This window comes from Acipenser ruthenus, chromosome 7, assembly GCF_902713425.1.
Source record: "Acipenser ruthenus chromosome 7, fAciRut3.2 maternal haplotype, whole genome shotgun sequence".
NCBI classification, from domain to species: domain Eukaryota; kingdom Metazoa; phylum Chordata; class Actinopteri; order Acipenseriformes; family Acipenseridae; genus Acipenser; species Acipenser ruthenus.
This window is the reverse complement of record NC_081195.1, coordinates 18,749,491-18,893,669: the sequence shown is the minus strand read 5'-3', so window position 1 is coordinate 18,893,669 and position 144,179 is coordinate 18,749,491. Positions and strand designations below refer to the sequence as shown.

Here is a 144,179-nt window from a genome sequence, read left to right as displayed (position 1 = left end):
GAATTATGGGGTGTGTTTTTAAATATAGGCTCTAAATTACACTTACAACTAGTATGAAAACAATCTTAGTTATAATAGGGCAGCAGTGTGGAGTAGTGGTTAGAGCTCTGGACTCTTGACTGGAGGGTCGTGGGTTCAATCCCAGGTGGGGGATACTGCTGCTGTACCTTTGAGCAATGTACTTTACCTAGATTGCTCCAGTAAAAACCCAACTTGGGTAATTATATGTAAAAATAATGTGATATCTTGTAACAATTGTAAGTCACCCTGGATAAGGGTGTCTGCTAAGAAATAAATAATAATGATATTTACAATGTATACATAACCCAGCTAAATCTACTGGTCCCATAGTAATTACAAAAGGAGATGTTATAATTCGGTTTCTACAAGTCTTAATGGTTTACTCTTCTCTCAATAGCTTTGTTTCAGATGTTGTGAACATCTATTATGACAGTGACGAGACAGTTAAGACAGATGTCGAACTCCAGGCTTTTGTTAAAGATGTGTGCGTCTTTGGACTCAACGGCAATGAAGATTTAGGTACGTTTTTTCAGATTTTTATTATTTCTTACCACTCGGGGGAATGCATATCCTCAGCAACAGGGATTAAGTGGAGGAGCTTGCATGTGTCCCAGAATCTAGGTCAGGATTAATGACATGGGATTGGATGGGCTAATGAAGTAACTGGTCAGTCTGTTTGTTGCAAGTCATTCAACATCCACTGGTTTATATTACATGCATCAAAAATGACTGGAGGACCAAGATTAAGATTAAGATCTTACTGTTACTTGTCTTAACTACTAATACTGCTGTTGCGTTTGTGAAAACATACAACTGTGTTAAATGCACTTTATTAACCCAAGTTTCTGTATTCTAGTCTGTGGTTTTAAAGTAATAAAATGTTAACTTATAAATGGGTCACCTGACAGAACTGTAGCCTTTCAGTTTGAGTTGGGTTTGAGAAGGGGTAGTTCAGAATATTTTCTGTCAGTTTCCTTGCCAAATATAAATTCATTTACCAAATATGATTCCTGTGTTTAGTGATTTTATAAATCTCTTTTAGGATTTCCCAAGGCTATCATGACCCGGGACAAACTGATAGAGTACTTGACAGTGATTATCTTCGTTGCCTCATCACAGCACGCTGCAGTCAATTTTGGACAGGTACCTTATCCATAGAAGCTGTCATAATAGAAAGGAAAGTGAAACTGAAGTCAAAACGCTAACTGGCTGGTTAATTTCTTATGGTATCCCTGACAGGCAACCTGAAACATACTGTACAGCTATAGCCAAAGGTTTTGCATCACCCTATAGAATTAACTCATTTTGCTTCATAAAGTGGAATGAAACCTGCTGAATAATGTTATGTTAACATATTGAATTACATACCGCTTTGTAGTTTTCCACATACTTAACAAAAAACTGATAAAAACTGAAAAATGCGAGATTTCGAAATCTAACATGAATCACTGTACTAATATGCTTCTGGTAGACTTTTGCGATTATCATTTTGTAGTTTCTTTGATTACATAAAAGATTGAATTATGTTCATATATATATCTTTTTTAATTTGTCTCAATCCTAAAATTCTAGGTGATGCAAATAAACTTTTGTTAATACCTGTAAATAATGCATTTCTAGACAGCATATACAATAATAAACACCACTGTAATTATAAAATTGCTTTCGGAATATTATAGAATCTTCTTGTATAAATATTGTAAAAGCCAAATAACAGGTAAGTGTTGCAGTTTTATTTGGGGGTTGTGGAACCAAACATGTACAACACATATTGTTGAACCAGGGATTTTTTTTTTCTGAGTCAGCTAAAGAGCTGGTGAAAATCTGTGTTACTTAGATTTCCATTACATGAGAGTAGATGTTAAAACGTCATGCTGATTTGAACTCGACTCTTGCCAAGATAAGCACCAATTAAGACATAGCTTTACAGTAAACTAATGTGATCCATCTGTGTCTCCATCCATTTGCGCTTCCTTCCATATGATGATGTAGATATCCTTCTGCCTGTTGTTGATGGCTGAAGTGTAATGCTGGCTCCAGGGATCAGCTTATTTTGCCTACCCAGCGCATCAGCGCACACAACGGCTGTGATGCTGGCTCTGGGTATCAACCACAGTGCGGTCTGAGCAAAATCAAAACACGGTATAGGATCAGAAAGTGTTCCATCGTTAGTATGTGGTATGCGTGCCTGTTAACACCAGAAAATGGTACGCTGTCAATGCTGTGATTGACTACTGCAAGACAAACTAGTTCACCCACAACATCGGATATGTTTACAATTTTAGATAACCCAATTTGTTGCTCATCAGTCGAAATCTCAGTTGAATTGAATGCTGAATTGTGAAACAAATTATATTAAAAAATAACTTTAAGGGCCAAACTCAGTACATCGTACCCCATTCAGATGGGCGTTTCCTTGTTTTCTGAGGTAAAATCATATGCCAAGCGCAGTACACGGTGTTCCACGTTTTAACACGTACTGCAAAATAACACCACACCAGCACTGCAAAGACTACCGACTTTTACACAGCCAAAATAACTGGGTTGCATGAGGTGTATTTGTTTCCTCAAACTAGTTTGAGCAACAGCTTAACTGCAAGGTCTACAAGAAGCAAAGTGCACAGTTTACCGTGATCCAGATCATTTTTTCCGGTCAGCAGTAATAACTCCCAGAATTCTGTCAGCAGGAGTAATTTTAAATTTCCCACGAACTGCAGCAGTAAAGTTTTGTGATAATAAAATAATTAATAATAAACAATTACTTTTTATTTCAAAAGGTGAAATTTTGCACAGGATTAATTTAGTGAACAAAGGCTTGATTTACATGCTGGTGAAAATGTCATGACTTATTGGTCTACTGTCATGACATTTAAGGTGGTACGGCTGGATTACAATTTTAGATAGTTTTGGTTTATGTTTAGTTTATGTTTGAATAGAAATGTAATAAATTCAACAGAAATCAGCACAACATGAAACTCTAAAATTGTAATCCAGCCGTACCTCCTTAAATAAGTCATGACAGTAGACAATTAAGTCATGACATTTTCACCAGCATGTAAACCAAGCCAAAGTCGCCAGATGTAGTCATAATAAACAAAAATAATGACATTTACAACTTTCTTATTTATTTTTTAACTATTTATTGGCCTATTAAAGTATAAAGGTGCATCATATTGTGCATGTTTTTTCTTTTACAGTCTAAGTACCCCAAGTACTCTTAGAAAATCAGAAGTTAAGACTAAATATAATAAACACTCAATTTGGTCAAATAAAGAATTAACAAAAAATAATAAAACTAAATTATCGAACTAAATGTTTAGACTGCCACCAGCCTTTGTTTTATTTATAACAGTGAAGTTTGCATATACAATCTGACAGAAATTAAAACACCACAGTATGCAGACATTTTATTTGTTTGATTTTATATGTCTTGCTTCCCTCCTATGTTTTCTTTGTTTCCAGTGTGCAACAGTTTTTTTGAAGTTGTATTTTTCAAGTGTTGGACCAAGCAAAACAGTGCCCATTAATCTGTTCAATGTGTCTGTTGACAAAGAACACCTGGATTTTGTTTTGTTTTTATTTTGGGTACTGTAGTGGAAGTTTTCAATCTCCCCTTGAACCTAAGTACGGTAAGGGGTTGATCCTTCCAGGTCCTTTATCCCAGCCCGCGTGTTGACTCAATGAGGAGACGTAATTTCAATCAAAAGCTCTTAATAAGTTTGCAAACTGGAGCGCTCAACAAAGTAATACAGACTCTGTTAGCAACAGGCAGAGACGCACCCCGAGCTAATTTTAAATGAGCTTATATAGTTTTCTGGAACATCATACAAGAAGGAAATTAAACAGTGTAACCATATAAGGATTGGTTATAAGACTTAAAGGAAATGGAGACCATATAGGGTCACAGTCAGTCTATAGAACAAGAAATTATCTCCATTTCAGAGAATCATAAAAACAGTCATAAGACAAGTGCACGCTAGACATGACAGCTAAAATTAGATCAAACTGGTTGTTCCTTGTTACCCACAAGGTTTGTTTACTTTAGATTCTCATTGGTTCGTCTGAATAGAGAGGTTAATAATAAGTCTCTGATTGGTTGTTGCTACCCCTGTCGGTGGGGGGTAGTCCCCCCCCCCCGTGAGTTCCAAGGAACAGCCAGCTTAATTTTAAAACAAATTATACTTTTATATTTGTTACACACAAAATCATTATTTTCCTTATTACATGTCCTGCTAGTCCTATTGACTTGGGACAGGCTTCAACTTCAACCTAACGTTACAGCCTACATGGTAATCTTAAAACCTATTTGCGAGCTATTGAGCAAGCTTTGTTATCTTAACCTATTTGTTTGCTATTGAGCAAACTAAGCAAATGCGAAGTTACAAAAATTCCATTACAGTTACTAAACCCTTTTTCACTCTCCACACTTGTGAGACACATACACAGAGCAATTTCACGGAGTGCAAAATTTGGAACAATGTTTGAGTGCAAGCTTATTATTCTTTTACAAAAATGGAGACTTGTCATGTTCTTGTAGCTTCCACTCAACATACCATGTATCATTGTCCACTCTACCTTCAGGGTTTTACCATTTAGAAGAGGATCACACTGTTCGGTGTCCACAACATGTTTTAAAGCATCTTTCACTTCATGCTCTTCTGAACAAGAGAAGGTTTCTGGATCAAGCAGAGTGCCAAAACTCTGAAGCAGAGTTACTACAGAAGGGTCAGCATTTACTTGCTGAAGGATCAATGTACTGCACTTTCAGAGACTGAAATTCTCTCTTTGCTTTGTCACTGTAGTTCAGTAGCTCAATTTCAGTATTTTAAAAATGTGCTCTAATGGAGTTAATTGCTGCATAAATTATAACAACAAACATTTAATTGCTTAAACAATCATACATTTTGGGTAGCGTTGCTATTGTAATATAACATTTTAATTGTATGCCTCTCTGTTTTCAGTAAACATACAGCTGTCAATACTGACGAAACACAATGCCAGTAAAGAACACGTTGCAGCCGAAAAAGAAACACCTTTGCAGAAAAGCTCATTATTATTATTATTATTATTATTATTATTATTAAGGAATATGTGTAAATTGTACTCTAAATGTCTGTTTGAACATTAGAATTCTTCTCAGCCACAAACACTGTTTCCTTAGTATTCTACTGCACTCTCAAATACAATGCTGTTGTTCTATAAAACTTATCAGGTTTACGCTCAAAAAATATAGGTGTAAAAAAAAATATAACTAACAGAATGTATGCCCCTTTAAATTAAATCAGCGAAGCAGTATCACTTCTTTATGGCTTGCCTGTGCAAGTTTAAATTTAAAATAATAATAATAACAAATAAAGGTCTCTTGAAATTTAAACCATTTCTACGGAATAATAACATTTTCATTTCACTGTCAACCCTATTCGCTGTAACGTCATACTTACACACACTGTTATCTTTAGCAAGTTGAACATCATACAGTATGCACATTTTCTAGCTGCGGTGCTCAATGTTATTTTCTAGTTTTTCAGCTGGAATAAGTACTGTACTTAAATGTTTCCTTCTTAATTTGCCGGGGGACACGCATGCAGTTCGCTTAATAATTAATAATAAAATAAAGTGATTCGAATTAGGGGTTCGAAGTAACGGGCTTCTACTATATAGCATCTAATGAAAATTACAATTAAAATGATACATTTTCTTTGCTTAATATTTCAACAACAAACGTTAGCAGTCTCCCTAAAAAAAGAAACAAACATACCTGAACCTCCTTTAGCAAATGAATTGTCAAATTTAGCTTCTGTACAGATAGTGCAGCAAAATCATATCTGTCTTTCTTCGTTCCACAACGCTGAAATCCCTTCGCTATCTTCTGTAGGCCTATCAATTATAAGCCAACTGAATTTGGCTTTCCAGTCATCAGTTGTTCTTTTTGAGAGCGAGACCCCAGTATGTTTTCAATTTTTGGCTGTTAGGATTTAGAACTGAGTGAATTATATCTTTGCAATTTTTTTCAGCAGAATTTATGTTGGTTTCAATTGTCTTAAAATAATTTAAAATGCTGCGTGTTTTATCAGCCATCATACAGTCCACACCACTCCATGTGATATTGTAGTTTTACTATTATCTCAAAGTTTAAAAAAAAAAAAAAATGTTGGGCCTAATATTATTTTTTTACGCAAACTGGACAGTAATTGGTTGTGAAATAAATTGATAATTTCCGAGTGCACCAATAGAAACTTCTGGCGGTTGAAAAGTGCAGATTGGTACAAAAACACACCCAATGCATTCCTGTACTACCGTTAAAGCGCATGGAGGATAATTTGTGCCAAAATAAACAAATAAATAAATAACACAATAAATAAATAAATAAATAAAAATTGAAATGCATTACATTTATTTATTTATTTATTTATTTTGTTATTTCATTTTGGCACAATCTTTTCACACTAGTATTTCTCATTGAACGTCAATTAGACTGGAAGGGCGGGACAATCCGGTAAGTGAAATCCAGCTACCGAAAAACATATACAAGGGATATGTAATCGAAGAGCCGACCCTTGGAGAGAAAACCGGTCCTGGTCACCAGGACATGAAATGGAAGCACGAGGGAGTTGCCCCTTGGGAGAGTAGGGTACCCAGCATCTGAGGCTTCTGTAAAGGGGCGCTTGCTAAACCCTGTGATTGACCGGCCGAGACTCTGCGCTGCCTGGGACCTGAAGTAAAGAGAAAGCATGCAGGTTAGTATGGGACTCGAGCACTGGAAGTGTAAAGCGGCCACGTCCCGAAGAGAGGAATGGATAGAACAGAGCCTCACTGGGTGAGATAAGATAAGCGCATGAGCTGTGACAGGATAGAGTGTGGCCGGGGGTCTGCTCTGACTCATGGCGGTGAGAACCCCCCTATTAGAAGGAAGGTAGGCGGATGCCTGGATTGGAGGTCGGGGAAGTGAGATCAGCTCTCCACGAAACACCTGCACCGTGAGACAATAACAAAAAACACATGCCGACGCATAACATATACAAAAGGCTAGAAGGTCAAACAGGACAAACAGAGGGTTTAGGAATTATTAGTAGGTGTGACTGTGTATACCTGCTGCTCAGTTGAGAGGAAAAAAAACCCTTGAGGCTGATTAAGGGAAAACCTCTGGTGACCCCGGCGGACAGGAAGCCCCCACTACAGGCATACTAGCAATTTTAGAATGGGCTGCAACTATTATTATTATTATTATTATTATTATTATTCATTTCTTAGTAGACACCCTTATCCAGGGCGACTTACAGTCGTAAACAAAATACATTTCAGGAATCACAGTACAACTATATCAGAGGAGGATGAATGACTGTAAGAATCCACCGCAGAAGAGGACCAGCTCCCCATTTTCTTGATCAGGCTGTGATTGATTCTGGACCTTGCGGTGGAGGTGTATGCACCTATACGGAATGAATGGGAGTGGAGGGAGGCCTGCTCTGGAGAAGAGGGTGGAGAGGTGGGTTGAGAACCAATGACGAGTGATGATAGAGCGAGAGGAATCAATGAACAGAGCGGCGGGGGGGGGGGGGGGGGGGTTCCTCCTGGGATGATACCTTGCCGTTGAAAAGAAAGGGGATAGGTGACTTGATACTTGATGACTGAATGAACTGACCATGCCGAAATTAATCTGTCTTGGAGGTACGTAGCCAAATGATGAAGGCATCTGTAATAGAAGAAAGGTCACAGAAACGAATACCTGCCACAGGAAAACTAGAAGCAGAAGAAAGTGATTTTTTAAAAAAATTTATGCTAGTACAAAAAAGTGGTGGAGGGGAGGAGGACAACTAAAACACTAGACAGCGGGAGTGCAGGTGAACAGGGCTTCAATAGGAAATTGGAGACTAATTAGAGATCCCCAACTACATGCCCCCCAAAATGTGCTATGTCATATTTATTTTTTGTTGCCAAACCATATGCCCTGTATCCCACAGTGACCCACTAAAATATAAACTGATTTGTTTTTATATACAGTGGTTGTAATTTGTTCACCTGAAAGTCCTGGGGCTCGTTTGTATACCATACAATGTCGTACTATATAGCGTTTCTATATACGTTGCTCACACAGATTGCAGGTGATAACTAATCGAAAGACCTATCATATTTGAACTTACGATATCGCAATATAGAAACAAGCCCCTCGGTTTGTGCAAAAACATTCTCAATGAACTCAAATGAGCTGTGTGATGGACTAAAACAGGGGCAGGACTATACAAACCTGGTTCCAGTTCCAGGAAGTCTGTTGCTTCGCGATGCAGTTTATAGTCCTTTTAACAGTTTTTTTGTATTTATTTTATTTAAAATTAGTTAAATGTTCACCTATTTAGCAACCTCTTTTTGAGGTTAATTTGAATGGTTTCTTCAGCCGTCAGTTCTCGATTCTATGCTGACTCTAACCAGCAGACCAGCTGGTAGATAATCAAACTCAGCAGCGGCAGTGTCCCAGCCTTCCAGTATGATTAGTGCTTAATGAGAAATACTAGAGTGAAAAGATTGTGCCAAAGTAAAATAATGAAATAAATAAATAAATGCATTTTGATTTGTTTTTATTTATTTAGTTATTTATTTATTTATTTTAATTTTGGCATGAATTATGCTCCATAAAAGCAGCAGGGGGTCGTATTTGTTTTTCCACAATGTAAAACAAATCCTCAATATTTTTGGGAGGTCGTAAATGGCTGTTTTTAGTTGGGAATTACAATGTTACACCCCTTATCAGGAGCACTGCTTTATCTAAAATAAAGCAACATGTATGGATGTGGTTTCTAGAGTCTAATAATGCAGGAGAGCTTCATATGGACAAAGTGCAGCTGAATTGATGTGACTGACATGCTGGAAAAAAATTGCTGACTGGGGCAACCTTAATAAAATATGCTGTATTTACACTATTGGGAAAAGTATGGTGAAATTGAAATGGCATTCTTCTATAGCAGTCTGTTCACAGTAAAGCCACTGATACTGGACAATGAAAATGAAAAAAAGCCTCTCCAAATCCCATTTGTGACATTCTAATTCATTGTGTTAAGATATTCAGTTGAGCAAAAAAAAGTTAACCGGCTGCAAATTCATAGGAATCTATAACACATGTTTTGTTGTTGTTTTGTAACAATTTTTCTAGTCCAGAAGATAATGTAAACAACAATGGCCACAAATTCATTATGAATTTAAACAGAAGATCACAGGAATAACAGCTAATGCATCGGAATTCATAGGAATGTGCAGCCACTCTTTTAAAGTGTAACCAAAAAAAAATTGTATGTCTGTATCTTCATGACTACCAGCAGACCTCTGACTTGATTATGTGTACCAGGACGGAGGGTGGGTGTGAACAGTCAACCACCCATTCCAAACGAGCTCTTTAACCAAAGCACAAATGAGGCAGGCTCATGTGAGCTTTCAACCTCACAAAAAACTGTTTTTTTTTTTATTATGGGACTGTAGTTTGATTGGTGTTCCTGGATTCCCAACTCTCCCCCGACCATGCGGCGCCCCCCACCCACAGAGAAAGGTGTGGTCACCATCAACTACATCATCGAGAGCCTTCCGGACCGAGGGCGTTCCTGCTGGCACCTGGGTGCTGTGTGGGCGCTCAGTCAGTTCCAGGAAAACGAAGTAAGTCTGATCTGTAACACTGCAATAAGAGCTGGGTCACATCACACACCCACTCAGACAGCCACAGATCTTCACAGCACTTTGATTTAAACATGGTTTGGTACTAATGAAACCTCTCTCGGCTCGGCTGTCACTGGGTACTGGTCACCTGGTCATGTTGTTGAAGGCAGAATCACTTGGATCCTTTAAGACCCGACTTAACAAAAGTTTTGATATCAATCAGCCGCTAGGAAGATGGGTCGAAAAGCCTCCTCCCGTTCATAAATGCAATTTTTTCACCCAGTGATTTCAACGATTCAATAAAGGCTCCTGTGGCCATATCTCTGCCCAATGTGGCATGTCTGGGTGCCTTATACAACTGGGAAGCTCTTGGGGGGTGGGGGGTGAGCATACTAACCAATTCTTCTTTGCTCCTAGCTTTTCCTAGGCATGTACACGGATGAACATTTCATTGAGAAACCTGTGAAGAATGCCATGCAACAATTCAAGAAGAAATTGGATGACATCTGCAGCATCATAAAAGAAAGAAACAAGAATAAGAAGCTCCCCTATTACTATTTTTCACCGGACAGAATCCCAAATAGCGTTGCTGTGTAACTGAAGAACGAAGGACAACAACCACCTGGAAATGATCTGGCCTGTATAAAGTGTGTGCACTTCTTTAAAAGTGGAGTTTAATGAAGATTTTAAAAGAAAATGACCAGTTGTAGGTTATACACTTGGGGGAAACCCTTTGCTAACATTGTGACTATTATGAAAACTATTGTCACATTGCTATGGGTCTTACCTGGCCATCCATATAATTCTAAGGCTTTTTATCTTAAAGAATGGTTAACCTAAATTGCTCATTTTGTTGTAATCCCACTGTCAAATCACAAAAATAAGCAAATAAAATAGATAAAAACAATTCTATTTGTAAGTCAGGTTAAAAAGCTTAACCTATAAAAAGAAGTCTTTAATCTTGACTTGCATCCCACCCCCCCTACAGGTTTGACCGTTGTTTGCTCCACATTTTATTTAAATTTATCTTCCTCGTGCACATTGCTGTTCTCTCAGGTGAATGCTGCATCGTTTACAAAGGGTTATTGTAGTTACAGTGTTGAGTTACCAGTCTTTACCATGCTGCAGAACAGGGAAACAAGAACAGATATTGCTACATTAGTGGCCATCGTGGTATATACATCAAAGACATAGCTCTAGTGAACTCCAACACACTTTGTGAATTTGTGATGTTTTTTTTTTTCAACATGTTGGAAGTATGTGGTGCTTAAATGTGGAGAATAAGTTTCAAAATGTTACTTTGTGTAACATTTATTTATTTGGATTTCTTAAACAAATAAAATTGAGTGATATTAAGTATGTTTTTTGCAAGTAATGATTAATTTTGTAAAATTAATTGCTTGTAAGGGATTCTAGTGTATTATGAAGACAGCAAAAGTTGCCAGTACCCAGCGTGCCTGAGGATACTGAATAATACTGGTACTGTGATGATAAGTTTGTTAAATCTGTCTATTCCGGCATCGATAGGGACTGGAAAATTGTGCTGGATTATACAGTGTGCAGGATTACAGTGGTACTATAAAATCTAATACAGTCCGTCCCGTCCACCCCCCCCCCCCAAAAAAAAAAATAGGTATCAATAACAACTATTTTAACACTTTGAAAAAGGTGTGGTGCAAAGACTAAAGAAGAGCTGTCAAACTCATGCCCCAGATGGTAAGAATTGACTTCATTTTACTCCATGAAAGAGGTGACCTCCTAGACAAATAGCACTGATCTTCTTGAGGCTTGCCGTAATTCTACAGACTGGACTCGGCCCCCTTCACTGAACTAACCAATAAGGATGCCACTTTTACATGGATTTGTGTGTCAGTATGTTATTGCAGTACAAGAATATATCACGGATAAATGATACAGACTTGTCAGCTACTTAATGTTATTTTATTGTTCATGGGTTTTCCAAAGGTTTATTACTAGTAAACTAAACTGAGGCATTTACATGTTTAAAGGTAGCAGCCAATTACTAACCAATCTTATAGACCGAGCCCACCTTTCCCTAAATGTTCAGTAACTTGTTCTCTTTTAAGGAGGGTAGATGGTCATCCATCACCAGCCCTTGGTTGACCTCAATTGAGGATAAGAGTCTGGGACCAAACAATCTCTTCATTTTGTATTAACTTAATCTATCACACTCTAGTTTACATACAGTAATTACTGTTAACTCTGCTTCACCAAAAAAAGGAAGTTCCCTCACGTTCTGTTTAGACTTTCTTGCTATAACAGCGGTTCTTTTGGCAGGTCTTTCACAATTCCATTTATGTTTCCATGTATGAACAGATGGAAATATATATATATATTTTTTACTACATTCCATACATAAAAATGGTACTGAATATGGGACCTATTTACAGCACTTTATCTCATGGTTTATTTAAATAATGTCATAGGTAGAGTGTTTTGTTTTTTTTGTTTTGTTTTTTTTTAAACAATTTTGGTGAACATTACATTTTTACAGACTTTAAAAAAAAACCCAAAAAACATTATTGAGTCAAAAGCTTTGTGAATATGGCCTTGTATCACTAGGCTGCACCACAGTTTTTGCAAGTTCACTTGTAAATAGTGTTTATTTTTGTGATTCATTTCGTGTTAATAAATTATTTTGTACCGGTACCTGCTTACACTTGCATATTCTACAGCATAAATGCACATAATTCTACCGTCCTGCAATGATGAATTTTAAGAGACAAAAAAAGAGCTGCAGGCAAAAATGTCCTGTCACCAAAAGGGTTATCTTCAAGACACTCCTGTCATTAAAGAACTACAGCAGACAACACTTATAAATTACCATAGCAACATGTAATAAAGCACAGTGGAAGCATGCTATAAAGCCCAGAGAGGTATGGTAAGGCATCGTAAACAAACATGGCAAAACATGGTACACAATTAGTAAATGCATTGCAAAGTATAACCATGGAAAGCGCATGGAAAAACTGCAAAATTACAGTGCAAATTTACTGTGGTACACTTTTATAAGGGAAGGGACTACAATTCTGATAAATCAAAATGAGCTTGTCTATAGGTAGTTTAAAACTAAAAGTAACATTTTAAAATCAAGGTGTTTATGGGCCTCACCTGTGCAGGAAGCAAAATTATTAATTCTATAGGGTGATCCAAAACCTTTGGCCATAGCCGCACTTGTTTTCAAGTTGCAGTCTAGTTGTTTGTCTCATTCACTTCATTTATTAAACTTATGCTTACTGTATTCTAACTGGTCGAATCTGACCTCCATTCCTTGACTACTATTTTTGCATGTCAGTGGTGACTCCAGGATTCTGAAAGTGGGGAGGCGAAGGGTTGGAAGACAGAAGGGCTTGGGGAGAGGAGTATAAGTAAAAGGAAATGGGAGATTAATTAAGAAGCTCTAAGTATGATTATTTTTTCATTCTTTTTTTGTTTTCTGTAAACTCAAAATTATTTGACCAATGTTATATTGTTTTCAGTGCAAATAAATTATACATATGGTCCAAGTAGTTCTCTCTGCAACTCTGCAAGTTTCAGCTCTTTCCATAGATGTTCGATAGGATTCAGATCAGGACTCATAGAAGGCCACTTCAGAATAGCCCAATGTTTTGTTCTTATCCATTCTTGGGTGCTTTTAGCTGTGTGTTTTGGGTCATTATCCTGTTGAGGACCCATGACCTGCGACTGAGACAGAGCTTTCTGACACTGGGCAGTACGTTTCGCTCCAGAATGCCTTGATAGTCTTGAGATTTCATTGTGCCCTGCACAGATTCAAGGCACCCTGTGCCAGGCGTAGCAAAGCAGCCCCAAAACATAACCGAGCCTCCTCCATGTTTCACTGTAGGTATGGTGTTCTTTTCTTTGAAAGCTTCATTTTTTCGTCTGTGAACATAGAGCTGATGTGACTTGCCAAAAAGCTCCAGTTTTGACTCATCTGTCCAAAGGACATTCTCCCAGAAGGATTGTGGCTTGTCAATATGCATTTTAGCAAATTCCAGTCTGGCTTTTTTATGTTTTTCTGTCAAAAGTGGAGCCCACTTTCGCTCAAAAAGCGACGGATGATGCGATCAGAAACTGACGTACCTTCACCTTGGAGTTCAGCTTGTATCTCTTTGGCAGTTATCCTTGGTTCTTTTTCTACCATTCGCACTATCCTTCTGTTCAATCTGGGGTCGATTTTCCTCTTGCGGCCGCGCTCAGGGAGGTTGGCTACAGTTCCATGGACCTTAAACTTCTTAATAATATTTGCAACTGTTGTCACAGGAACATCAAGCTGCTTGGAGATGGTCTTGTAGCCTTTACCTTTACCTTGCTTGTCTATTATTTTCTTTCTGATCGCCTCAGACAACTCTCTCCTTTGCTTTCTCTGGTCCATGTTCAGTGTGGTGCACACAATGAAACCAAACAGCACAGTGACTACTTTTCTCCATTTAAATAGGCTGAATGACTGATTACAAGATTGGAGACATGTGTGATACTAATTAAAGAAACTAATTAGTTTGAAATATCACTATAATCCAATTATTTATTATCTTTTCTAAGGGGTACCAACAAATGTGTCCAGGCCATTTTAGAATATCTTTGTAGAATAAGCAATAATTCATCTCTTTTCACAGCTTCTTTGCTTTATTCTATGACATACCAAAGGCATGCAAGTATACATGATAAAATAGCTTTTAATTTCATCACTTTTCAGGAGGAATGAAGTATTATTTCAATGAGCTGTATTGGTACCAACAAATTTGAGCACGTCTGTATATAGGTATTAAACAGTTTGTTTAATATTATAGACACTTTTTGTTAACATTTGCCTTCAATGAGGTTTCCAGGTGGACTTTGTAGCTGGGCGGGTTGTTTACGCTTCATGTGTGTTTGCATCCACACATTTGCTTTTGCAAACTACACTGGGTCCTTTGATTCCTTGGGTGTGTGAATAATGTGTAACTGAACATTGGTGCTGATCAAGAGAGGGCAACATGAAGTGAATAATGCCAATTCTCCCCCATCGTCACGTCTTTTATTTGTATTTCTTTCTTGCAACCACTTCTTTATTCTAACACCTTCGTGTTATGTTAATAATTTTAACTTTTTGTTTATTTTCTCCATTCGTGCTTACATGACGAACTAGCCACTCACACCTCTGCAAGCTCCCATTCATGGATAATTAGGACACATCCACTCACACCTCTGCAAGCTCCCATTCATGGATAATTAGGACACATCCACTCACACCTCTGCAAGCTCCCATTCATGGATAATTAGGACACATCCACTCACACCTGTGCAAGCTCCCATTCGTGGATAATTAGGGCACACTTAGTCACACCTCTGCGAGCTCCCATTCATGGATAATTAGGACACACTCAGTCACACCTGTGCAAGCTCCCATTCGTGGATAATTAGGGCACACTTAGTCACACCTCTGCAAGCTCCCATTCGTGGATAATTAGGGCACACTTAGTCACACCTCTGCGAGCTCCCATTCGTGGATAATTAGGACACATCCACTCACACCTCTGCAAGCTCCCATTCATGTATAATTAGGACACACTCAGTCACACCTCTGCAAGCTCCCATTCATGGATAATTAGGATACACCCACTCACACTTCCTAATTTGACCACTCATGCTTGATCAATCTAGAAGTCCACACTCTAAAATGGTATTAGTAGTAAATCTTAAACCATGTCAACATTTGAAGACATTGAAAAAAGACTTGTAATCAAATGTCTGTCATTAAATTTTGTAAGTTTCTTTTAGTAATTCAGCACTATTGAGTGTTCAATAGTTACTGGTGATAATGCAAGTTCACTCTTCTGCCTACCTCACTGTGGGCAGTAATCCAGCTAAAACACTTCAGACAGTTTGTGAAGTCTATTCCACAGACTCCAGGCTATCACAAAGCAGGACAATGTGTGGGGAGTGAATGTTACAGCGCAGAAAGAAAACAAAACCCTTATAAAAGTTTCCCATAGTAAAAGCATAGCAAAGTTTAACAGGGCATAGTGAAAGCATGGTAAAGCCAAGGAAAGAATTGTAAAGTCCAGAGAGGTATGGTAAAGCATATTTGGTAAATGCTTATTGTAGCCACAGAAAAAGTATAAAAAAATGACTGCAAATTTATTGTGGTAACATTTTATAAGGGGAAAGAAAGTAAGAAATAACTTTGAGAACACATTCTGTAAAATAAGCCACACGCCCCACTCCATTTTCAACTTTGCATGACCTTCTGCAAACCTGAACTGAGCTAACAAGAAAACAGACTTTTTGCATCTTTGATAAAATGTGGTTATATTCATATCAAAGTATCTAAGCAAGCTTTGAAAGAGGACGCAAGGGTTTGCCTAGTGAGCAATCAAAACGATCTGATACAATCTTATCTTTTAGTTTCCTAAGTAAGCCTTATCTGACTGATACAAAGAGCCTAGTGATACCACATATTAAACTTTACCACAGAAACATAAGTACATAAGAAAAGTTACAATATATCATTTGAATAAAATGTAGCTTGGCAGCCATGCACCCACCACTCTCTGTATAAAACCATGCCTAACCTTTTTAGGTTTTTATGTTCTTTACTATGTTACATTAAAATGGTCTATGCCTACCATGGTATAAAGTTTTTTCTGACTCTGACTCGGCTTTTATAAGGGTTGCTCCGGGTGCTGTGTTTCGGCCTGACCGCTATTATAAATGCCTCATAGTTTCATGTTATTTTTTTATTTTTTGACTACAGTGCTCCCCCTTTATAAAGCTGTAGTTGGAAGTATAATTATGAGGCCGTGCAATTTGTGTTCTGCCTTATGACGAGAAAGAAAGTGCTGGTGTAATGGCATTATTGTAGCAAACAGGACGTTTTGCCATCAAGCCTTATCCTGTTCCACGCTTTAAAGGGACTCCTACTTATAAAAATGGTATAGTGTACATAATTCTTTGATAGTTTTATGGTGTAACAGGGCGAAGGTTGGGTGCAACCATACTGCAAGAAAATGTCTTAATGTGACGGGGCGGGGAGCCTGGCGCATGTAAAGAAGTCAGGGAAAAGCCCTGCTGTTTAATATTGTTTGTTTATTTTATAACGGGGTACCCCTCCGCCCCTTTGCAGTTATTATTATATATTTATGACGGCGAAAGCCGTGTGTGTGTGTTCTGGCAGAGGCGAGGTTGGCAGCTCGCCCTCTGCCTGCATAATTTAGTAAACCTGTGCAGAATGTGACCGAGGGATTATTGAATAATTGATAGTTAGTTCATTCCTGTCACTAATATAAAAGCTTGCCCCACTCTGCACACCAATGAAGTGTTCGAGAGGAGGAACGAGAGTGGAGAGGAGAATTAAAATTAAAAGTAAGAAGTAATAAGTAAAAGAAAGCGAACCAGTGAAGGTGTTCACGATTTGTTTTTGTTTAAATCTTTTGTTTCGCTCAGTGAGCAAGTGTTTGTTTTGTTTAAACCTTTTATTTTGTTATTTTTGAAAAATAAGGACGGCACAAACGCCATTGCACCCTACCTGCAGTATCTGTTTCAGTTCCTGCTTCTGGCCTGACATCCCCACCCCTGCCATCCTGTCACACTTAACCACTTAATATAACAGCCAGGCTTCTCTGCAGTAGAGATCTGCTCGGGCCTAAATTTAAAACACGATCCAAACCGACCAAACAAATCCGATCCTGACCCCTTTGAAATATTTGCATACCCGACCCGACCCGACCATCTACATAATTATATTCCTAACATACGCTTCTTCAAAACTTTGTTACCATAAATAGCCACACATAAAGATGCTCATTTTGGTCAAGGCTGTATCATATCAAACTGCTAAATGAACAAATATTACACGACAACCAGGGGCATCACTTCACAAAAGGCTTGGGGGGGGTGGGGTGGGGCACCTGGTATTGCAGATATCGTCTAGGCTTCTTTTTGCAAAGATATCAACCAGGCCATCAAAATCAAGTTTTGTTTAACAATGATTTTTCAGTTGCCATTAAAAGCAGATCACTCAGATGAGGATTGGTCATGGAAGTTCGTAAATAGGTTTTAACCAAACTTAGTTAAAACAGAAAACAGACGCTCATTGCTTGCAGTGGTTACTGGAAGAGTGATGGTGTACCCAAACTATTTCTTTGTTTTATTTATTTTATTTCTTCTCCACAAAAGGAGCAAAAGCAGACAGTATTTTCTTTTCATGACTAGCTACAGTGTTTTTTTTTTTTATTATGTACTCATGCTGTATTGGTGTCGTTTGCTTCGCTCCCAGTGTACATAGCCCTTAAGTCTAGGTCAGTAGCCTAGCTTTCAGCCATGTGCAAAAATCTTGATCTGTCATCAATCCCAAGGTTTTTCAGCAGGGGTCTCACTGGTATGAACACTTAGGGGTTGACATGTATGCAAAAGGTCCTCCCTAGATGACAGAATTAAAGTTATTAAACTTGTAAAGACAGTAAGCGCCAGAAAAACTGCTGAAAAATTCGGCACTAGAAAGACGCAGATAAGTCGAGAGAAGCACCATAACAGGGATCGAAATTAACACCCGCCCACTCGCCAAACGCGGGTTAATTTGGTCTGTGGCGGGTAAATTTCACATACTTATACACCACAGTGGCGGGTATGTTTTTGTACACTTAACACTTGCCAGCAGCTCTGTGCCAGTGGTGTGAATTTGCGACAGACTGCTGTACCTTTAAAAAAAAACTGTTGGCTAAAACAACAAGAAACTTGAAAAATTGTCACCACAATAAGCACCACAACTTCTGCTTTTGATTGGTCTATTATTTAATATATGCTGTCATTCAAGTTGAAGTAACGTTTACATTTTTTTTCTGATTGAGTCAAAATATTACTTAAATATGTGTGGAAAATATTTTGCTGGATAACCGATCAAGAAAATAACAATGTTGGCCAGTAAAATGTCTAGATGGTGGCTAGTGCATGGAAAAGTTCATTTCAAGCCCTGCCATAAACCTACCTTTATGAAGCTAAGTTAGTTTTATACCTGTAAAGTAGCTATACTTTGATTTAGTCTACTATCAAAACCCTTCAAGATCTGTTGTTTTCATTTCAAAATGTAATCTGACAAACTAATAGGCTTCAAACTGCTAGTTAACACTGAATAATATATATTGAGGGTGTCTGGTTTTCTGTGTTTTCGTCGTGTTTAACTACTTTCCTTTTAAAATGACTGAGCATTGTTTAATGAGTTTTGGTTTCTGAATTAAAACTGAGAAATGTGTTAATTGTTAAATTAATTTGTAAAAGAGAGGTAAAAAGTCGGACGAAAACACAGAAAACCAGAAGCCCTAATGTAAGGTGTAACTCGACATGGAGGAGAGGGAGAAGCTCTGTTGGAGAAAATTGGATGTATTTTGTTTGTATTTATTTATTTTTTTAAGTAAAAAACCTTCCAAATAAATGTACATTTTAAAAAATGCAAAAGCAGCACAGAACTAAAGATCAGTCTATCAATTTTCTCAGGAAACACTACAATACTGCTTCCCCTCTGCACGTCTTCAAAGTTCTGCGATTGAGCAGTTAGCAAAAAGACACTATTAACAGGGAGGCACTACTGGTTACGACATAGGCACCAGGTTTTTGTGGGCCCCCAAATCAAAAATATTTTTCTATCAAAAAGGTTTTCATAATCAGTAGTCCCTCGCTAAAATGGACATGTCTGAAGACATGAGTTGTCTGATTAAAAAAAAAAAAAAAAAAATGTAATAAATCTATACAATAGGCCTATACACAAATCAAACGAATACCTGTAGCGCACTTTCTTTTTACTTCAGCCTACCGGTAACACACAATAAACTGTGCTGATGCATTTTATACATTACTGTACAAAGTGAAAATAGTAAAAAAATATATATGTTTAAGTAAAACTACTGGTATATGATTTTAACGCATTTTCTTTTTTACTGTATCTTACTTAGTACACAATTAACAGAAAACAGAACACACATTTTACAGAAATAATATTCTTTAAATTTACATCGAAAATTTGGCAGTGTACTTACTGCAGTTGTTTTTTTTTTTTTTTTTTTTTAGTCTTTTCCTTCCGTTTTTGTCATCCAGATTTGAGTTTCTTTTTATTTAGAGGTTCCAGAGGTTCAGCAGGTTTCATTTTTGATGGTTTAAAATCGTAAAATTATAATAGGCATTCAGACGTTATGATAATAATAGACGTTATGATAACGAGGCTCGACAAAATGCTTTAATTGGTACATTTGCATAATGTATGTCGAGATCAGCCAATAGCTTTCGGCTTTACAAAGTCCTGAGGTCAGAAGCCAATAGGGAGTGAGAAGACGCGGGACTAAGGGAACAGGAGGCAAGCAGGAAAAGAAGAAAAGAAGAAAAGAAGAAAAAAAGGGTGTGCGGGGGGGGGATCTAAAAAGTTTCACTGCGCTACTCGCATACAGTTTAGTTTAGTTGAGTGAAAACGAAACGTTTCTAGTCCTAAAGGCTGCTTGAGTAGGTTAGCTGGCACAGAAATTGTACATTTACTCATATTTCCAACTTTATTTATGTATGTATGTGGGCCTCCCTCTGGCGTCGGGGCCCAGTGTGCTTGCCAGGGTTGCCTGGGTGCTGACGCTGGCCCTGGCTATTATTTTGCTGTTTGCTTAGTTGCTGTGATGTGACAAGTTCCCAAAACACATCATAAACACTTGAACAGAATTATTAGTAAAACATACCTTTCTCTTTTGCTTTTTGTAACAACGTACCCAACAGCTGCTATCTTTAATTTTGAATTTCAACAAATGCAAATTATCGCAACTTGGGAGATGCTGTTGAAATTTTGTTTGGCAGAACAATTTTAAAACATTAGTAGTATTGCACCTTTTGGCAAGAAAAAAGAGAATGTTTCATTCAGCAATGTTACATTGTTAGGCTAGTCCCTACACTTTCAATGTCACAAAGTATGAACACTTTCCTTTAGCCTTTTAACTTCTCACAGAAACTTTTCGTAGTCCATGATTAACTTGTTTGAGGTGTGACATGCTTTGAGGTGAGTGTTTGATGTGTGTCAGGGGTGTTACTTGCTTCTGATCGATCAGTTTCGTTCCAGTCGCGAGACGAAAAAAGAAAAATACAAACCAGTTCTATTTTAGCAACGCAACATTTTCTCAAAGCGACGTCCCATTTGACTGCAGTGACTTATAAATTATTCTCTCACATCCAGTGGTGCATGGCGAGTGTTTTTTCAAAAATCGTGAAGCAGGAAGTGAGTTTTAGGAACCACTTCCACACAAGAGGAAGAAAAAAAAATACTCACTTAAAATTAAAAATGACATAAGCCACTCACTTACCTTTCCCACTGTACAGCCGAGCCACGCCCAGGCGGTACTGAGCCCTCACGGTGCGGTTAAGGGGAGCCTGGGTTATTTTTCCACTGCAGAGCCGAGCCATGCTACTGACGTCACACGCAACAAAAGACAGTTGTTATAAATTATTGTTATTAATTGACTTAGTTTGCCAAAAGATGCGCAAACAAATGGTGTTCAAAATGAATAGACCAATGGTACAGCTAAATCTTGTATCGCTATGTTTTGTAAATAAATTCCTTTATAATCCACAAATTTTACGGATTAGGCATATCTCGACTTGATAAAGTTCAATTAGTTCTGTTGAAGGGGAAAAAAGGTTTTAAAAACATGATTTGCCAAAGATATCCTGTTTAAGGATAGTTGTCTTTTTTTCTAGAGTTGTTTTTTGTTTGGGTGCTTAAAACAACAAAAAAAATCTCTTTATATTAATATAATAAAGGTCAAGGATGAGAAACTTGGTAGAACTTTTTGTTTTTGACTGTGTGAGTTAAGTGTACCGTACCCGCAGTTTATACCCATTTGCTTCAAATCATGAAAAATTCGGGCATAAACCTTCTCATTTCTGACCCACAACTGCAGATCTTCGTGAACACTTCTATCTGCTAACAGAGAAACTAGCGCCAAAAAATTAAAAAATTTGCTAAAGTGAAGCGTTATTCAAAAAAGGTTGAGAACCCCTTTGCTTTACAGTGGGCTAGATTATCAAAGCTATTTACTCCATTTTGTCATTTGTACAGTTTTGTATCTTTATTGGGTTTATTAAAAAATTGTGCTAATCTAGCCCAGTGTATTTTATACCAGTATTTTTAAAAGTCTGAAATACACAGGGGATGCCATACCTAAAACCAAGTCTAATCCTATTAATAGTCATTAAATAAGTTTAATAATTTGATTAAAAAACAAAACTAGGAGAGATCTCAAGAAACCAATAAAAGGAAGCTTTAGCATCCTGTTCTCTCCCTGGGGGGCCCAGTCCATGCCCCCAATAAGTGAGATGTCGATTCTAATGTGACATGCTCATGGAAACAGCAGGGAAAAAAATGTAGGTCACTACTGATCATGCTTTTTTTTTTTTTGATCGCCATGATTGGTGATTTTTAAGCAAATATTTTGCTGAAATACAAATGTGTAAAGAATTACAGAAGAATGTACAAATCTGAATGTTAGACTTTGTTCTTGGTTACCAACAACAGCAGTCCACATCACTTATTCTGAAAATTAAAAAAGGTTAAGGGCAGTCATTTTTTTGCCTACCCCCCCCCTTTTTTTTTTTACCAAACAATATATGCTTTTCACATTTTCTCCAAACAATTATTAAGATATACAGTATGTTTAACACAAAGCAACAACATGCTGTACCATTGTACTCAAGATTACTTATGCCTCTAAGTGGATTCAGCAGGTCAAAAACAGACAACCTCATTAGCACAGTCTCATAACCATGGCTCTCGACTGCAGCATCACACATGAGCAGCACTGTATATCCAGGTTTCATTTAAATTAGTTTCTGGTGGCGGAGAGGTAAATTGCAGATCCTTTATTATGGAAGATCTAGGATTTGGGAATTGAGGCACACTCTATGAACATAAGATAAGAAAATGTACAAATAAGAGGAGACCATTTGGCCCATCTGTGTTCATCCAGTTCATAGTATTGTAGCTGATAAACTTTGTAAAGTTTGTCTTAAAAGGATCCAAGTGATTCATCATCAACATATGTAAACCAACATTTTGAGTAAACAAACAAAAACAATAAAATCAGTTTTCATGCAAGTTGGACTGTATTGTTTGGCTGTCAGCTGCTCCTTCCTCTACACAACTCACAGTATTTTGGAAAATGACATGAATAATATTTATCCACACTGTGTAAACATTCTGTATACCAATACAATAAACTATAAATGATAAAGTCTGCATGCCTTTGATCATTTTTTATATAAACATGTTTATTGCCTGCAATCAATACCCCTGTGTAACCACAGCACAAATGTAATCACTTACATTTCATTAGGAAACTAAGAGCCAACCTGCTAGAAGTGATATAATACTGAGAAAAATATACAAACATACATAAAAGTATACAAAACTATACATTTAAATTACAACATTTCTTTTTTACCAACAATCATACATAAACAACTAAGAAACCAATAAAGCGGTGTATTTTTCTTCTTTTTTTTAAGTCTTAAGTGGTTTTGTTAAAAGTTTTCTGTATACTCACAATAAATGTCTCTGTCTTAAAGGTTATATACCTTGTTAACTTTCTGTTCTTGTATAAGAATTATAGTGCTGTTCAGTTTCAATTCGGTTCATTGGCCCTGCATGATTTCAAGAATACTGTATTACAAAGATGCAGTTACAATTTTTTTTTGTGGTGCCACACTTTACAGAGAATTACTCAGCGTGATGTGGATTTAAATAACGCTAACAAATCACTGTGAAATGTGTCACTTACATAAAGGGAACATTAATAAATATAAGAAATTAAACAACCACTACTATTCCTGGGAGATACACAAAATATGTTCCAACAAATCATTATATATATATATATATATATATGTTTATAATATGTATGAAGAAATTCACAATCAAAATGTTTACAAAGAAGAAAGTGGTATTTTAAAGATTAAATTTCAAGTTAGGTAAATTCAAATGAATAAGAAACCTGCCCTAACCCCTCCCAAGTGCCCTTTTCAACCTTTTTAATAAACACTACTGTAAAAACCATGGCTCTATTCTACTGTATACACAAAACACAATGAATACAAACAGATCAGGTATATGATCAACACAGGGTAATTGCACTTTAATATGCAGCTGAAGCAATTGTCTGGAACCTTTGGATGTTCTGAAGCACCTCATAGAAAAAGATGCAAGTTGAGGTTCCAATTGTTTTCACAGAAATCCTATGAATCTCTTTCATTTCATTATATTGGGTTGGGTGAGGCTCTTGGGCTGCACCTCTACTCTCTTTAAATAAGAATCGCTGTGATCACATTCGGCTGCAGTTTGTAGTTTAAATAATGTATTAAAAAAAGACCCTGCTGCTAACATACATGTTACTGCAGCTCTTAAATTCCCAGTACAGTCTGAACCCCTCTGCTTAATATTAAAACAAATGGATGGTAAAGACATACAGCTTTGTTTTTGTGAAGCAGTGAATTTGAATGTGTAATAGTGGCTGGAATGTTCTGTTATGAAAGTATTCTTTCAGGAGTATGGGACCTGTTTGTACAGGTATTTTGTTCTTTATTTATAATATCACTAAGTGTCTGTCTCAGATTGGCTGATAACTCCCATTTAGAATGTCTCTAGCCCTTCTCTAATAAGCTAAACAGTGCAATAGATAATGAAAGGAATCAAAAGTAGTGTGCTGAAAATAAGTTTTAACTTGAACTCTAAGACACTAGGAATGGAGATATTCTAAGCATCAATATTTGTAAAAAAAAGGAGGGTATCTAGTTTACATTTCAAGCAATTTTTGGCCTCCTGACTAATTAATAACAGCGTTTGCTTGGATTGCACCTGAGTCAACATTCTGCTTCAGGCAAGTCTAAAAAAAATGGAATGATATTTTCTATGTGGAATTGCTCCTCATTCTGCTCTTCACATCTTCCTCGATCTGTATATTGGGATTACAAAAGTCATGGTATAAAATTGATATTTTGAAACTGAACTTTTTCTTCAAGCTTTTGAAGCAGTTACAAAACAAGGACATTGAAAAAGTGCTTGTATGCTTCGTGACTCATTTCACTAGTGAGGAAACTCAGTTCAGAGATCAGTAGTTAGTGGCAGTAGTAGCAGTAGTAGCAGTAGTCAAGGGCCGATGTTTTCTATAGATAGAACCCCTTCGTAGTTTACTAGATGACTGTGAGGGACAGAATGCACATGGAGAAAGACGTGGTGGTTCTTTGGGGGAAGGAGGATACCCCTGAACAAATCAAACATGTAAAATCTCCATGCTGTAGTCCTCTGTCTCTGTATAAGAAGAGTTTGTATCCGAATGAGGTGGTGCCAGGGCTTCTTTGTTTTCAAAGTTTGGCTCCATTAGTGCATGTTTCTCAAGAACAATCTTTTTGCTAGTCTCTGGGCGGTTCTGCACATATATTACTCTATTATAAGCCTTTAGTCTCTTCCATAACTGGACGTACACTTTACACTGGACGTACATAAACACCAGTCCTCCTGTGAAACCAATTGCCACAACGACCAGTTTAGTCCAAAAGGGCCATTCCAAAATACCTGCAACGAAAGAGAAGGATTTTTAAAATAATGGTGTTTAAAAAAATAAATAAATAATCCAAATCGGGTAAAAACAAGCACACAAACAGTGTCCCACAAGACAGACATCATAATTGTTAATATTGAGTGTCTCTGTTTATTTCTTTAAGCAAAGAACAAATTCAGATCATTGTGATGTGTGGTGCAGATAGCTAACAAGGTCTGACCCTGATTTAATATAATATTGCCTATGATGCCTGGTTTTTGGGAGACCCAGTACATTCATATATATTTAGAATGACCGGGGGGGTTCTTTATTTCACTCCCCCAAAATGTGTTTCTGCAAAGACAAGGCACAACATGGAAATATTACAAAATACCCAAATGATGAACAATTCATCACCCCCAGTTATTTGTTCATACATCTGTCCCAAGAGGATTTGAGATTTACTTACCATCAAAAACATTTAACAAGCATAAATGTAATATTCTTTAGCATCATTTTTATGAATGAAACATTCTACAGCAATAAGAGTTGCTTGATAGGTTCACAATTAAGTGATGAATAATTTATAATAACTCGCTCACATTGACATATCCACCTTGACAGGCATTTGATAACATTAAATATTAACCACCCCAGTGCATTCACATTTGGTTGTCACAGGGCAAAACTGGACAGCCACAGCTTACTCAAATGTTGTTTTTCATAGTGGCTGTGCTTACCATATTCATCAGAAAAACTAGTAGCAAGGAAGGAACCCTAAACCAATCAGTTGACAGTGCTTCATTCTGTTACATGAAATGCTACTTTGATTTCAGTTTGCATGGTTGTAGAGTTGAGAATTGTAAATCTTTTAAGAGACACATTATGCTTTAAGCAAGGCTCCTGCGACTGACAGGTGAAGCACAGTATGGTATTGTCTGATTAAGGGCTCCTGTTCCTTACTGTTTATAAATCTTGTGCTGAGGAAAAAAAACATTTGGATTTATTGTGTACAAGAAAGAAGACTAATTTGCATTTCACAATTCAACTGTGTGCTTTTTAATATGATTAGCACCCTGCTTTATGTGTAAAAGTATATCGCAATTAGAAAAAAAGCAAGGGGTATATCTACCTATACATACAAATCTGATTTGGATAATAGAATTATTTGGATAATCCTAGATTTTTCAAATGGTCATTTAGCTACTAACAACTTTTCACGTGAAAATTACCCTGAAAAGGAACTGAAAAACAGTAGTCAAGAAGCCATTTCTAAAACGTGCTTTATTGAGGTAATCTGTTTTAACTTGTTTTCTACCATGCAGTGTTCACGATACCTAGTTGAACATTATAATACGTCTTGGTGAAAAACCCTCCTTCTTTGCTAAATACCATATCCCAGGGCACCCACATAATGCTGTTAATGGCTTCAAAAAGGACTGAAAGGACAACTGGCTGTTGCAACCGGCCCAAACAATTGTTTCCTTTCTCTGTCCTGTTTAAGTTGTATTTATTTGTAGTATAAGTACCTCCACTATTTGTTTTCAAACACACACACAAGTTGGCTCTTTTGAGCAAAAAACATATTTGTAGTATGTTATAACAGCCACCACCTCAAATATTAATAATTAAAGCCACTGTGATAAGCCCAACATTTTTATTTTTTAAAAAGACGATAATTACAATATAAAAGTCAACATGCTCCGATTAAGAATTAGCAATATTGTTGGGAGGAATTTGATTTGGTGATACACATAACGTAAGTTCAAAGGACAAATCTTGCCACTCGAAATTACATTTTTCACCTCAATTAAAACAAGAACGTGCGGTGCAATAAGAATATATTGAAATATTTACAGAAAAATAAATTCAAAAAGTATTACCTGGTATTCTCCTGGCTGCATGGTTAAAAAAAGTGTAAGTTTTTAAAATGTATGAACAATCATACACACTTTATTACCCATAGAATAAAATTCTTTACACCCATGCATTTCTTAAATTTCTTATTTCTTTTTACCTTTTTATGACACTTGCAATTGTTCAGAGTGTTGTTGTTTAACTATCGAATTTTCTTCCCTATGACCTGTTTGAAAAGCCCAGCTGCTTCTCCAAGTTTCCATGGAAACCATTAGCATCCCTTTTGTTTGGAGTATAGAACTAGAACAGAAACACCAAGACCTTGGTGTTGTAACAGAACCATTACTGTCTGCAACCAAAAAAGCAAATGGAAAGCTTGGGGAAATTAAGTGGAGTGGGACAGAGGGAAGGAGACTCTTCTACACAGAGAGAGTGGTGAGGGTATGGAATGGGCTACCTAGTCATGTTGCTGAAGGAGACTTCTTCAAAGAGAGAGTGTTGAGGGTATGGAATGGGCTACCTAATGTTGCTGAAGGAGACTTCTTCACAGAGGGAATGGTGAGGGTATGGAATGGGCTACCTAGTCATGTCGTTGAAGGAGACTCTTCTTCACAGAGGGAGTGGTGAGGGTATGGAATGGGCTACCTAGTCATGTCACTGAAGAAGACTCTTCTTTACAGAGGGAGTGGTGAGGGTATGGAATGGGCTATCTAGTCATGTTGTGGCACAATCAGTTGGATCATTTTGAGATCAGCTACTGAAAAGCGGACATGTTTAGATGGGCCAAATGGTCTCCACTTATTCGTACATTTTCTTACATTCTTATATCTTTCTTTGCAAATGGAGAATCTGGAATTTTGACTGCAATTTTATTTAGTAATACTATGAATCAGTTACTCGTGTTATCAAACTAATGTATTGTTCAGTGTGCGTTGTACTCATTGGATTATAATCAAAGAATATGACTTAAAGTCATGGAAATGGAGAAATGATTTGAGTTCCAGCCACGTGGAAAAGGATCAATCAGTTCAAATCAATTTCTCAGGTCATCCAAAAAAAAAAAAAAAAAATCAATAAAACTCAATATGCGATCATCGGCACTCAGAAAGACTCAAAACGGTTGCAGATTTAATAAACAAAAGAGGAGAAAGTAAATAAGGAACTGTATAAATGTCATTTTAAGCCATTGTCCTTGAATTTTGTAATTCTGTAAGGCTTGTGACGTTCTGATTTTCGAATGTTAATAATAAATAAACTCTTTACTAGGCTCATGAAAACACATATACAGTACAACGTTGCAAATCCAACCCCCTGTGGACTGGCGTATATAGGCAGATATGTGAAAGTCAGATTTGCGAACAGCTATTAGAAAAAGCACTTATCTATAAATAGGTGAGTTAACAAAAACAACACACAAACTGTTTTAAATATGGGGACAATTTTTGCTTTAAAAGTAAGCAAATGTAAACTAGATTAATTATGCTACAAATACACAGTGTTGCTATGCGATCTGCTATAAGCCATCTCCACGCAAAGCTTTTAAAAAGAAAAAAATACAAAACAAAACCGTAAACGTACAATAACCTGCAACTGATGAAGTCCCTGTCTCCCTGGTTCTGCTTTCTTAATATCTCTGTCTCGGTACTTTGCGCTCTTTCTTGATATTGCCAACAGCCGATAAGCAGCTCGATTTGCATATTGCTTTGGCTATTTTAAACAAACGGCCAGGAAGCACTGCGTTTATGAAGCTTGCTTAGTTTAATTCAAATGCATTCAAAAGCTACAACAACACGCTGCCAATATCTGCAAGCGTGCGCTCCATCATATAAACGCATTGCACAAAAAAAAAAGCTTTCTCGACTGGTGTATTGAAACGTCACTGCTACACGCAGCTGACTGACACATGCACACAGCCCGCCTCTCTTAAAGGGGAACGCACCAAAAGGCTGATTGCTATAACGCTTCTTTCTGTTTCCATCGCGGAAGCTGCATTTGCTGCTAATGCCATTACTCTCGCAGCATACTTTTAATATTTATTTATTTATTTGGCGAGGCGGTTATGTGATGGTCGGATATGCAACGTTCCACTGTATATGTTTTTTTTCTTTTTTTATTTCAGTTCCAACAACAGTCTTCAAGCCTCTTCAATCTAACTATTAGTTGTCTTCTTCAAATGTTCTAACTATTACTGAGGGAACAAGTTTTCTTTTGAATCTGTATATGTATTTTGCATAGCATTACATTTGTTTTTAATTCACAATATGCCACTTGGTGAAAGCACGTTAAAGCACAGGTAAGCATTGAAAATAGAGGTATGGTAAAGCATATTAAAAAAAAAAAAACATGGCAAATCATGGTAAGTTATGGTAAATGCATGGTATAACCATGTGAAAACTGCAGAATTACTGTGGTAAACTTTAAAAGGAACATCAACCATTTGAAAAACAACCACCTGAAACCTACATACTTCTGAATTACACTGGAGGACAACTATGCCCAAATGAAACACAGGTTTTGTGCTGAGCAGTCAGTTTTCAGGTTCAGCATTGTTTTATTTTGACATGGTAATCTGCCTTGGTAATACAGAGCCAGCACATTTACAGGTTTGTCTGATAATAAGCGGCAATCTCATGGCCTGCTAAGTTGAGTTCTACTGCAGTTCTACTGTATATGGAAATCACTAAACTGCAAAACAACTGCACTCTGTAATTGATCTGTCCTAACAAAAATAAACTATTTTTAACCGGGCACCCAAGGTGCTGTTCATTCAAGGTGCCAGAGATCCGTTCTGGGGTTTACTGGAGGGAAAAAGCTGGCATGCTCACCACCAGCCCTATACAAAAATGCAGACTGTATACCCTAAAAAAAGACTGGTCTTGCATGACTGAAGCTGTACTTTACTTTGAATGCAAGCTGCAGCTACAGCTAATAATAATTCTAAACAGACTAAAACAGCCAAATGCATCCAACCCTGAGCCAACCTTGAGTAAGCAGTGTATCAGTTGGGCCAAAGTGTCTCAACATTGCAGTAGGTACCCTCAACCTAAACATCATATCAATTTAAGAGACATGTTTCAGCCACCACAGGGATGGCAGCCACCTGTTCATTTGGAAAGACATACAGCATGTTCGTGATGAGTTCTCCGTATGGATCTGTTCCCAACATTGCATGTCAATGCCAGTACTGACATATTGTGCTTTTTGTTTTGTGTTTAACAAAATGAGTTTAAGATAACGTTATGGGCAATACATTTTACAGTCCATTACATCGTATTTGTAAAAGCTGAAGAAGTGATGGATAAAGCTCTGTATGAAACTAATTACTGCAAGTTTTACGGCCATCTGCAGAATATGGCCGTAATGCAACAGTAGCATAAGTATTTCTGGAAATGCTGCGTTGTGCATTCAAGCATACAACAAAGAAACCCACGAGCACAACACATACATAACCCATAATCTGGATTTAGCGTTGTGTCACAGAAGCAGTTTCCCTGTCAATCAGAACATGTACATAGTTATGAAAGAAGTGTTGTGTTTTATTATGGTCTGCATAGCGATTGAATGGCTACTAGCAGAAAAAATAAAAATAAAATAGATAACTGCCTGCTACTGTACACTACTGCTAATACAGTCACTGCAAGTGTAAGCTTGTTGCAGCATCTGAACAGACTGGAGATGTTTTGACTGCTAACATAACGATGAATCATTTGACCAGATCTGGAACAGTGCCTTTTGATACCTCTCTGAATTTGACATTCATGTTTAGGGATCGACAACAATGTACGTCATTGACACTGACACTCTGAATCTGATGTATCACCTAAAAGACTTGTGGAGAATTAATGCCTAACTTCCACTTACCAATTCCCTAATACCTTAGCAAGAAGAGTGCCTATGCTTGTGTCTGCCCTGACTTATAGCTCAGTATCTGTTCCTTCAGTGTGTAAGAAACTAAACATGGGACACTATTGGAAATGGAGTAAGTTAGTTAACAGAGCCCAGTTAGTGAGCTTTAACTGTAGTAGGTAGCAGTCCAGAAGTCCAGGACCTCATCTCTGCTCTTAAAGCTATGCAAACATGCACAGCATTCTGAAAGTTCTGCTTCCAATTAATACAATTAAGATAAACCCGTCACCACTGATACATATGTTGGAGGTGTAAGCTGCATATCCGATGTATTGTGCACAATTTCGATGCCACCAGGTACAGTCCTTGTATTTGATAAGTGACATAGGGCCCTGTTCATAAAAGTAGTTGCCGACTGCCGTAATGACCTGAGAATATGGGTGACTGTCGGAAAGCACTTTATGAATGGGTATACAGTCGTTCAAGAACGAAAATCCGCATTTTTTTTGATGACATCATCAGCATTATTAATGTTCCCTGGGTGGTGTCGGTAGCTGTTGCAAAAAGAAAAACGGAATCCACCGACAGTACTACCGAAACCCGAGTCTGCAGCTGCCAGTCACGGGCAGTTTGCAAAACCTGATTCCAATGCCCCTATCACGTCTGCCAAAAATTCAGAAAAAAAGTACTTTTTTAAATACTTTGTATTTGTGTTTTGTTTGGCAACGCTGGTAAACACATTTCCATACGCACACATAAGATTTCCATTCTTAACTGCAGAACCAAACAAACAAACAAAAAAACTAAACAAAAAGCACTGTAGGAAGACGTTTGAATAATACTGTAATTCTAATAATAATAATAATAATAATAATAATCATTTTGAAAACTTTCTCAACTATTATTATTATTATTATTATTATTATTATTATTATTATTATTAATAAACCTGGGAATCAATCAGGGGTGAGTTTATGTTTATGAATCATTTAAAGTTTCACACCATATTGCACACTGTACACAAAATGGATCGTTTTGTTGTGCGCGAAAAAAAAAAAAAAAAAAATAATAATAATCTGATCTCCCAGTGTTTTTTGCAGTACCAAGCATGCCCAAATTTCCCACAGACTAATTCAGCAGCACTCGTATGTATACTGTATATTGTAACGCTCCATGAAAATAAACTGGTTCACAGAGACAGTATTCGTCCAAATTGTTTATTGTGAACACAGTTAAAAGAAATAAAAAGAAAATGACCGCTGTCAGCCGCAGATCACGGCAAAGAAATAATAACTGTCTGCTCTCAGTCTCTCACTTGCTCTCCGCTTCCCAGCGCTGTTTCAAAATTATTATGCCAGAGAATACGTTCTTGTGTGAGTATATATTTATATTAAACATGTTCTTTCATATCAAGCTACAGATTTTTCTGTTTTTTCTTAATCACGGGTATGTCAAACTGTATAACAGAGCAAGTGTAGTAATAAAATATGTCTTTAAAAAAAGTCTGCTGAGGCTGTCGTTAGTTTAGACTTGACTGTAGAAAGCGTTCAGTAACTCCTAGTTATCGACAGCATTTTGCTGTCGTTCACTCTTATGAATATCAGATTGACGCTCATGACTGATGAAAACTTTATGCTAATGAGGTAATCGTTAACCTTTCTCTCAATTCGTTAAAAACATGCCTTCATAGACGAAAATTGTTGGGGCTTAACAACACTTCTGAATTATCTCTTAGGAATAGAAACTTCCGTTAAATAGGCGGCTATTTAATCTGATCATGTCCTCCTGTTTTCTCATTTCGACAGGCGTTAACCCTTTATGAATAGACCCCATAGAGACTGGAGTCTATTATTTATCCCTCCATATCTATGGTGTTCTTTTATAGGATTTATAAGATATTCTTTTCAATACTGTATATGGAAATTTCTGTTAGCTGCTTTGATGTGATTCGCTCCTGTGAGCATGCCAGTATGCTTTTAAATGAACACTGAAATATCACTTGAGAGTTTCGATGGCCTGTTTACTCTTTCATCACTTTCAGTTACTTTACAGAAAGATAACTCTAAAACAACTAATTTTAAAAGGGTAGGTGTACCAAGATGGGCCAGTCAAAGTGCAAACATACCACAATTTGCATTTTCATTGCAACACTTAGCAAAGTAAACATTTTGTCATATGTACTAAGAGAAAATATGTTAATGAAAAGAGCCACAACATATTAATTTAAATATTTGTCTTCTTAGCGAGATCTCTATTGCGAGAGTCGTGCGACATTGTTCAACTAAATAGCGGGAGCTGAGTTGTGGTTTGCTGCAGCAGAGAGTGCCCGAAGGGTAACGTCTATACATGCAAGGGTGCAAGAATCAAAATAACATTGTTTTTGTTAAATGTAAACGTCATCTGTACAATGCATTCTGTTCCGTCTTTATTTTACCTATTTTAATACTGTTATATATATATATATATATATACATATACACACACACATACATACATACATACATACACACACACACACACACACACACACATACATATAAATAAAAGGCAGTTAAATCCCATCAGATTCTAAAGTGGGTACCCCACCTTCATCCCCAAATAAAAAATGTGTTTTATCAAAAAGCTTTTCATACTCATACAGTAGCCTCTCGCTAAACTGGATATGTTTGTCCAACATTAGGAGGCGTTGGGTTTAAAAAAAAAAAAAAATTACAATACAATTGCACACACATACATTTACAGTGTTCAATGTATTTTAAATGTAGAAATCATTGCGCTGAAATAACAGCTTGTGTTTTGGGTAGGCTACACATTACATTATATAAAAATATAATTTGGCAACTGGTTTGCGACATGTGCACACTATGAAACCTACCTTAAAGTGTCTTGAACTGAACAACATATACACAATGAAGAAGAAAAGTAACGCAGTAAATAAAAACTCACTATTTACTGATCACCTGTTTTGTGTGAAGCCATCTATCCGAGCCGTGGTTGCAGTGTTGAAAGAGATTGTAAGTGCTGCTTGAATTAAAATGTTACTGTACTTTTCATAGTCAGATTAACAGGCTGTAATAAACCAGACTATTGAATGAACATGTTGTTTAGTGGGGTGCTGGAGGTGTGCCTGTTGAGGTGTCTGTTAATACAGGTTTTAATATACTACAAAAGCCAGGGCAAAGACTATTAGGTTGTGTGGTACTTACACGTAATACTGCACTCACTATTTGAGGTTGTTTGACACGTAAGGGCCCAATTTTGAAGCAAAGGAAAATGCTAATGAGAGGACTACAATATGTTTTAAAAAACAATTTAGTTAAGCAATTTTAAGTCATTACAATTATTGTGTCGTTCCCTGGAAACTTGCCTTTGCCCTTGCATAAAATAGGGCACTAGGTCAGTAACCAATAATCAAATGATGTATTAGTATTTGAAAGAACAAAAGAATATCCAAATAGTTTTATGTATCGGTCGTACAATACTTAAATACGCAGACACTGCGTAAGTTTAGTACTAAGTAATTCTGTAATTTTAATTATTCATCTACATAGGCAACAGTACTAAGGGAAGTATGCTAAGCTTTAGTTGTCTTCTTGTTGAAGCAATACAGTACAGTATGTTGAACAGACATTTAATAGTCTCAAAAGAGACTCCTAGCTAGTCCCTTCCATCTCTCACTTTCATATTTTATAAAAGAAAATCAGTTGAATGCGAATTATTTACTGCACAAAAATATGCTGTAAACTAAAACAAAAAATGTACAAACACCTAAAAATCAAGACATAGTTAGTTAATATTATTCTCACTAGTTACTGTATCCGCTATATTGTGCAAAATCATTGCACATGCTAAAGAAAAAATAAAACATACCACGTTAAGTTAAATTAAGTTTCAAATATTATAGTTTAATTGTGTAAATTCAAGTTCCCAGTAAAGCTAAGTACCTAACTTTAAATCCACAAGATGCCACCTGAAAATCAATAAAATAAAATAAATGAAATGCAATTTAGACACTGCTTGAATTCAAAGTATTTTGAAAGCACTAGTATGAATTAATGCCAACTGAAGAATTTACCTGGCCAAAAAAAAAAAATTTGTACTGATGCAAAAGAGGCAGCATTTAGTGCAGAATGTATGAGAGAAGTTATTTTCTAGACAATTAAACCAGTTAAAGATATTGAAACTTTCCTTAACTGTATGCATCTCATCGGTCTCATTTGAAATATTTAACAGCAAGACGTCTGAAATAAGTTCAGAACAATATTGAGAAAATAGTTTTTAACCATGTGTGTATTTATTAGAAGGTAAGCTTTATAAATGAATAAGGGTAAGGTTTGGTAAAAGAGCACAAGACTCTACATACCACTTGTCTGACCTTGTTTAATCTCCTCTGCTGTTCTGTCAATGAGAACATATAGGGACCACACCACACAGGTAATAGCGATGACATGGAATGTCACGGAGCACATTATCTTCCGTCTCTCACTGGATGTCATCTGGAGCTTCTCCCACTGCAAGACAAAGGCGGGACAAAACTCATTAACAAATTAAAAAAATGAAGGCGGCAATGGTACAAATCATTGTAACTGTATGAAACTATCCTCAAAACAACTGTTCTGTAGGGCAACAAAGTTGTTTCTTTCAAGTTCTGTAGCTTTCCCAATGTTTTATATGCCTTTGCCATTACACCTGCTTGAAAATACAGTGCAATATTAACAAAACCGGTTTTAAAAAAACAAAACAAACAAAACAAAAAAAAACACTTTTGAATATATTTTTCAACCCAGCAGATCTGCTTTGCAGGCACTGGCCCAACTATTCAAGATAGGAGACTGTTTAGTTAAGTGAAAGAAAGCTCTATGCTTGTATCTGTCCTGTTGTGATTACTATGGAATCTGCAGGCACAGAATTGTTGCACATGGATGGAAATACACCCAGCCCTCGTTATACTGCGGATTCAGATAGATAGCGGTCCTGGAGTTAGCTCCCCATTTTTACTGTCTAACTGCGTATGCCTTAGCTGCAATATACATAGGCACGAATTACTGTTCGTTTTATTTCATACTGCACATCACAAACAACAATATACAAAACAATTAACAACAAAGCATTCATATTGTACTGTTATCATATACACGCGTATTGCACAATAACACAAAGCAAATTAAATATCTACTTGCTGAAGCGTTTTTTATTTTAGCCAACGAGGTGTTCACGTGTGGCAGCAATGCACTAGCAAAAGTCACAAGGCAGTGACGTCAGCTCCCTAGCAACAAGACTCCAATGTTGGGAATGGATTCTTTAAATGCAGCGGGTTTGTGTATTTGAGAAAGGAGAGGAAGACTCATGAAATTAATTGGAGACTGAAGTTGATGAGAAGCAATTACCCTCCGCTGTACAAATTAAAACGGTGTGCTGCTTTTTATACAAAAAATGAGAAAAAGCAGGTTGCATAGAGGATTTATACTGGGCCCTGACGCCCATGATAAAACAAGGGAGTGGTTGTCCAGTATTTGTTATTAGCCTGTTTGTTTTTCTATGGGTCTCTTGCTATGTCGCGGACCTTGATATATAGCGGATTTATACTGGACCCCGACACCCACGATATCAAGTGGGTGGTGTACCACCGATACGTGATCAGCCCTGAAGCATCCACTCAAATTTCCCAGCTCAGACTGAAAACTTGGCGTAGCCAGGATGATACCCTGCATCGTCTGACTATGACTTATCCAGCCTTTTTACTATTGCTGCAAAGCACGCATTTGGGTGTACATTTTAAGCTGGACCAAAAAAAAGTTACGTTTTTGATTTGGCAATAATGTTAAACACATTTATTGATAGGTGAAATGGTAGCCATATTAGTCCAGTGATGATCGACAAAGAGAAGGAGAGGTAATACCTTTTATTGGACTAACTAAACAATAATCAATCACAAGCTTTCAAGACCTTAGCGGCCTCTTCTTTAGGTGAAAGTAGAATTAAGCGCTCTTTTCTACTTTCACCTGAAGAAGAAGAGACCTCTGAGGTCTGAAGGCTTGTGAATAATTGTTGTTTAGATAAGTCCACTAAAAGGTATCACCTCTCCTTCTCTTTGTCTAAACACATTTATTGCAATGCAACTTTAAACTCAAAATTAGCAAATACATTTTTTTTTGTAAAACAGATATTTAAAAAAGACTAACAGATGCTGGATGCAATTACATAAAAAAGTAATAATAATCAGGCAGTTCTATCTCCCAGTTCAGCAGGCTGGAGTTTTAAGTCAAGGTTGTGAAGTTGGCTACCTTTTGCATGACCGTGATTCTACTTTTCATTAAAATGAAATATTCTACTGGGACAAGCATGTTATTAACAGACTACCTTATCAGAGTTTTTTTTTTTTTTTTTTAAATTTGCATTGAATGAGTTGAAAATTCATTTAAATGTAAAACTCCACAGTGATAAAGCAGGTTATTAACAGAGTGCTCCCTTAAGATTTTTTTGTAGTTATTTTTTTATTTCACTTACTTTCCGTAGTGGCTTTAATTTGGTCTCCATAATGAACTGGTACTTGCACAGCTCACAGCAGCGTGTGTCTGAGCTCTTGATCCACTGTTGCAGGCAGGCCTGGTGTACGAATCGAAGGCTCCCCGTACAGTGGCAGGGTGTAATCAGCTGGCTTTCCTCGTCTCCTTCACAGTGACAAATCCTGCATTAAAAGGAAAATCATCCGTTATAATGCATTGCCACTGAGGAAAGCTACTTAAAGCTTGGGGCTCAGAGCACAAACTCTTCAACACTGGGTTACAACACAAGGAAACCTGCTTTGAAAACATTTCATTTTTTTTGGTGTTAAAAAACCCTTAATCTTAAAATCACAGAAAGACATTTATCATGAACTGGGGTCTATCACTGCAAACTGAAACAAATGCTAACAGTGATTAAAAGGACAAACCCATTTATGCACATAGCAATATTTATTCTGCATCCAGTGATGTTAGTGTTTAGCTTGATAAACAATGAACACATACAATGACCGGTTATTATATAGTTACAATATTGATAAATTGCTGATGTTAGTACTGTAATACTGTTTCATGACTCAGAATCTCAAAGAAATGTCGACTATAATCTCAGCTGACTATTTATTTTAGGTTATTAATGCTTAGCATCTCTGACTAAATACATTTTCCTCACATAGCCACCAGAGAAATATAAAATCTGTATCGATTAATCTAAAAACACTAACAATATTCCACTACTAAAATCTATCAGATACTCCTAAGTTTTCCCTTAGTATTGCTTCTGTCCTGATCTTTACTATAAAACCCTTTTTTAATAATGTAACGTCAGACCTGACTCCTTTTATATTCCACACTACAGAGGGTTAAAACTCGGCCTGTTAGTTTATTTTACAGTGCCTATAGTAAGTATTCACCCCCCTTGGACATTTTTAGTTTGTTGTGTTACAACCTGAAATCTTGATGCATTTAAATGGGATTTTTTTTTCTTTTGATTATTTTACACAACCTACTCAACACTTTCAATGTGTGAAAAAAAGGTGTGGGGGGGGGGGGGGGGGTGAAAAAACAAATCAATCAAAAATAAAAACCTGAAAAGTCTTCATTAGATAAGTATTCACCCCTTTGCTATGACACTCCTAAATAAGCTCAGGTTCAACCAATTGCCTTCAGAATTCACACAATAGGTTAAATGGAGAACATCTGTGTGCAATAAAAGTGGTTCACATGATTTCAGATTAAATACACCTGTCTCTGTAAGGCCCCACAGTTGGGTAGTGCATTCAAAGCAAAGATACTACCATGAAGACCAAGGAGCTTTCAAAACAACTCAGGGATAAAGTTGTGGAAAGGCACAGATCAGGGGAGGGGTATAAAAAGATTTCAAAGGCATTGAATATCCCTTGGAGCACAGTCAAGTCGATCATTAACCCTTAGCGGTCCATTTATTCAGCACGTCTCAGGCGCGTCAGGTCCAATTTATTTTCACACGTGCAGTTTATTTTAGACACGCTGTTTAAAAGTTTTTTTTTTTTTTTTTTTTTTTTTTACAGTAAAACAGGTTTAAAACGCACTGCATATCAACAGGACACTCAGTACTGCATCTCCAGCCCCACCCCACCCCTTGTTCACTATATTTTTCAAATACCTCTTAATAATAGTACATACCGATAAATCATCTCTTGATCACTCGTTTTATCACCAAACTCCTCAATAATGCGATCCAAGTCATTATTTTATTACTATAACATCTGAAAAAGCTCTGCAAATGTCTGTGATGTTCTTTGAGCGCTGGATGCGGAAGCAGCTATCTTGTTTGTTTATGTCCGTGTTATCTATGTGGTGTCGGGGCTATCGGTATTCATGAGATACGCCCTTTTTTTTCGGCTTCTCTCGGCTCCTATCGGTCTCACTCGGCCCATTGAATGGTTTTCTCGGCTTTTTCCAGAGAAAAAACGATTAGAGACCTGTTTTTTGCATCTTTTTGATTTCCGACATAGGACCGCAAAGTGTTAAGAAGTGGAAGGTATACGGCACCACCCAGAATCTGCTTAGAGCAGGCCATCCTCCCAAACTGAGCAGCCGGCTTAGAAGGGCATTGGTCACAGAAGCCAGCAAGAGGCCAATGACAACTCTGAAAGACCTACAGCGTTCCATGGCTGAGATGGAAGAAACTGTCCATGTGTCAACAATAGCTCAGGTACTCCACAAATCTGGCCTGTATGGAAGAGTGGCAAGAAGGAAGCCATTTCTGAAAAAAGCCCAAGTAAAATCCCGCTTGGAATTTGCAAAAAGTCATGTGGGAGACTCTGAAAAGCTGTGGGAAAAGAGTCTGTGGTCCGATGAAACAACAATTGAACTATTTGGCCTAAATGCAAAGCGTTATGTCTGGCGCAAACCCACCCAGGTAACACCATCCCTACTGTGAAGCATGGTGGTGGCAGCATCATGCTATGAGGATGCTTTTCATCGGCAAGGACAGGGAAGCTTGTCAGGGTAGAGGGCAAAATGGATGGAGCTAAATACAGGCAAATCCTTGAGGAAAACTTGCTTCAGTCTGCAAAAGACCTAAGACTGGGACAGAGATTCATCTTTCAGAAGGACAATGACCCCAAGCACACAGCCAAAGCGACACTGGAGTGGCTTAAAAACAAGAAAGTGAATGTCCTAGAGTGGCCCAGTCAAAGCCCGGACTTGAATCCGATTGAGAATCTGTGGCAAGACTTGAAGATTGCTGTCCACCAACGATCCCCATCCAACTTGACAGAGCTTGAACAATTTTGCCAAGAAGAATGGGTGAATATTGCACGATCCAGATGTACAAACCTGGTAGAGACTTACCCCAAAAGACTCACAGCTGTAATTCCTGCCAAAGGTGGTTCTACCAAGTATTCACAATTTTTCACCCCCCCTTTTTTTCACACATTGAAAGTGTTGAGTAGGTTGTGTAAATCAAAGGAAAAAAAAATCCCATTTAAATGCATAAAAATTTCAGGTTGTAACACAACAAACTGTTAAAACGTCCAAGGGGGGGTGAATACTTACTATAGGCACTGTACATTGACAGCATTGCTTTCTAATAAAATTGTTAACACTCATAGGGCTCTATTCTGATTAAATGGGTGCAATCACAAACACAGTGGTTAAAGTCAATCGCGTCTGCCCTGCAGGGAGTGGCTTCTCCAAAAGTCCGAAAACCCAGCGCACGCGTGTTCAGTGGCGCACTGACAGTGTCCACCCAATCAGTGCTGAGTAAGTTGGGGAATCTGCTATCCAATCAGGGTCAGGCAACAATCCCTTTGAGAGACAGAATGTGCTTGCGTCACCGCAAGGCTCCGATTTTGAATGCAAAGTGGCGATCATGTCGAGCGGCAGTAGCACAGAGCAAGTCAGAACAGCAAGTGGTAGGTCAGTCGCCGAGAGAATACGTAAACCACACTTCACGACACAGGAGATCGCTATATTAATATAAGATGTAGAGGCACGTAGGGCTATCATTTATTTATAATAATTATACAAGGTACATGATTTAATGGCATTGACATTACTACATGTAAAGTGTAAAATCCTTACTACCCTCTCTGACCTGTCTACCAGTAGCAGTAGCTGATTCATTTGCTAGTGGGACATGCTGTGTAGCTAACTTCTTATTTTTTTATTTGGATTTGAGTGCATGTTCGTGTACGTTTCAGTATTTAAGATACAGTTAGGTCCTAACATTTATTAGCAAAATAAATAAAATAAAACGTTTTAGTCATTAAATAATCTAGTTATCTGCAGTATGTGATCTTGCTGTTTGTTCAGTAACTTGATCACAGTGTGTGTTTGTAAAGTCAAAGCCTCCTTCTCCTGGCTTTAGAAGATATGCAACGTGCCTGTGTTGTTACTGTGATATGTTTAAAGTTGCTGAAACTAATCAGACTGCGTGCAGTTGTTTGATTTCAACTCGTCATTCAAACCGGTTGCTATAGTATTGTGCAAACACTTTCTCGATTACTTCTTTTTTTTTATCTTTATTTGCTATACTAAATTTGAATAGATAGGACAGCGAAGAAGCAGAATATTTTACATTGGCAGACAACATTCAGAGGGCGTGTGCACTACAAGAACGGAGACTTTCTTTCAACAAACAGGCAAAAGGTAAAATACACAAATACTGTATTTACGTATTTTCTGCTGGATTAATTTGGAACAGTGATTACACAAAGTTTGAAAGATAACATTCAAAGTCCTTTATCAGAGATTTAAGCCAGGTTAAAGGAACTCTCCGATCCATTTTCTAATTCGTTATGTTTTAAACTGTTTAAACTTGTACATTACCAGGCAACCAAACCGATATCTTGTTTCAGGTCTGCTGATAGTAGTGACTTATTTCAATCACGGAAACAAAGCAAATACAGTGTCATGTTTACACAGCAGTTAACTTGTTTACAGTTGCACATGATACACGCACATACACAGCACTAGCAACACCAGGGAAATAAAGGACAAACATACACATACAGAATTGGCGCTCCTGTTATGTTGCTCTCCATATACTGTACGTAAATATTTTCACTTGTAAAAATTGCCATGAATAAAATTGCTAGAGTCCATGAAAATAAATGTAAATGTAGTAATCCATTGTATTTGATTTATTAATATATTTCTTTATTATTAATCTATGAATAATATTGTTAGTTTCTTATGTTTTGTCGTTTTTTCATCTAAGGTTTTTTTTTTCCTTTGATTTCCTCTTTCTATGTCAGTCCAAACGCACGCAGTTGCTACTTAGGACTACTGTGCTTTCTATGGTGTGTTCAGTTGTTAAAGTTCCTGATTGCGCCACTAAATAAACCTGGTTTCAACAGGTCTTAACGCAGTGCTCAATTGTGTATTTGGGGCCCCACTGCGCAGTCATCAGAATCGCTTCGGTGAATATGTTAAGGATACCACGCCCCGAAATGTAATGCCAACCCATGGCGATGGGGCAGGCGTCTATAACGGCACAAGATGGTCTTCAGAATACCATTTCAGCACAGTGTTTTTTTTTTGTTTTTTTTACCCCCACAGAATAGGGGGCAAGCGCAGTTCGCGTTTGCGCTCACATTTGCACTGTGATCAGAATACAGCCCCTATACTCTGAGACTATTATGGTATCAAAGAACAACTACACTAAAAATGGATTCCTTCATGGCAATGGTTTCCCCTACCACTGAGCAAGAGGATTTTTGTTTAATAGTTAAAAAAAAACAAAAAAACATCTTATTAAAATATTACAGTTTTACTGCAGGAACAAAATAGTACATTTTACAAATATGTTGTCTCATTCTACTTAGATATGAGTATCACTGAAATACAACACTATAGTACCTGTGTGGTATTGTGTGAAATGTGTATTTTACAAAACAATGATGCATACCAAGGGGCCAGATCTGTTAACTGTTCCACTGTAAGTTGGTGTCTTAATAGAGCTTATATATTCTTGTGTTGGTTATGCTAGTAAATAGCAGAGGGAACTATATCCAGATACATTTTCTGAAGGTTATACAATCATCCATTAGCATTAAACACTCAATAGTGCTGAACATAGCCCTGCAAGCTTGTACTGATCAGTCGTGACGTGATCTGGTACGGTGTGAAATGTTTTTTTTATAAAACAATGTTGCATACCAAGGAGCCAGCTTTCTGTTAAGTGTCTTAATACAGCTTGCCTACTCTTATACGTGCCCTTGCTCAGTTTAATCAAAACCAGACCATTGGTTCCCAATACACAGTATGGCCTTCAATAGCTCAGGCCATCAGGTGTCACTAAAGGGAAACAAAAGTGTGAAGTACTGCACGCAGGCAATAAAAATGTGCATTATAAATATCATATGGGAGATACTGAAATTGAAGAAGGGAACTATGAAAAAGACCTAGGAGTTTATGTTAACTCAGAAATGTCTCCATCTAGACAATGTGGGGAAGCTATAAAAAAGGTCAACAAGATGCTCGGATATATTGTGAGAAGTGTTGAATTTAAATCAAGGGAAGTAATGTTAAAACTTTACAATGCATTAGTAAGACCTCACCTAGAATATTGTGTTCAGTTCTGGTCACCTCGTTACAAAAAGGATATTGCTGCTCTAGAAAGAGTGCAAAGAGCAACCAGAATTATCCCGGGTTAAAAGGCATGTCGTATGCAGACAGGCTAAAAGAATTGAATCTATTCAGTCTTGAACAAAGAAGAATACGTAGCGACCTGATTCAAACATTCAAAATCCTAAAAGGTATAGACAATGTAAACCCAGGGGACTTTTTTGACCTGAAAAAAAGAAACAAGGACCAGGGGTCACAAATGGAGATTTGATAAAGGGGCATTCAGAACAGAAAATAGGAGGCACTTTTTTACACAGAGAATTGTGAGGGTATGGAACCAACTCCCCAGTAATGTTGTTGAAGCTGACACCCTGTGATCCTTCAAGAAGCTGCTTGATGAGATTCTGGGATCAATAAGCTACTAACAACCAAACGAGCAAGATGGGCTGAATGGCCTCCTCTCGTTTGTAAACTTTCTTATGTTCTTATGTTCTTAAACACACATGTATACAGGATCCTCTACTATATCCACAAAGCCATGCACTCTCCTCTGTGGTAGACAATACCTTCCTGGATAATACCATATTCCTTCGAATTTAAGCCTCACTTTTTAACCCAATTTTTTCTTCTCAAAAATGACCTTAAATTTGAGTGTGGAAGGGTGGTGGGCAATTCACTGACACAGAGGAGACAACTTTATTTGTAATGTCGCTCAGGCGCACTGATTTATTTTTACCCACAGAGGGTGCTATTGTCCGTGGCCGGAATACTGGCAACAGTAAACAGGACCACGGGGTTACCAATACTGGTATACAGTCCAGTGCACATACAAGTGCTCAAAAATAATAATGAAAACAAAAGGCTGGATGTGAGAATGTAAGTGATGTTTAATTGTGTGAGAAGTTTATCTGTGCCATAGCTAATAAATATACAGTATTGTGCCTCATAAGGATATGCTACAAACATAGAAAATTAACATTTATATTGCCTTCAGTACCCCACCCATCCATCAATGATACCTACAATTTGATATGTGTTCCCCACAATAATTTTGCAGTTAAACCTGTTTATAACTAGATATAAACAGGTTTTGCTTAGAAAACACAGTTGGTTTATGAAGGGGTCATAAAAGCTAGCCTTTTTAAGGGGATCTGGACATAGTCAGATACTTCAAGGGCTGCGAAGAGTTTTGTAGAACTGTAACTAAGAAACTTGTTTTCTTCTGATTGGGTTAAAGGAAAAAAAGTGATGTCATAAGGTTAAGTCTATATTAAACTACAACATTGTATTGTCTTATTGGTTCTGTTATGACCTGTGCTTAGGGAAAATGGAATACCTGTTTGACTGTATTGAATAACATATCTTTGTTGAAATCTACACCGGAGTTTGGAATCACAATAATTATTTATACTGATGGATGCATGAAGGAAAAAAGAACACTAACTTCTAACTAACTTTTATTTCTAAAACAACTATATAAATCACTATATCCAGATGCATTTTGTGAAGGTTAATACAATAAAAACAATGTGTCATGCAAGGTGTGGACAATAACATTGACTACAGTAAGACATCACTTGATCATCCCCTCATAGCCCTGCGAGCATGTCTTAATCCTGACCTGAACAGCCCATTCAAGCAGAGGCCTCTCAATTGTACAGATGTGTACCTATTTTGTTGTGGTACTCAGTATTGTCTAAACTGTAAAATGAAAAAGGCATTAGCAGAAATATATGAACCTCAGGAGGCCATTCAGCTCATCAGTGCTTGTCTGGTTCTTAGTTGACTTCAACACACATCAAGTCAGGTCTTAATAGATGCCAATCATTCAAAAAAATATCAAAAACATGGCTAGTTAGTCTATTCCATACCCTCACTACTCTTGTAAAGAAGTGTCTCCTACCCTCTGTTCTCTCCACTTTCCAAAGGTCTCCGATGTCCTGGTTTCATTGCCGTACTGATTCATTGGCTAGGGTTAATGTCGTCAACTTTAAAGACTTCAATCAAGACCCACCCCAAATTTGAGTTGCTCTAGGTTAAATAAATGCAATTCCTTTAACCTATCTTGGTAACCCATACCTTTAAACCGTGGGATTAGTCTTCCTGCTCTTCATAGGACCACAGGTCCACCATGTCCTTTTTGTAATGTGGTGAACCGAATGGAACACGGAATTTTAGGAGTGGTCTCACCAGTTCGTTATACAAACTCATCACAAACTACCTAGATTTGTACTCAACACTTTTGACTATAATGTATACCCAAGCAATCTGTTTGCCTTTTTAATTACTTCCAAGCACTGTGGTTGCTGTCAGTGATGAATACACAGAGGTGTCTTCTCTTACTATGCAAGTCAAGATTTAAATACCAGATTACAGATGTCTGTACTAGAACGACTCCCTGAGCAATCTCCATACCAAGTTGGTGAGCCAATCTCAAGATATGGCTAGTTTAAATGTATTGTACAGTATACAGTATACAAAAAGATTCTGTTGATTACCCACAAAATATTTAGATTGATGTGAATTCCTTAATCATAAACACACACACACACTAGACTTCATAACTGCCTTCAGGCACAGAGAGCGAGGATCTTTCTCCAGAGCTGGTTTAATTAAAGTCTGTGAAAACTCAGAATCACACTGTAGGGGGCAATACCGTGCTGAGACTTTAAAATACTTTTTTACATCAATAATACAATACATAGACAACATTTCATACACAATTCTTACATGAGGCATTTAATCTGAATTACATGTAGATATGGTCGGTTCTTTCATAAATCCAAGAATTGTACTATTGACGGATACAATTATTTCATGTAATGACCTTAATGAATAGTTTTAAGTGAACATTCAATTGTGAACTACAGTGTAGTGAGGCAACATAAATATACATATATACACTAGTTACCAGTCTTGGGAGAATATTGAATATTGAAAACTAAAATGAACCTGTGGGTTTAAATAGACTTAAAATAAATTATATATGTATATTAGCAAATTCCATTAGGAAAGCCTTTACAATGCCAACAATAAATAATTATAAACCACCAGTCACATAACAGTTGCAAAACCTGCTTAAACTAACTGAAAATAAATAGAAGTGCAGCAGCATTGCAGCAGTGCTTGCCCATATTAGTTAGAGTACTTTAGAAAACACCACATTTAATAGCTTGTCAACCCCCCCCCCCCCAAAAAAAGTGGGTAAAATAACACAATGAAAATGGAAAGGCAGGGAATGTAAGCGTGATAGCTGGGTGAATGTGGTTTTAAATGGCTGCTAATTGTTTACACATGCTTTCATGTACTGTATACTATCTCTAACTGCTTGCAAGAATATGAAACACACAGGGAAGATTACATGGGAATTATAGAGTAGAAAGAGGATAGATGGAAGGGGTTCAAAGAAGGGTGGTTGTAATTGTGAACCAACCTGCACACATCCCCTGAAGTTGAATACGGAGACAGTGGGACCATTTTCTCTGACACCGGAGAGGAACAGCAGTCAAGATCGCAAACCTCCTCCTGCGAGCAGAGCGGGGTCCGCTGCTCATCTGCTTTGAAGTTCGACCGGCTGTTGTCTTCAAACACTTCATCATCTCCAATGTCATCGGTGCAGTACGACACGTTGCCGCCCATCAAAGAGCTGGAGGACTTTGCGATGTGCATGCGGGTGGCATAGCTCTCCAGTTCAGACAGCTTGTGAAGGCTCCCAGCGGTCGAGGAACGGGGAAAGGACAAGAGAAAGCGGAACAGGTGTGTGCCTTTCTGTAGCTCGTTTGTTTGCCTCCCTTCGTGAGTAGGTATGTGGATGGTACAATGGTCCTCTCCCACCCCTGAGATACACTTGTAGTTGGTGGAAAACATCGGAACATGATAAGAGAAGGGAAGATTATAATGATGAGGTTTCCCGTTGTGTGTTATGTTATTGGTCTGAAAGTGATTTATTCCTGAGCAGTTCTCTTCAACCGGTGCTAATTTCCCTTCTGAGCATGTCCTATCAATGAAGTTTAAACCACTGTAAAGGCTATCCATCTTCTGGCCTACATCGTTGAGGGATTTGGAAAATTTCAGAGCTCCGTATGACTTGACATTCATGGAGGGCTTCAGTAGATGCACCCAATCATGTCCAAATAAATTCTTCTTCTTTTCTTGGTAGACTGTTGTCTGGGCGACCCCTTGAGCGACAGAGCTATTGCTATTAGAACTCTTCAAGACAACGACTGTCTGCACAGGATTCTGTACACCCTGTTTTGCAACATGTGCTTTGGAACTGCATGCAGTGTGAATGGGATTAAATCAAGAAAAACAGAAAGGTAAAGTATAAAACGAAACAAATGCATGCATGTGTTAAAGAAAAGCAAGGAAACAGAAAAATACTGAAGATTATAGAAGAACAATAGATTGAGTGCTGATATGCTGATATTACCTAGGCTGTAAATATTATTAAACCAAGTAAATGACTCACAATGTACACAGACTTCTTTACAAAGTCATTTGGTTACACATTACCTGCAAATGTCCTGGTTTGAAGGGGTGACCGAGGTTCGTGAGAAGCTGCAAGGAGCGCTAACTGAAGTTGGGCTTCCAGCCTAAAAACAAACAGTAAAACAAACAAAAAAAAAGGTTCAGCAATTGAAAACCTCAACTTCCCATTCAGAAACAAATTATTCTCACAAAACATCCGGTACTTTTAAGCAAGACAGTTCTCCACAGAAAGTAACTGCTAAGGCCTCTGCACACCGGACGCGATGTGACAAGCGAAACTGTGCAGCGATGCGACAAAATGAATAGAATCCATACTTTTGAAAGTATCAGTTTCTATGCACATGGTTCAACAGGGTGAAGCAATCTCCAGAATGATGGAGGAAAAAATAATACTAATAAATAATAAAAATACTCAGAACTTTATGACAAAGGTCTTTGCAATTTTAAAGATACAGATTTGAAAGACAATATATGGGAGTTCATTTCAAAGAAATGGGATAAGCCTGTTATGTATAATTTATTGCCATAAATGTTGAAATACAGTCAGAGAAGACACTCATAACTTCCACATCATGGTGACAAATATGTACCAGTCTTGATCATAGAAATTTTGAATAGTTGTATAGAGGTCTGGCAGTTTTCAAACCTGTCACATCACCTCTGTTTCACTTCTGGTGTGTATGGTCACGTCGCTGTGAAAGTATCTTGTCATCCAATGAAAAACTGCATCGCATCTGGGTGTGTGGTAGGCTTTTAGATTTAATATCGTTTAAACTTTAGTATTATTGGGAATGTGTACAACCAATCAAAAAAGCCATCCTGAGAAGCTCCATGATATAGTAACATGAATGTGGATGACACTACATATGTACAACATTTACCTGTAAATGGAAAAAAAACTTCAATACCCAACATTACACTGCATACATCCTACATTATAAAACACTACAGCTGGCCTCAATATATCTGACAATGTTAAAACATTTAAGAACAATTTAACAACCCACAATGTAGCAATCGTATGGTTTGTGTTATTTAAGTTTTACGTAAAGGGTTAACACAAAGCAATATAAACATCTAGACTGTAGGGTGTTAGGCCTACTGATTCAGCATGACTAGTCTGCCATATTATATAGAGTAGATTTTTATGAATGGGAAATATCCCTCCATGATTACTGCCACTAATTCTGGTTGCATTATATTATAAATGATTCTGTCATTTCAGGGGTAGCCCACTTACATTAAGTACGTACTACATATTGCATGTGTTTCTGTCTTTTGTTCAATACTTGGTATATGGTATACATACCATATGGTAGGTCTAAAGATTGGGATACTTCTTTTAAAAAGGGTCTTAGCTCAGCTTTAACATTTTGAAAATGTATTTAACTTGCTTTTCTGTTTAAAAAGTTTAAAATGACATGGCTTTATATCAAAAAATGTAAATGCTCCATAACTTTATGGTATGTTTTTAGAAACACAGTGCCGTCAAATTCTGTTAAGGAGTTTAATTTAGCAGTTGACTACAAATATATGCAATTAAAAAGTCTAAGAGGCTTATTAGACACAACCTCTTGTTATCTTTCCTGGCAGAGGAAGCGCCTAAATGTAGACCAACCGCAGTGTGCAGGGTTTGTGTTTAAAAGACCACATATCCGCCTTGAAGCTAAATTACTTGGCGCACGGCTCTGAATGTTCTGCATGGTGGCATAAGGACTTGCTGCAGCAGCACTTTGCATGCAGAGCCTCAGTTAGCTCATCTGTTCATTAGTGTCTATGACAGCCAGCTACCAACTGCGGCTTCACCAGGCAGGGCAGAAGTACCCTCCAGCCAGAAGGCCAGTATACCCCACAGAGTACTCCAGATTCCATGCGGACTGAGTCAGCCCCAGCCAGAAACTGACCACACATCCCTCCAAAAACAGTATGGAATACAAGCCTAGAGAAGCAATTCTAAGACTATATAATGCCCTGGTTAGGCATTTGTAATCACCTCACTACAAAAGAATACATAAATTGCACTTGGGAAGGTACAGAAAAGGTCAAAATTACATCAAAATGACATCTCTTCAGAAGGGAAAGCAAACATGTATTTTAATTTTAGAACTGATATCTGGTACTATATTATGATTGCCTGGCCTTCCAGCAAATCTGTTGCTGCTTTACATCCTTGGTCATTTCACACCAGTGGTGTCTTCTGGTTCAAAGCGTGTTGCTGGCCTTGAAACTGTATTTCAACATTTAGGTGGTTAAGCCAGACAACTGTGTCAGAAGTAGCGGAGTGTATCGCTGTGATGCCTCCTTCGTACTTATGAACCGGGCATTGAGTCGTTATATGTTCCATGGTCTGTTCGGGGTGACCACAGTAGCACACTGGAGGGTTTTTAATTTTCCATTTGTGCATCAAGTATCCGCATCTGCCATGGTTTGTGCGGATGCAGTTAAGGGTTGCCCAGAAGTTTCGCGGAAGATCGTAGCCAGGGATCTTCTACATCGGGTCTTTCATGAGGTGTTTGTTTGTGACTTCTTGTGAACTTCATTCGGCTTTCCAAGCATCCTCAGGGTTGAAGACACATTGTCGAAGGTGAAGCACGTGGGTCCAAAAGGGCTTGCATGACTTCAAGCGGTGGTGAGGGACGTTGTTGAGATCCTGGTGGATGGGGAGACGTTCATTTTCCATGATTCGCTGGACTTCCCGGAGGGTTGCGGCATCGTGGCGAATGGATGGGGGCGTGATGTGCGACAGCACGAGCAGCCAGGGTGTTAGGGTCGGCTTAAAGGTTCCAGTGATGCACCGCATTGCAGTGTTCAGTTGGACATTAACAAGTTGTGGCTACTTCTGGTCTATACCAGTGCACAGTACTCGGCTATGGAGTACACAAGGGCCTTTGCTGATGTCCGTAGCACTGATGCTTAGTAGCCAGTGAAGGTGTGGGAACAACTTCAGCCTCTAAGTAAAATGACCCAGGAATTGCAAGACAGTCTAAAAGTATGCCTGGCAAACAAAGATGTATTTAAATTGTGTGTAGTACCAGATATTACAACTACATTAAGTAACAATGGGCTTAATTATGGAAATTCAAATTGAAAGATTTTTTATGTATTTTACTTTTTTGCTTGACATGGCCGTTTAGTTTACTGCAGATAGTTTGCACGTCTACAGAACCATGTAAAGCTGACAGCCTTATCCAGAATCAGACTGATAAATTAATAAATAGTCCAAGAGTTACCTCTACATGGGAGGTCACGGCAGTCTGGCACAGAGTGTGCGATATATAAATAACTTATCTTCTAAAGAGCTATGTAACACCAAAATTGCTATTTAAAAACCGTCTTGCTATTTCTGTTGCTTGAACTGAGTGATTCATTCTTTGTGTTTTTCTTAATGTAACCTCACACCAGGACAGAGCATTACCCTTGGATCTCTTAATACAATAACACTGTGAACTGCACCCACCCTCAAGTCCATAGATTTCCATCTTCTACCGATCCTTCAGGTGGGCTTGAGGTTGGGTTGATCCCTCCGGCGCTTCAGGGCAGGGACGGCGACCCAGCAACGAGGGACCCAGACAGGGTGACCGGGGTGAGAGGTGTGCAGGCCGGTGAGCTGTCGGGAGCAGCAGCAGGCAGAGGCTTGAGGCCTGGCCACAGTGCAGCAATGTCTGAGCCGCCAGGGGGAGTACAGAAACAGGCAGGGAGAGCCCAAGCGATGTCTGCTGTTCGTGACATGACGTCTGGGGCTTCAGGGTGAGCGGAGCAGGGAAGCAGGTGAGAGACTGTGCCTGGTGGTGCTCCGGAATGATCTTCAGGCCCAACGGCTGGAGGTCCAGGCACTCTGACCAGGTGTTCAGGAGCACAGGTTGCTGGACCGCACTGCTTTGCGGATGAGCCTATAGCCTACATAAACATGTGAAGTTCTGAAAACCCAGCACCAGGTGCAGGGCTAATGCAAGTTTCAAACCACGCAGGGATATAATGAGGAGATTCAAAACTGGTATAAAGGTCATCTGAGATTGTAGTGACACAGAGGGCAGGATTTTCAAAAGTTTGTAAATGAGAACCCAAGAAATCGGTATGTAGCATTGATTTTGGCATTTTCAAGCAGTTGTGTACCTATTTCGTTATTAAATAATCGTGCTTGCGACTATTTCTTTTGTTTGCGTGGGAATTTAAAAGAAAATCATATTAACTGTCATCATTTATCAGAAGTTAATTTGCACTTGAAAAAAGAGGGTTTTAATTAACGAGAGAGTCTATAACTCATCTTGAAACAGACATTTAACAGACCACATCTGTGACACCAACGATACAGGACCAGGGTTAATTTTATAGGCTACCTCGATAATTCAATATTTGAAAATATTTTAGCCTTTTCTATACTTGTGGTTATGAATGAGATTTATTCACTTATTTTAATCATTTGTAACCTTACGGAATGTTTGTTATATTGCTAAAATGATACACTGTTATTTGCACCCAGTGTAATTTTACAAATAAATTATCAATGCAACTGTAGCCTATCTGAATTCTGTATACATACATTATATGACAGCTGACCTCTACTGTAGATTTTATTTGAATTATACAACTGAAATCTTGGCATAGAAAATGTCATATTAGATATTACAATAAAAGTTTCCTTAGGCGATTGTGGATTTGCAATGCATCCTTGGCTTTTACACCTGTGTCTTATCCACACAAGAATGAAGAGCAGGCGCACAAGGGCACACAGATCTACTAGGAATGTGATCGAGGACATTGACAAGGAATTTGCCTAAACGTATTCTGTAATGTTGTCAGACTCCCCCCACACTTTATGTACAATGCACACTTTCACCTTCACATGTTTGTATGCATTTAAAATGTTCTTATAATACTGTAAGTGTTCAGTGGCTACTTCTAATCATGTTGAGTTTATTTATCATGGAGGCGAGCAAAGAGTACCAAAGAAGATGCATGATTAGAGGAATTCACCGAACAATTAATTATAATCAAATTGTGTATTGGGTAGGGAGTTCTATTGTGATTTTGTGGACCGGACAAATTCAGTCACATTATTAAAATTAACTTCAAATGCGTTTAAACATTTCACAACGCCCTGTGCCACCGATGAGTAATTCACAGAGTGCAGATTAACTGTATCGGCTAATATTACTTTCAGTTCGAAGGTATTCGATAGTCCTTGGGAGGACAAACAAAATGTGCAAAACAAACTGATCTTTTGCATTTGTAGACTTGTCAGTAACTACAGATACACTGTTAGACATCTTTACTAGTTATACAATTTTCATCTTGTGCAACTCAGCAATTTGGGGTAGATATTCCCTTCTCAGTTGACCTGCTGTAGGAATTGCTCCCGCATTTATTACATGTTTGTTCAGAAATGCACGTAGTTTGGGATTATCTATTTTTTCCAGGGGAATATTAGCACAAACAAATGCCTCTGTCAAATCGAAAATAACACCTCGTCGGCATTCATAATTTTCATTCCCCTTACGTTTCTCACTGGAGGACGCGTCTCATAGCTGTCAATCTCAGCCTTTCGTTTTCTGTGTTTTTCTGATGATAAATGTCAGTCTATTGTTGACTTCCGAGTGTGGTCTAAAGATAAATGGCAAGTTGTGCAAAATAAATGATACCCATCGGTGTACAGAACACCAGGTGGATATTGTTGCGTGCGTTCGCTCAATGAAATGCTTTCTGATTGCAATGTCTTTGACTCCATGTTTAAGTCTCTCGATTTTTCTTTTAACGCATCAATTTATTCAATTGCCATTTATACTCATCATAATTAGCTTTTATTTTTCTAATTAGTCAAAGCGTAATGTGTTGATTTCTTAATTGTGAATCTGATTACTATAACTGGAGTGGATGCAGGGACATCTAGGGGATAGCATTTGAATTACAATTGAAAAAAACAGGTCGCATAAAACGCAGGACCCTAATTATAGGCTTCAATCATGCATACTAAAATACATACAAAAGTAGATGTCAACATTAGAAAATAAATTCCAACCAATATACATAGATGGCTTACGGTAATTTTTTTTTCTTTTTAACAAAAAAGAGACTGCAAAATGCACATTAAAAGAGTTGTATATAGTAAGCTGTGGCAAAATATCTCCTTGAATGAGGGTAAATGACTAGTGGGGTTTAATTATTATTTTTTTTAAATCTGTGCCGTCCGATTTTTACCCAAACACCAGACAATTGTAAATCAGCATTTTAAATGTGAAGTGTTCTAAATAAATGTACATTCTGCATGACAAAATGCACAGTCTTAAATGAAGTTTACAAATTATACACAGCATAGATATTCCCATTATTTTTTATTTCCATTTGGCTGCTGCTCGCTGGTGGGAGAGCCGCCTCCCTGTACGATAATAGTTTCCGTAACACTGAATTTTGCTTCCATTCATTTTCCTGATCTCGTTAACATGCATTTTGATTAACGAGTTCCCCTTATCTAGTCATTGAGACAGGAAGTGATGTAGGTGACCTGTGACAATTAAGCTTTTTAACGAGACATGCGTTCATTAACGACCTCATCGACTCAATTTCAAAGCGTTAACGGATTGATTTAATTAACACATTTCGTTTGAAAATCACTTGCTACTAAAGCTCTCGTTACTATACCATGACTTTGATACAATAACACTGGTTTTTGAAAATCCTGCCCTGAGTGTGTTGTTTATAGTGTTGACAAATGGTGATTTCCTTGCTTCATAGACTGGGGTCTGACTTAAAAGCAGTGTGGAGCAGTGTGGAGTAGTGGTTAGGGCTCTGGACTCTTGACCAGAGGGTCGTGGGTTCAATCCCTGGTAGGGGACACTGCTGCTGTACCCTTGAGCAAGGTACTTTACCTAGATTGCTCCAGTAAAAACCCAACTGTATAAATGGGTAATTGTATGTAAAAAATAATGTGATATCTTGTAACAATTGTAAGTCGCCCTGGATAAGGGCGTCTCTTAAGAAATAAATAATAGTAATAATAATAATAATAATAATAATAATAATAATAATAATAATAATAATAATAAAACGAACAAGCAAAACAATCATTTTTTGAGGAGGAACAGCATGACATGCCACTGGGATGTGGCAGCACTGGCTTTATATATATATGTATTATATACACAGTGGTTTGCATTAGTATTCACCCCCTACCAATAATGTCACATTTTGTTGAATTACAAATAATGTATACACAGTTTTTCAGTTAAACCTCTTTGAGTACACACAGGCTGAAACCATTTCACTAATTTTGTGATCTTTCAAGCTGATTTAGGGCTGCAGTAGCAAAGGGGTTGAATACTTATGCAACTGAGATTAATCTGTTTTTCTCTGTAAAATCTTACTTATTTATATTCTATATGCATTTTTTAACTTTATCAATGTCTAATTTGAAAGCGTTGTGAAGTACGCTCAATGTGCCAACAAAATGTGAAAACTTTGCAGGGGGGTGAATACATCTGCGAATCACTGTGTATGTGTGTGTGTGTGTGTAATATATATATATATATATATATATATATATATATATATATATATATATATATATATATATATATACACACACACACAAATATACATATACACTACTGTGCAAAAATCTTAGACATGTTGCATTTTTCTACTCTGATGCATCATGAGCATCAGCAATTTACTTAAAGCCTCCACTAGTGTTTTATTTTTTTTTTATTTTTTTTTTATTAAAAATTTAGTCGTCGCCAATTATTTTACCCCGGTTTTCACCCCAGTTTAGCATGCCCAATTAGTATCTGTATCCCCGGCTCACCGCTCGCAACCCCCCGCCGACTCAGGAAACGGAGGCTGGAACACGCGTCCTCCGAAACGTGCTCCTTCCAAGCCGTCATTTTTCGCACTGCAGATCCACAGCAATGCCACCAGACCTATAGTGCCAGAGGACAACACAGATCTGGCGGCTCTGCTGCAGAGCCACAGGCGCCCTATCGGCCACAGGGGTCGCTGATGCGCGGTGAGCCGTGGATTCCCCTGCCGACCTAAGCCCTCCCTACCCGGGCAGCGCTCAGCCAATTGTGCGCCGCCCCCTAGGAACTCTCGGTCACGGTCAGCTGTGACATAGCCTGGACTCGAACCTGCGATCTCCAGGCTATAGGGCACATCCTGCGAGGAGCGCCTTTACTGGATGCGCCACTCGGGAGCCCCTCCACTAGTGTTTTCCACTATTATAACAACCTTGACTTGCATAAAGAAGGAAAAACATTGCATGAAATAGCTTGCATCGCTTGATTTTCAAGGTGTGGTATCTGAAGCATAATCAACAAGTACAGAGAAACATCATCTGTAATTGACAAACCCAGGACTGAAAGACCCAAAAAGCTGTCTAACAAGGATGAGCAGTACACATTAGTTATAGTGGTTGTCCCAGGTGTGGATTGTCCTGTTTAACTCTGCTACACAGAAAAGCTGCACCATTTCCAGTTTGTAAGCAGTGAAAATCAAGCCTCCATAAAAAATAAAAAAAAACACTTAACTAGAGAAGTGAAGGCCATGCAAGATTAATAAATGCACATGCATTTACAGTGCTACAAAACCCTCGGCCCTTCAGCAAGACTGTTTTCTTGTGTCTTGGCAATTTCCAATATTTCCTGTTATGTTTCTAAAGTCTATGACCTAATAATGTTATGACAACTAATTTTAATAAACTAAAACTGTCCATAAATAAAAGCCCTAATAATAGATACAATCATTTGCAATATTACATTAACCTTTAACGTAATATGCCTCATGTCTTTCTAACAAGTTTAAAGAAATTACAAGAATAATGTATGCAGTTAAGTGTATTGCATTATCTTATACTGTTGCCTACAATCCCAAGTACTCGCTGTATATCTGGTTTGGCTATTTTATAACCAGATTAAAATTTGGAAACAAATTAATAAATCTTACCTTGTTTGTACTTTCCATTAGCTAAATGGGCTTCAAATGTGCAGTGTTGAAATAAACACATGTTGTACTGTAGCACACATGTATTTTCATTTTAAAACATGATATCTGGTACTACTTGAGGGATAATGGCATTGCTGTGGCATGTTACTCCTGAGTAAATTATTTGGAACGAGAGAGTTTCATTATTACTGAGAAAGATGCCACAGCAATGTTATTAGCACGATTATACTACAACTTTTTAACAGTATTTATTTATTTACCGCTGTTTAAAAATAATCAAAGAATGTCCCTGTGAGTGTTTTATCAATAAGCATTGATTCTTTTTCTTTATCAAGTTATTATAAGATTAAAGCTCTCAGTTCTTATGCCTTATTCTCAGGTTATCTGTTTGGACCTGTAATCACCAAAATATATTGTGGGTCCTTACTATGATTATTATTATGAAGAAGAAGAAGAAGAAGAAGAAGAAGAAGAAGAAGAAGAAGAAGAAGAAGAAGAAGAAGAAGCAGAAGAAGAAGCAGAAGAAGAAGATTCCATGAACCACAGAACTTGGGTAAGTGCTCAAGTTGACCCCCCCCCCCCAGCCCCACCAACTTTTTCACCAACTCAAGTTGCCCATCAACTCAAGTTGTGGGAGAATTCAAACCAACTTGAGCGCACTAGAGTCATCTCGAGTTGACTGTCCATGAAAACGAGGTAGAAGTGAAAATTATTATTTGTTTATTTAGCAAACGCCTTTATCCAAGGCGACTTACAGAGACTAGGGTGTGTGAACTATGGATCAGCTGCAGAGTCACTTACAATTACAAGACGGAGCACAAGGAGGTTAAGTGACTTGCTCAGGGTCACACAATGAGTCAGTGGCTGAGGTGGGATTTGAACCGGGGACCTCCTGGTTACAAGCCCTTTTCTTTAACCACTGGACCACACAGCCTCCTAAAAATGGAATAACATCCAGTAATCTAGCCTTAACGCATAGGTAAGGAGAGACTGCAGTCTTGGGCTACAAATACAAAGCCTTTGTATGTGTTCTTACCAAAAAGATTAAATCGCTGTACTGTACCCCCTGACACCTTTATCTATTGTGAAAGTTCTGAAGTAATGGTTTCATCAATGTATTCAATGAAAAACTTGGGTTGAGAAAGACCTATCCGCAATGACTTACAGTACAGTGCATTCACTGATTTTCTATCTGGGATAATTAGTACAAACACAAACATCTACTCATCAATTACTGAATAACTGAAAAGGGTACATTATCCCAATTAACTGCAATTACCCTCCTGGTGTCAGACTTTTAAGTGGAGCACTTTAACGTTTAGTTAAATATTCGAAACAAAAGTCAATATTATATTCTCAACAGAATGGAAGGGAAAGCCTTGCCAGATGTATATTTTCTCTGAAGTAAATTATTTGTTTATTTTGTGAAAGATGACGAAGGATGGGAACATGGCAATTTATTTAAAATTGTATTCATTTTTATATAAAGTATTGAGGTACAGTATTGCACAAGATCTTGTAGAATTGTAATTTTATTAATAGAAAAACAGGTACAATTGGCATTTAAACCTCCCATAATATACTGAAATTAATTGCTGAAGTACCAACAAAACAAGTGAATAATGTATTTACTTGTACAGTTGCGGATATCTCAGAGTTTAGCTTAAAGATCACTAGAGTCCCGTGTTTTTCGCAAATACGAAATATCCATATTGCTAATTGTAAGTTGACAAGTGTAATTGTGAAATACATGCCAGGTCAGACAAACAGGTACCTTCTTATTTCTAAACATCATCCTAACCAAGTTTCCTCCCTTATTTGATAAGTATGTTTTTCTGTAAGTCATGGACACCTCCACTATTTCCCTATTACCAGGGATGTGCTTCCCCAGTGGTGGACAAGAGAACAGGTCTGTATTGTCACTTAAAGTCAGTCATTTACTGTTTTAAAGCAAGAACATTATCCATGCTCATCTTGTCACACTCTGTGAAGACATCCCTAGTATTGGTCTCTTTCAAAAAGGTAAAAAAGTGCTCCTGTTAGGTAAGGCACTTCCAGACACAAGTATATATATCATAAAATTTGAAAAAGGAAAACTGCTGTGTACCAAAAGGAGCAAAATCAAAAAGGAAAAGGTAACTTAGGTACACATAAATGTGAATAATTGATAAAAAAAAAAAATCAACTATATCAGGATGTTTTAGACTACAAGTCCTTCAGTTGGATGTTATTAGTTCTATTGCTACTGCTTGTTGCTCTCTGGTCTTCCTTTCATGGAGTGTTTTAGTTGCATAGAAGACCGATATGCATGCATGGTCCTGTTGGTTACAGTGCAGTGAGACTGGAGTGGGTCTGATCTGCCAGTGCTGGCAGGATTTAGCATCAACAGCCTTGTTCTTCTCATGTCAACAGATCTATGGGTAATTTGCTTAAGTCTTTTCATTCTCTATTTGACAGTCACACTGGAACGGATAATTCAGAACACTGGATAACATAGTATAGATAACACAGTATAGTATTCATAACAATTAAACTGTGTTTAATTATACTTATGCCTAAAAGAATTTAGCGTACCATTGTTTTATAAGACGACACACTGACAATCTGTCCCGTTTTCATGATTCTAACATACCTTTGAGATGTTACTCGACCGGCTTGCAGAATGCCCCAGTGGCTTCTCATTCTGTAAAAGATAAAATAATTTGGTTTGTGCCTGAATCAATAAACTGTCTAAATCTTCGGCAAACACAGCGCAGACATTGGGGCTGAGGGAATACTGAAGGTACATTACATTAATAACACTGGTGGTGGGGAGGGGGTTTCTAGCTTTGAAACCTTTTAGGGAAATTAATGTGCAGTGATGAATACAAATATTTTAGAACAGTGCTGTCCTTTCTTCAATAATATTTCTGCTCCGCTCCAAATTCCAGTTTTGAAAGCCCAGTTTAGGAACACTATGTATTTGTTCTGTGATTTCACTTATCATTCAGATAAGTCTCATAGAGCAGCGGTTGTAAATCGGACTTTGACCCTCAGAGATGTTAGATTCTAGGTAAGTATTAAATCACAAAAGTATGAACCATAACCTATAGTACATCCTAGCACCCGACTGGTATGTTATCAACCATTGAATGGACGTTATCAATATTTATCAGTCCGATTTTAATGAGGCAGTAGGTACCTACTGAGCCTACCAGCAGGTTTAGCAGGTCATTATCTGCCATTGGTTGCAACCTGATCTCACAGCAAAAACGTAATTGTGATGTTTTCAAAACGTATATTCCAATTGTTGCATTTATACCGATTATTTATTAGTGATTTAGAATGACCAATGTGTTTGCTTTTAAGCAAATTAAAATGTTACAAAAAATGACTATTCTATGTCCATTCATTTGAATGTCATACATGGTCTTGTTATACAAGTGCTAAAATATACACTGCCTTTTTTCTTTATATATTTACACGAAACCTCGCTTAATATCATTTTAGGAGTGTCAGCACTGTACTTGCATTCAGAGTGCGTTGGACGATGAAAATAAAAATATGGCTAAAAACAAAACAGTAATTCGGTTCAACAGAGACAGTCAGTAGCTTAAACACATTTAAGCCAAGTGCGCCGTGTTTCTGCATAGTTTGAAATTTGAATGTCCCGGGACATTGAAAAGAATTGTGGGGTATGTGGGATCGAGTCATAGAAGTTAAGGTATATTTCAAGGTTTTAAAATGACATTTCCCACAATTCTTTTCAACGTCCCGCACCTGCCTATTGTCTGAACACCGCAGAGCAAGCAGGGGCGGCACATTCAAATTTCAAACTACACAGAAACACGGAGCACTTACCGACTATCTCTGTTGAACCGAATACTGTTTTGTTTTTAGCCATATTAATTAATTTTCATCAGCAGATATGCTCTGGATGCAATTACAGTGCTGCCACTCCTACAATTATATTAAGCAAGGTTTTTGTGTAAATGGTCTTTGCTTTGAAATGCACTACCCAGCAGAGGGAACATACAGGAACTGCTGAATTTATCCTGAAATCATGTGAATCACTACAATTTGACACAGGTGGAGGCCACTTAACTTGGTGTGTGATTTTGAAGGTGATTGGTTACACCTGAGCGAATTTAGGATTGCTATTACAAGGGGGGTGGACACTTATCCAACCAAACTATTTCGGTTTTTATTTTTAATTAATTTTCTACAAATTTCTAGAATATTTTTTTCACTTGGAAGTTGTGGGGTAGGATGTGTAGATAATTAAAATAAATAAATAAATAAAAAAATAACAATTTGAATGCATTTTAATTCCCGGCTATAAGGCAACAAAAGGTGAACATTTTGAAAGGGGGTGTAGACTTTCTATAGGCACTATATATATATATCTATATATATCTATATATATTGTAACAGCAGCGGGAATGTGAGACAGCTGGGAGGGGGTTAAAACCTCCCTGAAGAGAAAGAAATGCACCTTTATTGTTTAATTGTTTTGTTTTTCTGTTATTCAGTTTTGTTAACTGTTTTATTGTTTAATTTAATTTGCTAATTGTTTTGTTAATTATTTGCGGGGGGATATTTAAGAGAGGCAGCGAGTATCGTCGTGGCTGCTGAGTAGAAGGAGGCAGATAAGGTGCTCTGCTTCCGTGCAGTCTAAAAAAAAAGTAAGTGCTGTGTTAAGCGTGTGTGTTTTGTTGGTGGTCACAGGTAAACGGCTTAGCCGTCCTGCAAGTTAGTAAGGGAACAACCTGTGTAGTCAGCGCTCCAGGACGGAGTTTTTGTTTTGTATTTGTTTATTTGTGGGTTTATTAAAAAAAAAATAGCGCAACCGCGCTTAAAAAAAAAAAATCCATTTCTGTTGTGCTGGGTCGTAATTTTAAAGGGGCACGAACCCGTGTGTGGCGTGATCGATTACAATATATATTATATAAAATATATATATATATATATATATATATATATAAATTTCGTTTTGGTCAGGCTGAAGCTTGAAATATTTTTTGAGGATCCAGCTATGGAACCCACTCTTACCTTCCTCTCTGATGACATTTTTTTTTTTTTTTTTTATCAAGACCGCTATGCATGTGTGGTCATGTTAGTTGAATGAAAGTTCATGTAAGGCTTGGCTTGCACTGTTGAATCGCTTTCAGATTTCCATGTTATGCATTAGCTATAGTCCTTTAAAAAAAAAAAAAAAATGTAACAAAGTATTTTTTCATATAAAATGTATTGCATTACCACATTTAGTTACCTGTCTGAAAAATGAAACATTACAGTTACAAGTTACTGAAAAAATTGTATGAGATTCCAATACAGCGTTACATATAACGCACTGCTTCAAGCCACGTAAATGCTTAAGGAGGTGCAGCTGAGGTGTTCATTTTGTGGTAGATATTCAAGAATACGCAAATCTTTTTTTAAGGGAATATAGCACATTACAAAGGATCGTAAATGCATTAGAAAGAGAATGCAAGACAGATTCCACAGATGGATTTATTTTAAAAGATTTAAAGCAAGCCAAATACATTTGTCTTGGGCTGACTTGCGTGAACACATGTGCCTGTTTGACTTGAGGCTAAATAATACTCAGCTGCTTGAACTGGAGGTGAACTTAAAGAACTATTGTTGAATGCGAACTGCAACACTGTTCAACAAAACAGAAGTCTGAAAAGCCATATGGCTTATTTTACTGATCTGCATTCATCATACTATGGGAAACTTACTTTTCAAACCCGACAATAAATGGAGGAACTCTGAAAAAGGCAGAACAGAGCTCCCTATGGTTATATTATCTGGAGCAATTCCAGTTTCCCCAGGAAATGTATCTTTTTGTTACATTTTAAATTAGTTAAGTCATTTCATTTTTAAGTTTTATTGCCCAAGTCTTGAAACACCCTTTGCGACAAGCTACTTTTACAATAAGCAGTTTCTTTAAAACGACTCAAAACAGTACATTATAAAAATACATTTGGTCATTGTATAATAATCTGTATGCGTCCAAACATTTGCATAATGCTGCACTGCCAATGTCCAAAATCATTCTTCTGGAGCATCTCTCCTGTGCCAAAAAAACATGACTTCCGCATGCCAATGAAGCATTGTGTAAGCTATATTACCTGTCTGTGTGACAAACATGGTCTGTCTAATTTTCCATTTCGTGTAGTAGACATCTTTCACATTATACATGTTTCCTTCGCATGTTGTATTTTGATGTATTATTAGGATTAATGTTGCATTCAACTGAAAAAAAAAAAGTCGGTGCTGTGTAAGTGGTTGCAGGGAACGTCCGAAATAATGCCAGACAATATTTCAACATCTGATTGTTCAGAAACTAATAGTGAGATGGAATTTGTGGCCGAATTCGACTTCCCCACTCAACGGTGTGTAAATGATTGTGCATGTGTTGTGTCAGGAAAGGCAAATGAAAACCAAATACGAAGGTTGAAAAAACACAATTTTTTTTTTTTTTAGGTCAGCTCATCCTCAAAAACCTCATTCTGAAAGCAAATACATTGTTTCAGTTTCCATTCTGCAAACATTCTGAATCAGCTGGAGCTATATCTCAGACTTTGGGGACATATATTGAAATAACACAGTGCTGCTGTAATTGTGGGTAGGTCCCTTCATTAGCTGGAAATGAGAACAACTCCGTCTTGGGTTTTCTTTTCCCTGCAACCACTTACACAGCACAGATGTTTTTTTTTTTTTTTTCCAATTGATTGCAACATTAATCATAATAACACATCAAAATACAACATGCAAAGAAAACATGTAAAATGTGAAAGATTACTACACAAACGAAAGCAGGTACAATTCCATCCTTATGGAAATTTAGACGGACCATGTTTGTCACACAGAATAGAGTGTTTCCACACGGAGGTAATATAGTTTACACAACGCTTCCTTGGGCATGTGCCAGTACATCTGACAGTACATGCGGAAGTCATGTTTTTTGGCACAGAAGAGATGATCCAATAGAATGATTTTGGAAATTGGCAGTGCAGCATTATGCAAATGTTTGGTCACATACAGGATTATTACACAATGACCAAATACATTCAGAACAGCAAAGTAGGATAGTTTATGTTTTATTTCTCATGTAGTGCTGATGTACCCTTTAAATGATTGCATCATATAATATTCTCAATTCCAATTCCTATTTCCTTTTAATCAATTCCAACACATCATTGATCAAAATTGCAATTAGCAGTGTTGTGTTCAAATGAGCTTCTCACACAGTGGCAACACATTACTTAAATTGAAGTCACTGTTAGTCAATTAAATTGGCTTCAAATGAAAGTAGTTGAACAAATCACATAAATTATGTCTCTAAAATATTAATTGCAATTCCAATCCCTTTGAAGGAATTGGATAATTCCTTAAAATAATTTGAATCAAAGAAAACTACAAAATTATATGGCAAAAGTCTACCAGAAGCCATAACAGTAGTACAGTATTTTCAATTTTTGTCAGTCAAGTATATGGAAACAGTATGTAGGCTAATTCAATACTTCAACATAACATTACTCAGCAGGTTTCATTAGACTTTATGAAGCTAAATTACAGTTTTTGCCTGCGTCTTAAATACGAGTACAGTGATGTGTGCATTAAAAACCGTCAACAAAAGAAGTGACTGCCTGAGTACACAAACAGGAATGTGACTGACTGCCCCATAAGTCGTTTTATTTTGCATAATTGAGGTTGTATCTTTGTAAATGCATCTTTATTTGATGTTTTGTTTTTGGTTTTTTTCAATTTGAGGGTGGGAAATTTGGGCTAGGTCTTAAATTCAAAGGAATACGGCAGTTAATTCTATAGGGTTATGCAAAACTTTTGGCCATAGCTGTAGGCCAATGGTAACACTGTGATATACCAACTGAACCTATGCCACATTTCCATCTGCACCACAAAACCAGTCTGTAGAACTTAATCTGATCTCATTGCAATATCAATCTGGGGCTGCAGTCAATCAACAATCCAATCTGCAACCAGGACATGTACTGTATCACATTTTTGCAGAATGGCTATTTATAATTTAATTCACCAGCCTCCAATATTTCCATGACAGTAGAATATATTCACAGCCTTCATATTCAACCCTGTTTTTTTTTTTTTTTTTTTTCTGCAGTCATACATTTAAAACATCTTCGGCACTGGCCACTCATTAGGTACAGTAAATGGATGACATTAACCCTTTGCAGTCCATTTATTAAATGCGCGTCAGACACGTCAGGTCTAATTAATTTTCACACGCGCAGTTAATTTTAGACGCGCTGTTTAAAAGTATTTTTTTCCACAGTGAAACGGGTTTAAATGGCCCTGCATATCAACAAAGCACTCACTAGGCATCTCCAGCCCCGCCCCACCCTTTCGTTCGCTATAGCTTTCACCTATGTAAGAAATAAAATACTAAAAATAATAGTCGTACATACCGATCGATCATCGTTTTATCACCAAACTCCTCAATAATGCGATCCAAGTCATTATTTTATTACTATAACATCTGAAAAAAACTCTGCAAATGTCCATGATAGTCTCTGTGCGCTGACGCACTCATCCAGCTTGTTTACTATGACCGCCCCGTTACCTGATACCAGGGCCATGTATGACTATTCATGAGATATTGTTTTTTTTTTTTTTCGACTTGTCTCGGCTCCTGTCGCTCCCACTCGGCAATTGAATGGTTTTCTCGGCTTTTTCCGGAGAAAAAACGACTAAAAACCAGTTTTTTGCGTTGCTATAATGATGTCGGACCCAGTACGACAAAGGACCTGAGAGGAATAATTGCAATGTCGGACCCAGTCCGACAATGGACCGCAAAGGGTTAACATCTGAGTTCACAGACCCCAATTAGCATTAATGTGGGCGGCAGTGTGGAGTAGTGGTTAGGTCTCGGGACTCTTGACTAGAGGGTCGTGGGTTCAATCCCAGGTGAGGGACACTGCTGCTGTACCCTTGAGCAAGGTACTTTACCTAGATTGCTCCAGTAAAAACCCAACTCTATAAATGGGTAATTGTATGTAAAAAAATAATATAATTGTATGTAAAAATAATGTGATATCTTGTAACAATTGTTAGTCGCACTGGATAAGGGCATCTGCTAAGAAATAAAATATAATAATAATAATAATAATAATAATAATGTTTCACTACCTTACAGGTAACAATTATTATAAACCTTATTGAATGTTGGACACTGCCTCAGCCAATCTAGATGCAGCATGTCAGGTCGACATCTAGCAGTGAATACCCACTAATGTAAGCAAAAGGCCTCATTAACGGTTTTAAAACAAGCAATATTAATCTGCTTTAATTCAAAAAGTAAACAAAGATATACAGGAATATTTGGTGTGTTTAAAGTTAGTATTTAGGGACTTGACAGATCCATTGTTAATAATAATAATAATAATAATAATACAGTGTAATTAATCCGAGATATATCTAAATAACAACGTTAATCTTAACAATGTAAAATATATTTAAATGGTAGTGTTTTCTACTCTAGCAGTACCCGAAACAAAAGCAATAAAAATCACCACTGATTGTTACCACCGGTAACAATAGTCATTTCAAAATGTTGAGCAACAAGTCCTCCGAATGGAATTGTATCAGACGAAAAACAAAGCAATATTTGAAATATTTCGTTGAAGAAAAGAAAACCACTCTGACAACTGAAATGACATTTCTTACCATTTCATGTAACGAAAAAACAAAACAAAAATGTTCTACATTTGACGACAACACAACTAAATACAGGGGGAATTATGTGCTTTGTAAGAATTCTTAAGAAATACTGTACTGTTACAGACCCAGAAATATGTTTTTCTGATTGCATGAAGATTGCCTAAAGCTCCTGTCTGTTTTTACTTAAAACCGAAAACATTTCTGCACACCTGCTTGACATTTGAAATCATGTGGTATGAAAACAGGCCTGTGAGGGAAATATCCTTGGGAAGATAATGGCAAAAGTAAGTACTGAAGCAGGATTTACAAAGCATTTAATTTGTGCAACTGCTATACAAATCCTCTCCTGTGTTGAGCTACACAATTGGCAGGTCATGTATAACAAAAATAAATCCTCAGTATGAAGCAACTGGACGACGTTATTTTGTTACTTTGCTGCAGCAGATACATAACACACCGGTAAACTAGAACTGTCTGTAGCAGAAATTGAAAAAATTGCATTTCCTCTTCCTTGACCAACACAAGTATCTTTACTTATTAATTTTTTACTGTAACAATTTCTTTATAGGCTAAATAACACGTTACTGTTGCATTACTAGTAAACAGTCATTCATTTTGGACTAATATATATTTTTTTTTTACTGAACTCTCAGAGTACCAACTCTTTCAGCAATGATTTCTTCAATCATATGACTTCATCAAGAGTGTTTCAAACATTCTATTTTAAAATTACAAAAGAATATTTTATTAAAACCCATTTATTAAAAATTGTGAGAGAGGCTAACTTTCCCAAAAATATCCCTTTAGTATGGTTTATAACAGCACTGAGAGCACTCAGCCCTTCAGGCTTTGAGACCAACCACCCACTTAAGTCATTATCTGCCAGTTAGAGACCTCCCACGTCAGTCATTAATGCTTAGTTATCCCTAACTGGGGATGCGAAGGGGACATAGTGGACACACACACACACAGGTACTGGAACACGTCACATGTAAGAATGGGTTATCCAATTGTCATGAAACTTAGTATTAAAATGATTTATCATAAGTTATTGAGAGTACCAGATTCAGGGGATATAGGGTGTGTCTGTCTGTCCGTACATATGGTGAACTGCTTATTAAATCGTAATACATATTTCATTGCTAAATTCTACACTATTCTGTACATACTGTTGATATATTTCATAATCATCAACAGACAGCCCTAATTTTGAATTTACAGCCAAGGTGGGGCTTGCATATAGAAGGAAAAACATTGAGTGAAATAGCTCGCATCACTCAGTTTTCAAGATATCTGTAATTGACAAACCCAGGACTGGAAGACCCAAAAAGCTGTCTAACAAGGTTGAGCAATACTTGAAGATAATATCCTTAAGGAACAGAAAGAAGACAAGCGTTGAATTGACAACATAACTAGCAGAAGGCACAGGTGCCGTTGTCCATCCATCAACAGTCCAAAGCACCTTTGACCATTGTTCCATAGTCCAATTTCTGTGTTCTTGTGCATATTTTAGCCTTAACAATATTTTAGTATTGTTCTCCTTTCTTAACAGGTATTCTTACTGCAACACATCCTTTAAGTCCTAATTTCAAGAGTGACCTTCGTACTGTTGATTTGATATATACACACACACACACACACACACACACACACACACACACACACACACACACACACACATCATATATATATATATATTATATATATATCCTTTACTTCATGCAGGCAATATTCCATGCCATCATCAGCCACCTCAAAACCATAATATTTATATACTTCACTGTGCAGGCTAGTAATTTAATCTTCTCTGTGTATAAATAAATGCAAGACTCATCTAAAAGTATTAAGTACGGTGTCATGCTGAATATTGCATTATTTTGAGTTGTGTTTTGACGTTTTAAAATTACATCTCATTTATAATACCGAAAGTTCACATTTTAAAAATACATTAATAACAGTGAAGTAATCGCATGGAAAAAATGCAATGAACCACAATGACACATGCGCACACCTCAAAATAATCCCAATTATGCTTAATGCAGCATGCAAATAGCATTTGGTACCTTGTGACCACGTTTTGAATGGAAGAAAAACAATATTTATACATATCAAATTATTTAAGCCAATTTTACTGTTTATTATGTTTGGGTTAAGTTTGTTTTTAGGTGTGTATCCCTTTAAAAAAAGACGGCCCTGTTTCTTAATTAGTTTGAAAATAGGATATAGTTTCCAGTAAAGGATTGGCCAGTGAGAGAAAAAAAAGGTGAAGAAACGGGAGTAGGGTATACGAGAGAGGGTACACAGGTTGTGGATTTGTTGTTTTTTCTTGATTTATAGCTATTGAATGTTTGAAATACATTTGTTAATCGGGTTCTTAGAAAAAGAAAAACGTCAAACAATGGAATAAAATGGTTAAATAATACTTTGTGTGGTGTTTGTTTGCCTATACGAGACTAACAATGATTGGTATGTATAGGGTTTGTTGTATCTTATTATAAAATAAACTTAATTATACTACGTTTGTATTTTTAGCAGTAATAGCAATAAAAAAAATATGTGTCTGCGAGTGTACATGAATTTGTTTTTATCCCACGATATCGCAATATGGAAATTATTATTGATATATAAAAATATCGACAGGTGCCCACCCCTAATTTTATCTTTTCACTTACTGTGTGATTCTTATGTGATTATGAGGACCCTCTGTATGTGTATGCTTTACCGGTGTTTTGATCTTATAAATGGAAGCTGTAAGCAACACACCATTTGAACACTGTTCTGAGACGATTGCAACAGACAGATCCGAAATAGAAAATATATTAACTCAAAATCCATCTTCAATTAATTGACCAACCTCTCACCCACTGCTCATTGTTGACTGGATACCCTGGCAACCGCATGATAAAGTATTATGACCTACTGTGCCAGCATTATTTTTACTCTACCAGCTTTACAAAAATATGCAATTAAATGATTAAAAGAAAAGACCTCGTCTTCCAAATCCAGAGACACAATTACCCTACTCTGAACTCACTGCCTGCTCAGTCATCGTCCACCTTAAAACCTTGCACCAGGAGACAAAAACCTTCTAAAATAATGTCACAGCGAAGTTTAGACTGTGTATCGGATGTAGCAGGACAGGGGGGCTTGCAATATAAATGTTTTGTTTTATGGCAGGGACAGAGTTAAAATCTCCCTGCCAAGGTCATTGCCTTTGTTTAATTGTTTTATTGGTTTGTTTAATTATCACCTGCACCTGGCTATCATTGTAAATTAGAGCCAGGTGCAGGGTATAAAAGGGAAGCAGTCAGCCTGCTCTAGGCTGCTGATGAGTGAAGAGCCCGACTGGGAGTTGTGTTCAACTGTAAAGGAAAAAAGGTAGTGTTAAACCAGGTGTGTTTTATTTTGTGAAACCTGTATAATTAATTTTGTTATTTGTCAGGTAAATGGCTTAGCCGTCCTGCATGTTAGTCAGGGACCTGTTCAAAGTTTAGTTAGTGCTCATTAGAGCTAGGTGTTTATTTTGGTTTTGTTTGTTTATTAAAAATAGTGTGGCAGTGCTTTAAAAATTATTCCTTTAATAGTGATAAATAATATGCCACCAGCACTTTTATTCTGAAATGTGCAGTGAAATATATAATGCATCGATTTAAATAACGTGCAGGCCAACGGAATACCCAGCCTGCAACCAAGAAATGTGTTTTGTTTTTAAGCACATTACTAATTCAGATAAAATGTTTGTACTTATCGCAAGCAAAAACACACTGAATTTTAAGTTGCATTCTACCTGTTGCTGCCTCCTATGTATTATTGCTTTCCAGATTTAGCATGGAAACCCTACAGTAAATTTGGTCAAATATGACCCCACAAATCAAAATCACTTTTTAAACAGACTTTGATAAAGCCTGAGAGACAGCATGTGTTACTTACCATTGTTGCTGTTTAACAGCTAGCTCTTCCATGCCTTCATACATTTCACATACTATTAAGCATCTACCTGTTTTAAAAGCTTGATTTGCGATCCCCTTGCAATACTGAAAGTCTTGCACAAGTTGTGTTCCAAAGAACTGACAATGGGCTATTGTATACAAGGGAAAGTAAACATAAGAAACAGGACTGACTGCTAAAGCAAACTGCTTATCACACACAGAGAAAGCTTTATTATAGTCATTTTATACTGTGATTGGGAGTACCTACTTTTCTGGTTCTCATTAATCATTAATCCAGCAAGGTGTGTTCCTTTCGAAGGAGTTTTCTGATATGGATTGTGAAATAGACATTCCTACTGGACTACTGAAATAGTTTGTGCATTCTGTTAACAAACAGTTCCCTATTCTGTCTTTGCGATAAGTTATACATGTCGAGCAGTTCAAAGCACCGGGGCTATGTTGTCTAGCTCATGTAGAACTGTAAAAACAATATGCTGAAACAGCGATCAGTCTCTGAGAGGTCAGCAGAAGGCTCATTGCAGCTATACACTTTCTTATTGCTAGACTACATTCTTGAGGTATCTGTAACTGAAAACAGACACTGAGAGACCTTCAACAACATATAGCTCATAAAACTTGTATCCCAAGAATAAACTGGGAATCTTAATCAACTCTTGGTCAAAAATGGACAGCCAAAAAGCCAATACACTATACCGGTAATTAAATATCTGACAGACTTTGTGTTACCCATAACCTTTATTTGCGACCCTAAAAATCTATAAAAATAAGAACAATTTTTTTTTTCCCGGGGGGGGGGAGAAACACACAGGACAATGGGCTAAGTTTGCAAAGGTCCTGAAAAGAAAAAAACACCAAGAATTACACTTCTAATAAAAATATCTTGACTATTTACAAATCCCACAATGAAATGTTTGAGTTATTTATTTCTGATTGGGTAACTTTATTGCACTGATGACGGTTGGTAAATATCTTTTGAATTTTACCCAATGCATTGATGTACTCTATGTATGAGATGCATCATTCATTTGTGTATGCTTCAATACTAGAAAACACCCCCCCCCCCCTCCCCGATTGCTCTCTTAGTATCAGCCCCCATCAAAGTCAGATATGCTTGCCCTTTCTGATCACTGACTTGCTACAGGGAGTTCTTGTTTTATGTAATTATGAAAGGCATCTGCTTTCCTTACTTTAAGCTGTGTGGTTTCACATCATGAAAACTGCCATGGGGTTCTACAGACCACAGAACAGTTGCTTTGTTTGTGTGGTTGAACCCTTCCATGTTCTGGACTTTCAACTTTGTAAAGACATTTCTTTGTGACTTAATTCCCAGAAATGTATTGTCACATTGCAAAGTTACACAACTGGTCTCTCGGGCTGTATTCATGTGATGCTCATTTGATCTTATTATGCATCAACCAAGTAGTCGCTCAAGACCATTACATGTACTGTGATACTTATCGTATTTTGACATCAGTGTACCATTAAACCCCTAACACAGGTACAAAATGAATACGACTGATTGGAGCAGGACCACATTGTAAATTATACACCCCTAACACACAGGTACAAAATTAATACGACTGATTGGAGCAGGACCACATTGTAAATTACCTTGGCATTGCAGTGTACTTCATTCAACAGCATTTTAACAATGTTACATAAGTGTAGAATATAAGTATGGAGAAGTTAAGCTAAAATTATGTAAGGCTCTACAGTGACCACAATTAAAACATTGTCCAGTTTTTGTCGTCTCACAAAACAATTTATTTCTACATTGAGAAGGTGCAAAGGAGGGCAAACAGGCTAATCCCAAACCTTGATATGAATTCTGAAAACATGCTAAAATAATGTAATCTTTTCAGCGAGTTACGTAAAGTTCTAAAAGGTATATAATTAATAGAATGCTATTATTTAAGGGGGGATATGATCAAAGTCTTTAAAATCTTAAAAGAAGTTGACATAGTTCACCCAAACCATTACTTTAAGTGCAGTACAGAAACCAGGACCAGAGGATACAGTTGGAAATGAAGTGGAGATAGACTTAGGACAGAAGGAAAGAGACACTTCAGAGAGAGTGGTGAGGATATGAAATAGGCTACCTAATCTTGTTGAGGTAGAAACACTTGAATGCTTTAAAAACCAACTTGACAAAGTTTTGTGCACAATCGGGTACTGAAACTGGACGAGCTACTGTAGATAGGACGAATGGTCTCCTCTAGTTCGTAAATTATTTTATGTTCTTAAGACAAAAAGGTAGTTCAGAACAAAAGGCAAGATGCAATTTATTTTTCACCCAGAGAGTAATAAAACACATAATTTACGAGGTTAAGTTAGCATCATTCAAAAAACAAACAACCACTAAAACATGTGAGTATCATGATCAGAAAATCACCATGACATATAACAATGTACATGTAAAAATGCCAAGCTACATTCCAATATTCTTGAACTGTCAAAAACCAAAGAGTAGCCAAAAAATGTTCAAATTAATCTTATTGGAAATATGTAAAACTTCAAAGGGTGACATACACAGAGACGCATGGAAGCCTTCACTCTATCCCTGTCGGGGAGAGATACCTCCACAGCAGGGAGATAGTAAACACTGTGCTGCAGCAAATGGTGTGCTAACAAGGGACGAGCCTTGATGAGCCAAACAGTCCCATCTCATTTCCAGTGTTACAGAATCCATGCCGTAGATTGCAGCTACCCGATGAACTGGAACTTAAATCAAGTCTTCGCACTAGGTAGGGGGTACCTGGAAACGAACACTGTGGCAATGCTAAGCAGGAGTCTAGATGGTGTGATCAATGATTTGTGGCCAGTCATGCAAGATGGGATACAGATTGATGCTTGCCACGACAGCTATACACATTTACTATATGGATATCAAATTGGTGAACTGTGAACTGGTAATGTTTTTTTATTGAATGTATCGGGCGCTATCTGTTAATGTATTTTTTTAAAAAGGAAAGATCACTGATGTCTTAAAATAATTATAGCTAACAAAATTGTTCCATGAATGTTCCCCACCATGTACATCCATTCACTAACTAGGTCTCAAATGTCCAGTTGACAGAAAAAACATGCATTTTCATTGTAAAACATGATATCTGGTACTACAATGGGTTAAATAAATTTCTGTTTTAAGTTAGGCTTGGGAGTTAGACTATTGACCCCACCACTTCACTGGCTTCTATACTGTCATTAACCAATCCGTTGTTTCAGCTATTGACTGGCATGATCTTAGCCAATAACATGCTATGATCCAGAAGACACATCTGGAGTGAAATAACAAAGGAAGTAAAGCAGTAATAGACTTCCTGGAAAGTAAGCAAACAGAATTTTTTACCTAGTGCAGAACCAGCTGTCTGTTTAAAATGAAAATACATGTTTGCACATTTAAGACCGATGTAGTAAACGGAAAAGCAAAATGGGTAAGATTTATTAAATTATTGTGTTTAATAAGAAACTGCAGAGGCTATGTAATGGTTAGTTGTTTATTACCACCAGTGTGGAGCCTGACCCATATACTCAGGAGGGAAAGCCTAAGGCAGAGGATCAAATGGGTTAGGACAGCTCTTACATCTGCTTGAAAGAAATGTGACATAAAACAACAGTCATGCTGGGGAGTCAAACTATTTAAAAAGGTACAGGAGTGTATTTTAATCTATATTTATCACAGACAGCCACAAGCATCTATTGGATACAAAACCGTTAAATAAATAAAAGAAAATATTTTCAAGGCAGATGCGAAACTGCTTAGCAAATTCAATCAAAACAATTTTCTTTAAATACAAAAGTTTTTGGGGGGTAATTTGTTATCATTGCTTTAAATGGTGAGAAATTCAACAAACAAATGCTATCCGTTATGTTCACTGAAAGTTTACTTTTTATTCCACGGAAATAGATGGTCAACTGACCATTACTGATTAATTTTATTGATAATTACATATCCCCACTTTAATCTGTGTTCTATTCATCCCAATTGTGGTATTAGTACTCTTTTATATTGTAATTCTCTTCTTTATATTGTATCTATATGTAAAATTGTCATGTTTTTCCTACCAATAATCTGCCATGTAATATACCGTATTCGTTCGATTTTAAGACACACTTTTTTAACCATTTTTTGCTTCTCAAAAATAGCCTGCTTCTTAAATTCGAGTACAGTATAGTGATGCGTGTATTAAATCGCCAACAAAAGACGTGACTACCCAAGTACACAAACAGCAACGTGATTCACCGACGAGAAAAGACGAACAATGATATCAGTGCCCGAATACACAAGTAGCAAGGTGACATACTGCTGAGAAAAGACAAACCAAAACGTTACTGCCCAATCTCAAATAATCCATGACATACAGGCAGCCATTTTCAAAAAACATCATTAGCTTCCTGAGGAATTCAAAGAGAAGCTTTTACAATTTCAGCGTTTCTAACAAACAGTAGCACAGGTAGTGGACAAAAAAAAATTGAAACACCTGGGTAAATGATGAGCACCAAGTATACTGAAAGCAAGGGCTTCCACACAGGTGTGGCTCATACGTTAAGCAAATAACATCCCAGCATGCTTAGGGTCATGTATAAAAATGCTGGACAGGCCTGGTTGCCTATAATTATGGCCAGCATGGCTGCAAGAGGAGACCTCAGTGACTTTGAAAGAGGGGTGATTGTTGGGGCACGTTTAGCAAGGGCTTCAGTGACCAAGACAGCTCAACTTGCTGATGTTTCACGAGCAACGGTGTCGAAGGTGATGTCGGCATGGAACTGCGAGGGAAAAACATCATCAGCAAAGGGCAATAGTGGGCGGAAGCGCATACTCCAGGATCGTGATATCCGTGAATTAATTAAGTGCAAGGCAAAACAGGCGAGCAACTGCAGATCAATTGACTGCAAATTTCAACCTGGGGCGCGAGCAGCCAGTTTAATCAAAAACGGATCCACCAAGAACTCCACAGAGCAGGATACCATAGTGGCCCAACGCCCTATTAAGTGACTTTACATTGGTGTTTCCATTTTTTTGTCCACTACCTGTAGCTTGGACAGATCGGATATGCTGATCAGACCCCTGTGTTTTTCGACATGTGTGAGCAATCACATCTGGAAATGAGAAGCAGCACATAACTGTAATGCTCTGTGTGATAGCTGACAACCACAAACTGCCTCCATATGCGTAACTGAGGTTGTATCTTTGTAAATGAACATTTATGGGTGTATTTTGGTTTATTGTATATAGTGTGGGTTATGTAACATAGGTGATTTAAAATGTATGTTGGTATGTGGGCACAGGGATGTCATAATTAGTTCACGTGCATACTGTGCCGGGGCCAGACTGAAGTATTAGCAATTGAGTTCCGGCACAGCTGTATTTAAGAGTCATAAATTTAACATTATTTTTATGATTATTTTTTTTTCTTGGTCATTAAGGCTGCCAAAACAAAGCATGTACCAAACTGCATGTGTATGGACAACACAAGTAGGATATACTGCATGCAGTAAAGACATACACAAGTATATTTTAAAGGTTCAATTAAAAATGTATTGTAGCAGTTGTACCAGGAATATCAAATAACCTGTTTTTAAAATGCATTAATATAAACCATTAATTGACAGTATCAGTTACCAGGCTATTGTGATGCTAAATAGTTGGACTAATCTATTCCAGCACTCATCTTGATAGAGTAATCCATGGCATCACAGATTTCCTACTTGTTCTGAACAGGGACAGGTGTTTATGGTGGCGAAGAGGCATGAAAACCAGGATCTTATCTTAATATTTATATATATCATAGACTTTCCTGTCCTCTTGTCACTTTGTGCCTTCACTAAGTGCCATTTCAGATGGTCATGACATTCATATTAAATGCCTGCAATTGTAAATGTAAAGCTTGGCTGACCTTTAATATCCAATTTCATATTGCTTTGGGATCTTGTCACAATGATTCATATATTATTTTCCTGAAAATTATCCAAGGGGACTGATGGCAATCACATGTAAAGGATAGAAAATAGGTTATCCCCATGATAGACAGTGCTAAAATAGCATCTTTACCAAGGTTCCCAGACTACTGCCATTTCAAATAAATCATCCTCAGGGTACTCCTGATAATTAATGTCTTCAGTGAATGCCAGTAAGTACAGGGCTCTAGAATGGGTTAAAACGCTTCAAGGAATTCTCCTGATTTCATTGGCGAAACCATATTATAAAAAGCTGCAATGCATTTACTGGCTAATGGTTTATGAATACAGCCCACAGTGTTTTTAAACACTAAACAAAATGAACAAATAATAAATTTCACAAAAGCCTTGGGAAATCAACAGAAGTTCATGTTCATAATTAGCCATTTCAGCCAACAGATGTCAGTTTAAACTCAATCTAGGCTATGTATGTAATTAGCAAAAATACACTTAAACATTTAAACCTACACCCTCCCTGAAAATGTATAGATTAATTTCATGAAGACAGTTTTTTTAATCATTAAAATAGAATTATAAGTAAAGCATCATTAAACATATACATTTTAATTAAACTTTTATCTCTTACTGGGGATTAAAGCCCTGCAAGGGGTATAGTGGCGGTGGTCATATGTATGTCACACTTTGCATTTTTCCATATATCTGGAGAACAGTTTATCCAATTTTCATGATACTTGGTAGCAACATTATTTAGCTTAAGCTATTGAGAAAAAAAATATTTTGGGGATATAGGGTGATGCCTCTCTAATGGTACATCCGTCCATCTGTATGTTGCGCTTATAGCTGGAGATATCTATGACTTGATTCTTTGCGAATTCTTATTCTATACTATTCTGTACTGTTGCGCATGGTCACCTGACCTTTTCATTATACAGATAGGTGTCATTTTATATATATATATTCCTGACATTCTTGTTTAGTTATACAAATATCTGGTATAGGTATGAATTGCAGGCAAGTCAACTGGTGTGAAATCGCCCGTGAAATTCTCAAGACCTATATCAAATACACAATGTTCTGTCTCAGTTTAATCAAATCTCAAATGCAAATTTGCTTTAGTTTTTTTATGCTGTTTGTAAAAAGTATCAGCAGGATACCCAGTGCTTATGCAGATTTGCGTTCATCTATCAAAACAGCAAAGGGCCACAGGATAGGTGGGCATTATATTAATCAAAACTGATAACCTCAGGGTTGCAGCTGTCTTATTCAGTAACTGGGGTTTCTAACAGCTGGATTTAGTTCTTTTCTGAATCTCTTGATTGGAGTTTAATGAGTAATAGTCTTTTTCTGCAAAATATCTCCTAATCCCCTAAATTAAACTGTACCTCGGAACAAGCATTAGCTAAACCAAAACATGTACTCGTAGGTCTACTGGTTTGAAAACAGGGGTTGTTTGTGTGGACTGTCGGTAAATGCATCAGTATTAATAGTTGCCAAATTGTACAGCAGCCCCTGTACTTTCCATCTTGACAAGCCAGTCTCTCCTGTCTCTCCGCTCTCGTTCTCGCTCCTAACACCCACCCTGAGTGCAGAGAGCTGCAGGCTTTTATGCAGGTGACCATCTTCCGATTAGCAACAATTACACAACTAATTAAACTCGGGAGATGGTCAACTTCTGCACAAGGTTTTTAATTATTCCTGGCAGAGGACGAGCACCAATCTCGCCTCTGCAGAACACATTTTAAAAATAAACAAAACAATAACAAACACGGCACACGGCTCTTGCTGTCATATTTATTGTGTGGACTGTCGGTAAATGCATCAGTATTAATAGTTGCCAAATTGTACAGCAGCCCCTGTACTTTCCATCTTGACAAGCCAGCCCAGCAAGTTTATCCTTAAAGTAATTGTAGCTAACAAAATAATTCTATTAATCTTACCCATTCTGCACTTCTATTAGTCTCAAATGTGCATTAAAGAAATACATGTTATAGCAAACATGTATTTTCTGTTTAAAACATGATATCAGATACTACTTTAGGTTAAAGGAAGTTCTTAGTTTCTATACATTTTTTTACAGGTCATCTGTTGCTCTTGCACTTCCTGGGTCATTTCACCTCAGCAATGACTTCTGGTTCAAAGCATGTTACTGGCTTAAAGCATGTCAGTCAATAGGGCAAGTAGCTGGTTGGTTAATGAAAGGAAAGAGGCCATTGAAGGGGTGGTGACAATTTCAGGTGAATTGATCAGGAAAGTGCAACACTAACTGAAAGCATGGTTAGCAAACAGATTTCTTAAACCAAGTGTAGTACTATATGCCCCAGGCGATGCAGAGCAGCAGGCAGCCCCAGGCGATCCAAACGTGGCATCCCTGGGCGGTGGCCAACTGGCATCCCCGGGCGATGCATGACAGGGCAGCAGTGGTCCCTCGAGAGGCGACGGCGGCAGGAGGGGAGCCAGGACTAGCAGTGGTGCTGGTGTTGGCCCTATTCTCAACTGCTGCAACCTGGCGGTTTCCCCCCTAGAAGTGTCTGCCAGCCTCCTGTTCCGGTCCGTCTTGTTGTGAAGGGAGAGGCAGCTTCTGCTCCTCTCCCTCGGGTGGTGGTGGAAGCAGAGGCAGCTCCTGCTGCTCTGCTCCTGGCGAAGGCGGCAGGGGCTCCTCCCCTTCTGGCTGCAAAGGCGGCAGGGGCTCCTCCCCTTCTGGCTGCAAAGGCGGCAGGGGCTCCTCCCCTTCTGGCTGCAAAGGCGGCAGGGGCTCCTCCCCTTCTGGCTGCAAAGGCGGCAGGGGCTCCTCCCCTTTTGGCTGCAGCGGGGGAACCAGCAGGCACGCTCCCTCTGCTGGTGGCGGTGGTGGAGGCGGAACCAGCAGGTATTCTCCCTCTGCTGGTGGAAGTGGGAGTGGTACATAGTCCTCCCACAGATGCGGAGGCGGAACCAGCAGGTACTCTCCCTCTGCTGGTGGGAATGGGTGCAGCAGGTCCACCTTCTCTGCTGTGGGTGGTGGAGACGGGACCAGCAGGCACTCTCCCTCTGCTGGTGGCGGTGGTGGAGACAGAGGCAGCTCCTGTTGCTCTGCTCCTACCATTGGAGGTGATGGAGATGGGACCAGCAGATATTCTCCTTGTGCTGGCTGAGGTGGGAGCGGCAAGCACTCTCCCTCTGCTGGTGGGACTGGGCGCAGCAAGCGCCCTTCTGGTAGGAGGGGGCAGTTGAGTGGGGAATGTCCCCGCTCTCCACAGATGGGGCACCAGCAGGACGCCTCTACAGTGTGGAGGAAGGCCTCCCAGCTGATCTCCTGTGGTGGCTGTGGTGGGGCCAGCAGACACTCTTCTCCTGCAGGTGCCGGCTTGGGCTGTGGCTGTTCAGGCTCCTCCCTCTTGGGTGTTGGCTGGGTCTGGTCTCTCGCCCAGAACCACTCTGCTGCATCCCCAACTAGGCCCTGGTTCCAGGCCTCCTCATACTGAGGGTCTCCATAGGGGCAGTCCTCCCGGACGTGCCCAAACTCGCCACAGGCTCCGCAAAAAGGAGCCCCCTCCTTCCTCCACTGTTCCTGCTCAGCTGCCCAGTCCGGGGGGTCCAAATGGACTGGGAACCCGGGACCACCACCTCTTGCCCAGCTGTTCTGGCTGCTGCCGCTTTTGCTGCTGCTTCCTTCCCATTCTCTTCCAGGTAAAAAAAAATAAAAATAAAAACAAAAACCCTGTGGTACCTTTTCCGGCCTGAGTCAGGGAGGCACTGGTGATCCCACACAGAACACCACGTGTGACAGGGTGGCTGTGCGGTGACGTCAGGCCAGAAGCAGGAACCAAAACACAAAGGCAGTTCAGAAAGAAAGACGCAGCGTGCACCGTTTATTTAAATACAAAAATAAATAAAAGGTTTCGGGGCTCCCGAGTGGCACATCCAGTAAAAGCACTTGCGTAGAGTGCAGGATGCGCCCTATAGTCTGGACGTCGCGAGTTTGAGTCCAGGCTATTCCTTTGCCGACTGAGGACGGGAGCTCCTAGGGGACGGCGCTCAACTGGTCGAGCACCACCTGGGGGGGTGGAGGGCTAGGTCGGCCAGGATGTCCTCGGCTCACCGTGAACCAGCGACCCCTACCAGGCGCCTGTGGGCTTGCCTGTAAGCTGCCCAAGAGCTGCGTTGTCCTCCGATGCTGTAGCTCCTTGGTGGCTGCATGGTGAGTCCGCAGTGTGAGAAAAAGCGGTCGGCTGATGGCACACTTCGGAGGACAGTGTGTGTTCGTCTTCGCCATCCTGAGTCAGAGCAGGGGTGAGCTGAGCATAATAAAATAATTGGCCATTCCAAATTGGGAGAAAATAATAATAAAAAATAATTGGCAATGACTAAATTTATAAAAAAAAAATTAAAAAAATAAAATAAAATAAATAAATAAATAAATAAATAAAAATAAATAAAAGGTTTTAACAAAAAGACTTTGCTCACAGAGCCAAAACAAAAGTTTAAACAAAAAATAAATCACGAACACAAAAATAAACAAAACCCAGGTCAGGCTGAGCAATCTCCTTCACTGACCCCATAGGTTTAATTTTAAGTAAGTTTCTCTCTCCTGTCTCTCCGCTCTCGTTCTCGCTCCTAACACCCACCCTGAGTGCAGAGAGCTGCAGGCTTTTATGCAGGTGACCATCTTCCGATTAACAACAATTACACAACTAATTAAACTCGGGAGATGGTCAACTTCTGCACAAGGTTTTTAATTATTCCTGGCAGAGGACGAGCACCAATCTCGCCTCTGCAGAACACATTTTAAAAATAAACAAAACAATAACAAACACGGCGCACGGCTCTTGCTGTCATATTTACACATAACGATAATAATAAATACAAATAACTCATACACCAAAACACACGGCTTTCGCCATCATTTAAATACAATACCTAAATCATAATAGGGCAGCAGTGTGGAGTAGTGGTTAGGGCTCTGGACTCTTGACCGGAGGGTCATGGGTTCAATCCCAGGTGGGGGACACTGCTGCTGTACCCTTAAGCAAGGTACTTTACCTAGATTGCTCTAGTAAAAAAAAATAAAAATAAAAAATAAAAACCTGTATATGGGTAATTGTATGTAAAAAATAATGTGATATCTTGTAACAACTGTAAGTCGTCCTGGATAAGGGCGTCTGCTAAGAAATAAATAATAATAATAATAATAATACACAAATACAAAATAATAACCTGCACAGGGGCGGAGGGGGAGACCCCGTTCTAAAAATAAATAAACAAAATCCATGTACAGGGCTCCTTGCCCTGTTACAGTGACCTTCCGTGAATTCTTGTTTTTTTGCTGCACCTCGCCCGTGAAATGTACTAAAAATTACCGTGCCAAAATCATAGCCTTGGCTATAATCACTTTACTAGACATGTCACAAAGAGGTGCGGCAAACATTGGACATTTTTCAACTTGTGCACGTTACATTGCCAGCATTCATTGCTCTATTTTGTGTCGCTGTCTGTGTGTGTATGTATTGAACAACAAAAGCTCAACTTCTTTGGTGTGAATACCCCTTAAATCTTGTTTAAAGTTCAAGTTTGTAAAATGTTTCCTAGAAGTGTCTGCTTGGTTAACCACAAATTTCATGCAGAGCATGCACAAGCTGAGCATTCTTAGTTAGACAACACTGCAGGGATTCAAGTTATTTCCATCAACAAGACCCATACTACTGCAATCTTCCAAATTCTTGGGTAATGAGCTCTGTTGATTGCAGCCATATGTTTGTACAGGAAACTAGTAAATACTATGCTGTATCTCTCACCACCAGTCACATCTTCCCTCATTAAAACATGTCATTTATTTTGTCATTTTGTTTGCTACAACAAAATCCTACTTTTTGCAAATTATGGTTAAACTTTTAAATGATAAGGGCTTTGGAAACACTAATTCCATCAATGCAAACAGTGTATTATTATAGCAGCTGTTTCAATTTACATATTGGATTTTATAAACATGGAAATAACCCCCAGGTACCAAAAGTACTGGGAAAAGCAATAAACATTTAATAGAAGATGGTTCATGGTACAGTTTCACAATTTTGAATGGAGCACAAGGTCTTTGAATCCCTCGATCTGGCTTTCTCAGTATACAGACTCATACCAATAAAGTTCAAAAAGTGAATAACAAATAATAAAACAATTAAATAACTGGGGAGACATTTGAATTGTGCATTTCAAACAGGGTGAAACAGTATTTTAAAAAAAAAAGCAAAGCATTCTTGGGTTTAAAAGAAACGTATCATGGCAAACAATCATTTGAATTTGAAAACATAATATTTTGACTCAACATGAGGGCAGCTATTTAAGACATTTACATATAGCCCCTTCTACTTTTAAGTTTTATTGAAGTACATAAATCTTTGTGTTCTGGGTTCAAATAATAAAAGGTAACTAAGTCACATCCCCACTGGAACCTACTAGCAGCAACTACACTTATTTAAATGACAAAATATTCTAAATATTCAAAATCTCTGCAGGTTTTCATATAAACAGAATAAATATGTTAAATTAGCTTTTTGCCTGTTTTTTATTTAGACTGAATGACTTGTATAAGTGTTCAGTGGCTACCTCTAAGCAAATTGAGAGTGTATTTTCTCTTGCACTCTTTACATTACAGGCCTGACTTGCGAGAAATACACTGTCAACTTGATTAGAGGTTGCCAACGAACAAACATACATCCAATAATCAGCTACCTCCCCTTTGTCACTAGATGTATAACTCGAATGACAATGACAATGCAATTGACTTCAGAAGTTTATTTAAAAAAAAAAAAAGTTCTTAAAATAAATAATTGGAAAGTTTTAATAGATCTGTCTTTACACTGTTTCCAAATTCTGTTTTATAATCCAAATATCAAAAACTGAAGACTAGGCTTTAGGCAATGATTCCATTAGCTTTGTAGACTTCACCACAGTGATCTCTGTAATTCATCTGAGACGGTGTGCTGAAATTCAAAAGGGTTGTTCAAATCTTAGTTCAGTGCAAGTTAAGTTTATTGATACTCACTGAAGTGTGACTTTCTAAAATATGTAACCCATAAGATTTTAAAATACATTCGCCTTTAGTTACATTATATAGCAGTCCTATCCTCCGTGTCAGTCCATACTTAGGCTAATTTCTCTGTGTTTTTCCTTTGCTGGAGTTCCTAACATTTCCTTCCTGCCTACTGAAACTTCATGAGAAATATTTCCTTTCCAACACTGGTGACCTAATACTTCCAGACTAACATGGTGAGGTATCTTCAGAGATGTTAGCTGAAGAAGCTTAGTTACTATACTTCCTAAATCAGGGGCGTCAACTTGCAGTCCTCGAGGGCCGCAAGGTCTTCATTCCAACTTAAGCTCTCAATTAATTTAATTGATCTAATTATTTGTTCAATTGGACACATTTCATATATTTTTTCAAGGTCTTTTACAGTTGATGATTTAAAAAATGCCCTTGAAAAACAGCCTGTGACCATACAGTCCTGATCGCTCCCAGTCAACCTTCAATTTCACCCTGCCAGTAATTCAGTCACATCTCGGGAGTACAAGGGGATAAAAAAAGATGAAGATGAAAAGCATAAACTGAACCAGATGTGGGTGGATCAAACACACTGATCATGTGGGTGACATTAGGTCTTCAAACTCAATATCCAAATTAGCTTTTGAAATACGAGCCCTTAGGTCAGTTCCCCTTTGTAATCTATGCTGACTGTAAACCTGTGGTTATTGTTCTACAAGGTGCACATGGAGAAACCTGTCATATGAGTGCAGAAGCAAATGCAAATTTGCTTCTGCAACCTGTGTATGTACTCTAAATCTCTTACACAGATATATTTAAATTCTGAAATTAATTTGGTCATTAGACTTTTTGAAGCTACGTGTTCCACGAAATGTAGCAGCAACAATGTAAACAAAACAGGTGAAGACCAGAAATGCTTCCTTTGATGTATTATGCAGAGAATTTGTAATGTTTGATCAAACATATTGTGGATTAGCCTCAATATGTGAATTTACAACATGTTTTAGAGTGACAATGACCAAATTCCTATTAAACCTTTTTTGTATAGAAATGCACAGCTATAACCAATGTTCATTGATATGTTAACAGTAAAAGCAACTACATTTATGAAATAATAACGTATTTATCAAGATACTGCCATTCTATTAATGTTAAAGTTCCTACTATGAAGAAGTGGTTTGGTTTGAAGTCCTTAGCAACATTCAACATCTGGAACCACCAACATTTAAAAAAATAAAAAATAAAAAATGGAAGCTACTGTTGGTATTTTTAATATAGGGGTATTTTCAAAGCTTGATGAATGGATTTTAAGTAAAAACACTTTTGGCATTTTAAAGTCTTTGTGGATATTAATTAAAATTAAAGTTTATGTTGTTTGGTTATGCTATGTTGTTATGTTGATGCTTTGAAATCGTTTACAAAACTCCATATGTGGCACTTGCCAAGCTTTTAATATACTTCTGTATTTATCAATCTGTTAATTATAAATCATCTTTATGTTTTGTCTTGTCCTTTTATTGCATCATAAGCCTATTTAATGCACTGTTTAATGTGCCTTTGTCTGCGTAGAATCACTTGATTAAGTCTTCCAAAGGCACCAAGTAAACCAGTCCTAACTGAGAGACTGTGCAGGGTCTTATAGAGGGAGATCTTTATACTGAAGAATGGTCTTCCTGGTGAGCTGGTCTTCATAGAGAGCTGGACACAAGCAGGGAGTAAGCTTTACCACAAAAGGCTGATCCTCAGACAGTATTTTCAAATAAACTTATAATAGAGGAGTCCATTAATTCAAAAGGCCAGGGGCAACTCCTTGATCCTGGCATTTTTGTGCCATGTGTCCAGTGGCAAAACAATAAGCAGCAAATCCCCATTTTGTGTGTGTGTGTGTGTGTGTGTGTGTGTGTGTGTGTGTGTGTGTGTGTGTGTGTGTGTGTGTGTGTGTGTGTGTGGGAGGGGGGGGGGGGAACTCCTTTCAACAAAGAACAGATGACTTGTCTAAATACATGTGCCAGCTGTCCGCAGGGCTGTTTTAATGGAAAACGAAGATGCAGCCAAAGCTTTGACCCCAATGTCCAGAAACCACAATGACATTCCCTTGTATTAATGAAATTAAAAGCTGAATGGGACAGTAAAGAATACAAATCACTAAATCAATAATATATTGAACACGGTTTTGCTTTCTTTTTGATTCAACAGGATATGGGTGATCATATTTTACTGGATAGTACTAAATTAACCAACATGCAGACAACACTGATTAATGCACACTGCAAGCGGAATCACTTTATCATAAATATCTGCCAAGCCTTGCATGGTCTTGTGACAGGACAGCGGCGAGACTCAGAAGCCAGGAAACTGGAGTACAAGCGCTAAAGCACACTTTAACCCTTTGTGGTCCCATGTCGGACCTGGTCCAGGTCCGACATTACAATTTTCCCTTTCTGGTCCAAAAAAGATGTAAAGCACAGGCCTCTAGTCTTTTTTTCTCTTGAAAAACTGAGAAAACCATTCAATGGCCGAGTGAGACCGATAGGAGTCGAGAGAAGCCGGGGGGGGGGGGGGAAAAAGGGGCGGATCTGAGCAATACACATAGCCCCGGCACCACAGAGATAACACGGACATAAACAAACAAGATAGCTGCTTCCGCATCCAGCGCTCAAAGAATATCACAGACATTTGCAGAGCTTTTTGAGATGTTACAGTAATAAAATAATTACTTGGATCGAATTATTGAGGAGTTTGGTGATAAAACGAGTGATCAGGAGATGATTTATCAGTATGCACGACTATGAGCAGGGCAGCAGTGTGGCGTAGTGGTTAGGGCTCTGGACTCTTGACTGGAGGGTTGTGGGTTCAATTCCTGGTAGGGAACACTGCTGCTGTACCCTTGAGCAAGGTACTTTACCTAAATTGCTCCAGTAAAAACCCAACTGTATAAATGGGTAATTGTATGTAAAAATAATGTGATATCTTGTAACAATTGTAAGTCGCCCTGGATAAGGGCGTCTGCTAAGAAATAAATAATAATAATAATAATAATTATAATAATAATAATAATAATAATAATAATAATAAATGAAGAGGTATGTGAAAAATACAGTTAACAAGGGGCTGGAGATACAGTACTGAGTGCCCTGTTAATATGCAGTGGCTTTTAATCAATAATTAGTGATTATCTAATTAAGGCTCCAGCCACATTCTCACATGTTTTTGGCAGGGAGGAATTAAACCCATCCCTGCCAACCTCCACCAAACACCAATAAATATACATGGGTCTAGATTAACAAAATTGTGTTACGTTAAATAGATTTATGTAATGTTCTGTTTATAATGAATATTGTCTTATTCTATGTGATAAAAAATAAGACATTCTTACAGCAGCAACTAAAAATAGCAGAATCTGAGGTTGCCATGTTATCCCCAAGCAAACAGTGTTTTATATTTTCAATAATGTATCAAATGTAGCTAATAATACCAGTATCACCGTTAATAGAATTGTGTCTGGACCACCGGCCCCTTCCTATTATACTGGAATAGAGTGTACATTTAAGCTTGGCCTGACATGTGATTACTAATCTTCTGCTTAGGGATTTCACACAAAGCCATTGATTTCGTGCATCCGTCAGTGATGTGACTTGCTAAGCCTTGGGATTGGAGCATAAAGCTTTGAAATTGCAAATCAAAATGTAAGCTTCTCTATATTTTGAAGTCTGGACCCATTTTGTGCCCTTTGTGATGTGTTTGCATCGACTCATGCTTGAAAGTTTTCTTTCTTAGATGGCTCAATAATATTTCAAGCTAAAAGCTGATTATCTCCGTCTATGACAGCTAGGGATAGCACTGATACTTAATAAGATACAGTCAGTGCAAGTGGAAGCATTCATGACAAAAGCAATTTTCTGTTCTATGAAGACAACTAAACAAAGTGGATGTGATTCTGCAGTCTTCAACAAAGATGTCTTTGTCAGTCTGTGTCTAAACATCTAAATATAATTTGTTAATCCATTGCGGATTCATTTTATTTTAAACTACAGAGTGATATAGGGAAATGTTAAATTATCCTATTCATCCAGGCTTTTTTTGCATGCAGTTTTATCTTTAAAAATTACAGCAAAAACTGCATGCAAATCTTAAAATAATACTCAAGTATTACAATATTATCCATTGTGCTTTTTGGTTCTGTTTATTTCATTCAAACATTTTCTTCTTTAAAAGGATTGCATTTACGATGAAAAACTCATGAGTTCATGTTTAATTGCTAAATACATAACATATAATAAATTAGGTCACATTTTGAATCACATCTGATAGCAGCTGTTATGTTGTTCCAAACCCCAGAAACAAAATAAATCTACCGAACAGAACAGACAAGAACAATACAGCAAGGGGCAAAAAAAAAAAAAAAAACCTTCCTCAGCACACACAATGAAAAATCAATCCTGGCAGATCAATACATTTGAGAAACAGAAAGCAATACAATAATAATACGATGGAACACAAAGCCAGCAATGCTCTCTGGAATTTTGAGCTGCAGCGATAGGCCTTCTGTCAGCATCCATGGTAACACTACATTATTTTCCCAGACACTTGATGATGCAATGGTCTGGTGAAACACAGCTAAATTCCCTGCTGTCAACAGAACCTTCCTTACCTGGAGCTTCATTTTCCAGCCGGAATGCATTTGTGTATCCTTGATTTGGATCTCCCCTCCTGTTCACATGCCTCCAGTAATCCTGCTGAAAGTGTAGTAGAGATGACAGAACAGCAGCCACAGACTGCCCTACATTTGCCTGAGCATGCAGTGTGGAGTTTCTACTTGTCTGGGCTTGCTCTAAGCTCCAAGCACACCAATCTGTGTTCCCATTGGACAAGCTGCTTCCTCCAGCTGATTCCAATCAAAGAAGCATCTAATGAATAATTCATGAGGCCTCTGTCAATTTGCTTTGTCCCCACTGGATTTGGGTAAGCGTAAAAGAGTTTTCCTGCCGTATGACACTAAGGTGAGGTGTTGGTATCATGGTAAAGTATATTCAAATGATTTACAACATGCAGAATAACTTTTTCTTAAGATGCAAAATATAGTGTGACATCCAGATGCACAAATGTACGAACAAACAGACACCTCCATAGATTGAACAAACCTAATGTAAACCTTTCTTTAAAAAAAACTTGCAGTATATATCTTCTTTGTACAGTACAGAAACATTTTTTCTTACAGCCTGAACATATTTCAGATCACCCCACAGACATACTGCATAGGGGCCAGGCCACACATGCCTAGGAAGTTCATAAACTTCCATCTGTTGAAAGGGTTACATTTTCGGCAGTTTTCCAGTTACTACTGGATAAAGCAATTCACATTATAGATAGGAAGTTACGTGTTTCAGTACTTGCCTTGTTTATGCATGAGGGAATCTTTCTGTTATCGAGATTGCAGTTATGATCTGACCACATACTGCAGTATTAAAACACCTAATTTCGGCACAGTAAGGATGTATTAGAAGACAAATCATATCATTGGGATCCTTTAAGACCCAAAGTTTTCAGTTCAATTGCTACTAGAAACCGGACAAACATTGATGAGCCAAATGCCCTCATCTCATTCGTTAATTTTCTTATGATCTTAAATAACAGCATAATCTTGTGGAATTGGTAACAAATTAAAAACAGGATAATCAATATGTATTCTTTTCATAAAAAAAGACCTTTTTTTATCTTTAAACAATCTTAACGCAGCTTGTAAACAGGGCTCATTCTGTTATGAATTTGCTACAGCTAGTGATACAGTGTATTTGATTATTGTGTAGTATACTGATCATTTTATTGTTTATTGTATATTTTTTGGATAGGTAGTGGATTTATGTGATTTAGATAATGTAGATTTCAATGTACATCAATTTACTATGCAGGGTGTCTGTTAACATAACTATAAATATAGGAGTTCTGAATTGAACAGAGAACAAATTAAAGCAGAAGATTATTATTCAATGTCATATATGTTTGTGTTCAAGTATCAAGGATTATACGGAGGATGTACTGTAAACCTAAATAAAAAAAGTTTGTGGTTGTAAATACTACATTTGACTTACTTTATCCTGGACAACCCTACTGTAAGCATATGGTATAGCCCAAACTTTAGGTGGAGTCACATTTCAGAATACCCCACCTGCACTACTGTACTAGTATCAAGGACGGGCCTTCCCTGGTGTTTTAAATACTTTTAAAGAAAAATACATTAAAGAGACTCACTCATTGGCAGTATTCAGAAGATATACAACAAACTTGCAAATTTATAATTTTAGAAGACAGATTAAGTATTCAGAAGATCTTTTACGTTTCTTTATTGTTTGAAATACAAAATGCTAAAAGGCCAGGCAAACCGGTCAATTCATCCTTCCTTCACTCACCACACTCAGCTGTTAAAAAAAACATAAAAGCACGCTTCTAATAGATATGTGGCACCTAAACTGTATTACAGATTAATAATTTATTTGTGTAACACAACTCACACAATATGATAATAAAGCTTGGACATTAAAAAATATACGTGTGACACTGTGATGATACCTCATTCTTGTTTTAAATAAATGAGAACAAAAAGGTATTTGCAATAGATATGCGACCCTGCACACCACAACCAAAGGTCTTAACCACAATGCAAAAGAGCCTGGCTCCTTTGGATTTGTGGTTTTAGAGATTTTAACGTCATCTCATCTCACTGACAGGGGACAGGACAGAATCTGTAACAGCAGTGTATTACACAACACTGCCCGTTACATCGTTTCTTTGTTAGCTTAGTACAGTAAACATCCAGTCCAGCTGTACTGTATGCCACCTATATCTGGAAAACCATTTATTCAATTGTGGTGAAAAGTGGAATTAAAATACTCTTAAATTATTGGAAATATCAGATTGTTATCCCTCATACTGTATATCATTCATTTTATTATATGTTACAATGAATACTAACACCTCATTTGCTTACTTTATGACTAGGTTCCGTTCTTAAACAACTTATCCAATTTGTATTAAATTATTAATTTCCATTTCTTATTCTATACTATTCTTCATGTGACGTGATGGTCATCAATATTCATCATACTGACAGCTCTAATTTTGGTATGGATTTTACTGACACTTGTTATAAAAGCCAACACTGGTCATAATTACAATGATCAGGATAAGGTGCTTACAGCAGTGGGTTATTTCATTAAGTGTAGGATTTCCATATAAGAAATCCTACACTTAAATAAACTCAGTTGTCCCTGCCAGAGACTAGTTATACTGGAGAAGGGCACTGTGTAGTGGTTTTGGACTAAATGCATTTCATCTGTTGTTATAATGTCCCAGGGGGCTGTAGTTCAATCCAGCTTGGTTTGTCTAGTGGAGCTCCTACATATTTCTCTGGTGGGTGGTGATCACAGGAAATTAGGATGTCTCTGGATGCTCCCCACTGTATTTGGGAATACTAATTAATAGATCAAAATACAGTTCTCTTTGTCACTGTCACCGGCATACTGTTAGGATATTAAATCTGAATTATTTGAAGTCAATTCATTATTTATTTATTTTTTTTGTGTTTACTACTTGACATGATTTAACAGCTTACCCAGTCTCCTACATTCTAATTTAAATAATCTTCAGAAGAAGATACTGCTGTTTCATGGGCTTTCCAGGCACAGAGAGCCTGCAGAGGTTTAGGATTAACAAAGTATTTTCTTGCAATGTCTGTAAATAGTAAGTACTAAAAGGGGGGGGGGGCTAAGGGGTAAAACACACTTGTACGATATGGCAAATGTTAATTCCAAGTAAAAAATAACTTAAATCCCCCACCACAGTATGTTTAGAATAGTAATAGCATTAGCTATGAAATGTTGAATCAAAATTTGATAAGCAAGTCCCCAGATACTGTATATGCAAAAATATAAGTGTGACATACAGATGGACTGATGTGCAGACATACAGGCATGCCCTACATCCCCAGAATCTGATATTTTCTAGAACTTCAACTAAATAATATGAATACCACGTTTCATGACAAGCAGATAAGTGGTTCTACATATATATGGGGGAAAAAAGTGTGACATACTTACGAACGACAACCTCCACTGCATCCCCTTCATAGGCGGGGATAATGCGTTGAAAAGAAAGACAGAATAGAAGAAGAGCAGCCGATAGCTACCAGATGTGTAAAAACTTTGAATTGGAATAGGAGATTATATACAGCATGCATGAAGAAACGGTGCAGCAGATGGTTTCAGTAGTGTGATGGACCTTCTGATGCACAGAAGATATACTTGACAGAGTATGGGTATGCCTTACTTAAATAACAAGTAGCTTCAAGGTATATTTTCCTAATTTTGTTTAGTTTTTACTATTTTATCATTCAGATTGGTTCTTTTTGCAGTTACTGAAATGCCGGGCTTTTTAAGTCTTGGTAAAGGAGCTGTGACTGAGTTCAAGTGCTACTCTGTTCTAGTTGCCTGTCATATACATAGCTAGATCAGCCACAGTGTCTTTATATTATTAAGTGCCAGCACCACCTAGCACACAGCAGTGCATTGAAAAGAATACAGAAGGTAACCAAATGTGGCAGATTACTAGATGGTGCTAGCTCTTTACTGTGGATAATTGATCAGATTTTGTCTATGGTACATGTATCACTGGCAGGCAACTGAACTCAAACGAAAGGCTTGCAAGAAGAACCACTCAGAACAACTGCAAACATCAGAATGGTAAAACAATATTGACTTATTTACAATGTTCTCCAAATCAGTGGAGAAAGTGCCAGTTTATGGGCAAAAAGGTTATAAGAAACACCACCAAAAGGTCTTAAAGAGCCATGTAGCTGATGTCTATAACTGTTTCTGCATTAACTGCACAGGCACCGTCTCAAAGAACTGTTACAAGATACAGGTTTTCTTTTTACAGTGTAAAGTAGCTGACTGACTTTATCACCCTGTGTTTGAACTCTCTTTTTTATTAACCAATAAACAGTTTGTAATATATCCAAGATACACATTAGGTTATAGGGGGATTAAATCACCTGCACTCAAGAAAATTATTTAATAGATTTCTACACTAAATTATGGGAAGATACCAAGGACCCCACTGTGGCATAATGATGGCACTTTCACAAGTGTCAAGTTACTAGCAGTGATGAGTAGGTTAATACGATATCTTTGAAATAAATAATACAGACCTGTGATAACACAATGGTTCGTGGAGGTGTTAATCAAATTCGGTAATTGTGACTGACCCCCTGCTGACTGTGTGCCAAAATGTTTTCTAGTTGCAGCAGTATATTTTCTAGGTACGTTTCCAAGCAGATTTAGTGGACAGCTTGGTAGAGGTAGCAGGCGATCACAAAGGCAAAATAAACTCGAGAGGTGATTGAACAGAGGTGGCCTTAACACTTACTGCAGGAGTAGGATTAATATTGAAAGTGACTTCGTATGGCGGTCAACAGGAGCCAATCGGGAGTGTAAAAAAAGCAAGGTAGGATTTACACGGACGTGATGTCGTCAGGTGTAAGAGGTGCAGTGAATGAAAGGAATGTCCAGTGTTTCTCCCAATAGTCTGTGTATTTTAATAACAAAAAGCAATCTGCCCCTTTACCAACAATGGTATCCAAAACAAAACAAATAAAACAAACAAACTGGACTTTGTCCATTTCCCGTCCTCCGTGCATGGCAGTGTGCGTGCTAGGGTCCTGTGAAGTGTGGTGCCAGTGAGTGTGGTGTTGTGCTAGCTCCGCAAGCTCACTGCCCTCCCTGCAATCAACCCGTCGCCATGGTTTTTCTAATAGAGGGCCGTCCCGCAGTTGATTGCAATGGAGTCTTTCCGGGTACGTGCAACTACACGCTCCCCCTAATATGGACAACCTTCTGATTTCCGCCTACCGTCAAGGTGGTCCATCTAAGAGGCAGCATACCACCATCCTTACACAGCACCCTTTCAGGTCGGGATTGAGATTTACAACATTGATCCTTTCTCTCTATCACACGTGGCCTTAAACCTTTTACTGTATACCATAACTAGGTCAATGGTAATAAAAATTCTGGTCCTCTATTAAGGATGCAACAGTGAAAATGTGCAGTATAAAACAGACTGACATTTTCACCTCACTCTAGTTTGTGATTCTCTTTCAATATCTATTGAAACACCTTGGGTCACCATCTTAAGTCCCCAGTCCGTGAAATTTGTTGAGTTTGATTTGAAGGCTTGGAATTGATCGCCTTTGTCAGTTACAATTTATTGCTTATTCTAAAGTAATTATAGCCAACAACATAATTCAATGAATCTCTCCTATTTTGCACTTCCATTAGCGACTGGTCTCAAATGTGCAGTTTTTAAAGAAACATGCAAACCACTTTTCTTGTCTTGCATTCCAGGAAATCTGTTACTGCTTTACTTGCTTGGTCATTTCACACAAGCAGTGCCTTCTGGGTCAAAGTGTGTTACTGGCTGAAAGCCTGTCAGTCAATAGGGGAAGTAGCTGATTGGTTATTGACAAGAAAGAAGCTCGTGAAGGGGTGGTGCCAGCTTCACCCTCCAGGTGAAATGCACCCGGTACAGCAAGGCTGCAAATTTAAAAACATGGCTTGCAAACCGAGATTTCTCTGACCATTCTCTAAATGAAAATACATGTGAAATACAGAATATGTAACACAATATCTTTATTTTTTTAAATAGTCAATTGGGAAATGGCAGAATCAATAGATTTTAAATATTGTGATTAATAAAAGAGCAGATTGGAATTAGCTTTTGTGATGTCAAGAGTGAGGAATATGCACAAGCCAGACCAAGCAAACAGGGAATGAGAGTGTTCCTCTAATCTGCACAACTGCAAAGCCCAAAGGTAAAAAACAAGCTCCTGCTAGACAGGGGAATTACCATTAAACAGGTGTGCTGTGAAACATAACTCAGTTTATCCGGCCCAGTAAGATATCTGATTAGACAGCAGTTTAATTTTGCATGGACTGCAGCTTTGCATATGGCAAGACACTAAAGCCCCTTTCATATATCCGAAATATTAAAATCACATTATGAAAAAAATAAAGCGAGGCTAAACAAACAAACAAACAAACAAACAAACAAACAAAACCAGACAACTTTAAATACCCAATCACTTTTTGGAAAGAGATACCAGTGATTCCCCAAGGGTGATTTGCTGTCTGCAGCCAGTGCCACAGTCCTTCAGCTTTCACAAGCACCAAAAAATATATATGTGGTAACATGTTTTCATTGGTCCCCCTGTATAAAATATTCACTGATTTACCCAAATCAATCCCCTTAATGAAAGGCTTGAAAAATCTTTGCTATAAAAACAATGATACATAAAGATCTGATGTACAGTGCATAAAAGCCTTAATATGTCGTAAAATTCACTCATACATATGTCTATGCATTATCGGTTGTGGTAGTGCTGAGGCCTTGCACAGGATTTTTATAAATAGTGTTTGATTGTGTGTTTGTATTATAAATACAGTTTGTATATTTTGAATTTAAGTTTGACAGGGATTGGGGTTAAAATCCCATCCCTGCAGATATGTGCGGAATGTGGCCATTGTGTGAGTATATATACAGTGCCTTGCGAAAGTATTCGGCCCCCTTGAACTTTGCGACCTTTTGCCACATTTCAGGCTTCAAACATAAAGATATGAAACTGTAATTTTTTGTGAAGAATCAACAACAAGTGGGACACAATCATGAAGTGGAACGAAATTTATTGGATATTTCAAACTTTAACAAATAAAAAACTGAAAAATTGGGCGTGCAAAATTATTCAGCCCCTTTACTTTCAGTGCAGCAAACTCTCTCCAGAAGTTCAGTGAGGATCTCTGAATGATCCAATGTTGACCTAAATGACTAATGATGATAAATAGAATCCACCTGTGTGTAATCAAGTCTCCGTATAAATGCACCTGCACTGTGATAGTCTCAGAGGTCCGTTTAAAGCGCAGAGAGCATCATGAAGAACAAGGAACACACCAGGCAGGTCCGAGATACTGTTGTGGAGAAGTTTAAAGCCGGATTTGGATACAAAAAGATTTCCCAAGCTTTAAACATCCCAAGGAGCACTGTGCAAGCGATAATATTGAAATGGAAGGAGTATCAGACCACTGCAAATCTACCAAGACCTGGCCGTCCCTCTAAACTTTCAGCTCATACAAGGAGAAGACTGTTCAGAGATGCAGCCAAGAGGCCCATGATCACTCTGGATGAACTGCAGAGATCTACAGCTGAGGTGGGAGACTCTGTCCATAGGACAACAGTCAGTCGTATACTGCACAAATCTGGCCTTTATGGAAGAGTGACAAGAAGAAAGCCATTTCTTAAAGATATCCATAAAAAGTGTTGTTTACAGTTTGCCACAAGCCACCTGGGAGACACACCAAACATGTGGAAGAAGGTGCTCTGGTCAGATGAAACCAAAATCGAACTTTTTGGCAACAATGCAAAACGTTATGTTTGGCGTAAAAGCAACACAGCTCATCACCCTGAACACACCATCCCCACTGTCAAACATGGTGGTGGCAGCATCATGGTTTGGGCCTGCTTTTCTTCAGCAGGGACAGGGAAGATGGTTAAAATTGATGGGAAGATGGATGGAGCCAAATACAGGACCATTCTGGAAGAAAACCTGATGGAGTCTGCAAAAGACCTGAAACTGGGACGGAGATTTGTCTTCCAACAAGACAATGATCCAAAACATAAAGCAAAATCTACAATGGAATGGTTCACAAATAAACATATCCAGGTGTTAGAATGGCCAAGTCAAAGTCCAGACCTGAATCCAATCGAGAATCTGTGGAAAGAACTGAAAACTGCTGTTCACAAATGCTCTCCATCCAACCTCACTGAGCTCGAGCTGTTTTGCAAGGAGGAATGTCCTGTGAGCCGCCTATCACGCAAGCTGTTGACTCTCAGAAACTTGTCTTCTGATTCTGTTGTGGCTTTGGGTCTGCCAGACCTCTTCCTGTCAGAGTTTCCTCCAGTTTCCAAGTGTAGGCGCGAAATAACCGTTGGCACCGGTGGGAATTGCTGCAATGCCTCTCAAATTAAAAAAAAACAAAACACACACTTTACGGCAAAAGTTGCCTGGAAGCCCGTCCATCATTGTCGCTGGGGTCTGATCTACAGTCCATTCACAAACTTGCTTGGAGTTTGCTGGCCCGTTCTGTCACAATTCAGTTTAATTCTGTATAACCTCCTCCTGTGAGAAAATGACTAATTATCATAATGTATTATTGTTGCCATTCTTTTTACTGTGCACCCAGCACTAAGCTATGAGAAAGACATACTGTATCATTGGTTAATGACGGGCAAACAGAGGGAGGGACGCTGTTCGACTGAGCTCAAATGACCGCGCTTCCAGGAATTTTCAATCATACGTGTTCAATGGCAGTGTCACTATCTGATTTTTCCATCTTTGAGCCCCAATGACAACTCAAAAATGATTAAAATGAAAGAAGGAACGCTGACTAAAGCAGCAGCAGAGTGTTCTAGGATTTACTTAATGTTCAGGTAAGCAATGGGTGTACAACAATTCGTCCCTGACAATAATAATAGTAATGTGAACTTACAGTTGTCAAGTACAGTACTTCAGAAAGGACAAGTCAGGATGCAACTGAACTGTGTCAGAAAGGGCTTAAAATTGCAATACTTTAAAATGCAACGGTGCAATACATATTAGAATGTGTATGCTTACACGCCTTGGTGCCCTTGGGTTGGATTTATGTTTTGTCTTTTTGCCCCTATAACTGCCATGGTGCCCAAGGGCAACATTGCCTTGCCCTTCATGACCTTAACTTCATGCCCTGTGCGTGCATTCACTGCTGAGTGACAGGCAGGAGAGCGAGATGGAGGTTGAAGTTGATACGCCCGCAGACAAAGAGGATTTATTTACATATCAACACAATGAACAGCTCACGTGACACTACCAGCAATGGCAGCGCAAGGAGCACATACAACACTGTGTACAAACAAACACTTTAGTTCAAATATTGTAGATCCTACCAATCTTGTTCAATAATAAACTAATGTTGCTGAAGATGTTGATCATGGTGGATAAACGGTTAGGGAGAATATGTGACACAGCGGATATGCGACAGATTACTTTAATAAGTGTGCAGCCACGCTGAACTGCAGTCTTCCACTTCTGCATTTGCTATTCCTGCCGCTGGCCAGCCTTGACTGCAACCACATAGGTGCATGGACCAATTTCCCCATTACATTTTAGGGCTTTTGCCCTGCCACAACTATCTATTTATCCTATTCATTTTATTGCACAAAAGGTAAAGCACGTTGTATTATCTGAAAACATTTCAGGGCAGCAAATGAAACATTCACTTCTGTTATTGACGGAATAGTTTCCTTTCCAAAGACAGACCACCCCCCTGCCTATCCTTTGAAGTTCTTTCTCATTTCATTTTATGCTTTTGTGGTACTGAGTTACAACATGGAACCCAGATTCATTCATCAGGAGACAGTGTGGTCCAGTGGTTGAAGTCCAGGGCTTGTAACCACAAGGTCACTGGTTCAAATCCCACCCTGCCACTGACTGACTCACTGTGTGACCCTGAACAAGTCACTTAACCTCCTTGTGCTCCATCCTGCAAAGGAGATGTTAAATCAATGTCCTCCTGTAAGTGAATCTGCATATAATGCACAGTTCACAGCCTACTTCTGTAAAGCGCTTTGTGATGTTGGTCCACTATGAAAGGTGCTATATAAAAATAAAATATATTTTTATATTATTATTATTATTATTTCAGAGCTCAAGCCCATTGGGAACACCATAGGTTAGCTCTCGATTAAACATTATCCCATTTATAATCAATGGATACAATGTCTTAACTGAACTCCCACTGAGCTTTAAGGTAAAGAGTTTACAGTATGTAAATGTAACCAAGTACATCCAGTAAATGTATGGTGCTGTGGCAAGATAAGTGGCCTTTACCTGAGGGAAAGTGAGGTAAAAACTGATTTTTAAAGCCTAGGTTATGAAACCGTCAGTGTCTTTTTGGAGAGTGGAAGTGTGGTGAGACACACTTAAAGGTGTTACAAGAGCAGCAAGATAAGACTCAAAGCTGCTCATTGTTTTCATAATTGTCAAGAGAATACCTATGAAAATAACACTTTCAACCACCTTATTTTAACTTAAACATATCATGCCATTTATAAGCTTTAACATGTAGACAAGGGTAAAGAAAATATATGTTTTAAAATACCAAGGGCCTAAAATAGAACATAGTACATTTAATTTAAAATTTAACAGTTTTATGTAATGTCTTTGTTATGCAAGATTTCTTATCCTCCATCAAATTACAACTGGATGGTACTGTATTAAAAAACAAATTCTATAATTTTTGGGGATTTTTATTTTTTTCCTTTCTGTTTGCTTATTTATTTATATAATGCTACACGAATACTATGTGAGTCTGCGAGAATACAGGACAACAAAGAAAGCAGTCCAATATAACAATACTAACAGTACACTGACGACAGTGAAAAAGACTTCTAGTTGAAACATTTGATATTGTATTGCTACACCAGTGCCTTTACTCATGAGAGAATACTAGATTTAGAAATGAAAACCATGATTGATGTAGAATGATCATTTATTGATTAAAAGGAAACATTCCCATACAGATATACAGTATGAAACTTTTGGCCCATGGCCTTGTCAATAGGAGCTTGTTAGCTGCCCCTATGCCGGCAGAATATGTAATAAAGCATGAGTAGCAATTACTTTCTTTGTTTTCATCTTACTTTTACTTTCGTTTGTTTCTTTGTTACGTTTTTCCACGTCTCTCTCTTGCTCCCATTCCTCCTTCCTGAACACCCACCACAAACTCACACCGCTGAAATCATAACAGTACCTCCCCACAAACCATTCTTTTAAATACATCTCCAAATAATACCTCAACAATAACAATAAACCATCATTTTTAAATCACAATACAATAATCACAACACATTTAATTTACATGCAGGGCTTTGCCCTGCCCCCTCTAATTATATGCAGGGTTTTTCTTCTGCCCTGCCACAGCATTCTGTACATTAATCAGAGCACTTATTAGAGATGTATTTGGAGATCAAACACACCAAATAATATTCATTAAAAAAAAAAAAAATTATGAAACATGAGGAAAAAAATAGAACTTTGTTCTTTGTGACAAAACATCAAAATGTAATGTAAAATCATTTCAATTCAAATCAAGGTAAGTTGCTTGGCTACAGCTTAGTATTACAACAAAGGTAAATTAATCACAACCTACTTTGCAGGGTTGGGGTCAATTCTGAATGGAATTGGAATTTGTTGGTAAATTCCAATTCAATTCAAGAATTGGAATTGGAATTGAAAAAATCTTCAGGATATAGAATTGGAATTTGAATTGGAATGAAAGGAAAGATAATTTAATTTCATGAAATTCCACTCATTTTAAAAAGTCAAATGCCACATTTATTTTATACTATATACTTTATACTTTTTTATTATATCACTATAAACAAAACCGATTGTAATAGCATTAGTATATACTTTCAAATACTGTATCTTAAGCGTGGCTCAGAGCTTTCAAAACTTAGTTTTTTGCATTTTGTAATGAGATGTTTAAGAGCTACAGTAGTCCTTAATTATTTATTTTTCTTAATTCATCTGTTATATTTAATCCTTTAGTTTTTCACTCCTATGTTGTTACATGCCACTCATTTTTTAAACTTTTAAAAATGAGTGGCATGTACAAATTCTGTATCCTGAAGATTTTTTCAATTCAAATTCCAATTCCAATTCTTGAATTGGAATTTACCAACACATTTGGAATTGACCCCAACCCTGCTACTTTGAAATTAGAGGGGAACACACTTGTTATTAAAACCACTCCAGTGCACAAGATCCACAATCCACCCAACTACATTTTTAGAATGTGTTCATTAATGGCACAGATTTCATCAAGTATCATTATGTTATTCATGTTTAAAATAATCAACTTGGTAAATAGAAAGCACACATTACAAAACCGGTTGTCAAGATACAGCCTTTGAAGCTAGGATCAGGATCATTTCAAATGTATCCCATTTCAAGACACGGGATAAGCTAAACGGTAATGTGTTTATCCGTGGATCCTGAATCGGTTCCTTTTCCTTTACAAGGGTCCTTGGCTGTATTTTCTATAGATTCCTAGAGAGGCACTGCAGGCTTATAAAGCAACTTGTATTCCTGTGCTCCAGAATTATTTTTCTCCCTTTCCTGGAAATTCTAGTCCACCAGCTGGGGCAAGAAGGAAACACGGACATGAAATTCACTGAAACTAACAGACAATTACTGTAAAAGAAAGTGCCAATCAAGGTTTAACAAATCAGGAAATGATTGTATTCCTGTATATCCCAGAATAAACTATAAAAAAAGAAGAAAAAAAAGATCCTCAATACAAGAAAGAGGTAACAGTTATTCATGGTTTAAACCTTGTTTGTACTCCTTTCAAGGGGAAGTTTTGAAAACTACCGAAGTCACTCGGATTATTAGTCAGCCCATAAATGTATTACATGTAGTTCTTGCTTCACTAGTCCACTGTAAGAGACTCTGTGTTTCTGACTTCCTAGCCTTCATGTCTTACTGTGCTGCTGATGATAATAAATAGATGAGCCCACATACAAAATATAAAATGGATGAAAACTGCCTATAAATATTCTAAATAGACCCTCAAGTGCAATTTCTTCTTCGGAATGTATTGTTTGATCTAAGCCCTGTCAAAATACAATAGACCTTCAGCTATTGTATTCTGGTGATTATCATTATGCTTTAATGTAGATTGGCACAGAACATTTAACAGCTGCATGTACCTAGCAATAATGCATTTAACTCCAAACCCTCACTAGATGGCATTGTTTTTCCTGTTTTCTTATTCCCCAGTGCAAAACAATGCTAACAAATTGTACAATTTTAGGAATCTATACCAGTATTTCTATTCTAAGGATGTTTACATTTAGTCATTACTTTACTGTTGTGAGAATTCATAATTATTACTAGGGGTGGGTTAGAGCAGTCGAGTACTTGAAATAATTATAATTACTCGAGCATTAATTTATTACTGGAGTACTCGAAAAAATGTAAATAATATCTCTTCATGAATGTAAGTTCAATATATTGTAGCGACCCAGTCAGTGACTTTTGTTTCATCTGGTCCTGCGCATTCACATTATCTGTATTGTTCTGGGGTGGGACCATACCACTAGTTTTGGTAGCGTGGGTGTGTGTGTGTGTGTGTGTGTGTGTGTGTGTGTGTGTGTGTGTGTGTGTGTGTGTGGAGGAATGGAGGAATTTTGGCCCACTACTCCATGCAGAACTGCTTCAACTCAGTGACATTTGTGGGTTTTCGAGCATGAACTGCTCGTTTCATGTCCTGCCACAACATCTCAATGGGGTTTAGATCTGGACTTTGACTAGGCCATTCCAAAACTTTAAAATGTCTTGTTCTTCAACCATTCTGATGTGGACTTGCTTGTGTGTTTCGGATCATTGTCTTGCTGCATGACCCAGATGTGCTTCAGCTTCAGCTCACGGACTGATTGTCTGACATTCTGCTGTAGAATTCTCCGATACAGAGCATGTCAGCAAAAAATTTCCACTTTTGACTCATCTGTCCATAGAACATTGTTTTTGGCAAACTTGAGACGAGCATTCATGTTCTTCTTAGTGAGCAATGGTTTCCGCCTTGCTACTCTGCCATGAATCCCATGTTTGCCCAGTGTCTTTCTGATGGTGGAGTCATGAACACTGACCTTAGCCGAGGTGAGAGAGGCCTGCAGATCCCTGGATGTTGTTCTAGGGTTCTTTGTGACTTCCTGGACGAAGTCCCAAACTTTCTCCATTTTGACAATATGGCTCTGACTGTGGTTCGATGGAGCCCCAGAGCCTTAGAAATGGCTTTGTAACCCTTTCCAGACTGATAGGCATCAACACCTTCACAAACTAGAGGAGGCATTCCATTTTCTAAGAGCTGATTGATCTCAAACCTTTGTGTTCAGTCATAAAGGATTCCAATAATTCAGAATTAACATGGCTTGGTAAAAACATAAGAACATAAGAAAGTTTACAAACGAGAGGAGGCCATTCAGCCCATCTTGCTCGTTTGGTTGTTAGTAGCTTATTGATCCTAAAATCTCATCAAGAAGCTTCTTGAAGGATCCCAGGGTGTCAGCTTCAACAACATTACTGGGGAGTTGGTTCCAGACCCTCACAATTCTCTGTGTAAAAAAGTGCCTCCTATTTTTTGTTCTGAATGCCCCTTTATCTAATCTCCATTTGTGAGCCCTGGTCCTCGTTTCTTTTTTCAGCTCAAAAAAGTCCCCTGGGTCGACATTGTCTATACCTTTTAGGATTTTGAATGCTTGAATCAGATCACCGCGTAGTCTTCTTTGTTCAAGACTGAATAGATTCAATTCTTTTAGCCTGTCTGCATACGACATGCCTTTTAAACCCGGGATAATTCTGGTTGCTCTTCTTTGCACTCTTTCTAAAGTAGAAATATCCTTTTTGTAATGAGGTGACCAGAACTGAACACAATATTCTAGGTGAGGTCTTACTAATGCATTGTAAAGTTTTAACATTACTTCCCTTGATTTAAATTCAACACTTCTCACAATATACAGTGCCTTGCATAAGTATTCACCCCCCTTGGACTTTTCCACATTTTGTAGTGCTACAACCTGGAATTAAAATTGATTTAATTGGGATTTTTACCATTTGATTTACACAACATACTTAACACTTTGAAGGTGCAAAATATTTTTTATTGTGACACAAAAGTTAATTAAACAAAAAAAAAATACATTTGTTGGTTGCATAAGTATTCACCCCCCTGAGTCAATACTTGGTAGAAGCACCTTTGGCAGCAATTACATCGGTGAGTCTTTTTGGGTAAGTCTCTACCAGCTTTGCACATCTGGATCCTGCAATTTTTGCCCATTCTCCTTGGCAAAATTGCTTAACCTCTGTCAAGTTGGATGGGGACCGTTAGTGAACAGCAATTTTCAAGTCTTGCCACAGATTCTCAATCGGATTGAGGTCTGGGCTTTGACTGGGCCATTCTAAGACATTCAGGTTCTTGTTTTTAAACCACTCCAGTGTAGCTTTGGTTGTGTGTTTAGGGTCATTGTCCTGCTGGAAGGTGAACCTCCGCCCCATTCCCAGGTCTCTTGCAGACTGAAACAGGTTTTCCTCTAGAATTTCCCTGTATTTGGCTCCATCCATCTTCCCCTCAATCCTGACCAGTTTCCCAGTCCCTGACGATGAAAAGCATCCCCATAACATGATGCTGCCACCACCATGCTTCACTGTGGGAATGGTGTTCTCAGGGTGATGAGCAGTGTTGGCTTTGCGTCACACATAGCGTTTTGCGCTAAGGCCAAAAAGTTCAATTTTGGTCTCATCAGACCAGAGAACCTTTTTCCACATGTTTGCTGTGTCTCCCACATGCCTTTTGGCAAAATCCAAAACAGGATTTGATATGGGCTTTTTTCAACAATTTTTTCGCCACTCTTCCATAAAGCCCAGCTTTGTGGGGCATCCGGGTTATAGCTGTCCCATGGACGGTTTCTCCCATCTCAGCTGTGGATCTCTCCAGCTCCTTCAGAGTTACCATTGGCCTCTTGGTTGCTTCTCTGACTAATGCCCTCCTTACCTGGTCACTGAGTTTTGGTGGACGGCCTTCTCTAGGCAGTCGCGGTTGTGCCATATTCTTTCCATTTTTTAATAATGGATTTAACGGTGCTCCAGGGGATGTTCAAAGTTTGGGATATTTTTTTATAACCCAACCCTGATTGGTGCTTCTCCAGAACTTTATCCCGGACTTGTTTTGATAGCTCCTTGGTCTTCATGATGCTGTTTGTTTAGATATGCTCTCTAAAAACTCTGGGGCCTTCCAGAAACAGGTGCATTTAATCATGTGACACTTTAATTGCACACAGGTGGACTTCATTCAACTAATTATGTGACTTCCGAAGGCAATTGGTTGCACCAGAGCTTATTTAGGGGTGCCACAGCAAAGGGGGTGAATACTTATGCAATCAAGACTTTTCAGTTTTTCATTTGTAAATCATTTTGAAAAATATGTAGAATTTTTTCCCCACTTCGACATTATGGACTATTTTGTGTAGATCAGTGACAAAAAAATCCTAATTAAATCATTTTAATTCCAGGTTGTAACACTACAAAATGTGGAAAAGTCCAAGGGGGGTGAATACTTTTGCAAGGCACTGTATACCTATTATAACTGATAATAGGTATTCAATCCCATTATTAAGGCTATAGAAGCATCTACAAACCAAGCATCTCTCATCAAACCTGTCAGAACTGCAGTCTTGTCCATCAATAACTTTAGAAATCCGAATCACAGGTAGTGTTTGGGACATCTGTTAGAGTTACTTAGAAGTGTAACTAGTTACCATACTTTCAAAAGCATGTCAATTAGTTACAGGTACAAATAGTTACTTCTCAGGGGTGGCCAATTCCTGTGCTAACAGGCCATACCTAATAAAGGTTTTTGTTATATTTTTAAAGTGTGTACTGTAGTCTGGTATGCTCAAAGTAAATGCTATTTGGTTGACCGAGCCTTGTCCATGCCCCGCCCTCTTTTGCGGTTCCAGGAACCTCCCTATACTCAACTTAGATGATTGAATGGATTTGCCCATCACTACATGGAAGGTTTGTCTTGCACTGTTGAAACACTTTCTGATTTCCACTTTATGCATGAACTGTAGTTTTTTTAATGTTTAAAATGCAACAAAAATAAACTTATTTTTTTCTACATTTTGTTACTGATCTGAAAAAGGAACCATTACAGTTCTTGCAACTTATTGAAAAATGGAAATCAGATTACAGTAATGTGTTACATATGGTGTCTTACTCCAAAACACTGCACACACCACTGCATGTATACATTGTCCATAAACTTCCATGCACTAATGTACAATTACAGTTTTTGTTTTGTTTTTGTACCTGTATTGGCACAAAGTGAATAAACTAAACTAAAACTAACATGACTTAAATCTTCTTTTTATCAATATACATCTCAATAGAAAACCACCCCTTACTACAGGATTATGTTTTGAGAAATAATAGTGTTAAACACATAAGACAGAATCAGGATATGGGGAATCTATTTCTGGACGTGAGACCCTCTTAAACACCTGGTCTCAAATAAAGGGCCTCTTTAAATGCAAAGCTCTCACAGACATTGTTCTGGCTACAGATTTCTTTAGCATGTCTATTGTCTGTGCCATGTGGCTGTTTAAAGAGTCCTTAGGGTTCAAAACAGCTTGTCTCCAACATGTTGTGCCCTCTTAGAACACAAGATAAAAAACAGTATGAACAAGAGGAAGCCATTCAGCCCATCTAAACTCGTCCAGTTCCTAGTAGCTGATTGATCTCCAAACTTCACACACACACAATACTCTGCCACATTGCAAACATTTTAAAAATGAGCAAAACAGCAAATTGTTGATGCAGAAAGGTAATTTTCTGCATACAAAAATGTACTTGGGGATGACCGGCGCTCTACAAAAGCATCAAACCTCTCAATGTAGCAGAATAATATTTAAACAAACCAAAATGAAAAATGACTGCAAACTGTACTACAGCAGAAGCAACAGATGCACTTTGAATGTTATTTTTTAAAAGCTATGTAAAACCTACAGTTTTTGTTTGCTGTCCCCAAGTATTGTGCCCTACCCTCTCGCCTACGTCTGTCTCCACTTAATTTCCAACTGCGTCCTCTGTTCCTGGTTTGGGGGACCAAGTGAAGTCATGATTCTATAATGCTAAACCATCCATGTGAAGAATTACTGCTTGCGAAACATAAGGAAGACAAAAATACCACCTATTCTACTGAACAATTTAGACAACAGATATGTATAAAGATATGGGGTACATGAGTCATGCAATTTTAATACGCAATTAAAATTTAATTTCCAAAATGGAAAACCACTTAATTTTACAAAAAGACAGTTGAAGCACATTGCTTGTCTTTACAAAAGCTTGCCACTACGCTTGGAAATTGTTTTGATGTAGGTGACCCACCAGCAATGCAACAACAGTGCAATTGTATCATTTCAAGGTTGGGCCTATTTCCAGAGGTAAGTCGATTTCTGATTGATCTATGTCTGGTTTGAAATTCAAAATAGCATGATATGATACCTCAGGCAGTGACTAAATGTGGCGGGACACCCAGAGATGAGAGAAATATAGAAAACAAAAATACAGCTAGATAACTCTTTCAGATAAGGGGAGAACATGAATAGTTATATAACACTACCAAGGTTTATAATGATACCAGCTCTTTAAAGTAACTGTAGTTAGCAACAGTGTTCCATTGGTTTTCACCACCAGGCACATCCATTCATATTGTTGGTCTCAAAAATGCAGTTTTGAAAAACACGTTTTAGCGAACATGTATTTTCTTCTTAAAACATGATATCTGGTATTACGCTGCGTGAAAGAAATCTCAGTTTGCAAGCCATACTTTTCAGTGTTGCAATTTCTTGGTCATTTTACCTGGAGGGTGAAATTGTCCCCACGACTTCACTGGCTTCTTTCATGTCAATAACAAATCATCTGCTTCTGCTAGACTGGCATGCTTTCAGCCAATAACATGCTTTTACTCAGTAGAAGCTGCGAAGGTGAAATCACCTAGGAAGCGTTATATATTTCCTGGAAGGCAAGGCAGGCAAACTGGGAACTTTCTTTAACCTAGTGTAGTTCCATATGTCTGTTTTAAAATGAAAATATATGTTTGATATAACATGTGTTTCTTTAAAAACTGTCTATGAATTATAGCTAATGGAAGCACAAAAGGGCTAAGATATATGGAATTATTTTGTTAGCTACTGTTACTTTATCTAATTGGGCAGTTTAACCCAGCCACTTTCAACTACAGCTGAGTTGGTCGATTAATTGCTTGATCAATTACCTGCACTGGCCTTATATTAAGAAGTTCAGTGTGTGTGTGTGTGTGTGTGTGTGTGTGTGTGTGCTTTGGGCATGAAGAGCCCAGAAAAAAAGGGAACAATTTCTCAATATGTCAGTAGTTTGTGACTGAACAACCATTTAATGTACTACGTTTCGCATCCTGCGTTTGGCAACTTTACCTTTGTTTTATGAAAAGTATTTTGTTTTGTGAGCCAAAAAAAGAGCACAGAGAAAAGCTTTAACCATACAAACTCAACCAACCATACTGTCAGATTCAATAGTTTTCCCTCACCCCTGCCAACCGTTCCCAAAAGCTACTTTAACCATCCTAAGAATAACGTTTACCAACTGCAGTGTTTCCCAAACCTCTACCTGTCTCCAAACCTTCTTGAACTTCTGCTTGACTTTACTGCATCACCATTGGCAGAATAAATACATACATATCTGTGTGTACATGCATTGGCTGCTGAAGACAGGATAGGTTTTGTTTGTGTCTTCAGCAAGACCAAATATTAATTACTGCCTTAAGTGATACTTGAAAAACAAGTGACGCTCATGTGAATATTATGGGATTTGTGGAAACACACATCAAGAAAGATTGGAAGCAGTTTCACCTTACTAGAAAGAATCATCTTGAAGTTACAATTACTGTTCTTGAGAAACTGCCTCCTGACCTTTAACAGGGGGCTTGTGGGTGAATAATGCCATTTCACAAGCTCTTTATGTCTTGTTTTGATTCTGGATTGAGCCACAAGTAAGAACCAAGTTTTATGACCCAACATTAGCCCACTTACAATGGGGCAGAATTGGTTTCCTTGTCTTCAGACAGAGGTTAAAAAAACTGATAACAAATGTGCTCCCACACCTGTCCTCCACCTTTCAAAAGAACTTACAAGCAACCAACAAACAAACAAAACGTCTTTGGGATGATCAGGAGTTCAAATGAATTAATCTGTAAAAGCCTACCTGCTTCTCTCTGTCTTTTTCTTTGGGTTTCCCACTTGAGCCTTGTGATGAGTTCACATCCCGTGGAATGACAGAGATTTGATGAAGTGGCATGTTCATCACAGCCTGCTATTTGTTCTCTCAAGCAAGCAGAACCTTGCTCAAAGACACCATCTTCTTGGTTCGTATGTTAATCCAAGATCCTTTTGAAAAGAATGCAGAAGAAAGATCACATTAGGGGTGGTTTCAACGGCTTAAAAATAAATATGGATTATAAAAAAAAAGGAAGTAGCACATAAACAAGAACCTGCTAGGAAATTGTGACATCCATTCAAATATTTTCTTAGAATATACAGGATGACATGATTTTCAAGACAAAGATAATTTCTCTCAATAACTACCATCCCTTTTCTTTAATTGCTACTTTACAACAAATTGTACTTTATGCACTTATGTTTCTACATATCTAAATGTTTTTTAATGCAGCATATTTACAAGAAGATATTATATTAGCCATAAAAATAGGATAATTTTCAGGATTACAGGGTAATTACAAAGTCATTTGGCAACTGTGATGGAGCAAGGTCCTTCACAGCCACTTTGTGATAAACTTATTGAACAATGAAAGGTTGCGAGTTACTAAGAAAATACCACTTGGTGACAGAAACTAATAAAAGTTATACAGTGGCATGTCACATACTGGGACTGTGGTAAAGGTGTACATTGGAAAAGGCTGGATTATAAAAACTGATGGTTGTCAATATAACTTAAACAAAATATTGTTAATACCTAGTTTCCTGCCAATTGGATAAGCAATTCTCTAGATATATGCAAGATATATAGATATATAGTGGGCTGTCTGCCGTCAATGAGAGACATTATTTTCAAGTAAAATACTGCAGTGCCGTAGTGCAGAGTTTCCAAACCGGTGTGCCATGACATGTTCTATAATTCCTATGTTTAAAGTTCATAAAACCGTTTCCGAAGTGAAGACAGATTGAGATGATTCTCTCGCATCCTGTTAATGCAAACCACAGCTGTATACATGCCGCCAAGCCGACAGAGGGCGCTTCACGCAGCACCAGCATTATGCAGTTCCCTCTGTCCTACTCCACTTAATTTTCAACTGTGTCCTCTGGTCCTGGTTTTTGTACTGTGCTAAATGGATTGCTTAGGGTTAACTCTGTCAACACCTTAAGATTTTAAAGACTCCAATATCATCCCCTCTAATTCTTCTTTGATCTAAATGATGTGAAGAAATTACTCGTATTTAAATGTAACAGCTGGATGCAGACAAATGGCTTTATTCAACATCCTGTGTTCACTTCCCAAAACAACACCTGTGTATTTTATTAAATTCTGAATGACATTTTGAATAGACTTTATACAAACAAGTCGCTGAACAAACACAGCCATATCAGCGTCAGCACAGACACTATTGTAGGTTTGCTTACTATTATTCTAAAAAAGGTATTCTATAATATTTTATATTTTTATTATCATTAATTGGCCCCATATTTTGAAAAATACCTTCTTGTGGTTTTGGGGTAGACACAGTGTAAAGAAATCTTCTAACTGCTGTGATGATGTGAAGTATGCCCATAAAGTGAAAACAGAACTAAATAAAACACAAGTGTTGAAAACAACAGGAAGATGGAAAGAAAAGAAGGGAAGTAAAACAAGCGTAAATCACAGATGAAGTGTAAAAAGTGTACACATTACAGTTTATGGTTATGAAGCCCAGATGAGAGCACACTTAAACTGTGGTCTCCCACTTCAAGGAGGACATTGCTTTGATGAGAGGGCTAAAGTGTATGAGTTCTTAATTGAACTGAATCTAGATAAAACTAGGGTTAGGTAATAACTGATCAGTTTTTAAAATCCTAAAAATGTATCAACAAGTCCAATCCCAGGCACTATTTCAAAGTTAACACAGAAAACAGGACCAGGAGACACATTTTTAGTCAAGTCCGGTTTAAGTAAGAGGCACACTGTGACACAGTGGTGGGTTGATGGAATGGGTTACCAAACGAGCACTGATGGGCTGAACGGCCTTCTGTCATCAGCAACATTTGGAATCTTGAGGGTATAATCTGTAAGCTCCCTTGACAATCACAACTAATAAACTAAATTCTGTAACAAGCTGTGGAGTTACACCAGAGGTGGTAAAATGTATGTATATATGACAGAAGAGTACTATTTCAGACAGATCGCAAATAACATTGCAGAATGCATCATCATACAAAGGTGAAAAACGCAGACCCCTGGGATGTAATTAATAATTGATGTTGACTCCCACCTTGGAGGGATTTGTCTCCCCAATGGTCTGAATCCACCCACGCTTTGGTGCCTCAGAGTTTCATGCATTTAAATGAGGATTTGTTATCTACACACCATACTCCACACTATTAAGGGGAAAAAAAGTTTTTATTGAGAAAAAATTATATATTAAAAATACAAAACTGAAAGATCATAATTGGATAAGTCTCCACCCCCCTGAGTTAATAATTGGTGGAAGCACCCTTGGCAGCAATTACAGCTGTGAGTCTGTTGGGATAGGCTAAAGAAGAAAACAGTCTTGTGCGTATTTCGTTTAAGAGTGCAACAAACACAACATATATTATAATAGGAATAATAGATATACTAATATTTGATACTGTAAATTATTAATTTTAAATTATTCAATGTTGTGTGCAAGTGTTCGATATATGATGTCAGTGGAACATCTTGAGGCATGTACTGGTTTTTCTGCAAATATCAGGATGTTTAGTGTTTTTTTTTTTTTACTATTTGCTTAATACGCGATAGCTTTCGACAAGTTCGATGTTGACTATAAAATCCGGTCCTGCAAGAGTCTTGCGATGTTATTTATAGCTGTAATTGTAATTGAGTAGATTTGGTTGGGCGATAGCAAACCACTCCCCCTTCTCAACCCACTTGATAGCGATAGCTGCTTTTTGAAGGGCGAAAAGTGCTTGTTTTGGTTCCGCGAGATTTTGCTTGGAATTTTTCTTGTGTTTTATTATTATTATTATTATTATTATTATTATTATTATTATTATTATTTATTTCTTAGCAGACGCCCTTATCCAGGGCGACTTACAATTGTTACACGATATCACATTATTTTTACATACAATTACCCATTTATACAGTTGGGTTTTTACTAGAGCAATTTAGGTAAAGTACCTTGCTCAAGGGTACAGCAGCAGTGTCCCCACCTGGGATTGAACCCACAACCCTCCGGTCAAGAGTCCAGAGCCCTAACCACTACTCCACACTGCTGCCCTTATTACCGCGAATGCTTTTGCGTCCTCGTTCGCCAAGTGCTAAGTTTGATTTGGTCCAGCCCTTAAACTAAAGCATCAGTTTTGTAAACAGCAGAATAGTTTTCTTTTCTTTTTTTTACTGCTTAAAACAGAATGCTGTTTAGCTTAAATTGCTTTGTGAAATAAATAGATGGCATCGTTCAATGGGGGATAGTATTCAGCAGGCTTACTGTCGTGCCACAAACAATGAAGTTCAAATGACAGTACAGTACAGGAAAAAAAAAAATTATTGTATGTTTTTTGTTTTTATGGAATTGTTGTTTGAGTGATTTGACACTAAATTAGTGTTTTATTTATTTATTTATTTTTTTAAGTATAAACTGTTCCTCAAAAGTGACCATGTATGTTTCATACAGATGGGAAAAGATGATAAAACTTCACTAGTATACCTACTTTTGTGTTAAGAACTAGTACCGTAGTTTCAAAAAAGGATGAATGTTTTATTAAAATGGCCTGGAGACACTAATTGTATAACAAAAAAATTAAAACATTTGAATTTATTGCAAACATAGAAGGTTGTGTGTGTGTATTATTATTTTTTTTACCCTCACTATAACGCCACCCTCGCTTATTGCCCATTTTTGCCCATGGCCCTTACCTGGCGGTATAAAGAGGGTTGACTGTACCAGATATCAGGTTTTAAACTAAAACACAGACTATAAAATGTGTTTCTTTCAAAACTGCACTTTTGAAATCTATATCGAATGGAAGTGCACAACAGGCATGATTTATGGAATTATTGTGCCTAATTGTGTTAGCTACAATCACTTTAATTTTCCTTTTCCAGTTTGGTAGATTAACTGCAATGACTGCTGCATCAACCAAAACTATAAACAGATATTATAAGTTCAATAAAGCTTCCATGACTAATTAGACCAGCTGCTCCTGTCAACATTCTATCTAGGGAAACATCTTCCTGCAAGAATGAGACATTCCATGCTTAAACCCCAAGCATTCTACTGAGAAGAATGTACTTATTCATCTTCTACAGTCCCCCTTAAACTGTACAGAAAAGTTTAGCAGAACAAAAATGAGACCAGGGGGTCTCCTATTTCCTTTATTAAGTATGCACATTGTTATTTTCCTGTTGTTTTCGTAATTGCCGGACTAAATAAAACTTCTGTGAGTCTTTGAAATTGAATTGCTGTCAAGCAATTGTCCTAAGACACAGCTGAATATAACAGCTACAGGGCAACAGTGCAAATTACAACTGCTAGTTATTTTATAATTATGTTCTATATGAAGAATTTTCCATAACCAAATAAATAAGCAAATGTTTATACAAAAAAAAAAAAAAATTGAACGAGAGGAGGCCATCAGGCCCATCAATGGTCTGGTCAGTTTTTTAAGGATACAAATAATTCAGCATTAACAATGTGTCATAAATCCATTCACTCACCAGGGGAAAACAGGGGGAAAAAAAGAAATTTGTTAATCAGAATATTCTACCTTTTATTGCAACTGTAGTACCATTCAGTCAAGTGAAAATTATAAAGGGGTACTTAAAGTTCCTGGCACTTTACAAATACTGTCCTTATTGTGCTGAATTAGGTTATATTTTAGTGTTATGACACCTACAGTATGTGTGTCTTCGCATTTTTATTTCCATAACTTACAAAGGAGAAAGGTTTCATCTACTGTAGTTCCCATAAGCAAACAGGGCTGTTAGTGGAAGGTAATGTCTACAGTTTTAATTAGGAGCTGATTTTCAACCAACCCCCAGCTTATAATTTCCATGACACAGGGCATATTCAGAAAATAACTAATAGTTTCAGAATCGATGATGCACGTGCTATGGAAACTAGTCATCACAATTAAGTTACTATATGTGGGAGAGGAAATGAAGTGGAGAATTAAGACACAGGGTTGGAAAGTCTTGTTTACACAGAGTCACAAGGCTATGGAATGGGTTGTAGACACTGAATCATTGGGCTCCTTTAAGAACTGTCTTGACAAGGGTTTGTTTCATTAGGAGAAGTGTGTTTACATTCAAATTTAATGTCCACACGGAAGCAAGTGGAACAATGCTAGAGTTGAACTGACAGTACATGACCGCAATTTAATTGCGTGCAGGTGAATCCCTTGCACAATTTAATTGAGTGCAACACACAGGTGAATCCCTTTCACAATTTCCAGTCCTTTTAAAAGTTACGTTTAAAAGGAAATAATTACATTTTAAGAGGAGAGTTAACATTGCATTACACCGGCAGGATCTATGTGGTACATTTAGGGGCATTTCAAGTGGTTAAAACACATATTATCATGGCTATTGTCTGAACATGCTTGCTATGTGGCACCAGAACCAAAACATGTTCAGCTCATACAAATTTTGATTGTCAAACCATAGGGTTTCAGAACATGGTATTGCATCACAACCTATCATTAATATATCCCAGGAGACCATGAAACAATCATGGTAAACAAGGGTACCATGGTTTACCAAATGTCTGGGATATAATCCTGAAGTACTGTACATGCCCTTTAGCCTTATTGTGAAAGAAAGGATGGTAATTTGTACATTATTATTTTGTTAAATTGTTTGGCTCATACAGTATTCCTGTTACAAAAAAAAAAAAAAAAAGTAGCCTATGGTAACGTTATAAAATATGTGAAACTTGTCTTTTCTATGACAAAAAAAATGCTAAAATTCAGGGCCAGAAATAATTCAGTATTTGTTAAGCACCAACTGTCTCTTGGCCATTTCGCCAGTATGCCTAATGGCATGATAAAAAATATACATACATTTTCAAAACCATATAATTATGTGCAGTATTGAAAATTAAATACAGTACCTGAAGCAGATATACGCGTTTATCATATCAACAACATCAATTTGTGTTGTAAAAATAAAGCAAAAATTGTTTTGAAAAACTGTCCAAAATATTTACATGGGGGCAAAGAATGAAAAATGTCAAGAAAGAAAATGCCATTTTTGATATGGAAATTGTCAAAATAAAGGGGCAGCTGGAAGGTAAGAATTTACCAGTCAGGACAATTGCATTTAAAGACGACTATTAAACTGTATCTGTTGGTAATGTGGTTTCTTCTACTGCAGCGTTTTTTAAACTGGGGTACGCGAGAAAAATTCTAAAATGGCGGACAACGCATTTTATTTAGTACCACTTGCCAATCTACTGCAAACTTTTGCCATGTAATCAACATTTAATCGCTAACACCAGACTGATGTGCTGTGACAGAGCATTCAGTGCATACATGACTAATTTACATATGAAATATGTACGTTTTAAATACGCCCTGTTGCTTAAATGTCATATAAACAGTTGGGCGGTTACTGCAGTCTGTCTTTTGGATAAAAAAAATAAATAAAAATACATATTTTAAAAGTTGTTACGTCTGGTGTAAGAGTAAGACTTTTTAGCTTTCAATCAAGTGAAAAAATATGGATTGTTAGCTCAATACTAGTACATTACTAGAAAAGGGCGATCAAGACGAAAAACAGTCAGAGATTAAAAACGCCAAAAAAGTCTTGCGACTGAAGCTCTCTCCGATTTCCCTGCCATCATCAGTGATTTGTGTGGTAACAAGCAGGGACATCCATCACACGGATACTAGGTAAGCGTTTTATTATCATTTTTTTAAATTAGCATCAGTACTGTACATTTTAGTCATCAAGAATTTAAAAATGCCAATAATATGTTTTTGTAATGAGGTCAGTTGTAGAGATGCATAGATAGTGCACTTTTCTTTGCCTTCTTTTCTGTAATTTTATTCTCAATAAAAATACATGATTGCCATTTGCTATCACGGAATAGTCCTATGTCATTTCTGACTGACTGAGGTTAGCACAGAGGCTTTGTTGATTTTAATTAATTAGTAATAACAGTAAAATGATGTTGATGTTTCCAACAACTAGAAACCTGTCTGAGGGACTATTTTTTATCCAAAAGTAAATATACTGGCATATATTTGTAAACTGGATTATTGCAATACATTGGTCCTTCTATCCTGGAGTGATAATTTGGATAGGTTTTTAAAAAGTAATAGTTTGTATATATTTTTCAAAGTCAAACTGTTTTATTTGTAGCTATCTCACGGTTAATACAGCTGCACTTCAAAGAGCAAACTCATGGTTTGATAAACAAATTTGCTTCTTGTGATGGCCATCCAAGAATATTTCAATTTTATCAGACAGTTGCTTCCTCCCCTATCTTTCAAGATCAACTGCAGATAACTTTTCCACAGAAGCTATGGAGATTTTGGAAATCAGCTCTCCGCACAGATCCTAATAACAAAGTTACATATTTCAAATGCTCTTAGGCACTCTCAAGTTAGGAGTTTGTTAAAGAATGGAGGAAACGCTTTTGAAAATATGGCCCATAGAGAAATAGAGAACAGGAAGTACATAATGTTAGAACATGTAACTTAGACAAAAAATCGCGACATGATTTCTGAGTGTTATTACTGAGGGCGCAGTAAACCCGAGAGAGCTCTACCGAGGGAATAGTGTATTTAATCGGAAACTATTAAATAAAGAATTTAGTTAAGAGTAGGCTTATGAGTGTAAAGAGGAAGCATGAACAGAAATGTAATTTGATAGCAAACACTAAAAACTGACCAACCAGAAAACCGTAGCAAGCCAATACTTATCTGCCAATTTAACAAGACTGATAGGGATTGTCTATCACCACTATAAGTAATGAAGTCTGTAATGATTTTCTCATGTAATTTGCTATCAACAAGAGATTTCATAATGCTATCTTGACCTGGTTTGTGTTTGAGTGGGTACATGTTTAATCACGTTTAAAGCAAAACAAGTACCTCTGAAATTAATTCTAGAAATTAATTCTTTCATTAAAAAATAATAGGTTTGCTGCAACAGATAAATAAACAGATCAGCTGTTTTAACATCCAAATAACTAGGTCAGTAGACCCAATTCATTGAAAAACAAAACAAATTACTTTCAGTATAAAATTCTAACAATCAGTATCTGATGACTAAGTAAACTGTAAGTGTGACATTTTCACCATGATTCGATAAGCAGTTCTCTATGTATACAGGGTGTCCCAGTAGTCAGGCACCATAGGTATACTTGTTAATATTGGTTGTGTCTTGATTTATTTCAAGTATGAAATGTTTTTTTCTTTTTTTTTTTGTTTGTTTTTTTTTAAACAAAAGGGAACAAATTCAAATCATTTTGGCACAGATATTCAACTGGGTGTGCCTGCCTGATTTAACAGAGAACACGCTAATCAGCATTATATATGGTATTGCCTATGATGACTTCTGGAACAACCTACAAAACTCGAAAGTGTGAATAAAAACCTGGCAGTGTTCCTTACTGTAGATCAGTGGTTCCCAACCTTTTTGGGTGTGCAGATCCCTTATGAACTTCCAAAAATTTCGTGGACCACCATGTACTACTATCCTAATGACACACAATCGCTATACAAGGAAATGTGACTAATTTTGCTTTATAGCGAGGCAATTAGGAACAATGCCATATGGGAAATTGATTAACTTACCTAATGATTGCTGGTGCTTTTTCTGCGTTGTCACAGCCTGAATGGCAACAAGCGCAGAAAATCCACTTTCACAAGAGTATGTGGTGGCGAACGTGTAACCAGATGCCAGTCAGATTTCGTTGCATGGAGACTAATTTTAAAGAGCTGTCACATGAAAGTCTGTTAGACTGTCTTACTCCTTTGCTGTCAAGTTCATGTGCATTTCACTGTGAACGTTCACGAATGGGTTCATGAATTGTTTTTTGAGTCGTTTCTAAGTGCCACCGAAGATTAGCTAGCTTCAAAGTTTCATTCGACAACATCTCGTAGCACACAACACGCAGCGGTCACGGCTCCTCCTCGTTACCGGTCCAAGTAAATCCCATTTCCAAGTACGTATCACTGCATGTTGCAGGGTTTCACTGGATACTGCACCAGTGGAGGCTTGTGACTTTTTTGATAGGTGAGGCACAAATCACTAAATAGTTATTACCACCCCACATTCAATGGCTAACACACTAAAAAGTGAATGTATTTTGTTCAGCTGATTTCATATATACCTCCACTGAGAGCATTTTAATGCATTCAAATAACAGACTGCAGTCACTGTGTAAAATATACCCCCATCAATTAAAAAAAGCAACATTAGCACTGTAAACAACACACAACTTACAGAATTGCAGATACAAGTTTTTATAATCAATTCAATCAGCAACTTAAAACCACGCATTATTTAATTCTGCAAGTCATTAAGTGACATCAGCATGTAACATTCGCTATAAAAGACACAAATACAATATAACTAAATAATTAATTCAAAACAAACAAGGCAGCTTGTCATGTCATGGCAAGAAATTGACAATTGTACATCCATTAAAAGAGATGGAACTTTGCCTTATTTAGTTAAAAGAAGGAAACGTGCCCAACAATAGTGTGTTCACTGCCATTTTATTGACTCCTTGCCACATTCATTTACCGTCTTTCTTCAAAATCTCCAGTGCTAGTGTTATTCTGCCTTCCTTAACAATTGAACGTTCTGTTTGAAATAAAATTAAAGGGACCAGAATTAGGCTCAGGCTAGATAGGAAGGTAAAAGCAAAGACTGGTTTCGCAATTAACAGAGTTTAATTATGAAACAGAATCAGCTAAATTTGTCACCTGACTAAAAATAAAACCTGAAAACTTCAAGACCTACTTGTGTGTGTGTTCGCATTTACTTTTTCCAAAATACTTGTTTTATTTCTTAGCAATATGGACCTCTGTTAATATGGGGCAGAACACATTATTTAAAAATAAAATACAGTGCATGGTGGGATACTATCGTTTTAATTTCCACTGTTCATTGCGCTGCTAAGAACTGTAACCAAATTATTCTAATAGCATTAGATATTTGTACACATTACGCCCAACTAAACATGAAACTGTACTTCAGTGTGGACACTAAAGTTTGAGCTGGATTAATTCAAACATTTTTGAGTACAGTTCTCGAGATCGGTTATGTAGTGTGGACAGGGCCTAAAATTAAATATCCTTAATATTGCTGGCAAAGCCAAATATGAGGCTTGATTGCTGCCATCTACAGGACTGGAGTGTACCTTAATCAATGCTGTTATATTGTAGAACATTTTTATTTATTTTTTTAAACAAGCATTTTACGGTCATTGCTGCAGTGATATAGATTACCACGAATATGCATGCCTGCGTCCCTTTCCATTCTGTACGTCCAGTGAACGCAAGACAAAATATTTTTCCGTCCAATGGATTTATTTTGTGTCTAGTACGCAGAATTTAGCATTAACGCGACCTCTACATGTCACAATACTTTATACGTGTCTGCGGGCTACGTGACTTGCTTGTAGTTTTCTATGAGCATTGCCAGTCCTGAAACACCAAGGAAATTGGACAAGTTGGTCAATGCAACCACTGAGCCAGTTGCAAGGGCACCCCTTGTGAAGATCCTTCCGTTTCCCACAACTATTGCTTAATATTTGCAGACAACTATTAACTAGCATATTTAAGGCTTTTTTAATTCACTTACATTCTCCAATTTCTTGGTAAGGCAGTATATTACTTGTCTTAAACCACACTACAGTAAATCAATAGTTACTGTTTTCTATACTCTTTTCTGAATTATAAAATGTCCCCCACTTTAGTCCAAATAACCAACTAAATTACATAGAAAACGTACCTTTAGAAGTATCAAGTAACTTCCAATGTTTTCTTAATATTAAATATTAAAATCTGATTCAATATAAAACCTGATAAATACAATTCTAACAGTTCAACTTAGAAAATCTTCATTAAGAAAGGCTCATCATTAAACTTCAAAACGACTCACATGCAATCTATTTCAGCACTCACAATTATGGCTTTGTTGATCCTGCTTCCACAATTAGGACACAACATGACAAATGAAAACAGAAGAATGAAAGAAGACAGAGGTAAATGAAGGTCTGTCTCCAAGGAGACTGTTGAGCAAACTGAATGAGCCAGTGGTGTACTGTTACAACGCTACAACAGACCTTGAATGGTAAAGTGGCAACCAGGTTTCAGGAGGCAAAGAAGCTCATGTATGTATTTGTAGCTAGAAATTCTGTTGTTAACAAACTGGGATGTAGAAAATGATGGTCATCTTTTTAAAAGTAAATCGTTGAATAAATACACAAACCAAGCGTTGAGATATCTAATAATGTATTCATATTCAGTGGCTTTTTTTGTTTATTTTTTTAAACTGGATTTCACTTTGTAATCTACCTTGCATTCGTTCAAATCCAACAACAGAAATTGGAAAAACATTATTCCAAATTAGACTGCGTTGCCAAGCAGATGCAGACCTTTAATCTAGGGAAGTAATTGTCCGAGTTTAGCTCTTAAATATAGTGTTTTAAAACACTTTATTTTGCATACACCATACTTGTTATATAAACACAATACCCCATGAGCGTTCCCATTAAAACTGCTGTGCTAATTTCACACACAAAGAAAGCTGTTAACAATCCTTCAGGGGCTAGTGTATAGTGTACACTGCAATATGGACAACACGGGACACAGCAAAGGTACATATGTTTCTTGTAAACTTTACAGGGTGTTCTGCAGTACTTTAAACTTATACGATTTAGCAGGCTAGCAAAATATCTTAGCGGTCTGTTTCATAGAATAAAACTTAATTTTGCAGAACTTCTAAGTGGTTTGTGAAAATGTATCCGATATAATTCTTTATATTTCAAGGAAAACTTTCTCAGCTGCATTTTTGCTATATTTCTCCCCCTTTGAAACCTGCTACTAAGAGGCTTATTCACTGGCGAATCCTCTTAAAGTACATCAACCATATATCTTTTTAGAAGATATCCCAGGATGACCACAAAGAGGGGGTTGATGCAATCCAAAGGTGTTCCTCAATGCTGTACAATGGGAGAGTGGCTTATTTGGCTAGCCTCATTCGTGGAATACCTACTTTTCCACATTTTTCAGGTCAAAAGGTAGTTTGTACTGAAAACAGTGGAGGAAAACACAAAAACTGTTAAGTTTTTCTCAAATGTTACAAAACTAAAAACCAAAGAATTTAAAAATATCAAAAGAGCCCTCCAGTTAAATTCTGAGGTTCTTTATTTCTGTTTTTGTAAATTCAAATGTTCTGTTTTCCTCCTTACAGAAAGAATGGTGCTAATAACACTTTAGAACAGCTTTGTGAATTTGTGTAAAAAATAACCATTATGTGTTGATTGATACAGCACATTAAGCAACAAAAAGAACTCACATACTGTACACACATTGGAAGTGACACAGTTATGTACTGGGATATAATAACCGGTGAGCAACTTTTTTCAATGGGCTCATTCCATAATACACAGCCAGTTGATACAGGAAACCCACGCTCATTAACACCAGCAACAGAGTGTGACCCCAGCTCGCTTCTCAGACAAAAAAAAAATCTCACCTGAGATTATAAAAAATACTTCATGGGGTAGTGTGTGAAATGAGAATTGAATGCCCACCTTTGGGGTGGGCATTCAATTATCATATCACACACTACTCCATGCATTATTCTCTATATACTGTACTTTTAATATCAACAAGATTTAAAGGGCTAAGTATAACAGTGGGTGAATGCTTTCAAAAATAGACATGTTAATAGATTATATTTATCAATTAACAAAATGCAAAGTGAGTGAACAGAAGAAAAATCTACATCAAATCAATATTTGGTGTGACCAGCCTTTGCCTTCAAAACAGCATCAATTCTTCTAGGTACACTTGCACACAGTTTTTGAAGGAACTCGGCAGGTAGGTTGGCCCAAACATCTTGGAGAACTAATCACAGTTCTTCTGTGGATTTAGGCAGCCTCAGTTGCTTCTCTCTCTTCATGTAATCCCAGACAGACTCGATGATGTTGAGATCAGGGCTCTGTGGGGGCCATACCATCACTTCCAGGACTCCTTGTTCTTCTTTACGCTGAAGATAGTTCTTAATGACTTTCGCTGTATGTTAGGTACACTTGCACAAAGTCAGGGATTTTGTGGGCATATAGTCAGGTGTATGATTAAACAATTATACCAGACAGGTGCTAATGATCATCAATTCAACATGTAGGTTGAAACACAATCATTAACTGAAACAGAAACAGCTGTGTAGGAGGAATAAAACTGGGTGAGGAACAGCCAAACTCCTCTAACAAGGTGAGGTTGCTGAAGACAGTTTACTGTCAAAAGTCATACACCATGGCAAGACTGAGCACAGCAACAAGACACAAGGTAGTTATACTGCATCAGCAAGGTCTCTCCCAGGCAGAAATTTCAAGGCAGACAGGGGTTTCTAGATGTGCTGTCCAAGCTCTTTTGAAGAAGCACAAAGAAACGGGCAACATTGAGGACCGTAGACGCAGTGGTCGGCCAAGGAAACTTACTGCAGCAGATGAAAGACACATCATGCTTACTTCCCTTCACAATCGGAAGATGTCCAGCAGTGCCATCAGCTCAGAATTGGCAGAAAACAGTGGGACCCTGGTACACCCTGGTACTGTCTGGAGAAGTCTGGTCAGAAGTGGCCTTCATGGAAGACTTGCGGCCAAAAAGTCCGACGTGGAAACAAGGCCAAGTGACTCAACTATGCACGAAAACACTGGGGTGCAGAAAAATGGCAGCAGGTGCTCTGGACTGATGAGTCAAAATTTGAAATATTTGGCTGTAGCAGAAGGCAGTTTGTTCGCCGAAGGGCTGGAGAGCGGTACACAAATGAGTGTCTGCAGGCAACAGTGAAGCATGGTGGAGGTTCCTTGCAAGTTTGGGGCTGCATTTCTGCAAATGGAGTTGGGGATTTGGTCAGAATTAATGGTCTCCTCAATGCTGAGAAGTACAGGCAGATACTTATCCATCATGCAATACCATCGGGGAGGCATCTGATTGGCCCCAAATTTATTCTGCAGCATGACAACGACCCCAAACATACAGCGAAAGTCATTAAGAACTATCTTCAGCGTAAAGAAGAACAAGGAGTCCTGGAAGTGATGGTATGGCCGCCACAGAGCCCTGATCTCAACATCATCGAGTCTGTCTGGGATTACATGAAGAGAGAGAAGCAACTGAGGCTGCCTAAATCCACAGAAGAACTGTGGTTAGTTCTCCAAGATGTTTGGGCCAACCTACCTGCCGAGTTCCTTCAAAAAGTGTGTGCAAGTGTACCTAGAAGAATTGATGCTGTTTTGAAGGCAAAGGGTGGTCACACCAAATACTGATTTGATCTAGATTTTTCTTCTGTTCACTCACTTTGCATTTTGTTAATTGATAAATATAAACTATTAACATGTCTATTTTTGAAAGCATTCTTACTTTACAGCATTTTTTCACACCTGCCTAAAACTTTTGCACAGTACTGTATATATACACACACACACACACACTGAGTGTACAAAACATTAGGAACACCTGCTCTTTCCATGAAATAGACTGACGAGGTGAATCCAGGTGAAAGCTATGATCCCTTATTGATGTAACCTGTTAAATCCACTTCAATCAGTGGGGCATCAGTGTGGAGTAGTGGTTAGGGCTTTGTGTGCCATTCATTCAGAGGGTAAATGGGCAAGACAAAAGATTTCAGTGCCTTTGAACGGGGTATGGTAGTAGGTGCCAGGCATGCCGGTTTGAGTGTGCCAAGAACTGCAATGCTGCTGGGTTTTTCACGCTCAACAGTTTCCTGTGTGTATCAAGGATGGTCCACCACCCAAAGGACATCCAGCCAAAGGCAGGCCAGTGGTCGAAAACGGCTCATTGATGAAAGAGGCCAAAGAAGGCCGACACAAATTGTGCAGAGCAACAGACGGGCTACAGTTAGTCAACTGACAGTCCAGTACAACATTGGTGCCGAAAGACCCATAAAAGAATGCACAACTCGTCGTACCTTGACACGAATGGGGTATGGCAGCTGACAACCTAACAGAGTTCCACTTCTTTCAGCAAAACACAAGAAACTGCGGTTGCAGTGGGCTAAGGAACAAAAACACTGGACACTGGAGGATTGGAAAAACATTGGCTGGTCTGATGGTGTGGGGTGTGTTTTCATGGCACACATTGGGCCCCTTGATAAAAGTGGAGCAACGTTTGAATGCCACAGGATATCTGAACATCATTGCCAAGTAGGTGCATCCCTTCATGGCAGCAGTGTATCCATCTGCTAATGGATTTTTTCAGCAGGATAATGCCCCATACCACAAGGCTAGGAGTGTCCAGGAATGGTTCCACGAACATGACAGTGAATTCATCTTACTGCAGTGGCCTGCGCAGTCACCAGATCTCAATCCAATTGAGCATCTGTGGGATGAGATGGAACTAGCTATTCGGAGTAGAGATTCAGTACCAGCCAACTTGACACAACTGTGGGAAGCATTGGAGTCAACATGGGCCAGCATCCCTGTGGAACGCTTTCGACACCTTGTAGAGTCCATGCCCCGACAAATTGAGGCTGTTCTGAAGGCAAAAGGGGGTGCAACTCAATATTAGGAAGGTGTTCCTAATGTTTTGTACACTCAGTGTATATATATAGTATGACTGACTATGTACTTATGTATGTTTGCCTCCATAAATCCACAGGTTGTGATACATATGTACTGGTACTGGCACCTCAATGTAAAATCATATTATGCTGTACCTATTTAAGAAATAGACTGTTAATGAAAGAAAGATGTCAAAACTACAAGTACTTCTTCACTAACTGAAATTTAACTCAAAAGTCAATAGTATATAGCTTTTTTCTTGCATATCCATCACCTTAGTAGAATCATCAAACTGTGCGCACCAGTGTTAATGTAAACTTTATAGGTGTTCAAAGAGGTCTATTACACAACACAGCAGTAAAACAGGTACAGTACAGACACAAGAGCTTCTCTTCTGGTCTAGTTGTCTACCATACATATGTAGATCAGCCAAAGTGTCTTTGAAAAGAGCCGGCACCATCTAGTCACAAGTTTCCTCTTGTTTTGCTGGTGTAACAGGGGCAGAGGCTGGGGGCCAATTACCGACCTCACACACTGCAAGCGAAGGTGTGAAACAGCCTGGTACACTCTTCCACTCTGCGCGAACCAGCGACCATGCACACCGCAACCACTATGCAAAAGAGCTTGACTCAAGTGCTTTCGTGGTTTTGGAGCTTTTAACCCCACCTCACCGACAGGTGTCAGAATCCGTAATTGCAATGCATCAAACAGCACTACCTGTTACTGTACACTGCTTGCACTATTGGGTGCTGGGGCAACAACTAGACTTCATAGTAAAGCACCTTATTACAGCAAAAATACAACATCTGAATTAATTGCAATAAGAATCACACAAAACAGTACAGAAACTGAGAAAGTATCTATGTCTCTTTAATGAAGTACAGTGAACCCAGAATAACATGGTCAGCAAAGGAAGTGAAAAGGGTGGTATCATGGGGTTTACTGGCTGGTACTGCAAGACATAAAACAGGTTGTACTACTTTAATCCAAAATGCTTGAGGAGATGGTACTATTGCATCTCATTGTATTATGTGTGTACAATACTCAACAGCAGGCAGTGACTCTGGAGATGCTGGTATTAAAATGTCACCCACAGCAGTAAAGCGTACCCTGTTGTGCAAGTCACTTGATGTTTTTTTGCCAACTAGCTGAAATTGAGTAGAAACAGCTGAGCCACACAGGAAAAAGAAAACAATCCATCTGTAATATTTTACTGTTTAATTGTCTATACTTGGCAACTTAACCTTATGACAGGTGATATAAATTTACTACCAAATGAAAAACTATTTTTATTTAAACGTTTTTAAGGTCATATGCAGGTGAATAAGAAAAGTTCACTGGCTATTGGACAAATATCAAAGTGTAGCCAATTTACCTGAATTATTCTTCCCTGGTTGACTATGCCCTTTTTTCTATCTAGGAACGGTGCTTGTATTTCCATAAAATGTGTGTACAGTCCCTAATGAGCCCTGGATCACCGCCATGAGTAGAGCCCTGTGCGTCTCCTTCTCAGAATTGTACTGGAGATTGACGTTGCAGTGAGATTGAGAGTTCATCTCCAAACACTGTATGTGCATAATACAATCTCTACGCTAATCCGACAACCGGCTGAGTTCCAGAGAGGGATATTAAATAAAAATATTAGAGAGAGAGAGAGAGAGAGAGAGAGAGAGAGAGAGAGAGAGAGAGAGAGAGAGAGAGAGAGAGAGAGGAGTTAAAAACAGGGTTGGATACCGAAGAGTGAGCAACCAAGTCGAAGCTGCCGACAACCGGGCCAGTAGCCGGAGTTCATTTATTATTGAACAGAGAAAATTAGTTCAGAGATTGTAGATCCCAACAAAGTTTTTGTACACTGTTGTATGTACTCTGTGTGCTACTGGTGTCACATGAGCTGTTCAGTGTGTTGATATGTAAATAAATCCTGTTTGCCTGCAGGGCATATCAACCTCAACCTCCGTTTCAAGCTCCTCTCTGTCATTCAGCAGTGAATGCATGCACCCACACGACTACCCAGTCACAAGCATTAATACACTGCATCTTTTTCTAAACAAGGGATTTAGGGCAGTTCCCTAATAAAAGCTAAATCTCAAAACAGTAACTGTGTGAATATAGTAATTGTTACAGCTGTGTATAATCCGATGTTTTACATATCCGCCCTTAAGGCTGCTACCCATCAGATGCGATGCAGCAAGCCAACTGTGCAGCAATGCGTCAAAATGAATAGAGCCTATCTTTCACACCACAGGCGATGCGACAGGTGATGCGGAAGCGGCACTGGAGCAACACAAAATAAATAGGACTGAATCCTATTTTTTGCGATTTGCCGCACGTCAACTAGGGCATTGAGCAATCAGAGAACAGCTTCAATGCACGTGTCCAGCAGGGTGAAGCAGTATCCAAAATGACAGAGGAAACAATAATACTTGTCATTGAAAAAATACCCAGAGCTTTATGACAAAGGGAATCACAATTATAAAGATACAGATTTGAAATATAATATATGGGAGTCCATTTTGAAGGAACTGGATAAGCCTGGTATGTATGATTTATTGCCATATATGTTGGAATAGAAGACACTCTGAATTACTACATCATGTTCACAAATATGTACCAGTCTATCATAGTTTTGTCAATAGCAATTTTGACCTTTATGCTGGTCCCACCACAGCCGGGTTATGTGACGGACTACTGTACTGTAGGTGAAACAAGTTGTTTTGTCCTTTTATATAGGCGCAAAATAAAAATCTTGCTGCTGACTTTTCAAGGTCTTCCGGGTTTCTATCTCACTCCAACATCATATTGCGGGGAATAATTAAGATATAATGGCATTGGCATGTTACAAATTCAGTCCTCTGGCTTTCCATTATTACCGAGGAACTATTACACTACAATTTGTTTAAGTTTTGTATTTTTTTTATTTCCGTGTGATGCATTTCATCAGTAAGCAGTTTCAGAACAGATGCAATCGTTAGAGTCATCTCTCAGCTATGCTTTTAGCCGTTCTGTTAGAGAGGTAATAACAGAACAGCAGACCTCCATAGCAAACAATGGGAGAGCAGTGTTCAGTTGTTGTTTAATTCATCTTAAAAATCCCAAATAAGACTTCCTTTTTAACAAATTATTCTCTTGTCATCGTTCCCGTAAAGCTCTTTAAAATTGGAGATTTAACCTGCATTACACCCACTACACTTCCTTGCCTGGCACTTCTCTCACTATCCTTGCCACAAGTGATGTGATGGCTATTAATTAGACACTCAGATTGTTACTCATAACCTAATTGACTAATACTGGTCACATGACCAACAACCGTTAGTCTTACTGTCCACAAAACCAGTCTGTATTCACTGTAGTAGTCAATAGTGCCCTTAGCTGTCACACCCCAGCTTGTTACAATGCGTTCGGACATAAACCTATTAAATAACTGAGAAATACCACAAACAAAAAAACAAAATAAACACAGAAACAAATGGTAAATGGTGCAGGTAAGTTTTTTAACTGATGCTCAGCCTTTTTCATGTTTTATATTTATATCAGGTTTAATATAACTGATATTGATTGGAGTTTCCATATTATTGTGTGCCTGTCACTTTTTCAACTCACTGGTCAATAGTTTTTCACTATAATGTGAAAACACTGGTCAATATCCGTTTTAAACTTCAGCAAATGTTTGTAAAATGTATCATTAACTTTACTGTAGAAGGGTTTGAAAAATAAAAGCCTGAAACAGATTTGCAAGAGGGGGCTACAGCTTTTACAGTATACATTACAGGGAGAGGTTTTGCGTGTCATTATGAGGCACAGCCAAACATGTTTTATAAACATAATTATTAATAGAAGTGAAGTTCTCCACCAATACAAATCAATTATATACTTATCTGTAAACCAGGGTCAGTCAGTTGCATGAAAACAATGCATTACAAATGGACTAAACCATCCCCCATGGGACACCCCTATTAGAATGCAACCCACATAAAAATGCTAAATTATACAGCTTTTAACATCCTTCCAACAAAATGGTCAGAAGAGACAATGCCATTATTGGTATCTGTAGATGTCATTAACAAAGTTTCAAATTTTTTAAATGAACATTAAGTTTGTAAAGCTTTCAAAGTTAAAAACAAGTACTTTCAAATGTCATTTTATTGTTTGATTTATTTTACTATGTTATTATTCTTGGAAAAAATTCTGAATGGTTCTGGGTTCTGTTGTTCCACTATTAAATTCTTAACATTTTTTTCTGAATCTCCCTTTACCTGGCTGGGTTGGAGATCACACAGCAAGTACTGTGCCTGCATTGAACAGCCCTCCTCATTCCATTCAAAGAGCTACAGAACCCAGAACACCAGAAATGGTTGCAATGTAAAATGTTAAAAAATATGACATTTGAAGCTTCATCTAACCTAAACAGCAAGTATTTGACCAAATCTTAAACATGTTCAAAAGTCAAATATAAAGATAACTATAAACACTAAATCAGGTCTACTTTTTCACTGGAAATGTTTAAAACGCTACATACATTAATTTATTAAATATAGATTTACAGCTTTAATTAATATTAATATTATAATCATTTGTTTTGTGTTTCGGTTGGTGTTCATTCAGAACTGTCATTTGGACACAGCACGTGTTTGTCGAAAATTGGGTTATTAATATGGTTGCATACTCTCTATTTTACTGAAAAAACAAACTGAACTCATGTTGCCTCCTGGAATTGTACAGTTCAAATGTTCCATGCAGAAGAAATCCATCTTCTGCATGCCAGGCACCTGACAGAAGTCTATGATTTAATTCTTAAAATACATATTCATTAATTTCCTTTGTTTTTTGCCATATATTGGCCCATAGTATGCCTCTATTGCATCTGGTAGCAAGCCAGAAGGCCTTTAGAGAAAGACTGCTAGAAATTAAAACCTGTTGCCACACTCACAGAGCTTTTTTTTAATACATTATGCTTAGGGCTTCTGATTTTTGGTGTTTTCCGCCAACTTTTATTCTCTCCTTTAAAAATCCAATTGATACCTGTTAAGCCTTTCGTGTATCTCAATCACAACTAAGAAACATGTTAATAGTAAAATTTATTTCATTTACATTTTTTTCTGTGAATCAACTAAATGGGCTTCGTAAGTCTTACTTTTTAATTTCAATGCAGAAGCGACTCATCTTTATTAATGTAAATACAGTCACGCAGAATGATACGATGCTGAAGTTGACTTATTCGCTGGCTTCTTATTCGCATCCAGCAAATGTAACACAAATTGGATAAGTAACTGGGGTATTTCAGAGGTTAAATTGCTTTGGGCCACTTATTTCAAAGTTGATTCACACAGCGGGGGAACCCCTCTACATCCCCCATGTGCATTTATCCAGGCCCAAAACTGATTTTGATACAAAAACAACTGGCAAACATGGCACAGATAGCAAGTTGGATTGTTATCCAATAACGCAATTTGAATAAGAAGCGGCATATTTCAGGGGTTAAATTGCTTTGGGCCACTTATTTCAAAGTTGATTCTCTCAGAGGGGGAACCCCTCTACGTACCCCATGTATATTTGTCCCAGCCCAAAACGGATTTTGAAACGAAAACAGAGGGCAAACATGGCACAGATGGCAAGTTGGCATGGGGTTTGGTAGATATCCAGTGGAAGCCCTGTACGTTATACATATGTATTCTTTCCTGTCTAACAATTTGTTTACCTTTTTTTATCTTGTCTGAGGCACCGTTCTGCACCGTATAAAAGGGAGCTGATTTTACCAGTGCTTCCTAGTCTAGTAACCAGTTTGAAATGATTTCAAAGCGAAGTAAAGCATTTTCGTTTTGGGTTTATGTTGTTAAAGTTTTCACACGTGGCAATACTGTCCTACAATTACATGACACTGACCATTCCACTGCGTTATGTTGTGCACCATAGCTACATTTTAAAACTGACAGATAGCAAATGCTTAGCTTAAAATTAAGGGCCATATAAGAACGACAAATACTGTAACTGATTAGAAGACCTCATTGTTGTTCTCCATGTTGCTGCATTGACGTTGTAGATGCTATAACGAGTTACTGTTTTAGCAGACAGATTTCATTAAGTAAACACTTATTTGAATGTTTTTGAAATTACTTTGTCAAAATCCCCCATGGTAGCAAATCCGCCGAATAATACCAGCCAAAATGTCCCGTTATATGGTATGTTCCCGCCCCCTACAACATTGATTGTCTGATTGACATTTAGTGATGTAATTTCCTCCCAGCCCAAATTCAGACCAGCCTGAGGAGTGAAGTCGGACCAGATAATTAGGGCTCCAGACCAAATTGGGAGCCAACTCGAGTAATTTCAAAACATGGAAACGGAGGTGTGGGGGGGCAACCCAAGCACATATCCGGGTTAAGTGGTTCATGGAAACGTGGTATTACTTGATGCGTCCACTTTTTGAAAACCGGATATAGTTTACGGTAAGGGATTGGCCGGTGAGAGGAAACGGGAGTAGAGCATACGAGAGAGGGTACACACGTTGTGGATTTGTTGTTTTTCTAGATTTATAGCTATTGAATGTTTGAAATACATTTGTTAAATTGGGTTCTTTGAAAAAGAAAAACGCCAATCAATGGAATAAAATGATTAAATAATACTTTGTGTGTGGTGTTTGCCTACGAGACTAACAGTGATTGGTATGTACAGGGTTTGTTGTAATAACGTTGATTGTACTGCGTTTGTATTTTTAGCAGTATTAGCAATACAAAGTAAAAAGCCATTTTTTTTTATCCCATGATCTCATGATATGGAAATTATTATCTATATCAATATCATATCAAAATATCGATATTGGTGCCCACCCCTAAATGTTACTATTGACACGTTTCTCGGTTGTGACTGAGATACATGAATGGATACATGAACAGGTATCAATTGAATTGAAGTCTGTGTAAGGCACCAAAAATCAGATGCCCTAATTATGTTACAGGTTGAATATGTATAGTATTCAACAATGTCCTTTGCTTTTCAGCATGCCTAGTGCCTACAGTACAAGGTGTCTAGTTGACACCAGATGGTCTTGTGGAAAGTTTTATTTTAAATACAGTTTCAAACCTGTTATCACACATGCTGCACAGAGCTGCTTTGTTTTTTTTTAGCTCATCATATGATACATTGTGTATGTACAATTGTTTTGTTTTCAGCATGTCTACATTATCTGTTGCATCTAGTACCATGTCACAAGGTCTTTGTGGAAATACAATTTACATCTTAAATCCGATACAGCATTTTTTTTTTCTTGATAGTAACTTGTGTCAGAAAAGACCACCTAAAAAGTTACACCAACTACTGTTTCCATAATGACATACTGTACAGTTCATAAAAGTAAAAACAAACTAGTGTGCCAAGCTTGATTTTGGAGCTATGTCAACAACTCATAACCATTTACTGGCAGTCTAAATTCTGGAAAGAAACCAACTGAAACCTATCCTTGTTCCAAACAATTGTATGCTCAAAATCCCCCCGGTACTACATAATAGTACCTCTTCCAGGAGACAGCTAACAACTTTTGCCCATTCGATTATTTACAGAAGGTATAAATTCCATTATGAGACTACAGTATGACTTACAGTAACAGAAACTTCAACCTGGAAAGATCAGAGACGTCCTGTATTAAGTTTTTCTTGTTGCTTCAAGTACAGCGACTCTGGAATTCTTTATAAATAAATTTTTTAAAAAATGACTAAACGTGGAATCCTCAGTGAAGACTTCCAACTTTGCTCAGCCAGGATGCAAAACTGCTCTCCACTGACTGTATGAAACCCTGCACACCACATGGTCATCCTTTACTAGATGAGCCACTCAGGTTTTTTTTTTTTTTTTTTACGGTATCATTTTTACGTATGTGGATTTCATAATGACACTGTTTACTTTCATTTTCATGACTAAAGTTTTAATCATTAAATGACTTAATTAACACTGCAATTAATTAACTTGAAGATGGAACAGCTACTTTAAATCTGTGTCTGGTAGGGAAAGGCTTCAGACACAGCCTTTAGAGGGATTACAAATGAATTTGTTGAAGCAGAAAAGTGATTTGATGTCTATTTTAATTGCAATTGTATAACGCTTTAACATTTTCAGAGCTATGTACCTGCAGTTTTTTTTTTTGTTATTTTTTAATTAAACGGCAATGGTCAAGACTTTATAAAATAGCAAGAAAAGAGGGAGCTAACCTCATTGGCTAACTAGTAGTCCAACCTGTGCAAATATGTCACCATATCAGCACAGCTTAGAACTTTTAGAACCATTCTGCCTGATTCATTTGACAACCGATTCACTTTGTGGGGTAGGGTGCAATTTTATAAACCATAATACCACACTCCCAGTGTTCAATTACAGTTCAATATCTGTAAGCTTAGGCTGTTTAATGGAACAACACTCAGATTTTCCTAGAAAAATTCACCTGGGGGTTTTCTGACACGCTGAGTTAATAAATGATACCCATTATTTTTATTTTTTAAATATCCCCTTCGACCTGTGACCTTGCAAAGGTCAACCTAAAGTGAGAAAGGGACACCCTGGGTGCAATTTAGATGCTACCATCATGTGTAGCACCTCATTCTACTCGTATTGAATAGGGCTTTTCAGAAGAAAATACTAGGAGCACCCTACTCACTTCTGGCAAATTGCCAGACGTAGGGTAACTGACAAGTTTTATTTGAACTTCAGCCTAACCCTTTACCCTGTAGGGGATGTGGGTCCTAAAATGTAAGTATTGCTGTAAGACCCTTAGGTACCAGTCTTCCAAATTCTGTGAAAAACATTTGGTTTCAAGTCCTCCCACTGGTCATTAAACCCCCTTGAAATTTGAATTTTTGCTATTTGTACCAAGTTTAAGCCGTAATAACTTGCGTGGGGGGACTCCAAAAAATCATCCAAAGATATGTTTGGATAGATGTTGATAAGATCTACAAGCATCAAAATAAATAGTATGGGGATTTTGGATTTGTGGCAGATTTTTGAAGTTGCATTTGTCATGCATTCAAACATTGCTTATGGCCACTTTGGTGAGGCTAAAGTGCCACATAGTTCTACCCAAACTGGCTATTTCTTCAATTGTGCATTGTCTGAGGATTGATCTAGAAGAGAAAGTAACAATGTGGGCTTCCAATGGCACTAGCTTGGAGCTGAGGGGTTATGAACTTGCATATGGGACTTGGGACTTTGTTGTTATGATGACACATTTGAAACTATCAAAACCTTACTTAGCTGGATTTTAAAAACTAAATTCACGTTTTTTCTTAAAAAAAAAAATAGTCTTCCCTGTTTACAGCACCGTTTAAATACACCTGTCTCTGTCATCAAAGACTTCCTAAACCAAAGACTTTGTTGTGCCTGCAACTGACTGATTGGCTAGCATGAGAATGCAGCAAATGGCTTTTTCACAAGTGGTTGGTGAGTCAATCAATTATCCCCCCTAGGTAGGCACCACAACTTATAAAAAGAAAAAAAACTTTACTATCACTTTTTGGTTTTTAAAATCCAACTAAGTAAGGTTTTGGTAGTTTCAAATGTGTCATCATAACCCCTCAGCTCCAAGCTAGTGCCATTATTACGGCCTAAACTTGGTACAAATAGCAAACATTCAAAATTTCAAGGGTGTTTAATGACCAGTGGTGGGACTTGAAACCAAAAGTTTTTCATAGATTTTTTTTTTCTTCTGAAAAGCTCTATTCATTACGAGTAGAACGAGGTGCTACACATGATGGTAGCATCTAAATTGCACCCAGGGTGATTTCTCTGGTCAAGGTCCCTTTCTCACATCAGATTTCTATAGTATTCTCCTTAAAAGCTTTATTCCTATTATGACACCTCATCACTCCTGAAAGCAAGGAATTTGAATAGAATGTGCACTAATACAAAGATAGCACATCAAGTCTTTTTTTTTTAAGGTAAATTAGTCTCATTGGTAAAGCATCAACCACAATGATTATTTCAGACAAAGATAAACAAATAACTTTAAAATAATGACAATGGCATTGTTCCACTGTAATAATGGAACCATGTTCAAATAATGTTCTTGACTTCCTCTGCCTGGCTTTATTGACTCAGGAGTTCCATTATTTCCTCATAACCCACCTTAGATATTATTCATCTGGGTAATACACAAGACTACAACTGCATTGCAACTATGATCTCAAATCAGTCAAACAACTAAGCTTAATTTGACATATCATAGAAGCCACAGAATTAGGTGTGGCTAATTAGGATAAACTGCTTACTCCCCTACTTACTGTTTTGGGCAATTCATTGCAGAACTAAATACTGTAGTTGGGAAGGTTCTTATATCTAGGCTGCTGTGGGAAAAATAATCTTAGTGCCTTGCAGGCTTTTCACATCTAATTTGCAGCTTCTGTTTTATTTTTTCTTTATAGCTTGAAGATGTTATTTATACTGCAATATAGTATAAGTGAAATCAAGAGCATTCATATTTAGTCAACAAAAATATATAGGGGCAAACAAACAGTGTTCAATAGGGAAACAAACTTGTTTCCAAATGCCTTTGGAATGAGAACCATCTGGAATGTCAGCAAAACAATGAATTACACACTAATATGGTAGTTAAGATATGAAAGAACTGTATTAAAGTAACACTGAACACTGCACAGGTTCCACCAGGCAACTAAATGTACATTTTCAGCCACTTCTGAGGTGTGACCGGGCGATAACTAGAACCACCGGGCAGAGTGCGAAAATCTCAGTTGTACTATCGCTTCACGTACGAGCAGACACAACATTCAGAAACGGACATTTGAATGAGAAGGGGAATCCCGAGCGTGGGTAGAACATTGGGTAAACAGTTCCGGTATATTACATTTAGATTTTTAAATATATATGTAATGTTTTGAAAATAAACAGTACATTCGATGTACTGTAAATTAACTGAAAAACACAACTGCAACTAGTCACAGTGAAACTAGGAAGCACTACTATTGCGTGAAAAATAAAGGCTGTTCAACGAGTGTTACAGTATTACCCAAACTTAGGGAGTGGTTATAACTTTTGAAACGATAGCTAAAAATGACAATTATTATTAATACAACATTTGCAATTCACGAAATCGCTGTATTGCAACGTATGTACAGTATCCCATTTACAGTACTGAAGCGGTCAAATTAATTACTATTGTTCTTTAAAAACGACTTTATTCCCCGTTCTCTCCCATACGAATAAAAGGTTGCCTGCATAGTTAAATTATTACAATTTCTCCCAATGCAATGACATGACGTTTGTATAGCACAGCTGGAACTGTCTCAAAAAACCGATATCAATGAAAATACCTGACTATCACCACTCAGCTAAATTTCAAGCCATTGTCATTAAATTTTTAATCACAAGATTGTATCCAACGTAGAATAAACCTTACTGGGTTTTTGTCATCAGTTACCTTTTTAAATGAAGCCGAAGTAGGCAGGAAAGCTTTTGGCATTGATCAATGCACGACAAGTGTCTTCCTGACAGTCAAATATGTATAGCCTTCTACACAGGAGCAAAAACTAATTGTTGCGCTCACCCTTTTCCCAATACAATCAATGGCGTTCTTTTATTTATTTCCTAAACCCCAGCTGAACAGCATTGCGTCATGCTTTCGCTTAGCTAGGGCATGCGCGCTGAGGTTATTAAAGCGTTCTTGAGGATCGGCGCTCGTCCCAGATGCATGGGTAGAGCTTCTGCGTATTGTGGGTTTTAACAATGTGCCTGGATTCCAAGGTTAACGGGTTTGACAAGTGAAGTTGGTTCTGTGAACTGACAGAGAGGAGGGTGGTCGGTGTGGTTCGACTGCAGTTAATTACATTAATGGAAAAGGCAGTCTTAAAACTACAGTAACTTACAAGGTCCCTGGATCTTGGCAGGTCCTGTTTGGTGGGCAGCATTATTAAAGCAATCTAGGACCATCACAGCTCACATTCTGTATAGCAGAGTTCTGTTGCTAATAACATCAAATGTCAGATTAACTTATTTTTGTTCCAGCGCAAATTGTGGCCCATCAATTTTGTAAAAATATTAAAAACAGTACAAATTGGATGCCATAACATTATTTGTGGTAATTTGGCCATTTAGAAAACAAGTGCTTGCCCTATATATCAACATACATCTGACCAAAGTGTTGGATCATATTATGGAAGGCTAATTTAAACGGCATATATTGGTTGAGTACAAAAAGGGAATTATTTCTAACTGCATAACCCTTAATCATATTCATATAATATTCACTCCCCATGTATGCTTACTGGCCGTTCTGACCTTGAGTGGTAGACAGTCTAGTTGTATCTTACACAGCAACAATATCCAGCTATGCAACCCATTCGTTGCCTCCTCTGATGCAATTATCTATCAAAGTGATATGAAAAGCACATTCATGTAACATATAAGGGTTGACTTGTACAGTTGAAGTGCTTTCTGGTTTTCAGATTATGCATTAGCTGTAGTCTTTCTTTTTAAAATGTATATATATATATATATATATATATATATATATATATATATAATTTCTTAGCAGATGCCCTTATCCAGGGCGACCTACAATTGTTACAAGATATCACATTATTTTGTTACACACAATTACCCATTTATACAGTTGGGTTTTTAATGGAGGAATCTAGGTAAAGTACCTTGCTCAAGGGTACAGCAGCAGTGTCCCCCACCTGGGATTGAACCCACGACCCTCCGGTCAAGAGTCCAGAGCCCTAACCACTACTGCACACTGCTGCCCTATATATATATATAGGATCATTAGGATAATTAATTTTGTTACACAATGCAATAAGAATTAGTATTTTATATTACTTTTCTTTCCTTTTTTAATATAAATCTGTATTTTTGTGGCAATGGGGTATCGGTGGAAGTTGACTTTAAAATAATGTGAAATCTATGCACTTTAAAGGGAGTGGTCTACATGCAGAACTTGTATCAGTAAAGTCTTACCTGCTCATTGAGTTTCTTCATAAGCTCATAGACGATCTTGAACAACTCATTTTGTCAAGAAAGTTCAAACTTTCTTGGTTTAATTACATTCTTTGGGATCACAAGGTCAGTGGTGAAATCATTATGGAAAAAGGGTATGCTGATTTAAAAACACAGACACAATACCCCAAACTACTTTCAATCAATCAATCAATCAATCTTTATTTTATATAGCGCCTTTCATAGTGGACCACCATCACAAAGTGCTTTACAAGATGCAGTAACAACAAGGAAATCCATAATACTTTAAATACAGAGAAATGCATAATACATGCTATACAGTAAAAAAAAAAAAACTAAACTAAAAATAATGCATAATACATTAAATACAGTGGAAAGTGCATAATACATGATAGATATTAGCAGCAGCTAATAGCAGATATCAGGCTTAAAGAGCATGGAAAACAAGAGAGAACAGGAGTGTTGATTTAAAGTGAGTGACGGTGGGAGCATCACACACCAAAGCTGGGAAAGAATTCCAAAGAGCCGGAGCCATGAAGCTAAACAAGCTCTTTACTTGCAGTTTTTGTGTTTCAGTATCATACATCTCCGAATCAGTGCAAAAATAAGAAGGTAAAAAGAAATCTTGAACCACTTCTGTCCATATAAAAAATATATTTAATGGCAATGAAGGAATACTACAAATGTCAATGCTACCAATCTGTACCAAGGGAGTTGATAGTTCGACTACAGTGAGTGATATGAACTATTGATAGAATGAGAACTGTGCCATATCTATTCTTCAATCCTTGTGTTCACATTGCTGGTGATGCTGGGATCTGATAATGGTTCTGACAGGGTTTGTAAGTTTAGTATGCCTGTGTGTTATAGTGCTTTAACTGAGTTCAGGAGCTGCTCGTTGCTCTAGTTGCTCTAGTTGTTTGCCATAGACATATGACACATAGTCCAATGTGTCAATGACAAATCAGCTGCTTCCACTATTGACTGACATTTCAGCCAGTAGCATGGAATTGTTTTCTTAGCTACAATTACTTTAAATGTCACCACAACCAAACACATACATTTACTTTTGTTAGAAATAACTGTTCATTCACTAATCAAACTACAACCTACCATCCAAACCAGCTTTATTCAGACAATGAAATCATTCATTCAGTTCGGGAAACGAGTTAGATGAACCATGCAGGCTTTGGTTCTTTGTTAGTTGAAGGGATTTTCTGTTTTGCCGGTTGGTGAAGGCTCCTTGACTTGTATTACAAGTTTTATTTCTTCCTTTGGAAAACAGACTGGCTTTATTTGGTTTGATGACGTGACATGTTAGTGCATGTTTACCTAACAGTGATTTCTGCTTATCACACCTGCCACGCACAGAATAATACTGCAAGCATCAAGCACTGCCATTCATTGGAATATTCTACAAGCTGTGCATATGATTATACAATGCCTGACACCTTTATTAGGGCTGACTTCAATGGCTTCTTTCCTGTCACTAACCAACCAGATGTTTCCACTTGTGACAGTCTGTAACATGGCCTGACCCAGAAGACACTGCTGAAATGAAATGATCAGGAAGTGTATTATAAATCCTAAGAAAATTCATAGAAACTGAGAACTGAAATCTCTAGTAGCACCATCATGCTATAAAACTGCACATCAACATCTATTAATGTAGTTACTAGAAGTACAAAACAGGTATGTCATTATTGTGTTAGCTACAGTGTGGTAGGGAGAGTCTCAACCCTTGCAAGTGAAATTGCAGACTTGAGAATAAAAAGCTAGTAGATAGGGTTATAGCAATAGTATCTAAAATGAATGGGTTGCTTGCCCTACCCTGTTTGAACTTCTGCAAGCTTCTACTGTATTTCTGTATACTAGAATTCCAGACTTTCAGTCTTTCTGAAGGGGAAATTATACCTACCACTGGAGACTAGAAATACACAAGGGAATGTAATTAGTTTATTTTTATGTATTTGCAAGTCCTGCTCATGTCGGTGTGAGTCAGTGACTCTGGTACTTTTTCTACATAGCCAGCACCGTTGAATCTGTAGTCCGTAGCAAACACATTAGCATTTTCAGCAGGCAGCTACAGTATAATATATATTTTAATTACAGTGCCTCAATTTTCTCCCCAGTTGAGAATGTCCAATTAATGTTCCCTCATCGCAGCAATTCCCTTCAACAGCTCAGGAGAACTGAAGTTTTGTGGGCGTCCTTTAATCCCACAACCAAACCAGTTCCCTTTTTGCATCCAGGAACACGAGAGTGGATGTCAGCGAGCTACTGGCCTCTCGAGATCCAGCCCTACGACTGTCTGCTTGAGCTCACCAGGAGCCTAACCAGTAGGATCCGCTCTAGTGCAATGAGGAGAAACTGCCCCTGCCTGTTTTGCCTCCAGAACCCAATGGAATCCCCAGTAAAGGCTGCCGACTACCAGCTATCCAACGAGACAGGATAAAACACAATCAGCCTCTGTCAAGTAAAAATACAAAATCGAATGAATTCCTTTAAGGTGCAATAAATGAAATCCTCTAAAATGTTCTGTTCCTTTAAATGCCTGCTTCTATCATTATCACTGCAATAACTGCTTAGTGCAATAATTGCAGGAAACACATTTATTTCCTCTTATTGGTAAAGGCAAAGCTGGCATCCACATCAAACCCTATTTTAGTTTACAATTGCAGTAGTCTAAGAAGTCTACACGTTTAGCATTAGAAGATGATTAAGTGATACGGAAATAATGTTATTGGAAGGATGAACTACCGGTACACATCTTAAATTTATGATCTGTCCATGATGTGAAAACATTACAGCGTATTACCTTCCAGTTCAGGGCGGTGAGCGTCGGATGTAACTCACAACTTCAGTCCACGCCTCACCATATGCGACTTACACCTAACCCCTAAACCTTACGCTTATCCCAGTTACTGTACTATTATTTCAACACTAACTCTGTTACTCTTATTTCAACACCGTTTCTTTGGCACCCTCCAGCGGCCTCTAGTGGCTACTACATCCGATGCTCATCCCCATGAACTAAAAGGTAATGCGCAGTAACGTTTTAACCTATATTTCATAAATAAATTCACAATTTCTGTATTTTCCTCACTTTATATGTCTTAAATGACCCAATAGAGCTTAACGAGCAAAAATTTGTCAATGTTCTATTTTTGAGCGTGTAAGTAAGGTTGCTATCCGTACATGACGGATTTAAGACTGAATATTTATTTTCTTTATTTGCGATTTCACTTATCTTTACCAGTATATTTGCACACTTTACATGTGATTTTACAGGTTGCAATGTCCCTTATTGTATCTATGACCCCTTTATGTTTAATGTGGACTAAAATGTTAGCTACATTTGCATCCTTCTAAAAACTTTAAGGGTGCTTTCGGAAATATTTTTTTCATTTCTTCTGAATTATGAAGTATACGTAAATGCTTCCAAATGTTTTGAAATGTTGGGAAATAATTTAAAATATGTAATTATTAATGGTAATCTCTTAACCCTCTCTTCCCTTTTCTTATAATCAAGTAGCTCATTAGCAGTGTGGAGTAGTGGTTAGGGCTATGGACTTTTGACTGGAAGGTCGTGGGTTCAATCCCACGTGGGGGACACTGCTGCTGTACCGTTGAACAAGGTACTTTACCTAGATTGCTCCAGTAAAAACCCAACTGTATAAATGGGTAATTGTATGTAAAAATAATGTGATATCTTGTAACAATTGTAAGTCACCCTGGATAAGGGCATCTGCTAACAAATAAATAATAATAATATTGAGTGTCAACTTTTCTCAATTCTCACTCAATAACTTGTTATTTATATCCTCTTTAATTAAGATTTATTGAATTCCTTTCTCTGTTTTTTGTAGTCATTTTCATCAAAACAGATTATTTTTATCCTTATACCCAGTCCTTTAGGAATTGCTCTTCTTGTATAGATAGGATGTGCAGATGACATATGTAAGTACTGATGCATATCAGTAGGTTTCAAGTAAAGATCTGTTTTAATAGATCCTTGATCAAGTTTAACCAAGGTGTCTAAGAATTCAGTTTCAGATTTTGTCCACCTTAAGTCCACGGAAATGTTAGGGTGGATATTGCTAATTTATGAATCTGTACAAAAGATTCTTCTCCATGTGTCCACATTCCAAATATGTCCACATATCTTATATATTTGTCCACATATCTATAACATTTCCTCCTATTTGCTCATATACGTGCTTGCAAAATGCATACCTAGTTTTTAGCCTATTGCTGTGCCATCATTCAGTTTGTAACTTCTATTTCCAAATGTAAAATAACTATTTTCTAACTTGATCATATTTAATATTTCATGTATCATGTTCTTATCTATTCTATTTTCCAGTGCCTCTTTACATGCTTCTAAAGTTTCATGCCTGGAAACATTGGGGTACAGGGATTTTACATCCATGCAAAATAAAATGGTATTCTGTGGAAGTTTAACCAGAAAATGTGTTGTATCTTTAACATAGCTAGGTAAGCTTTCAACATGTCGCTGCAGCTGCCTTTCAGCTGTTTCCGCAATAACATATGTTAGGTTATCAATTGTGCTGACAATCATTCGCATCGGGTGTTTTTCTTTGTGCATTTTCGGGTTACCTTTAACCAAACCTGTTCTTGGATTTTGATCCATGTAATTTTTTTCATTCTTTTGATGCAAACCCATTTTTATATAATCTGTTTGCCAAATTTCTCACTTCTTTTATTATGTTATATAACTCACTGGAGAGGGGGCGTTAGTTAGATCTAAACATTAGGGTACCCAAACTAATGCCCCACCTGCAGCAGTCAGAAAGTGCTCTTAAGACTATGAACTGTGGTCAGAGGAGTACGGACGGTTAGACTGCTCATCTCACACTCTGACAGCGAATTTATGAACCTATGATGGAATATGATCATACTGTTCAGAGATTTGTATGACATCACAGTGGCCTGGAATCCTAGAGAATGCAGGGAAATAATGTGGGTCATAAATCTGCACTTTTTTCCTATTGAATCTAATAAATACTACCAGATCAACGATTTAAAAAATAATGTTCAGTATTTCTTTAACACTCGTGATAATTGGAGGCTGGGAATGTATTACTACCAATTTAAACATACATGTCCACAGTAAAGGAGGTGAAGCCAACATAGTTTCCCCACACGTTCCCTATAATACATCCTTATTAGTGAAGCCATAATGGCAGCTTAGCAGGAGGTTAGCTTAGTAGCAGCAGCTGCCTCTTGGGCTGGAATCCAATCGCTGCTTTGTGATAAGGCCAGTTAGCAGGTTCCAGAGACAGCAGGGAGGGATCAGCTATTGCAGAGGTAGGCTGCGTTTGTGTCTGATGACAAAGAGCAGGAAACCAACACAGTCCTTCACTGTCCCTAATGCAGCTAGCTGCCCATAAGGGGTGAGACCATGGTAATTACTAGGAGAAGAGGACACTATTGAAAACCACTGATGTTGAATCAAAGGAGGATCCAAAGTGAATTGTCCATATAAAAGACTGATGTAGAAGTCATATACAGGAAATAGAAACAGCTGACATATGTTGACCCTCTGGATGCATTCCTGGCAGCAATCAGTAGTAGTAACCTGAGGAGCGGTTGCAATGGTCACTTTAGGAACTGTAATGGTCATTCTGCCCCTGGTGATGTATTTCCATGCATGCTAGAAGAACCTAGATTCCTGCAGTTACCCAGTCGAGTAGCATGTGATAGTGGCACGCGTTCCTAATCTAGTTACCCTGGAGCAATGGCATGTTTGTCAGACCAAAGTAATAGAACATAAGAAAATTTAAGAGCGAGAGAAGGCCATTCGTTTAGTTTACCACAGTATTTTTGCACTGTATTTTTGCAGTTTTCCAATGTTTTTTTTTCCCCCACAGTTATACTATACATTTACCATAGCTTACCCTGGTTTGGCATGTTTATGCTTTACCATACCTCACTGGTCTTTACAATGATTACCTATGCTTTATTCCAAGTTGCTATGCTTTTACTTTGGTAAAGGGTTAGCATTAAATAATTGTACACGGTTATCATAGTTTCTGTTTCTGCAAATCCCAGTTCATTTTAGTTAGAATCAAAAAAGATCTTTGTTTTCTTTGTTTATTGCATGTATTTGTATTTTCTTACAATGTTCTTTCCCAGCTAATTGCTTATTGAATTAAGACCTAAGAAGTAAAAACATAATTTCCTCCAGTTGCATGTTTCTGTCAGTTTGAGGCCACTGGTAAAAATAAAAAAATAAAAAGCTATGATGTCAGCAGATCTGCACAAAGTCTCACAACACTGCCTTTATTTGCATTTATAAAGAAATATGTGTCAAGCACAAAAATAACATAATGGCTGCTGATTCCATGTCAGCACAAGTCTTTCTGAGCCATGTAACCAAGAAAGTTATGAAGCACTGCACTGTTCATGTCCATTCCTTGTGTAATATATCAGCAACTGGATTTGTTTAGTCTAAATTTGTGTAGAAACACAGTAGTGTCTTGTTTTCATGGTTTGACACATCACATTTCAGCCTGACTAGTCTGTTATAGTGTTGATATAAGATCAAATTCATTGCATTCAACCAGAAGTCTCAACCTCTACAGTGATTCTGTAAGAAGTCTGTTTTTAAGGATGTTGTATCTCTGTTCTTCAGATCATGAAATATTATATGTTAATGTATGTCTAATGCTTGTTGTATGAATAAATACATGAATGTGGATTGTAACATGCCTTTTGACAGTGACCCCCTTGATTAGTAAAAAATAAAATAAACGAACAACTCCTTCTCAAGTCCCTTATTGTTTTATTGTCAATTCCTTTATTGTCAATTGCTGTTTTTACTTTATCCACCTACAACACTGTGGGCCAGATTTTGAAGCAACTTCAAGGACAAAGGTACAATTTAATTATACAATAATCTTAACTTCAATTGTGAATTGTTTTTGTTTTTACATCCTTTTAATATTTTATGGTGGCTGTAGGTTCCCTATAAAGGTTTACCATAGAAAAAGCATGCATGGTGAGCATTGTACAGCACATATATGCATGCTAAAGCATAGGTA

At 37.7% G+C, this 144,179-nt stretch overlaps 2 protein-coding genes across 10 annotated transcripts in view; one reads left to right on the top strand and one right to left on the bottom strand.

Moving 5' to 3' along the window:
- LOC117416027 (polyunsaturated fatty acid 5-lipoxygenase-like) overlaps positions 1 to 11,019 on the top strand; it is a 39,447-nt gene extending 28,428 nt beyond the window's left edge. Inside the window, exons 11-14 of the mRNA XM_034027043.3 lie at positions 419 to 540; positions 1,064 to 1,164; positions 9,490 to 9,660; positions 10,078 to 11,019. Of these exons, the coding sequence (XP_033882934.1) occupies positions 419 to 540; positions 1,064 to 1,164; positions 9,490 to 9,660; positions 10,078 to 10,257 (574 nt within the window). The 3' untranslated portion in view covers positions 10,258 to 11,019. The remainder of the gene's footprint in view (positions 1 to 418; positions 541 to 1,063; positions 1,165 to 9,489; positions 9,661 to 10,077) is intronic.
- Positions 11,020 to 22,924: 11,905 nt separating this feature from the next.
- LOC117414489 (E3 ubiquitin-protein ligase MARCHF8-like) lies at positions 22,925 to 135,784 on the bottom strand. 9 transcript variants are annotated; one of them, XM_059026529.1, is made up of 9 exons: positions 135,575 to 135,783; positions 108,405 to 108,586; positions 59,532 to 59,582; positions 47,990 to 48,069; positions 46,911 to 47,750; positions 37,425 to 37,605; positions 35,281 to 35,428; positions 27,098 to 27,112; positions 22,925 to 25,249 (listed from the first exon to the last, which is right to left on the bottom strand). In XM_059026529.1, exons 2-9 carry the CDS (start codon positions 108,501 to 108,503, stop codon positions 24,948 to 24,950), a joined length of 1,716 nt encoding a protein of 571 aa, XP_058882512.1. In that variant the 5' UTR covers positions 108,504 to 108,586; positions 135,575 to 135,783; the 3' UTR covers positions 22,925 to 24,947. The 9 variants fall into 9 exon arrangements, with proteins under 9 accessions (XP_058882512.1, XP_058882515.1, XP_058882514.1 ...); XM_059026532.1 differs by having other exon boundaries at positions 35,293 to 35,428; XM_059026531.1 differs by having other exon boundaries at positions 135,701 to 135,745.
- Between the last annotated feature and the right edge of the window lie 8,395 nt (positions 135,785 to 144,179).

Coding starts and splice junctions, on each gene's coding strand:
- LOC117414489 (XM_059026529.1), bottom strand. CDS start 108,503: ATGAACATGCCACTTCATCAAATCTCTGTCATTCCACGGGATGTGAAC. Junction 48,070..59,531: donor GGTCGAGTAACATCTCAAAG/GTATGTTAGAAT, acceptor GTTTGTTTTTAG/GCTGGAAGCCCAACTTCAGT. Junction 47,751..47,989: donor TCAAACCAGGACATTTGCAG/GTAATGTGTAAC, acceptor CACTGCATGCAG/TTCCAAAGCACATGTTGCAA.